General features: G+C 37.6%; 5 protein-coding genes across 5 annotated transcripts; 2 read left to right on the top strand and 3 right to left on the bottom strand.

Moving 5' to 3' along the window:
- Positions 1-23,083: 23,083 nt before the first annotated feature.
- Positions 23,084-44,649, bottom strand: LOC139736276 (uncharacterized). The gene is made up of 3 exons (XM_071647006.1): positions 44,608-44,649; positions 24,906-25,043; positions 23,084-24,349 (listed from the first exon to the last, which is right to left on the bottom strand). Exons 1-3 carry the CDS (start codon positions 44,647-44,649, stop codon positions 23,084-23,086), a joined length of 1,446 nt encoding a protein of 481 aa, XP_071503107.1.
- A 10,413-nt stretch (positions 44,650-55,062) lies between these two features.
- On the bottom strand, positions 55,063-78,730 carry LOC139736275 (uncharacterized). Its single transcript, XM_071647005.1, has 7 exons — positions 78,064-78,730; positions 77,350-77,568; positions 75,165-75,331; positions 73,077-73,169; positions 63,695-63,907; positions 61,184-61,252; positions 55,063-55,227 (listed from the first exon to the last, which is right to left on the bottom strand). The coding sequence occupies exons 1-7, from the start codon at positions 78,728-78,730 to the stop codon at positions 55,063-55,065; spliced, it is 1,593 nt and encodes a 530-aa protein (XP_071503106.1).
- Positions 78,731-83,258: 4,528 nt separating this feature from the next.
- LOC139736274 (protein N-lysine methyltransferase METTL21D-like) lies at positions 83,259-88,253 on the top strand. The gene is made up of 5 exons (XM_071647004.1): positions 83,259-83,494; positions 84,477-84,587; positions 85,856-85,928; positions 87,203-87,322; positions 87,977-88,253. The coding sequence occupies exons 1-5, from the start codon at positions 83,259-83,261 to the stop codon at positions 88,103-88,105; spliced, it is 669 nt and encodes a 222-aa protein (XP_071503105.1). The 3' UTR covers positions 88,106-88,253.
- A 4,321-nt stretch (positions 88,254-92,574) lies between these two features.
- Positions 92,575-95,741, bottom strand: LOC139736273 (uncharacterized). Its single transcript, XM_071647003.1, has 4 exons — positions 95,729-95,741; positions 94,416-94,511; positions 93,398-93,641; positions 92,575-92,677 (listed from the first exon to the last, which is right to left on the bottom strand). Exons 1-4 carry the CDS (start codon positions 95,739-95,741, stop codon positions 92,575-92,577), a joined length of 456 nt encoding a protein of 151 aa, XP_071503104.1.
- Positions 95,742-121,758: 26,017 nt separating this feature from the next.
- LOC139736293 (uncharacterized) lies at positions 121,759-135,621 on the top strand. Its single transcript, XM_071647023.1, has 9 exons — positions 121,759-122,039; positions 123,058-123,393; positions 124,755-124,898; positions 126,640-126,705; positions 128,050-128,211; positions 130,604-130,768; positions 131,717-131,804; positions 133,975-134,042; positions 134,822-135,621. The coding sequence occupies exons 1-9, from the start codon at positions 121,793-121,795 to the stop codon at positions 135,160-135,162; spliced, it is 1,617 nt and encodes a 538-aa protein (XP_071503124.1). The 5' UTR covers positions 121,759-121,792; the 3' UTR covers positions 135,163-135,621.
- The last annotated feature ends 1,102 nt before the right edge of the window (positions 135,622-136,723 follow it).

Genomic DNA, 136,723 nt, shown 5'->3' with positions numbered 1-136,723 from the left:
AGATGACATTCTTGATATATAGTATCAATGTATTTTGTGCTTTTAACTTTTGGCAAGATATGACATGTTTTGCATATTGCTGCCGGATAAAGACCGCGTAAACCAGCGATTCGGACTGTATAGGACCTATTACGTCATTCATAAAAACAGTTTATTGTAATACTTATACATCTTAAAAAGTTGTATTCGGGTGGCTTTTTCTCCTTCTTTTTTAACACCTTCAATTCGTCGATTGATCTCTTTTTAATTGACAAAACGCTGACTTCAGTGTCGGATTACAGCCGTGTCACGGTCCCTTTGTTTGGTAAGATTTAATTCTTAAATAAATTTGTACATCTTCCCTCCCTGCATGTTATATAACCACCGGTGGGCAATAGGCGACATTTCGCACACTGTTTACCCATCAAATACCAATTGGAGGGGATCGATCATTTGGTCGGACAAATTTTTCGGTCGGTAAACAGACATTGATTAACTTACAATGAGATCAAAGACCATTGCCTGTTCGACACAAGCCTTTGCCAATAATCATGGTACAACCAGACGGCTAAAATCTGCCCCGTTGGTAGTCGACCTTGGGTTCAAGTTTTCGGCTTTGTTTCTGACATATCCTATCGATTATCTTTTGTCAGACAGTCATCGGTAAGTCAGCGACAAAAATGAGCGCCATTGCTAAAAGAGCAACAAGGTTTCACTGCCGAATGTCCTTACTATCCCCAATCGGATCATCCTATACGAGAGACAGTAGTCATGGTAGAGAGAGGAAGGTAGAGAAGGGGTGGGGGTTGGGGAGAGAAAGCGTGTGTGTGTGTGGGGGGGGGGATATTTTCAAGCATTGACGCAGATATTGTACCAGCAATCTCGCTACATGATCGATAATTGTTATCTGATTTCTTCATGTGCCGTCTTGCAAAATCATCTCATCAAACATAACAAGATAAACAAACCGTGGGATATTTGAGCTCTTCGCATCAACATACGGGCAAATTACCCATAGCTCTCTCGCAGCTTTTGATCAAAGGATATACACAGCGTGGACACAAACAAAACCATTGGCACCGTCAGACATTGAAATTTGTAGCTGTAGGCAAAATATGTAACACGTGATGACAAGTACAAGTGTATATACAAAAATGCACGCATATTTTGTAGTCCTACTAGCGTGCTATATAATGAAGTATGCTTGGGAAGACTGCTGCCATTTTGTATAAACTCACACATTATGTGTTGTTACCAATTTGTGTTCTTTATGCACTGATAGAAGAGATTTTTTTCGGGTATACAGCCACTTTTGTTGTTGTTGTTGTTGATGTTGTTGTTGTTGTTGTTAATTTAGGAGGCGCGTCATTTTCCCCCCTCCGTAATCTAATCATATCATTCGTTCCAGTCCTCACTGCGGGGAACATTTTAGCTATCACACACCGTTCTCATGGCGTCTGGTCAGGCTAGACTACACATAATCATATTCTCGTCGCGTCCCACTACGGACCGCCTCCAAGTTTTGTTACGGCGTATTACAATCTGTCACATTTTGTTGCGTTCATCCCGTGTCATTACGTCGTGTACAATTCAGCACAATGACTGCGGTGCATTTTTTAACAGTTTTAAATCTGACATGGCATGCACGGCAATCACGGCCAGCTACGTTTGTAGCTTGTCACGCCCACGGCGTTGTTACACGTCAGTCCCGTTTTGTCCACGGTGTCGTGACATAACATGACTGCCGTGATCACCGGGAACATGGCGTGAACGTAGCATTAGAGAGCTGCTAAGGAATGTTCCGCCTGCAACTACGTATCATACAGCACACCGACATTCTCATCAGCGGTAACAACATAATGACGTAGGCCTATAATTCCAATGGGTTGGGATCATTGCACTATGTCAAACGATTTCTCGTGATGTAAACATACACGACTCCGCTGCTGCATCCATGCCCGCAAAATGCCATTTGAAACGAGACATTAATGGTTTCCCCCATAATGAGAAATGTTTCGGCAGCCCATAAAGGTCTTCCGTCTGTCACTTGGACACCTGCCGATGCATGTCAAAGACTGGTATTAGCGGCTACCATGCTTCAAACGCAGGTAAGTTCGTGAACCTGTGAATAACAACGACTAGAAAATATTGCTCTGCTACATTTTTCTAAACGACAAAAAAAAAAGGGGGGGGGAACGGTCTCACAAACATAGCAAAGTGCGAGAGAGCAAGGAGTATCATTTTGTTTATCTCGTATTCTGAAATATCAATGCAAGCAACTAAGACCACGTGAAATTTTGCTGCAAAACGTCCGTGGAGGAGATAATCGGGCCAAGTTCAAGGGTTAGAAGGAAGGTCAGGTTCAAGTCGAGGTCATCGCCCTGTTGATGACAGAGTGGATTGTACGTTTTTCCATACAGACGGATAGTGTGTTGAACAGACTATATAAGACTATAGTAGAACATAAGTAGATGGCCTCCGCAACTCTAGTATATGGCCACCATTTATCATGCTTCAGTGCAAAAGCAATAGCCTTTTCATGTATTTTCATCTCTTCGTCTTCACCATTAAGTCTTACACATGTAGAGATTGGACGTCGGATCTTGACAAATGTTTCAACTGGTGGTTGTATAAAGAATATGAATGGAAAAGATATATTATATTTGACGCTAAATGGACGGGTGATCCCACAGGTTCCTTCTTTAATCCGGATGGTGGAGGTATAATCTAGGAATGAGTAAAATGACTTCCTAGACTTGTAGAGCTTCTCATATAAAGCATTGTCTTCAATCCGTTTACGCAACAGGGACATCAACAGCGATCTAGGGCCTACTTGATGATTTCCTTGCTAAAGCACAAACTGTCTGCTTGATGTTACATACTACATTCTCACATCCCAACGCGAATAGTGTGAAAGTATATAGAAATAACCGAACTTCAAATATTCAGGCCTTTGGATCTTTCGCCAAACTGTAAACATCAAGTTGCCAACCGAGGTGAATCCTTACGATTCCAGGACTGAAACATCTGATGATTCGCTCCTATTGTTGTGGTGTAGGACGCCCTACGAAGACTTCACTTAAACTGGCACAACCCGGTAATACATGTAATACAAAGTCGACACAAACATATAAATTGCTTCCTTCCGTGATTTATGTTGACGTTAATTTGGTGTTACTTTCTCTTTTTTTTTGAACTAGAGAGTGCCTAGAAACATTTTGTTTTTCTAAATAGGCGCTACGTTGTATACTCAATCTTCCATGATATTATTATTATTATGATTGAAATATGGCGATGGATATCACAGGAAAAGGAGTCATCATTAAAAGCCATCAAGTCGTTTTTTTAAACGCCATTTTTTAGTGTAGAAAAGATGCATAATTCGCTGACATTTTTCTCGAATTGACGTCCTAAACAAAGCTGAGTTAATCCACACAAATGACCGTTTTTAAATCTTATGTTGTCTACAAGGAAAGAATTTTGACACTCACCAATCAGGTCGTCCCCCCCCCCCCCCACTTCCCGTGTCTATTCCCCAGCGGGAATGAGATGCGCATTACGTCAGGCCACCCGCATCACTATATTCATTAATGTGTTGTGTATATTCACCTTGAATTCAATGGATAATTCATTAACATTGACCTTGCATCCAACAAGGCTGAAGTGCACATGATCTTTGACAGGCGTATTCAGCGTTGTTGGTATGGTATGCCACACTAAACATCAAATGCAAACTTGTTTATAGTGTCAATGTATAGACATTACCGAAACTGACGGCTTCATCAACCTTTGATCGAAAAGTATTTTTTTTTTCAGTCACCATTACAACGTATTAATACATGTAGGCCTATAGTTATTTTGATGTTACGAAACATTAGGAATTGATGATACCTTTTTGTCCAAATATACACAGTTGAGATTAAATACATTTTTCAGATGAGAAAATTATGAACATTGCAGAGAAGTACTTTCTTATTTTCAACTATGTAATTTGCTTTTATGTCCATCTGCACTTACGAAAAGGCCACTATGTATATCGATGGCGCATTATTACTTATCATTACCATTATTATTACTGAGGGAAAAAAGGAAGAACTAGAGATTGTAATTTGTCATCACTGACAAATTAAGGTGATCCGATTTTTTTTTATCAATGATTCGAGTCCTGATCGCAATAGGCATGACCATACAAGTTTCATCTGTGTTTAGAGACATTGGCCGTGTGATGTTTGCATTCTCATTTAGAAAAGGGAGTCATATCTGCCATCTTTGGTACCAAATTCTGTATACACTGAATAACGAAGATACAGCAATGAATACATATGACCTTTGACCCACCTTTGCACTCCCAAGATTGCATCTGATGAAATAGTGGTTATTTTGTGAAATGATTCTCGCGACATCGTCTATACGTGTGAAAAATATGGGAAAGATAGGACAGGTATTCACTAAGATACAAGATGAAACATTTATGACCTTTGACCCTAATTTACATACCCAAGATGTTGTCCGATCTAGTAGTTGTTATTTTATGAAATAATGTACGAGACATGAACTAAACATGTGCAAAATATGGGGGTGATAGGGCGTGTTTTTCTTGAGTTATTGCAAAGAAAGTTGCAGAAAGAAAGAAATATCTCAATACATAGAAGATAAGCTTTAATTTCAACCAATTTTTTATCGTAATTCCGACATCGTATGAAAAAACGAAGGAAATGAAACGATAGCGCAAAGTCTCAGCTACAATATATTAAAATCTGGGAGAAATTCACCGAAGGGTAAGTGAGCTAGTGCTCGATAAAGACAATCATGTCAATTTTCACATTAAAGAAAATTCCCTCCCATAGAGATAACACGTCATAACGAAGATACAAAAAGAAGTACATATGACCTTTGACCTCAATTTGCACAGACAAGATGGCATCTGATTAAAAAGTGATTATTTTGTGAAATGATCCTTGTAACATGGTCTTTGCGTGTGCAAAATATGGGAAAGATAAGACATGTATTCACTAAGATACAGGGTGAAACACCTATGACATTTGACCCTAATTTACATACCCAAGATGGTGTCCGATCAAGTAGCTGTTATTTTATGAAATAATTCACGTGACATGAACTAAACATGTGCAAAATATGGAAGTGATAGAGGCCGTTTTTCTTGAGTTATTGCAAAGAAAGTTGCAGAAAGAAAGAAATATCTCAATACATCGAAGATAAGCCTGAATTTCAACCCAATTTTTTGACGTGATTTTGACATCGTATGAAAAAACAAAGGGCACACTTACGGTAGCGTAAAGTCTCAGCTACAACATATTAAAATCTGGGAGAAATTTACCGAAGCTTAAGTGAGCTAGTGCTCGATAAAGATAGTCATGTCAATTTTCATTTCCAGAAAAACTGCACTCCCATAAAGATAACACGTAAACTGGTCAAATTTGACAAGATTACTTTTAATCCATTTTTACGAGGTGATACCGTTATCCAATCAGAACACTGTAAATTTATGTTTGAAAGAACATTAAATAAGCTACATCATAATGAAATCTGGGTGAAAATTGACAAAGGACTAGTGAGATACGCTCGAATGAACTTGAAATTTGATGACGTCATTTTGAAAATTTACTTTTTTTACTTTATTAAGAAATTTGATATCTTTTAATCATTTTGTCAGCGTTGCCAACCCATGAAATGACATGTACAACTCATCAGTTTTCAAAATATGTATAGAAAATGGGGGGTCACCGTCCATCCTGACGAGTAAAATCGGATTTAAAATTGGCAGTTTTTTGGCATAGTTGTACTGTATATCGCCATTGACGCGCGCGCGGAATTTCAACTTTGACGGGCCCGTATGACGTCATATTGAGTCGGATTGACTTGAAACTTGGTAGAAATATTCCTTGACATTTCAGGCAGCCGATACGTGTGAAAAAACGGGAAATTTCTATTGCATATAAGCTGTGCGTGCGTATATGCGCGCGCGCGTACGCGTCCGTCCGATTTTTTCAATTTTTAAAAAAATGCTCCAAATGGTCTGAAACGTGTGCAAAAAAAAATTTGAGCTCGATTTGAGCATACAAATATTTCAACGCGCGCGTACGCGCACGTACCAAGAGAAAATGTGAATTTTGAGAATATGAGTAGAATGCGCATAACTTGAAATATATGTGACGTAAATTTCATTGAAAAACTTCATTCCATTAATGAGATATGACTGAAAATGTGTTTTCATATAATGACGTCATAGTGACGTCACGGTCGACTGATCACTTTGATTTTAGTTCGATTGCCGTCTTTTGGACACGATACATACATGGTGTAAGTTTGAAATTGATAGGCAGAGTACTTTCTGAGCTAACCTCTGCACAACTTTTGGGGAGAAATAAAGAAAGAAGAAGAAGACTAGAGATTGTAATTTGTCATCACTGACAAATTAAGGTGATCCGATTTTTTTTTTATCAATGATTCGAGTCCTGATCGCAACAGGCATGACCATACAAGTTTCATCTGTGTTTAGAGACATTGGCCGTGTGATGTTTGCATTCTCATTTAGAAAAGGGAGTCATATCTGCCATCTTTGGTACCAAATTCTGTATACACTGAATAACGAGGATACAGCAATGAATACATATGACCTTTGACCCACCTTTGCACTCCCAAGATTGCATCTGATGAAATAGTGGTTATTTTGTGAAATGATTCTCGCGACATCGTCTATACGTGTGGAAAATATGGGAAAGGTAGGACAGGTATTCACTAAGATACAAGATGAAACATTTATGACCTTTGACCCTAATTTACATACCCAAGATGTTGTCTGATCTAATAGTTGTTATTTTATGAAATAATGTACGAGACATGAACTAAACATGTGCAAAATATGGGGGTGATAGGGCGTGTTTTTCTTGAGTTATTGCAAAGAGAGTTGCAGAAAGAAAGAAATATCTCAATACATAGAAGATAAGCTTTAATTTCAACCAATTTTTTATCGTAATCCCGACATCGTATGAAAAAACAAAGGAAATAAAACGATAGCGCAAAGTCTCAGCTACAACATATTAAAATCTGGGAGAAATTCACCGAAGGGTAAGTGAGCTAGTGCTCGATAAAGACAATCATGTCAATTTTCACATTAAAGAAAATTCCCTCCCATAGAGATAACACGTCATAACGAAGATACAAAAAGAAGTACATATGACCTTTGACCTCAATTTGCATCGACAAGATGGCATCTGAGTAAAAAGTGGTTATTTTGTGAAATGATCCTTGTAACATGGTCTTTGCGTGTGCAAAATATGGGAAAGATAGAACATGTATTCACTAAGATACAGGGTGAAACACTTATGACCTTTGACCCTACTTTACATACCCAAGATGGTGTCCAATCAAGTAGTTGTTATTTTATGAAATAATGTACGTGACATGAACTAAACATGTGCAAAATATAGAAGTGATAGAGGCCGTTTTTCTTGAGTTATTGCAAAGAAAGTTGCAGAAAGAAAGAAATATCTCAATACATCGAAGATAAGCCTGAATTTCAACCCAATTTTTTGACGTGATCCCGACATCGTATGAAAAAACAAAGGGCACACTTACGGTAGGGTAAAGTCTCAGCTACAACATATTAAAATCTGGGAGAAATTTACCGAAGGGTAAGTGAGCTAGTGCTCGATAAAGATAGTCATGTCAATTTTCATTTCCAGAAAAACTGCACTCCCATAGAGATAACACGTAAACTGGTCAAATTTGACAAGATTACTTTTAATCCATTTTTACGAGGTGATACCGTTATCCAATCAAAATATTGTAATTTTAGGTTTGAAAGAACATTAAATAAACTACATCATACTGAAATCTGGGTGAAAATTGACAAAGGACTAGTGAGATACGCTCGAATGAACTTGAAATTTGATGGCGTCATTTTGAAAATTTACTTTTTTTACTTTATTAAGAAATTTGATATCTTTTAATCATTTTGTCAGCATTGCCACCCCATGAAATGACATGTACAACTCATCAGCTTTCAAAATATGTACAGAAAATGGAGGGTCACCGTCCATCCTGACGAGTAAAATCGGATTTAAAATTGACAGTTTTTTGGCATAGTTGTACTGTATATCGCCATTGACGCGCGCGCGGAATTTCAACTTTGACGGGCCCGTATGACCTCATATTGAGTCGGATTGACTTGAAACTTGGTAGAAATATTCCTTGACATTTCAGGCAGCCGATAAGTGTGAAAAAACGGGAAATTTCTATTGCATATGAGCTGTGCGTGCGTATATGAGCGCGCGCGTACGCGTCCGTCCAATTTTTTCAATTTTTCAAAAAATGCTCCAAATGGTCTGAAACGTGTGCAAAAAAAATTTGAGCTCGATTTGAGCATACAAATATTTCAACGCGCGCGTACGCGCACGTTTTAAGATATAGAAGAATTTTGAGAATGTGAGTAGAATGCGCTTGACTTGAACTATATGTGACGTAAATTTGATTGAAAAATTCCATTCCATTAATGAGATATGAATGAAAATGTGTTTTCATATAATGACGTCATAGTGACGTCACGGTCGACTGATCACAATGATTTTACAAGATTTGTCGTCTTTGGGTCACCATATATATATGGTATAAGTTTGACATTGATAGGCAATGCACTTTCTGAGCTAACCTCTGCACAACTTTTGGGGAGAAATAAAGAAAACTAGAGATTGTAATTTGTCATCACTGACAAATTAAGGTGATCCGATTTTTTTTTTAATCAATGATTCGAGTCCTGATCGTAATAGGCATGACAATACAAGTTTCATCTGTGTTTAGAGACATTGGCCGTGTGAGGTTTGGATTCTCATTTAGAAAAGGGAGTCATATCTGCCATCTTTGGTACCAATTCTGTATACACTGAATAACGAAGATACAGCAACGAATACATATGACCTTTGACCCACCTTTACACTCCCAAGATGGCATCTGAGGAAAAAGTGGTTATTTTGTGAAATGATTCTTGCGACATCGTCTATATTCGTGTGCAAAATATGGCAAAGATAGGACAGGTATTCACCAAGATGCAAAATGCAAAGTCTTAGGTACAACATAACATCTGGGAGAAATTCACCGAAGGGTAAATGAGAGCTAGTGCTCGATAAAGAAAAGCATGTCAATTTTCACATTAAAAAAAAAATCCCTCCCATAGAGATAACACGTCATAACGAAAATACAGAAAGAAGTACATATGACCTTTGACCTCACTTTGCACACCCAAGATGGCGTCTGAGCAAAAAGTGGTTATTTTGTGAAATGATCCTTGTTACATGGTCTTTGTGTGTGCAAAATATGGGAAAGATAGGACATGTATTCACCAAGATACAGGATGAAACATTTATGACCTTTGACCCTAATTTACATACCCAAGATGGTGTCTGATCAAGTAGTTGTTATTTTATGAAATAATGTACGTGACATGAACTAAACATGTGCAAAATATGGGATTGATAGCCATTGTTGTTGTTCATCTATTGCACAGAAAGTAGTAGAAAGAAAGAAAAATAAAGAAAAAAATATGTTATTTTATAGAAATTTGAAGGAGAAGCATAAAAAAATCAGAAAAAGATAAAGTTAGGAAGGGAGATTAAGACTAACTGAAGAAAAAGAAGAAAAAAAGTGTTTAAAAAAATGAAAAAAAAATATTGGCAGGGGTGAGCCTCGAACCAGGGACCTTAGGATTACGAGTCGGATGCGCTATGCAATGACCTATTTCATGCTCCATAGGCCCTGTGTATTAAGCAAAATGACGCTGCATCGAAGCCACGTGCCATTTTCAACCAAGTTTTTCGACGTGATGCCGACGTCGTATGAAAAAATGAAGGGCACACTTACGATAGCCCAAAGTCTCAGCTACAACATACTAAAATCTGGGAAAAATTCACCGAAGCATAAGTGAGCTAGTGCTCGAAAAAGAGAGTCATGTCAATTTTCACTGCCAGAAAAACTGCTCTCCCATAGAGATAACACGTAAACTGGTCAAATTCTACAAGGATACATTCAATCCATTTTTACGAGGCGATGACGTCATCCAATCAAAATGTTGTTTTTACATTAATGAAAGAACATTTCATAAGCTACAACATACTGAAATATGAGAGAAAATTGGCAGAGGATAAGTGAGATACGCTCGAGTAAACTTGTAATTTGATGACGTCATTTTGAAAATTTACTTTTTTTACTTTATTAAGAAATTTGATATCTTTTAATCATTTTGTCAGCATTGCCTACCCATGAAATGACATGTACAACTCATCAGCTTTCAATATATGTAAAGAAAATGGGGGGTCACCGTCCATCCTGACGAGTAAAATCGGATTTAAAATTGGCAGTTTTTTGGCATAGTTGCACTGTATATCGCCATTGACGCGCCCTCGGAATTTCAACTTTGACGGCCCCGTATGACGTCATATTGAGTCGGATTGACTTGAAACGTGGTATACACATTCCTTGCCATTTCAGACATGCGATCAAAGTGAAAAAACTGGAAATTTCAATTGCATATGAGCTGTGCGTGCGTATATGCGCGCGCGCGTACGCGTCCGTCCGATTTTTTCAATTTTTCAAAAAATGCTCCAAATGGTCTGAAACGTGTGCAAAAAAATTTTGAGCTCGATTGGAGCATACAAATATTTCAACGCGCGCGTACGCGCACGTTTTAAGAGAAAATATGAATTTTGAGAACATGAGTAGAATGCGCATAACTTTAAATATATGTGACTTAAATTTCAATGAAAAATTCTATTTCATTAATGAGATATGATTGAGAATGTGTTTTCATATAATGACGTCATAGTGACGTCACGGTCGACTGATCACAATGATACATTAGATTTGCCGTCTTTGGGACATGATGCATACATGATATAATTTTGAAATTGACAGGCAGCGGACTTTCTGAGCTAACCTCTGCACAACTTTTGAGGAGAAATAAAGAAGAAGAAAAACAAAGAATCCGTACAGATACAGAAGGTGATCCGAGAGGATACTCGGATCACCTAACTAGAGATTGTAATTTGTCATCACTGACAAATTAAGGTGATCCGATTTTTTTTTAAATCAATGATTCAAGTCCTGATCGCAATAGGCATGACCATGACAGGTTTCATCTGTGTTCAGAGACATTGGCCGTGTGATGTTTCGATTCTCATTTAGAAAAGGTAGTCATATCTGCCATCTTTGGTACCAAATCTGTATACACTATAACGAAGATACAGCAACAAGTACATATGACCTTTGACCCCACTTTGCACAACCTAGATGGCATCTGAGCAAAAAATGGTTATTTTGTGAAATGATTCTTGTAACATGGTCTTTGCGTGTGCAAAATGTGGGAAAGATAAGACATGTATTCACCAAGATACAGGATGAAACATTTGTGACCTTTGACCCTAATTTACATACCCAAGATGTTGTCCGATCAAGTAGTTGTTATTTTATAAAATAATATACGTGACATGAGCTAAACATGTGCAAAATATGGGGGTGATAGGGGCTGTTTTTCTTGAGTTATTGCAAAGAAAGTTGCAGAAACACAGAAATATCTCAATACATCGAAGATAAGCTTAATTTCAACCAAGTATTTTAACATGATCCCGACATCATATGAAAAAACAAAGGGCACGTAACGATAGCGCAAAGTCTAAATTACAACATATTAAAATCTGAGAAAAATTCACCGAAGGGTAATTGAGCTAGTGCTCGATAAAGACAATCATGTCAATTTTCACATCTAGAAAAATTCCCTCCCATAGAGATAACACGTCATAACGAAGAAACAGAAAGAAGTACATATGACCTTTTGACCCCACTTTGCACAGACAAGATGACATCTGAGCAAAGAGTGGTTATTTTGTGAAATGATTCTTGTAACATGATCTTTGCGTGTGCAAAATATGGGAGAGATAGGACATGTATTCACTTAGATACAGGATGAACCATTTATGACCTTTGACCCTAATTTACATACCGAAGATTGTGTCCGTACAAGTAATTGTTATTTTATGAAATGATGTACGTAACATGAACTAAACATGTGCGAAATATTGGGTAGATAGGGCTTGTTTTTCTTGAGTTATTGCAAAGAAAGTTGCAGAAGGAAATTAATATGAAAACATATCGAAGATAAGCTTTAATTTCAACCAAGTTTTTGGACGTGATCCCGACACCGTATGAAAAAATGAAGGGCACATTAGCGATAGCCCAAAGTCTCAGCTACAACATATCGAAATCTGGGAGAAATTCACCGAAGCATAAGTGAGCTAGTGCTCGAAAAAGATAGTCATGTCAATTTTCACTTCCAGAAAAGCTGCTCTCCCATAGAGATAACACGTAAACTGGTCAAATTTTACAAGGATGCTTTCAATCCATTTTTACGAGGTGATGACGTCATCCAATCAAATTTTTGTAAAAATAAATATGAAAGTACATTTAATAAGCTACAACATACTGAAAACTGGGTGAAAATTGGCAAAGGATAAGTGAGATACACTCGAGTGAACTTGAAATTTGATGACGTCATTTTGAAAATTTACTTTTTTTACTTTATTAAGAAATTTGATATCTTTTAATCATTTTTTCAGTATTGCCAACCCATGAAATGATATGTACAACTCATCAGCTTTCAAAATATGTAAAGAAAATGGGGTGTTACCGTCCATCCTGACGAGTAAAATCGGATTTAAAATTGGCGGTTTTTTGGCATTGTTGCACTGTATATCGCCATTGACGCGCGCGCGGAATTTCAAATTTGACGGGCCCGTATGACGTCATATTGAGTCGGATTGAATTGAAACTTGGAAGAAATATTCCTTGACATTTTAGGCATCTGATAAATGTGAAAAAACGGGAAATTTCTATTCCATATGACCTGTGCGTGCGTATATGTGCGCGCGCGTACGCGTCCGTCCAATTTTTTCAATTTTTCAAAAAATGCTCTAAATGGTCTGAAACGTGTGCAAAAAGATTTTGAGCTCGATTGGAGCATACAAATATTTCAACGCGCGCGTACGCGCACGTTTTAATAATGAATATGAATTTTGATAATATGAGTAGAATGCGCTTGACTTGAAATATATGTGACGTAAATTTCATTGAAAATGTACATTCCGTTAATGAGATATGAATGAAAATGTGTTTTTATATAATGACGTCATAGTGACGTCACGGTCGACTGATCACTATGATTTTACTTGCGCTGTCGTCTTTGCGACATGATACATATATGGTATAAGTTTGACATTGAGAGGCAATGCACTTTCTGAGCTAACCTCTGCACAACTTTTGAGGAGAAATAAAGAAAGAAACAAAGAAAGAAGAAAGATTCAGTACAGATACAGAAGGTGATCCGAGAGGATACTCGGATCACCTAAAAAAGAAGAAAGAATCCGTACAGATACAGAAGGTGATCCGAGAGGATACTCGGATCACCTAATAAGATAAACTGTACTTACGTCTGACCTAAAACAGGGTTGACCGATTCCAGGTATGAATAGTTCGTAGCCGCTTTCCTCGGGAACATTTTCTTTTCTTTCTCTCTTTTTCTCAAACGAAGGTGTGTGGTATAAGGATCTCTAGTCCTCCTCCTCCTTCTCTTCTTCTTCCGGTAGGCAAACGAAGGAGTAGGAAAATCCACTTTTTCGATTCTTATGAATTTCGTTTCTTCATTTAGAGTCCAAAAATCTTTGTTTCCTGTCCTTGCTCCGACGAGATACCTACATTGGCACGCAGTTGGAAATATCTACGATGTCGCATTTTTGAAAGAAGAGAGAAACCCTTGGCACGCTATTCAACCTCTTGCTCTAACATAGAACATCGAGATGCCACGGGTTGCTTCTTTTAGGTGACCCCACCATCTTGCTTCTCGACAGCCTCTAAAAGATCCAGGGAGCCTTTGCATGTCCACAGAGATGAGAAAACATCGTTTTTTCCTGTGACTAAGTTTAAAAGAAGGCAAATGACTTGCACTCAAATCATCTCGTTCGGTGGTGGACGCTCGCGTAGATGTGCTAACCCACAGCTCTTGGGCATCGATAAATCGATGTAAACGTATCTCCCATTTATAACAAAAATCTGATTATACGCCGATTATACTTGCGACGTTGATATGGAGAAAAGTGCAGATCATCAGCATTTATATGGAATTCTGTTACTGCAGCTTGAGCAGGCGCTTAGATCCAACACCTTAAGCGCTTTTAGAGGAAGATAGCACTTGTTCATGTGGTATCCAATGGTACTACGTGCAGCAAGAAAGAGTATTGTTGGATCAATGTGAAACCAGTGTGAAGTGCGAAGGGCGCGTCACTCCTCTTCGTTTGTCACTGTCTGTCATAGACAATCATGCCTCTGTACCGGTACCAGTAAGCAATGTCATGACTCCAGAGGCAGTACCTTGACGTCAAACTTAATACGGATAGAACTCGAGCCGACACTTACGTTCAGGTGTGAACACACCTTGTCGCCGTACACCATGACCATCACGTCATGGTAGATGAACCTCGCTGGCTGATCTCCTCGTTGTGAAGGTGCGTGATGCAATTTTCTGAAGTGGTGCGATGGAGATGTTCATGTAGATATGAACATGTTCGATCGCTGAAAGCTACTGAATAAAATGTACATGCGGTGTACAAAACATGTTATTGTCCGAGCACGACAAGTCCTGTCAACAGAAAGCCCAATAATATAATGTACAACCTGCCTAACAATGGACTGCGGTGCTGATTGTCAGTCTTTATTTATTCAAGGTGAAAAACCCTGCAAGTTGAAGCGCTGAACAAAGAGTCAGGATTGCCCCCCCCCCCCCCACGTACACACACACACACACACTCCCCCCCCCCCAAGTGTGCACTTCCAGCCCCATCTCACTCTCCTTCTCCCTCTTTCCCTCAAGAATTTCATGGCATATACCAGCTAGTATTTCTCTTTTCATAACTATAGTGTTCCTCCCCCCCCCTTTTTTTTGTAAATCTCATTGGCTATTCCCACCTCGCTGATCCTTTCTCTTTTCACATACATCCCCTTAAGCCAATCTCTCCATATGTTTTATCTCTTTCTTTTCTTTCTGCATTAATTTTTTTTCACTCTCACACCTTTTTCGATCCACATCTATCTCTTTATCTCTCTTCTATTGTTCGTTTCTAGTCTTTGCTATCAAAACTTTCTCGCCGCTTCTTGTCCTCTCCTCAGTGGACAGCTAGGGAGGTGTTCCTCTCACCTCCCTGGTATACACCCGCCTCTCTTGAGTCTGTATAGGTCTCTCCCCTCTTTTTCCCTCCGGAAGAATAGAGTAGTATTTTTGAAGTATCAAGTATGTTGTTTGAGGACCAGTCAATATCACGAAAATGATGATGTGTGAGGGGTGAAGAAGATTAACTCTTGCAAACTGTCTGTAGGGCACATAGGCCTTTTCATAATCCAGTCTCACAGGCCAGACGGCAATTAAGGTTGTGAGAGTAACTCTCTCTGTAGAGTGAAACAAAAAGGTCCAGCGTATCGTCTTGGGGACTGGAATTTTGAATTGCCATGGTAACCCGATATACAAACATGACCTCCAACACGGATGCCTATATCGAAGGTCAATGCGTAAGACGAGACCGTGTCTCCGTACTTGACTCCGGGACAGTACCGTTTCCCTGCCATGCACCCTCCGATATAAAACGTTTAAGGAGTGGGTTGTCCACATCAAGTTCACCATGACTTTAAAGGGATACTGTAGTTTGGGTAATGATGAGACTTCAGGTTTCCAATTTGTGTGTATGTGTGTGTGTGTGTGTGTGTGTGTGTGAGTGTGTGTGTGTGTGTGTGTGTGAGATAAATAATGCCTCTTTTGAAAATTAATACGATAGAGTATACAATTATTACAGTTATTCAAAGTTCATTTGATGAAAATAATGTTTGAAGTGGATGAAAATGCAGAAACAAAGGGTTCTAATGAACGGTGGGACTCACCTTGAGTTATTATGATCTCTCATTATTAGGACCACCTGGTTTTACGTTGTTTTTGGATATCTCAACCACTTAAAAGCCGATTTTCATTCGATAAGCTTTGAATACTTAGAATTATTCATGCTCTTTGATATTTCATGAGAGGTTTCTGATTATCTCGCAAAAATTTAAAACTTGAATCCCCCTTCTCAACCAAAACTATGCAATTTCCCTTTTACCTTTACAATACACTCAGATGGACCGAATAGAAGAGCTACTTTTATCAAACTCTGACATACACTAGGAAAGCTTGCAAGGTATTGACGGAATAATATGTTGGTGGCAACCTCACATATGAATTGAAGAGGTGATTTGTGTTTGTTTTGTCGTACAGGTTAATTTCATTGTGCAATAGTTAAGAAGAATATGCTTTTTTTCTATGCATTTTAATAATTGTGTAAATATTCTAATGCATTCATAGTCTTTTCTTGTAAAATATCTGCAATTCAGCCTGCCTTCTGCAATGGATATTCCTCAACAAAATACCGTTTCAAATCAATTCCACTCAATTCAGTTCAATTCGTGATGATGTAATTATCTCAAAACCTCACAAATCTTTTTCGTTTCCACATCAAACCATTAGGAATATGAAAAAAGGAGGAAATTTAGTTTTAAGTAGCGTCCTCTGCAGGTCCAATGGTAGACGTACATTGCATTGAACACCATCTTTTCTTCTAAATGGCTAAGGTCTCAAATACCACGGCTATTTGAGAATGTATAAAAAAATGAAGATTCAATAAGTTTTCTTTTTCACAATTCTATCTTGATGAATTTGTGCATTTACCCAATTTGAACATTGTGGAGTGGATTGGTCCTCACTGGGGAGCTGGCCACTACTGAAAACGATTTATAACTCTGATTAATGTCGCCGATTTCCCGCTATGTCGTATAAAATAACTGGTTTCAAAACTACTTTTCCCTTTGAACCTGAAAATTCCCGAAATTCCAGCTAATGTTGGTAAGTCGTACATCAGTGCGTTTTGACTATAAGAAAGAAGGTATTTTACACAGTGCAATGTAATGAACTTATGAAAATTTGGGGCTTTGGTTTCCATTTCACGCTGATATAAGGGGACCCCCAGTGTTATTCTATGTACCGCCATCACCTCACATTCTTCAACATCCGAGTCATGTTCTAGCTCATTTTACTTTCGGATTATTCAATATTATCACGGGAGGTAATTCGTGGTGTGATGTAGCTACGCCATTTATTTTGATCGCCATTCGTTGATGACTGGAAGCAAGGTGAAACACACACAAACATACACACACACACACACACACACACACACACTTACACGCCGCATATTGAATGCTTCTTTACGGACACTAAAGATAGCTCTTTCAAGAGGCGCGGAAAAAACCAACAAAAATTACAAAACATTGCACGACGGGTAGAGATATCATGAACCTTTCAAAAATATATCCGCAGCGACTGGAAACTCCAGGCTAGTCAAGTGCACACGCAGTATACATGCATAGAAAGCTCTGAACTTGTCTCTACAGAGTCTTTATTAGATGAAATAAACATATAAATTAATACCCTGCAACACATCCCGCCTTGGCCGCGTGATTAATTGGCAGTCGTCTGTGGTGTATTCAGAGTCATATTTCAGCCTCATAAAAGACGAGTTACCGTGAGAGAATACGCATATCACGGTCGTCAGTCACAGAGCTCATTAATAATTCACAACATTTTCAATTTTGAATCCCGTCACCATAGCACTGAGGTGTCCTATTCTTTTACTTTTCCCATCTCAGTTGATTAATTGAACCCGCACGCAAGAAAATTGAAGCATGTTCACACTCGCCAGTTAACTCGTGCGTAATCCCGAAAGAATTCCTCATAAGAAAGAATGCTTCTGCAGTTTGACTGCGAGCATTTCGAAAACTATTTCAAATTTTTCCTTGTTCACCTTTACAAACAAGACAGCGGGCAAAAAAAAAAATGCAGCCATACATTTTAAATATTTTGACCAAGACTATACGTCACAGAAAAACCACTATGCAAGAAAATCCACTATGCAAGAAAATGATTTGGAGGAAAAGAGAAGGGTACATCATTATTCATACAATTTACGACGTGAAAGGAATAATGCATGAACAAAATGTATGTATCTGTATGTCATATAATATATGCATCATTTATATATGTATATATATATATATATATATATATATATATAGTATATATGTATATTTATATGAAGAGTTTTATTGCAAAGCGCCATTTTAAAACATTTCAAAGTCCATCATCAGATGGAGCAAAATTAAACCTTTCCAGGTATGCCTAACTTTTGTGATATAAAAAGGAATATTATAATAGTTATGATATAAAAATGTTCTGTATTTTCTTATCATTTTATTTTTCAGCAGCTTTAATAGATATCTCAACTTAATAAGAATGCAATAAGCTCCTTTTTGCGACATACCTATTCATATATGTATATATATATATATAATTATAATAAATGTATTATATATACATATATGAATAAACAAATAAATAAATATATATATATATATATATTATATATATATGATTATAATAAATGTATTATATGTGATCGTGCACCTCAAAACGAACATAAAGTCGCACACACTGATTTTGCGTGAGGACTGAAAATAGGTGAAATGGGTCAACCTAGCCGAACTTGACTTTTTCATATTTTCTGAAAGAGTGGGTCTTTTACATTATGCTAAAATTTGGTATCATAAAACGGGCAGGAAAGTGTTTTTTTAGCAGTTTATCTCGAACATTTTTGGTAGAATAGTGTGATTAGGTTGTCTTAAGAATCCCTTTTTCATTTCTGAAAAACCTTGTCCACACTCTTCACTTTCAACTCTTATAACTTTTGAAAGGATAGGGCTACTGCTTTGAAAGTTGGCATTAATTATGGACAGAATGTGTTAATGAGGCATGCCTAATTTCATTTTAATCTGATAATCTCTTCATTGCTATTAATCTCGTGGTTTACTTCCTGTTTTTTGTCCCATTCATCGCACACCCAGCACGGTTTGGTAAAGATTAAGCGCTTGAATAGACACTGTACTTCAGAGCCTCTTTTCTCAGTTCACACTTTTCCTGAGTTTGTGCTTTCTTCCCAATATTTAGATAGGTTAGGAGAGTCCATTTGATTTGAGTTATACATCATTTTAAAGCTTAAAGTCTGCTCTTTTAGAATATGGTCTTAACTAAAAATTCATGTCTGGCGACTTTTTGTTTGTTTTGAGGTGCAGGGTCACATATGAATAAATAGATAGATAGATAAATAAATAAATAAATATATATATATATATATATATATATATATATATATATATATATATTGTAACTTACAATGTACGAATACCATTTCTGTGATTACTTCTTTTCTAAGAATCATTATTTTTGTTGCTCTGTCAAATTGTTGTTGCTGGTAGCGGGGCTTAACAACAACAACAACAATAATTTGATATAATAAATATAATTTTTAGGATTTGATGCAAGAATCCGATACAAGATTTCTTCATAAACTATAATATACTAAATGAGAAATGCAATACATGTACAAAAAGAAGCTTGACAATATCCTACCTTGCAACTGATTGACAAATTGCCCTACATCGACGTAAATAAGCACTGAATTGATCAGTGTTTTAGTAGTAGCCATGATAAAAAATCATGGGCGTACATACTCTAGCAGGATTCGAACCTACGACCTCCTGATCACCGGACAGGCGTCATCTCCACTAGACCACCAAGCTTTCGCCCGACAGCAGGTGTTGGTTCTAATCCTTAGAGCATGCAGCGGGTACTGCTTTTTTTTTCTTTTTTTTATCATGGCTACTACTAAAACACTGATCAATTCAGTGCTTATTTACGTCGATGTAGGGCAATTTGTCAATCAGTTGCAATGAAAACATCTCGACGGAAGAATTTCATGAATTTGAATATCCTACCTTGCTTTATCAAAACAAAACATATATGCACATTCTGCATTAAGTAACCAAAGTGAAATAAAAACGCCGCAGTTTTTATTAAAAAAGAAAAGGCACGACAAAGGAGAAAAAAAAACCAAGATATCTAAACTTAAGCTCGTGTCACAATATATCGCTGTTGACACGGTTGTAGGAGGAAAAAGCAGGATATTCCGCCCCTCTGCTGTATTTTATTTTGTTCTTAATGTTTGGTATACACAACACAAAAACAAGGACGGCAGACCACTGAATACTCAATATATTTGCTTAAAAAAAGCGCTTCACAATTTCAATCAGATATCTTCTGATGTAAAATTGAGAGAACAAGCTCCGATGATAACACTAGCGAAAGAAAAAACCCTCCAAACAAGAACTTCCACTTAGTTGATAAGAATAGATTTAGTGTTTTGTCAGGGCGATGTCCCTTTGCATTCGTGGGATTTAAAGAAAAAAGATTACGTACTATATTTAAACAGCAACAACAAAAAAGATAATCGTTACTAAAATTATGCAATAATATCATTAAACTTATTACTTCCTTCTTTACTGGATATGAATATCATTTCTTCAACTTTCACGTAGTGTGTTCGAAGACATGATTATCGAAAATACACCTTTTGCAACCTTATTTGCAATATTTGTGTGACAATATGCCAAACCAAGTGAACTGAACATTCTAAAATTAATACTTATTCTAGACATTTACATTGTACCTTTTTGTCTTTAAACCCTAATGTTGAGAACTAGTAATTTCGCTATGACCATATGCCTCCGCCATGTTGAATTGTTCTCCCAGTAGGTCTTTACATCTCTACAACCGTACGTGAAACGGCAGTTTGACATGAGATTGTCAAAAACCTGCAATGACACATTTGAAAGCCTGGAACAATTAACAACAGATGTGTTGAGTATTTACATTTATTGACTATGTTTTATTCTTGGATTCCTTAATTGGTTCGGAGATAAAGTATAAATTTTTAGCAATTTGAGTATTTTCACGTGACCTAGGCCCCTTGTCATTTGACCCCATGACAAACAAATATCCAGAAATAATCACCAACGGGTATTAATGTCCAGATAGTTTGAGATATATTCGTAATATGGGAAAATACGATGTACCGACATTTTAACATTTTATTTGACTCCCAACTCCACGATTCAAATAATTATTTCCCTGCAGAATCATTGTGCAGTATTCATGATATCATGTATCAATATGCCCCATATTATTCAGGTGCATGCATCGAGTACTTTGCAAGGTATGGAGAAACTATAATTTCAGCATCAATAGCAGCATTTTAGCATTTTAACCTAACCTTTGCCCCTTGGTCCCATGACTCCAAAATTTTTTGAGAGAATCATTTTCAGGAATTATATGCATGCATACTGTTTCATGAACGTACCTTCAGTCATTTCTAGGATAAGCAAATAGGGAGAAAATGTGAAATCTCAGCATTTTCACCTGACCTTGGACCTTTCACCTTAAGTCTGCAAAACGTTTATCAGAGAATCTTTATCTGGTAATATGGTATTGATATACAATAAGTTTCATGAAAATAAATTCAGACATTACAGCGATGTCTGCAGTGAGGTTGCACACTTTGAGGTGGTGAAATATGCTATCCGTACAAATGGACAGTACTTGCATTTTCTATCACTCATAATACATCATATATTCATGACAGTAGTAGTCTGATTGTTGTGGTTTTTATTCAGCAGTGTAATATGGCGTTTATGACACAAATATAACTCTCAAATTATGCTGTCCTTTCAATTTTCATGTTTTCTGTTCTTTCATACTATAGGCAACTCTATGCTGTGTAGCTATTTGTGATGGGATGGTTGCAAATGAAGGATCATATGACTTTGCCTCCCTTAACTCTGTACCTATTTGAATTCAATCATGATATCTCCTGCTGAAATTATCTTCATACCATCCTTGATCATCACACCCAAGTTTACAAGTTGAGGGTATTTTGATTAAACATATATTTCTTTAAATCAACACCATTACAAGTAGTGATATGAGTTTTACAGTACTGCTTGTCAATATCCTGTCTGAACCGAATCGCTGTTGTAAAATCTAGGCTGCTGTGATGCAACAGTCATCAGTGTAGCAACGACAGTAATTTGCATTTATCACAACGAAAAAGAGAAGAAGCTTGGGATAGGATTTGCATATGATCGGTATAGTTGCCTCCCTAGACATTGCATGTTTTCTTTGTTACTACGTGAGAAAACTTTGTTTTGTGATGTTCAGTTAAGTAAAAGAGACCCTTGCCCTGGAATCTCTACTAGACTTTGTTCGCTAAATGTAAACGCAGCGCTACCTTAACAACTCTGAAATCTACAGAGGAGATTACTGCTCACCCGCTCGATTAACAAGAATACTATCCATTTCCAAAGAAAAGATGTGGAAATGAGTGGATAGAAACCAGTAGAGCCATCATAGAAGATGAGGAATTGATCTCCCAAATTATGCCCTGTTTGTCTTTTGGCAGTTAATGAAAGGTGAAACTCCTAAATGTATGCATCGAGAGCTGATACGTTGCCATCCTTGCTGGATCTTTATTCGGTAAGAAAATCGAAGACTATAGTGTATGTCGGTCATAAAATACGGGAGAGTCTCCCACATTCTACCAAGAAATGTTCTTCTTTGCGTACGTTGAAAAGAAAGCAGAAGAATCATGGTGGTACACATGCATTCCATTGTCCTCGAGCCATAATGTTATCAGTGCAGGCATAGGCCCTTTATCCTTTTTGACTTGTTTGGCTTAAGGTCTCACTTGAGTACAAACGTATCATGGCATTTGGGGATGCCTTGGCAGGTTAGTATTCTTTGACTGTTTGAATCTATAAAGGAAACATTATGATATGTTGATTTGACATGAATCAATTATTATCCCAGGATAGGTTTCCGTGCCCGATTATAAGGCACTGCCAGGGAACCCTACTCGAACCGGTGAATAACCCCATCCCCTCCTTAAAGCAAACACCTTAAGAAACGTTCATCAGCACTTGAAAAAATTAAATTCCTATCGTCATGACAGTTAGAGTAAGATCTTGGTTGAAGGCTACTATACTCAACTCATTAGATAAAGCATGCTGTGTGCATCTTTGGCTACTTAATTTCTGCAATGTCGGAGGTCACAGCAGCGATCTTGATGTAGAGGGTGTCATCAATGATAAACCCTTGGTTGGGATCTTCTATCACCTGTATCTTGGCAAACAGAGGACATCCTGCTCCAATGTTCCTCTCCGAAGTGGGTCTCTTGAACGAAGAGCTCGTCGGGTCTGGACGAAAGGCTTCCATTATGCTCTTCATGGAAGGTTCCCGCTGGTTTACCAATTGGAAAATGATCTTCTCCTTGAAGGGCCACGGTAGCACGGCGTCGTAGGGTCCCCTCATGATTGTGAGAAACAGAGAGATGTGGGTGCCTTTGCCAACGCCGTCTCCCATCAGGAATACTCGACCGCAAAGCTTGTAACCATATTGGCTGGTGAAGAAGGGTGAGGAGTAAATGGACTTCACATTGGTTGTCATCGCCGATCTCTTCCTTTGGCGGTAATTATCAATCTTCCACAAGAAAACGCCGGAGTGGGAACATTCGAGATTCTCCAACCTTGCCTCCAGCTTCCGAACGGCTTCAGAAAGTGACGAAAGGTCACGACTGAAGCGCTGACTTTCCTTTCGAAGATCCTCTGTGATCTTCCGATCTTGCATCTCGCTGGGCAGCCTGACGTCGCCAAGTCTTGTGTTCAGCGTCGAGACCTCTCTATGAAGCGTTGCCATTACACCTTCGAGAACGACTGTCTTCTCCTGTAGAACAGCGAAGGCACGCGGAATATTTTTCAGATCTTCCAAACATCTTCTGTTATTTTCTATCTCCTCCTGAGTTTTCGCAATAGCTTTCTGGATCTGCGCTGCTAACTCTTCATCGCTTATCGTCCTAATTCCATTTTTCCTTACGTGTGAAGAAACTCTTAGCTGTGGATCAGCTACAGCTGGCAAAATCTCTTGCGGTGATAAATTTTCAGCACCCACATAATCACGTCCTCTTGGCGGCTCCCTGGGTGGACGACCGTCCACTTCTGTGGAACCGCACAGGCTTGTAATCTTGTTACTATCAACAGCGGATGACGTCGAGATGGAGTCGGGTTCATCAGTAATCTTCCGTTGATTGGAAGAGATCGATTGATCGTTATTGCATGACGTATTAGTGAAAGTATCCTGTGTCTGCGCCGACGCTCCATATTCGTCATGGGTAAGCGAAGTAGGAATGTTCGGATCCAAATGACTGTAAACCTGAATCAGCCTCTCGAGGTACTGACGAACCTTAGGGATGTCACTCCTTAGGACAAGTCCACAAGTCCATTCCCAACTTTCCTATATTTTTTAAATCAAAGAGAAAGAGTAGCATTACACGAAAATATAAATGAGATTTAAATGCCGATATTTCTTCTATGATGCGTCCTGCCTGTGTCTCTAGCAACTCCAATGAACAGACTTAATCATTAACATTTTTTTTTTAATTTTTAGTTGCTGCGATCACATCTACCTAATCAATGGCAAAATGTCTGATGACCTCAGACGCAGTGCTTCTCTTCATTGTTTTAAATTGTCCATCAGTCGAATTACAATCCAGCCTACTGATTCACATTAATATCATAGCAACATTTATAACCGAAACTTTTCCTACTGCAGGCCTTCACATTCCTTACTTTTATTGATTCAAACTACAACTCTTCAGATAACAACATTTTAACATGATTACTTGTTCCCAGTTACTTTATTCTGTCACTATATTTTTCGTCTCTTAACTTGTAGCTATGTCCCTACATAATTATTCATGGATATTGACTTATTTCCACTTACTTAATATCAAGCATAGGTAGCATTTATACATGGGAACGTTCAATACAATAAGAGAACAGAATTCTACCCTCATGCTCAGATGGAGAATCTCAGCTTCAGAGAGGCGCGCCTTCATCAGGAGGATCATTGGACACCAGTCGTCAGTTCGGTGTAACTCCAGTGCTCTGTTTTTCGGTAGCCACTTCCCGCAGCCCAGCACTTTACACTGAACACGCGGTACATTTCCACATACACGTTCATGGTCCTGTGTTTTCCCCAATAAATCAATGCACAACACACATACACAGCCACGTACAAACACACCGGAGTGTATAAAGATAAAAAAGAAAATACAAAGTATATCAATCACTTTGAAAATGTAGTTCATGCTTACGACATGTGTGACATAAACAGTCATGTACATCCATTTCAAACGAATGGTATATATTTTCCACTGTCCTTTTATATGTTTGTTCATTGCTCCATTTCGTAGGCCTTCGTTTGGGGCCAGTGGCGTATCTAGGGGGGGGGGGCAAGGGGGGCACGTGCCCCGGGCGCCACTCCTTGGGGGCGCAAAAAAAAAAAACGAAGAAGAAGAAAAAAAGAAAAAAAAAGAAAAAAAAAAAAGAAAAAAGAAAAGAAGAAGAAGAAGAAGAGGAAGAAACTCACCGGAAAGGGGGGGGGGGGGGGGGGAGGAAGAATGGTTGGGGGGGGGGGGGCAGAAAACCAAATCAAAAAAAAAGATAAAAACAAAACAATGATGACTCGGACAAGAATTCCATGTTATGTAAGCTGAAATACAACAATTTTCGGCTCGCTCGCTGCGCTCGCTCTCTAAATTTTATATAGAAGAAGAAGGTAAGAACAAAATGTGATGATGACGCGGACAAAATGACAATGTCTATTGTGTCCACACATGTCATTTTATATTTAGCAGGCAAAATGTTTCTCGGAGCAGCGGCTGCAATTTCTTTCGTTCTGAAGCGATCGCCAATTGGATCAAAAGAAGGCGCCAACGGTTTCGAACATACGGGGGGGGGGGGCGCCAAAAAATTAAACAAGATAAGAACAAAACGTAATGATGACGTGGAAATATACAAATTTCAGCTCACTCGCTCCTACTAATTTAGAGTATTTTTTCAAGTCCTCAGTTTGTTGGTAAAAATCGTTATCTATAAGGCCGCAACTATATCTTGATTAGAATTGTAAGATTTGATAAGCAAAAAATGACAAGAGTTCCATGTTTTGTAAGCTGAAATACAAAAAAATTTCGGCTCGCTCGCTGCACTCGCTCGCCAAAATTTATCAAAACAAAAAGGAGATAAGAACAAAACGTGATGATGACGCGGAAATATACAAATTTCGGCTCACTCGCTCGTACTAATTTAGAGTATTTTTTCAAGGCTTCAGTTTGTTGGTAAAAATCGTTATCTATAAGGCCGTCACTATATCTTGACTAGAATTGTAAGATTTCATAAGCAAAAAATGACAAGAGTTCCATGTTTTGTAAGCTGAAATACAAAACTTTTCGGCTCGCTCGCTGCGCTCGCTCGCCAATCGCTCGCCAAAATTTATCAAAACAAAAAGCAGATAAGAACAAAACGTGATGATGACGCGGAAATATACAAATTTCGGCTCACTCGCGAGTACATGGGGGGCATTTCATGAAGCAATTTGTCAGATATTTCGTCAGACAAACTGTTAAAAGCTACTGAAATCCTTGCTTCTGATTGGCTGAAAGCAAATTTTGTCCGACAAGTTGTCTGACAAAATGCTTCATGAAATGCCCCCCTGATTTAGAATATTTTTTAAAGTACTCAGTTTGTTGGTATAGATAAATCGTAATCTATATATAGGCCGTCACTATCTTGATTAGAATTGTAAGATTTGATAAGCAAAAAATGACAAGAATTCCGTGTTTTGTCAGCTGAAATACAAAAGTTTTTGGCTCGCTCGCTGCGCTCGCTCGCCAAAATTTATCAAAATTCATTACATTTAAATCACCCTCAAAAGACCCCTTTTAAGGGCTTGAAAAGCATATCATGTGGACTTTGCTTAAAGTCCCTACTGGGATGGGGTTGGGGTTGAACACTACTCTTTTTCAGAAATTAGGGGCGCAATTTTCGCGCTTGCCCCGGGCGCCGTTTTACCTAGATACGCCACTGGTTTGGGGAGTATCGATTGTCTTTTTGTCTGATTAAATTCCAAGCAGTAGTTTTTGATTAACTCTCTAGAAATGTGTTTCAGTTTTCTTCAAGTTCAGAAGATGAATTTTCATTTCATTTTAAGTACTTCCTATATAAGAAATAATGAATAGCATTGCAAAGTAAAGAAAAAAAAATATTTTGTACAATCAAGCAAAAAGACACATTTGGATAGTACAAGATAATATGTACTATAAAATAAATACAAACACATACCGGACATAAATATCGAAAAACAAATATGAAGATAAATGCACGTATCCATGATTTTAATAAAGGCCCTCCCCTATACCAATCCCGTGATGGTTAAATCTCAAGCAAGCGAACACATTTTTGAATATACAATTTTAACTGTAGTGAATTATTTCTGGCACCAGGAATGGAACATAAAAGTGTAGAAATATGTCTCTGTATTATGAATTTTACCTGTTTATACTCAGAAAACGATCCTTTCCATGAACAATTCTTGCATCTGACATTTTTTACTTTTTGGAGACGCCTCTGTGCAACTTGGTCAGGTACAATCTAGAGAGGAAGGTGTAATAAAAGGAAATACTAATGAAAGAACAATTCGATTTCAAAACCATCCCTTACTGAGCTGAAAGAACAGTTTGAAAAATCAAATATAAGACGAATGCTCTGTAAAGATTCAATGAGAGAAGAGCAAATGGGTAAACGAACGTTTTTCATTAAAAAAAAAAAACGAATTTCATGAAGTGGCACATACGATTCTTGCACACTACAAGGTATTTCATTTCAATCAATAAGCCATTTTGAGTATTATAATTGTCGTCAACTCAAAGTCACAATACTAGCCAATGTTGAGTTCGGCAGCATGGCATAACATGGAGCTGAAATCATACATTGGCTATTTTTATAAAATGGGTTCAAGAATGTAGCCAATTGGAAGCGCTGAAATGAGTCACGTGTGCGTGCATTATTTTCTTCAGGTAAGCACTAAGAAGAGTCTCTCTTCCACCTCCCTGGCCTGACGTACGTCACAATGTTTTACACTAGCAGTGCGCACTCAATCAGTTGTTACAAGTGCGTCACGCGCTACTATACGCGCTGTCAATCCTGTAAACAACTTCTAGTTCGGGCCGCGGGCTGCCACAACAGCCGGCGGCCTTTCTTGTGCATAACAGTACGTGGCGTACATATTATACTCTATACGTACGTACAGTACTTATCTAGTGTGCGGGATTTCCGAGTGCGACGTGCGTAAATGTTTGGGACGAACATCTTCGGACATCTTGACTTTTGAGCGAGTGCTACATGTAGCTGACTGGTATTGACCCACAAAGGTACGTGAATAATGCTGTTAGTTTTCGACCCATTTTATAAAATTAATGATGCACAGGATTATTTCGTGGCGTTAGTGAAGGTGCGGCTCACTCTCGAGTATTGACAACGGTTGCAAACATGCACTCGGCTGCGCCTCGTGCATGTCGCACCATTGTCAATACTCTCGAGCGCGCCGCACCTTCACTAACACACTCTAATCCTGTGCATCATTAGTATAACAGTACATCTGCGTAACAATTAAAGGGAACATAAACCCCAAGAGCAATGTGGGTTGAGTGAAAGCAGTAACATAAGTAAAACACATCAGTGAAAGTTTGAGGAAAATCGAGCAATCGATGCAAAAGTTATGAATTTTTAAAGTTTTGGTGTTGGAACTGCTGGGTAAAGAGACTACTAGAGGTTATGACGTATGAGTGGACTACAATATAAAGAAAATATAAGGGTAATTTAATAAAAATTCATTTTTCATGAAAATTACACATTCCATCAACTTGATACTGACATATGTTAGGGGTAGCAATTATTCTCCCTGCTTTCTGAAAACGGTTTGTCAAGTACTCTTTCATTTTGCTAGAAAAGTAAATTTTTGTGGAATTCCTTTTATATTTTCTTAATATTGTTGTCCACTCATACGTCATAGCCTCTAGTAGTCTCCTCATCCAGCGGTTCCAACACCAAAATGTTAAAAATTCATAACTCCTGCATCGATCGTCCGATTTTCCTCAAACTTTCACTGATGTGTTCTACTAATGTTAATGCTTTTACTCAATCCACATTGCTCTTTGGGTTTGCGTTCCCTTTAAGGTTCCAGTTGAATTCAAACAAATTGTTTTATGGTTCTAGTCAAAGAAAATGACGACTGCCCTCATGCAGCCGGTAAAAGACAACTGGAAATTGACGATTTTAATCTGTAGTAAGGTCATGTTGTTGGCAGATTGTTGGCAGATTCGTATAGAGATTGGAAGTATAGCATTTGTGCTTAAAGTCAATTGAAAGTCTGTTAGACGCGTTAATCATGGCTGTGGATAGTGGCAGAACTGAGTATTCAAGGGATTAATGATGATAAGGATAGATGATGATGACAATAATGATGGATAAATCCACATCTTGATATGACGTACGAAAATTAACGAACGCGGTTTACACATTCCTACCTTGATGCTAAAAGATATACTTAGGAGTCGAATCAGTTTTCATCCCCTCCCCCGTGAAATGACTGCAAAGGGACCCTGTTCCACATAGATGACGTGCATTAGTCATAATCACAGAATGATCATTTTAAAGTCACGATGTAAGGTTATCGTATGCTGACTTTGGTACAGAAAATACCGAACACATGGTTCGCATATACAATGACAGAGTACAGTCGTTTTTATCAAATTGAACAAAAAATAATGAGTTGTAGATATTACAAAGTATCACAGATGGAAGTCAAATGACGCGATGGCACCATAATCTCTTAACTAACATTTTATATTCTGGTGAATTTATGAACATACATACGTGTGTATACGATTATTCTATTACCTCGATACTATAGTTAGGACATTCTCGAAAATCTCTGGACCATCTGTGAAAAAAATTGCTTACCAATAGCTTTCTGCAACAGTGTGTTCATAAAGGTGTCTACTAACACCTCTCAATCAGTTCCAACCCAAATCCTTGTGGAAAATTTTGGGGAGCCAATCAAAGTTGGGCACCCGGAGGGGAGTGGAGCAAAAATGGAAATATATATATATATTTCCCAATATAAGCGTGTGAGATGTCTAACTCGGGGTTTCTGGAGGTGCTGAATCGATTCCAACCATTAGTTTTGAATAAAAACTACTATCTGACCGTAAAATAGGCCACGCCTCCTTTTCGCCCCCGCCGAAATACGTAAACTATACGTATCCCATTGGGTTTATGTAGTTGGTTTTTAGGTTGCACTAAAAACCTTTGTGTGCGATGGAAAGTAGTCGTTCCCATTTCTCTTATATCCATTACACCAAATATAATCATATTACTGCTGTACATACTTATTGTATGTTTGATTCTCAATAAGTTCGAACCAACATCCTTGTGGAAAAATACTGGGGAGCTAGTAAACCTAGGCAACAAAGGGGGGGGGGGGTCAGACAATGGGATTTTTTTCCAGTATTAGCATGTGAGATGTCTAATTAGGGGTTTCTGGGAGGTGCTGAATGGATTCGAAACATTAGTTTTGAGGAAAAGCTACGACCTGACCATTAGAATAGGCCACGCCTACTATTTGCACCCGCTGGGATGATCATGTATTATTGGTATTTTATACGTATCTCAGTGGGTTTATATAGTGGGTTCTTAGGGTGCACTGAACACATTTGAGTGCGATGGAAAGTAGTCGTTCCCATTTCTCTTATATCCATTACACCAAATATAATCATATTACTGCTGTACATACTTATTGTATGTTTGATTCTCAATAAGTTCGAACCAACATCCTTGTGGAAAAATACTGGGGAGCTAGTTAAAACGTGACAGGATTATATTTGGTGTAAAGGATATAAGAGAAATTGGAACGACTACTTCCCATCGCACACAAAATATGTTTTCAGTGCACCCTACAAACCCACTATATAAACCCAATGAGATACGTATAAAAGTACCAATATTTACGTATTTCGGCATGGGCAAAAAGGAGGCGTGGCCTATTTTACGGTCAGATAGTAGTTTTTACTCAAAACTAATGGTTGGAATCAATTAAGAATCCCCAGAAACCCCTAGTTAGACATCTCACACGCTTATATTGGAATATATATATATATATATATATATATCAATTTTTCCATTTTTGCCCCACCCCCCTCCGGATGCCCAAATTTGATTGGCTCCCCAGAATTTTCCACAAGGATTTGAGTTGGAACTATTAGAGATGTGTTAGTAGACACCTTTATGAAAACACTGGTGAAAAAAAAGCTATTGGTAAGCAATTTTTTCAAAGATTTTCCAGAGATTTTCAAAAATGCCCTAACTAACTAACAAATTTTAGAATAGACAAACAAGGGGGAAAAAGCTCTGCGAAATCATCGCAGCATACGCATAAACTGAAAGAAAAGAGAGACATTACGATAAAAATGGAATTCAAAATTAGTAGGTGGCTGGACACAACCATTTTTCACTGGAAAAGTATCAATCATAACACATGCTTTTATGCAAAAAAAAAAGCGCTATAATGCTAAAATCACGGCAGTGTTTTGCATGCAATTTTACCTACATCAACGTATGTTTTTTTCCTTTTGATTAATCCAAATATACAACCTGCCGCTACGCAATAAACTTGATGAACAAACATCATGAACTATGCAGTCATACCTCTGTGAAGTGGAATTTAGCACTGCACACTGGGCAGCGCACCTTTGTCAAGTCTGGTAAATCCCTATAAAACAACAACAACAACAACAAAGAAGACTTTCTTTAAAAGTTAATAAAGACGTAGAAAATGTTGAGATATGAACATGAACATACACCTCTTGCCTTTATCACATTTGAATGATGAATTTCACATTTTCGATGACACTTTGATCTACCTTTATCCTCAACCCAGCTTATTAATAATAAACATTTTCATTTACACATTTACACCATATCAATCAAAATACAAGTTTCAAATAGCCTATTTACATGGATCTTTATTTCTGAAGTGAAAAAATAATCAACAACATGAGAGTGCAAAACATTTTTTCTTAATTCTGTATCGATACAGAGGCAAATATGATTTCAAAGAGAGAATATTAATTTGTTCATTTTCAGTCCGACACATTGAATATGGTCCCTTGATGACGGAAATTGGTAACCCGAGAGGTTAGATGCAGAGCGGGTTACCTCTCTGGTTAGGTGTAAACAGCGCCATCACCGTTGCCATCATTGTTTCTCTACCACGCAAACACTAAATATAGTGGAGGTCATATTTCTTATTTGACTTTTTAACATCATAAATGTGTTCTTGATGATATTAACCCCTACATCATATGGGAAATTGCACATCCAAGGGTTATAAAGCTTCTCTTGAAAATGATGCCCTTTGGAGTTTTTTTTTTTTTTCAAAAATAAATCTTGCAGTTTTGATTAGTGTTTCATAACATGAATACATAGATGCAGGTAGTACGTTATCGTTGATTAAAGGACAAGTTCACCTTCATAGACATGTGGGTTGAGTGAATGCAGCAATATTAGTAGAACACATCAGTGAGAGTTTGAGCAAAATCGGACAATCCGTTAAAAAGTTATGAATTTTTTAAGTTTCTGCTCAGTCACGGCTGGATGAAAAGACTACTATAGCTTGTGATGTCACATGAGTACAACGATATAACGAAAGAATAAAGAAAATTCAACATATTTCAATTTTTCTCCCATAACAAAAGAACACTCGACTTCTCTCTTTCAGAAGGCAGGGGGAATAATATTACCCTTACATACGTCAGTAGCACGTCGAAGAACTGTGCACTTTATTCAAAAAGTAAAGTTTTGTGATATTCTCTTTTTTTTCCTTATATAGTTGTACGCATGTGACATCATATACTGTAGTAGTCTTCTCTTCCAGCAGTGACTGCGCAGATACTTAAAATATTCGTAACTTTTGAACAGATTGTCCAATTTCCCTCAAACTTTCACTGATGTGTTTTACTATTGCTGCATTCTCTCAATCCTTATGTATATGAAGGTGGACTTGTCCTTTAAGGGGGTGTCATCATCACCTTATTGCCTACAAAGTCCTGTAAAACACTTTTATTTATCAAACAGATTAACCTGATGTATTTTGAGCTGTTTCAGTGGTAGCCCAAACAAAGAAATACATTAAAATGACACAATCATTCAAAGTTGTGTGATACTGGTGACCAGTTTCTACCAAGATCTAGTACCAAAAGAACATAATAAGAAAACAAATTGTAGTCTGCAGAGTTGGGGGGGGGGGGGGGGGGGTAGGGGGTGGGGGAGAAGGGGGGAGGAAGGAATCTGACACAATAGATCAACATAAACCAGCAGAGCTTGTGTTGGATGAATACTTCCCATTTAGTCCATGGGCCAAGACCCGAAAAATGGGTTGTTGGTACCATCTGAGGTGGCACAACCTTTTTGGTGTCAGTTTGTTTGTCGGGCATAGATATGCTTATCAAGCTATGATAGCATTTCCAAATGAGTAGCTTAGTCATAATAAATGAATTTTTAACCAATTTGGTCTCGTATTTATTTCCCTATACTTCTGAATCGAAACTAAACCGCTATACAAAGAAGACCACTGCCTTCTGTATGTCCACAGGTGTTCTGTTGTAAACGCGGTGCGCTTAGTCTTTATTCAAGGCAGCGAAGGGAATATCCAAAGGGTTATGATGTCCACAGCTGTCACGCGGTGCTCTTCTCTGTATGGCGGTTAGTTTCGATTCAGAAGTATAGGGATATAACAACGAGACCAAATTGGTTAAAAATTCATTTACTATGACTAAGCTACTCATTTGGAAATGCTATCATAGCTTGATAAGCATATCTATGCCCGACAAACAAAATGACACCAAAAAGGTTTTGCCACCTCAGATGGTACCAATATCTGGCCTGGCCCATGGACTAATTGACTTGTGTGCAATACGTGCATTCTCTGTAGGGCTCACGGGTAAATAATTCCCCATAGAGACGTGTGTTAAAATTCAAATTTCAAAAAATTCTGTAAAATAGCTGGGAGAAATGAGGTGTTTCATCTTCACTGACCTGAATAAGTGAGATATACCCTTTCATCCATCAAATTTCCAAGGCAGGTTCGTCGGCTCAAATTCTGTCCAAGGGTCCGCAATTCCAGACTACGAGATCTTTTCACTCAAAAAATCACCTATTTTCCGTACATGCAGCCAATGAAATATAGTCCCCTCAAATTCCATCAGAAAAGCTTTCATCTTCCAACCAAAATGCAGTTTGTAGAGAAATTCATACTCAATATCTACAGCTATTCAGTTTTTTTTTTTTGCCAAACTGCATCACTGATTTTTTATCATTTTTTTTCTTCATTTATTTTGGTATCTTTGGTACGAATTTGTGAAGGGGTCTGGGACATTCCATTTCATTTACAGGTGTGAGCCCTAAAATACATTTTCATAAAATTTTATCCCTCAGTTGACATGACGTGCAGGAGGGGATAGTTTGCATGTAACACAAACCCTTGTCGGTCGTAAAGGGTTTTCCTTTACCACCGAGAGCAGTTTGTGTCTGCAAACTGGGGAGAGGGGGGCTGAGTACAGCAGTGGCATGATGAGCATATCGTTATCAAGATTTTGCCTATCATAAGGCACTTGTTAAAGATCAGAATGGGGAGAGATTTGCACAAGTCTTTTACATGGATCATATTACAGCTATTTCGGCATTTCGTATCATTAGCTATGATACATAGCCAAATTCGCTGAAATTGTGGCGTCTCTAATTCATCATCAAATCATTCTTACCTTGTGAGGTAAACTGCCCAGCAAGCTTTGCAAGCTGGATGCTGGCAAGGTCCAGAATAAGGTTCTCTATGAGGCTGAAGACATTGCACGCATTCAACCTCCTTGATGGAAGTTTTTTTACGGCCCGATTCCATAGATTGAAAATCGAAAACTCAATCAGCGATTAATGTCTGTAATATCGAGAAACAATGAAATGGAGAAAGCGTGAAAAAATATTGACCATTACAATAATGGAATGGTATAAGAGTAATCACCGATATAATGATATCACTAACAATAATGATGACCACAGTACTGATGGTAAATAAAATATATCAACGACAAATTTTGGCAAAATTAATCGTATATATAATGTATCTTAATGCATGCAGTATGTATATTTTGTCCAGGCCAAGAACGCCTCCCTCCCCCCCCCCCCCGAAAAAAATGAAATAAAAAATAAATAAAAGCGAAAACAGAAGATAACACTCCCTGTTATATACTGTTAAATTTGGCATGACATGTTGTTACAGTATTCTATATGTGGGGGAGAAAATGAGTCAAAATAGTGAAATAACGTCAAAACCTTACTACATTACAGGTTTTATTCCCAAACTAGACTTGGAATTTGTCAACACTGACAAATTAGGTGATCCGATCTTTTCGAAAATCGATGATTTGTGTCCTGATCCCAATATAGGCATGACCATACAGGTTTCATCTGTGTTTAGGGACATTGGCCGTGTGATGTTTGGATTCTCATTTAGAAAAGGGAGTCAGGTCTGCCATCTTTGGTACCATATTCCGTATACACTATAACGAAGATACAGAATGAAGTATATTTGACCATTGACCCCACTTTGCACAGCCAAGATGGCATCTGAGCAAAAAGTGGTTATTTTGTGAAATGATCCTTATAACATGGTCTTTGCGTGTGCAAAACATGGGAAAGATAGGACATGTATTCACCAAGATACAGGATGAAACATCTATGACCTTTGACCCTACTTTGTATACCCAAGATGGTGTCCGATCAAGTAGTTGTTATTTTATGAAATAATGTACGTGACATGAACTAAACATGTCCAAAATATGGGGGTGATAGGGTATGTTTTTCTTGAGTTATTGCAAAGGGAGTTGCAGAAAGAAAGAAATATCTCAATACATCGAAGATAAGTTTTAATTTCAACCACGATTTTTGACGTGATTCCGACACCGTATGATAAACAATGGGCACACTTGCAATAGCGCAAAGTCTCAGCTACAACATATTAAAATCTGGGAGAAATTCACCGATGGGTAAGTGAGCTAGTGCTCGATAAAGACAGTCATGTCAATTTTCACATCGAGAAAAATTCCCTCCCATAGAGATAACACGTCATAACGAAGATACAGAAAGAAGTACATATGACCTTTGACCCCACTTTGCACAGACAAGATGGCATCTGAGCAAAAAGTGGTTATTTTGTGAAATGATCCTTGTAACATGGTCTTTGCGTGTGCAAAATATGGGAAAGATAAGACATGTATTCATCAAGATTAAACATTTATGACCTTTGACCCTAATTTACATACCCAAGATGTTGTCCGATCAAGTAGTTGTTTTTTTATGAAATAATGTACGTGACGTGAACTAAACATGTACAAAATATTGGGCTGATAGGGCTTGCTTTTCTTGAGTTATTGGAAAGAAAGTTGCAAAAAGAAAGGAATATGAAAATACATCGAAGATAAGCTTTAATTTCAACCAAGTTTTTGGACGTAATCTCGACACCGTATGAAAAAATAAAGGACACCAATACGATAGCCCAAAGTCTCAGCTACAACATATCAAAATCTGGGAGAAATTCACCGAAGCATAAGTGAGCTACAAAAATTTGAAGGGCTCGAAAAAGACAGTCATGTCAATTTTCATTTCCAGAAAAACTGCACTCCCATAGAGATAACACGTAAACTGGTCAAATTTGACAAGGTTACATTCACTCCATTTTTATGAGGTGATGTCGTCATTCAATCAAAATGTTGACACTACATTGATGAAAGAGTATTTAATAAGTTACATCATACTGAAATCTGGGTGAAAATTGGCAAAGGATAAGTGAGATACGCTCGAGTGAACTTGAAATTTGATGACGTCATTTTGAAAATTTACTTTTTTTATTTTATTAAGAAATTTGATGTTTCATCATTTTTTTCAGCATCGCCAACCCATGAAATGACATGTACAACTCATCAGCTTTCAGAATATAAAAAGAAAATGGGGGGTCACCGTCCATCCTGACGAGTAATATCGGATTTAAAATTGGCGTTTTTTTGGCATTGTTGCACTGTATATCGCCATTGACGCGCGCGCGGAATTTCAACTTTGACGGGTCCGTATGACATCATATTGAGTCGGATTGACTTGAAACTTGGTAGAAATATTCCTTGACATTTCAGGCATCCGATAAACGTAAAAAACGGGAAATTTCTATCGCATATGAGCTGTGCATGCGTATATGTGCGCGCGCGTACATCCAATTTTTTTCAATTTTTCAAAAAATGCTCCAAATGGTCTGAAACGTGTGCAAAAAAAAATTGAGCTCGATTTGAGCATACAAATATTTCAACGCGCGCGTACGCGCACGTTTTAAGAGAAAATATGAATTTTGAGAATATGAGTAGAATGCGCATAACTTGAAATATATGTGACGTAAATTTCATTTAAAAATTCCATTCCATTGATGAGAAATGATTGAGAATGTGTTTTCATATTATGACGTCATAGTGACGTCACGGTCGACTGATCACTATGATTTTTTAGATCCCTCGTCTTTGGGACATGATACATATATGGTATAAGTTTGAAATTGATAGGAAGAACACTTTCTGAGCTAATCGATACACAAATTTTGTCCAGAAATAAAGAAGAAGAAGAAGAACCAACAAAGAATCCGTACAGATACAGAAGGTGATCCGAGAGGATACTCGGATCACCTAATAAATAGCCCATGAGTAAGGATGGGTGCACTTTTTTTTTTGCATTTGTGTGTATGCGACAGGACGCTGGCGAGCGCTCAGTGAGCACCAAATAGCAAGCGTCTTTGGTGAGCACTCTCGCGATCTCAGATTCTCTCTTGTCTCTAAATTAATAAAACATCAAATAACAAGAATCTATTTTTAGGCGTTATAAAAAAAATAAATGTTTTTCATTCGTGCGATGGACAAAATATTTCTTGGAATATAGTCTGTCAATTGCACACATAAACATTCATAATTTTTACAATATATAACTAAAAACATATCATAAATTTGCTATGGTACACTATGATTGTTGGAACAGTTGGAGACCTACGGATTCATTGTGTTTTTATTTTGACTTGATGCATTCTTACTACACGTCCTTTGATACAACAAAGATTACTTTAAGTGGAAGCTTTAAGCTTTAAATTGGATGTACAGACTGGAAAGATAATGCAATTTTCATTTTGTTTGAGTACTCGAATGATTAAAGGTGTGATTTCACAGAGCACGCGAACGATTTGCGATTTGGATGGACGAGAATCAACGGCGTAGCCAGGATTTCATCTTAGGGGGGGCGGTTAGTCTGCGAGGGAGCGAAGCGACCGAGCCCGAGCGAGCGGAGCGAGCGAGGGGGGGAGGGTGTGGGAGGGGGGTGTCCCCCCTCCGACGGTGAGAACTTTTTGCATTTTGATGTTGTAAATGGTGCAATTTGATGCATGCTTTTGCGCGTTTTATCGACGTGAAACAGTCCCACTTGTTTAAGGTAGCAGTTTATTTTGATGTAGATTATTATTGAACAGTTTGCCTATAAAATGGTATAATTCAAATACACTTCTTGTATTAATTCTTTTCACTGAATATCATGAACGCGACTGAACCCGGGCAAGCGGAGCGAGCGAGGGGGGAGGGGAGGGTGTGGGAGGGGGTGTCCCCCCTCCCACGGTGAGAACTTTTTGCATTTTGATGTTGCAAATGATGCAGTTTGATGCATGTTTTTGCGCGTTTTATCGACGTGAAACAGTAACATTAGTGTAAGGTAGCAGTTTATTTTGATGTAGATTATTATTGAACAATTTGCCTATAAAATGGTACTAAAATAATCTTCTTGTATTAATTCTTTTCACTGAATATCATGATTGCGACTGAACCCGAGCGAGCGGAGCGAGCGAAGGAAGAGGGGGAGGGTGTGGGAGGGGGTGTACCCCCTCCCACGGTGAGAACTTTTTGCATTTTAATGTTGCAAATGGTGCAACTTGATGCATGTTTTTGCGTGTTTTAACGAGTTGAAACAGTCCCACTTGTTTAACGTTGCAGTATATTTTGATGTAGATTATCATTGAACAATTTGCCTATAATATGGTATGATTTAAATACACTTCTTGTATTAATTCTTTTCACTGAATATCATGAACGCGACTGAACCCGAGCAAGCGGAGCGAGCGAAGGGAGAGGGGAGGGGGTGTACCCCCTCCCACGGTGAGAACTTTTTGCATTTTGATGTTGCAAATGATGCAGTTTGATGCATGTTTTTGCGCGTTTTATCGACGTGAAACAGTAACGTTAGTGTAAGGTAGCAGTATATTTTAATGTAGATTATTATTGAACAATTTGCATATAAAATGGTATCAATTTGAATAATCTTCTTGTATTAATTCTTTTCACTGAATATCATGAACGCGACTGAACCCGAGCGAGCGGAGCGAGCGAAGGAGGAGGGGAAGGGTGTGGGAGGGGGTGTACCCCCTCCCACGGTGAGAACTTTTTGCATTTTGATGTTGCAAATGATGCAGTTTGATGCATGTTTTTGCGCGTTTTATCGACGTGAAACAGTAACGTTAGTGTAAGGTAGCAGTATATTTTGATGTAGATTATTATTGAACAATTTGCATATAAAATGGTATCAATTTGAATAATCTTCTTGTATTAATTCTTTTCACTGAATATCATGAACGCGACTGAACCCGAGCGAGCGGAGCGAGCGAAGGAGGAGGGGAAGGGTGTGGGAGGGGGTGTACCCCCTCCCACGGTGAGAACTTTTTGCATTTTGATGTTGCAAATGGTGCAACTTGATGCATGTTTTTGCGTGTTTTAACGAGTTGAAACAGTCCCACTTGTTTATGGTTGCAGTATATTTTGATGTAGATTATCATTGAACAATTTGCCTATATTTAATTACACTTCTTGTATTAATTCTTACACTGAATATCATGAACGCTGTCTGTTCAGCAATCAAACAGAAAAAGCATGCACACGAGGTTGTAGATAGGGGCATATCCCCTCCCACACGAAGGGGATTTTGCGTTTTCAGACCTGAAATTCAGCGATCTGGTGCAAATTTTTGGTGCAATACTTTTTCATCGAAGTGTTAAAATCACGGAATTTAGCTCTTATTCCGAATGTGCACCATCTGTGTGTCAGTGTATAAAGTCTAGTGAGGTAGAGCTTAGGGGAAGGGGAATTCCGCCTCCCGCTCGCGGAGCTTGATGCGTTTTTAGAATTGAAATAAAGCGATCTGGGTATAGCCACAGTCTACTTCTATGCATGGCGGAAGGGGGGGGGGGGGGGAGGAGGGGCGGGTGAGCAGGGAGAAGGCGTGGGCGAGTGTTATCTCCACCTTTCCCTTCCGATGGAGCTTTTGCCTTTGTAAGGTTGAAATTGAGATGATAAATACGCATTGATGGAATCAACATTTGGGAAATCAAAAAAAAAAAAAAAACTGATGGGGGAGGTGACTGAGGGAGGAAAGGGTCGATTAAAAGGGGAAATTCCCCTTATACATGAGGGAACCTTGAGTTTTTGGAAGGTATGTGATAAGTCTTGTGCACTCAGAATTATTCATAATTTTTTTTTGTAAATCTAAAAAGTGTACTAAGCTAGGGAAAGAGGCACAGAGGGGGAGGGTTTGGGAGGGGGATACCCCCTCCCAAGCACGAGAGATTTTGCATATTTTGAATTGAAATTCAACGATCTGGTGCACACTTTGAGTGAAATATTCAAAAAATATCTTATTTGATGAAAGGTTGCAAAGGAGACCCGCTTCATGTGCATGCATACAGTATACACGCATTTTTTTCCGCCTCCCAAATCCCCGGTCCAAATCTTAGGGGGGGCGACCGCCCCCATCGCCCCCCCCCCCCCCCCCCCGGCTACGCCAGTGACGAGAATGGCAAAATCCAGCATTTGTATTTAGTCAGTCAGGAAAAGATCGCCAAACGAACGTGAGGGTTCGGAAGCGTCGTCAATTGTTCGCGAATGTCGTTTCTACTTTGACGAGAAACCCCCCCCCCCCCCCAAAAAAAAAAAAAAAAAAATAAATAAATAAATAAATAAATAAAAAAATCAAAAAATCAAAAATTAAAAATAAAATTAAAAAAAATAATTTTTTAGCAAACCTTTTCCGTTACCTTTTTAAGTAATGTGCAGTTCAATGTTTCCTGGTTAGCAAGCCTGTACAGTGTCGGGGCGATCGATGATGGGCCGTCAACGATCGCCCCGTCACTGTACAGGCATGCTATCCTGGAAATATTGAACTGCACATTACTTGAATATGAGACCATTCTGAAGCAAATAATTTTCACACAAGAATAGATATACAATGTACTCTTAAATGAATCCCACAAGGATTGGAACAATCACCCCCAGCATTCCCACTGATTCCCATTGATCAGTTACTACCCATCCCCTTTAAAGAAGGATGCGAATGACAAAATCCAACATTCACAAAAGTTTTTCTCCGAATGTATTCCGACGAGGCCGAAAACCATGCACTAGCCTGCGCAGTTTGTTTCTCACGACGCATGCGCGAATGTCGTGTGTAATGTTTCTAACGTACGGCCCGTTACGTACACGAAGAACGCGCGCCGGAAATGCAAATAATATACAAATGATGCACAGGATAGAGTGTTGGTGAAGGTGCGGCGCGCTCGAGAGTATTGACAATGGTGCGACATGCACGAGGCGCAGCCGAGTGCATGTTTGCAACCGTTGTCAATACTCGAGAGTGCGCCGCACCTTCACTAACGCCACGAAATAATCCTGTGCATCATTTGTTTTATAAAATGGGTCGAAAACTAACAGCATTATTCACGTATCTTTGTGGGTCAATACCAGTCAGCTACATGTAGCACTCGCTCAAAAGTCAGGATGTCCGAAGATGTTCGTCCCAAACATTTACGCACGTCGCACTCGGAAATCCCGCACATAAGTACTGTACGTACGTATAAGAGTATACGTACGCCACGTGTTATGCACAAGAAAGGCCGCCGGCTGTTGTGGCAGCCCGAACTAGAAGTTGTTTACAGGATTGACAGCGCGTATAGTAGCGCGTGACGCACTTGTAACAACTGATTGAGTGCGCACTGCTAGTGTAAACATTGTGACGTACGTCAGGCCGTGCATTTACCAAGAAATTAATGCACGCACACGTGACTCATTTCAGCGTTTCATTCTTGAACCCATTTTATAACGCAAATTGTTCAATAATCACGGAAGAAATGTTTTTAAGGAGAGTTGATGGCTGCCTGAGTTGAGGTTTTTCTCTTTCCTGTATTTCTTCTTTCTTTCCCTTCATTTCACTGCTGTGTGAGTGCCGACAGTTTTTTCTTTTTCTAAGGACCTACCTCAAAAGCATTTGAGTTTTCTTTTTCAGTTTCTCCCACACATTATCGTAAAAGGCTACGATTGAGTGCACACACCGTCATTATGGAATATTATAAAATGGGTTCAAGAATGTAGCCAATAGGAAGCGCTGAAATGAGATACACCTCCTTCCTTTACTTCAGTACAATTGCACTGCCTGTAATCCTATGGTAGATTGCCGATCGTCTGTGCGCGCGGCGGCTCCTTTGATGAATTGCATGCATACGCGCTGTCAATCCTGTAAACAACTTCTAGTTCGGGCTGCCGGCCGGCCGGCCTGCCTGTCTTCCCTTGTGCATAACATGTGTGGCGTACGTACGTATACTCTACTATACGTACACTTTGTACAGTACAGTAGACCAAGCGTTATGGGACCAGACGCGTACATGGAGTCACTTTGAAGAGCAAATCCAACGATTTAGCAGGTTAATTCTCACGCCGTTTTCAGAGTATGTTGTCTAGTAGGCCTATATGAGGAGTCTATATCAAGTCTTTAAGGCAAAGGGTGCATATTCTATGTAAAATAAGTAAGTTTTCATGCGGGAACTTAAGTGTCCGGAAACCCAACCCCCCATTATACTTATACTGTATGTGCGGGACTTCCGCGAGTGCGACGTGCGTAAATGTTTGGGACGAACATCTTCGGACGTCTTGACCCACAAAGGTACGTGAAAAACGCTGAAAAATGATGTTAGTTTTCGAATTTTCGACCCATTTTATAAAACAAATGATGCACGGGATTATTTCGTGGCGTTAGTGGAGGCGTAGCTCACTCTCGGGTATTTACAATGTAGTGCAACATGCACTCGGCTTCGCCTCGTGCATGTTTCACAATTGTAAATACCCTCGAGTGCACCACGCCTACACTAACACACTCTATCCTGTGCATCATTTGTATACTAGTCTTATTCATGGAGGATGTGGGTTTTTCCCAACAGCTATTGTCAATGTTTTGATGTCGCAACTTACACCATAGCCATAGGCCTACGTGTGCCAGTTCTAGGTTACAATACGTAACTAGATAATCTGTTACCTATTATGCTATTATAACTAGGCAAATACAGCCGTTTCCTGTTTTATAGAACAAGTTTTACATTCCCATCATACGCTTAATAACACTGTTGAACAAAAAACTGTGACGACACTCCGCTATTAAAGACTTGATAATTTAAAGAAAGCCATAGTCCTGAGTTTTTTTATTGAATGATATGTCTCACTGTCGCAGGAATTCCATTTCATGCTTTAGCGTGAGAATGTCATGATTATCATTTCCGACTTGTATTCTTATACATCAGTACTCTGATAGCAACATAAATGACAAAGCAGTGCATAAATGGATATTGTACTTATTCACCTTTTTTTAACATCTGGCGACACATTTTTGAATCTGTTTAACAGTGGAATGATTGGAGCGGAGGGAAGAAGGGATGCCTATGGTATGGGAGTACTGTAATACAATCTAGGTAGAATCCCAAGAGATTCCAATAAATATCATATCCGTGTCCACGTCCGGGTGCACGTTTCTCGTCTCATGGTAGGCCTATCAGCTAGCCTGCAGATCAATAAATGAGCGATGCATGGTACGGATAGATATCCCTTTACATTGAATTCAATATACACAAATAAAGAACTAAGAACAATAAAATTAATAAGAATACAGTAGTATAAATTCTCGATAAGTATTCTTGATCTTTTTTTTTTTTCTGTATGATGCTTCCTGATAAGTTGGTCCCTATAGGCCCTAAGCATCGCAGGGGTAAGCAATTTTGAAAATCAAAGAACAATTAGGTCTAGGGAGAAGAAGATCCCGCTTCCATAGCTGAACGACGATGGGAGGTGAGGAAAATCATACCTGAAGTTGCCATACATTTTAAATGCACTTTCTTCTTGTTATAAAGACGCGAAAGGCATCGAACATTCCGCCGATTGATGCCACCACTGCAGCAGTCGCGAGAGTAAGCATGCCTTATAATAACCATGGAACGAAATATCCTTACCATGCACTAGCTCATAACAAGAAAAACAAAAACAAAAGCGACTATCGCAACGTGCAGGAAACATGATTTCATCATTGCACAACATTACTATAGGGACCTTGATTGTCGGTTCTTACTTGAATTGTAACTTCAAACTTACAACGGCATAGAAGAAACTACATGAAAATGTCTTGTGGCCAATCATGAACACATATAGCGATTATGGCACATGTACTTACCTTACTGATGTCCGCTCCGGACCCGAGTTCAAATGCAAGCATCGTTAACCGCCTGTCCGTTACCATGCACGACTCGGGGATTCCCCACCTGGGCCCCGTTGCAAGAAAGTTGCAATCAATTGCAAATAATTGCTAATTTTGAAACAACCATTCTGATTGGCTCAGGGTCTGCCCTATTAAGAAGACATGCATGCAACAATGATTTTGATTGGCCAGTGACAATCAGTTGCAAGTTGCGTTTAAACGCAAAGTTTCTAGCAACGGGGCCCTGGAGTGGTTGAATCAGAAAAGGTATTTATATTCTAGAACCTCATTAGACAGTAATGTTGAACGTCATAAACAGCCAGTTCACAATCTTGTTGAGACAAGCCATGACAAGACAGGGCCAGTGTGTGTATGAGTGTGTGTGTGTGTGACGTGTGTGTGAGGGGGGGGGGGGGGGGGGGGTCCACTTCCGGGTTACATGAGCTAACCGCAGAACTCTGTGGATATGGCACGCTGTTCGACCAATAATGCTAATAAACACTGTTTATCGAGCGAAAAACAGTGTTTATCGAGAAAACTCTGTTTATCGACCGATAAACAGTTCTTCCTGATAAACACTGTTTATCGAGAAAAAATGTTTATCAGTTGATAAACAGAGTTTCATCTTGATAAACACTGTTTATCACTTGTCTTGATAAACAGATTATCGCTCGATAAACAGAGTTTTTCGAGAAAAACTCTGTTTGTCGCTCGATATGTAAAGGCAAAAAAGAAAAGAAAAAGAAAATCGTTGTATTGGCGTAACCCGCCCGACCCTAAAAAACCCCCTGACCCTGAACTTTTCAACAACAACAAAAAAAGAGGAAATACATCGTTTTCACCGAGAGAGGGCTCGATACGGGTTTGCGAATAATCAAAAGCAACAACAACAACAACAACAGCTGGTGTCGGAAAATAGCCGCGCAGTACAGCGTGTCGGCGACCGGCAAGTCCTATTCGAAGATTTTATTTAATATTATTCGGAGAATCGATTTGTCAGTGGCGCTGGGTGATTTAGCCTAGCCCCAGGAATTTGTTCGTTCGTATTCTGACCGGTATGTCGTGACGGCTTTTAAACCGGTGATTTAACAAACTTTGGATGCAACAGACCCTCTCTATCGAATGGGGTTCTGTTAAATATGAGTATTACACGTAAAATACAGGTAGCAGAAAAAAAAAAAAATCCGCCCGACCCTATTTGAAAATCTCATGTTACGCCAATACAACATTTTTTTTTTTTGCCTAAACAGAGTTTATCGCCCGATAAACAACGTTTTTCGCTCGATAAAAACACTGTTTATCGCCGATAAAGTGTTTATCGTCGATAAACAGTGTTTATCACTTGATAAACAATAGTTACGTTCAGACGGGAGCCCTTAACCTCGAAGTTAGGAAACTTCGAGGTTAGAGCTTGTAGTTTAGGGACCGTGAAGACGCACTCGTAGTTAGCAAACCTCGAGGTTTGCTCGATGTTTCGAGCCACGAGAAATCTTATGGTTAGCGCTCTAACCACGAGCCGCGGGGGGTCCCCACTCGTAGTAGTATATAAGCACCGTGTGGACACAAAAAACAACGAACTCGAAGTTAAGAGTGACCTCACCGTAAACTCCAGCCCCCACAATTTCCCTCTGCTTCCGCGTCAACCTCCCAAACGTACACCACAAATACACTACACGTGAAAAACCTATGACGCACGACACATCATCTTTTCTTCCCATGCGCAAACTGAACACGTCAAACTCGCTACTGTATTCTATATTCTTCTCCGACGCTAAAAAAAAAAAAAAAAAATGAATATCTTCATAAAGGCATAAAGTCATCAGTGCAGTGCTATCTCTGCATACATATTACCATGACAGAGAAAAAGAGTACCTGTAAGCGAGTCCGACAGGGTTGGACTAAAGAATAAATAGACGCCTTGTTGCAGTGTGGGCTGAAACTTCCGGTTTTGTGGTTTTAACATCGAGTGGGACCCACTCGTAGTTACGGGGGGCAGAAGCTATAACTTGGAGGTTTCGTAACCTCGAGGTTAAGATTTGTCGTGTGGACACACGTCGTAGTTAGGGGGCAAGGGCTAAACCTCGAGGTTTCCTAACCTCGAGGTTATAGGGCCTGCCGTCTGAACGTAACTAGTGTTTTTGCTCGATAAACACTGTTTATTGCCGATAAACAGTGTTTTTCGGCGATAAACAGTGTTTATCGGCATCATTGGTCAAACGGCGCGCCATATGTGGAGCTAAAGGCCCCGTCACACTATAGCGTATAAATCAGCGAATGCCTAGCGGATGGGCAAAATTTGGCAAAGTCCAGATACGCTCGAATCCGCTCGAATTCGAAAGGAAAATGTGGTTTTCGAACTTTCGCCTAACGAATGATGAGCATTATGCTAATCGTGTTACGAGCAGATAAAGTAGCGAATGAAAGCGAATTCGTACTGTCCATCCAACGGATACTGATCGGATAAAGCGAAAGAGCAGCGAATGCCCGACATAATCATGCAGAGCGATACTGCGGCAATCACGTGACGGATCTCGGCTTACGCACACTTCACCAAATCATTTTGAGCAGTGACAGTGTCAAGTAATGTTGTGACTGAGAAAATGCCCCCCAAAAAGAAGGAAGCAGAAGTCACCACCAAGTACTCCTGATGTCACTACCCTCGACTGTCCTCAAGATTCCCCTAACAGTGCACTTCCGTCTGATGATCGCGTAGACGATGATGTTGGTAGTCCAACATCCTCCATTGCGTCCGGTGTCTCCAACTGGAGTCGAATTTTCACAATTCTCAATATCCATGCAGAGATTCCCATTTAATTCAGGTTGACTTTTATAGCAGCGGTTTAGAATAATGCTCTCGATACAGCATTGCAAGTGCGGTTATTATCTACCATTTATTTTTTAATGCCAGAATACTTATGATGTTGTGGGGGGGGGGGGGGGGGGGCTGTGGCATAGTGGATAAGATTCCCGAACCGAGGACCGGGGTTCGAATCCCGTCCACTGCTTGAACATCCTTGGACAAGATTTCTTTCTTTCTTTTTTTTTTTTTTAAACCCACGATGTCTTTCTCGACCCATTTGTATAAATGGTTACCTGGCAACGCTAGGGCAATTATAATGGTAGGGTCCTCTGGCAGAGCAGTGGCAACACTGAAGAGGCTACCCCTGGAATATAGAACCTTTTTCCCCTTATTATATTATTATTATTATTATTATTATTATTATTATTATTATTATCATTATTATTATATGTGCTATGAATATATATATTTTTTTCTACTACATTAAATTAACGTGTGTTGCTATGCAGATTTGCTGGGCGAATTCGGACGAACGGCAGACGAATAAGAAACGAACGTAGAGCGACCATAACTTTCGATCAGCGGATGCTCAGCGAACACAAAGCGGATTGTCATTCCGTTCGTCATCCGCTCAAGATTTTGGACATGTCCAAAATCAAAATTTGGCTACGGTGGATCTCTGCGAATCTCTGCGAACAGCTAGCGGATACAGCGAAGGTCAAGCGGGTCACGAACGTCGAGCAACGGATGTGAGCGCATCTCTAAATTTTCGGATCCGCTGGGCATTCGTTGGCTCGATCCGCTCTGGTGTGACGGGGGCTTAACAAGCAAAAAAATAAAAATAAAAATAAAGAATAAATAAATAAACAGGTCCTCAACTAATCTCTCCTCCTCCACTCCCGGGGTTCTTCAGCTGACAAGCAAAAAAAAAAAAAAAAAAAAAAAAAAAAAAAAAAAAAAAAAAAAAAAAAAGGAGGTCTTTAGCCCATACCCCACCCCAAAACCTCACCTTACCGCCATGACCGCGCTCACACTTCAAGATCTCTGTTTCTTTTTAGTGCCACTTACGTACTTCCGGGTTAAAAAAAAAGGGGGGCCGAAAGTGATGACATCTTATGTATTCCTTTGTATAGTGCACAAAAAGAGGGGCGGGGGGGGGGGGGGACACAGAGTGCCCCCATCCGCGTGTTCTGCCGGCCATTTAAGATGGCCGTCGCCCAATAATTCCGATTAATTGAGTTTATCGCCGATAAGACTTACTTAATCGCCGAAAAAACAACTTTCTTTATCAGCCGATAAACTCAGTTTCTAGAGAGAAACTTTGTTTATCAAGCCAAGAAAATAGAAAGGGAATCAAAAAATAAAAAATCAGGAAAATAAGTTGCACATTCCATCAATTTGATACTGACAATTATTCACCCTGCTTTCTGAAAGCGGTTAGTCAAGTGCTCTTTTATTATGCTAGATAAGTGAATTTTTGTGAAATTCCCTTTATATTTTCTTTCAAATTGTTGTCCACACATGACGTCAAAACTGCTAGTACTGTCCTCCTTCAGCGGTTTTAACACCAAAACTTTAACAATTCACAACTTTTGCATCGATTGCCCGATTTTCCTCAAAATTTTCACTGATGTGTTCTATACTTATGTTGCTGCTTTCACTCAATCCGTATTTCTCTTTGGGTTTTGGTTTCCTTTTTTAAAAGCTCGAGGGACTGTATTTGAGAGTGAGTTCAGTGTTCGCGTCCGTGACTTTTAACGTTCCAGCACTCTTCAGTAAATTATGTAGTTATGAACAGAGCCGGCGCTACGTTTTTCAAAGTGAGGGGAACGACTTCATGGGGAAAGGGACATCGATTCGTTTTCAGGATGGGGTGTGGGGAGGATGGGCTGGGGACATTTTGCTGCCTACCAGTCGATTGTAAATTCCCGTTCCACACGGGCTGCCATAGACTTATGATAGGGATCAACTATAAAATCAATCACAAGTCTTCATAAAACAGGGCACAGAATTATGACTATCCTGTCTCCGACACAACTTGACACGCCTAAAATATTTATGTTCACAAGGCCTGCTTCCACATTTGAGGTAAACCTCAAGATGTATTTATATAATATTGACTGGCCTCGAGGGAGATACCAGAAAATATTGCCCAAACTGAAAGAATATTGCCCGAGTCGAAGATGAGGGCAATATTCTTTCAGTGCGGGCAATATTTATCTGGTATCTCCCTCAAGGCCAGTCAATATCATAATTATTTCCTATCCCCTAGGTAAATTAAGAAAATATGTGAATACGGCTATACACTATGATATAGATCAAACCACATTTGACTACCATAGATCATCAACATGTCGAATAATTGAAAAATTGTTCATCAATGTATATCATTCAACTCCAACTTCAAAAATACATATGTAGTTGTAACAGGCGAACCTCAAACATCTGAACGCTTTTATACTTTATTTTTACTTCTGTTTAAATTTGGAGAGTTGTAAAACTGATGGTCACTGTGCAATTAATGAGCACAAATGGACTAGTCATTGTTTGACGCGTAGAGCTGCTGTAAGTGGTCGACCTTGTTTGAGTTGATTAATCAGCGTTCTTCTGCGGTGCGTGTAAGCGACACCCAGCGACGTCCTGGAATGTTTTCTTTTCGTGGTCGATCGGAATGTTTACAAATTAAAGCAGCAAGGAGGTGGGGAGAGAGATTCCACTCTTTCTCTTCCCACCTCCCTGTGTAAAGTGAATGGCGAAAACCGGAAGATTGCACACATTAGGGCTTTTTACACTTGTAAATTTTTGCTTAGTCCCGTACCAACGGTGGGGCTAAGGGGGGGGGGGGGGGGGGCCTTAGCCCCACCGTTGGTACGGGACTATCCTTAGCCCACTCTCTGTTTACACTCGTTTTTGCCAAATTGGGCTAGCCCCACCGATAATCCCGTACTATCTGGCCCTGCAAAATAGCAGGGTTAGCACCGCAATTGCGGTGCCAAGCAAGTGAGTGTAAACAGAACGAAAAAATAATCCGGGGCTAAGCGACGCAGACGAAGTCCGACCCCCACTGACCAATCAGAAACGAGGTAATCAAGTGCTGCCGGTGCGTGCGTGTACGTGTACAGTGCACAGCGTAATCATGAATATTCATGTGGTTTGGAAAGTATTGGTACGGGACTAACGATAAAAGTACGGGGTTAAGAAACACAAATGTAAAAAGGGCTTTAGTTTTGTGTACTGTACGGTGTGTGTAACCGACACGCAGCAACGTGGCGAGACGAACATTGACTGCTGACCTTTGACCCTGCAAAATAACAACTGCAATTGCCTCGCAAAACTACCTCGTATAGGTAATAATCAACACTAATTCCTGCGTCATCGTCTAGCTATGCAAAACTATAGCCTTCATTCATCCCCGAAGCTTCAAGTGGATAAGAATGCGGAACAACAGCCTGCGTTCTATCAGAAATGAAAATCGAATTACATGGTTATTCTAAGCCCTTTCAACATTTTCAGAATGTTAGCGTGCCTGACACTCTCTGGTGTGCTATTTGGAAAATGACGTCATTTTAGACGACAGTCTCCAAATAGTATAAATGATTTCTCAAAGCTTTTGCGCTGCTCCGTACGGTCACTGTGATCCCTCCACAACATCGCATCGACCATCACACACACACACACACACATACACACACACACAAATCATAATTATGACTTATATTGCGCCATTTACACTCTGTAGAGTGCTCAAGGTGCATACAATAGGCTTATATACTGTTTTCAAAAACAATAGTGCTATGCTGGAGTCACCTCGGTCTACGTATAGTTTCACATGAAACTCTTACATGTCTTACGCCAATGAGTATAGCTATTACGTTATAATTTACGACCAGCAACCATTATAAACGTTCTTATTGAATGTAGGCCAAGATGATCACAATGTACCGTGGCCGTGACGAACATGCAACCTCGACGGAGGTTTTATTGCCCAAGGCGAGGCAAGGCGATTTTCCTCAAATTTTCACTAATGTATATCTACTAAAGTTGTTGCTTTCACTCAATCTGCGATGGTTTTGGTTTCCTTTAAAGACATTTCCAATAGAAAGAGAGGGAGAGAGAGAGAGAGAGAGGGGGGGGGGTGGGGCGCGGACCAAATCAGCTATCAGAGAAGCCTGACATATTAAAATACATGTAGTATACTATCTTGCGTTCAACTGGAAAATCAACTCTCACGACATTTTGTGATACAGGGTTTTAAGTAGAATCTGAGGGTTACATTGAGGCAAATATTATGAAATAACACAAACGCAAGTCATTAATGTTATTGTGCAAGCTTTCTATTTATATATTTAATGTATCTCTTTGGTTGCTACACATTATTTCATATTACACACAAATAACGATCACATGAAATACTGTAATCTACGTTAGGTACTCATTCAGTTAAAATTAAAGGAAATTAATTTTCGATTAACGATTGGTAATATCACATATCGTTTACACTGCCTTGATCTGGAGAGGCTACAATACACTTTACAATATCTATGAGTATTCATCATATAAGATAGAAAATTCATCAGTGATATCAAAGTGGTAATTTTGATATTTAGATCTACAGGAGTGGCAATGCAGTTATCTATGAGCATTCCTCAGGAAAATCAAGAATGTTAGTATCTTTAGGCTGTCCTCTTGTGTTTTTTTTTTTCCAACAGTCCTATAGCATGTAAAACTGTATGTGTATTATGTATACATGCAAAATACATTTGCTGGAAAAGCTGTTGTTTCTCAATAAATCCCAATAGAATACTTAAATGTTAAAAAGAGAGTGCACCACAGATATTATCTACATATTATTCAATACACGCTGTACTAGGAAGACCCTGTTAGGCAAACGTTTAAAAAAAGGCAGTGAATTTGGCAAGATTTATGAAAGCCTTTACTTTTTCTTTTGTGCACCAACAGTAAATGTTGGTATGACTTGCAAATACAATGTAGTAGTAGTAGTAGTAGTAGTAGTAGTAGTAATAATAATAATAATAAAATAACAATAAAGATAAACAAAAACATTAATTAATCAACTTCTTCACACGAGGTGAATTCATAGCACCAAACCTTTAATATACGGCACAGAAACATTGACCCTGCGATAACTTTGGGCACACAGACTAAAACATGCGAATACAAAATAATAATAATCGTTCTTATGTACATGGTATCCCTGATGGAAAGAACACAATGTCCCACAATGTGAAACACAGTGTGAGCACGATGTAAACACAGTGTGAAATCTCTTCACACTGTTAAAGTTGAGCGTTTTGCCAGTGTTTACACATTGTGAATCATCAATTCACAGTGTGAAATAGAATAGAGATCTACGTTGTATACTACCAGTCAATATCAATAACTCACACCATAATGTAAATTAGTCTTCCCACCACAACAAATTAATGTGAGCGTTTTCACATTATACGGCAGTCGAATGTGTGAGCACAGTGTGAGCACTCTGTGGGACACTGTGTTCTCTCCAGTAGGGATTTAAAGGCAGAAACTCCATTAATGATGACGTTGCTGCAGTCATTCTGGCACAAAATACACAAAAAGGCAGTTGACATTATGCATTCTTCTCTGCATATAGGTGTTTAAAATTGAATTTTCACTCAAACTGTCCAATCATTCTATCTGCATGCACACCCTTGTTGATCTTAATGGTAGTTGAGGCTTCTAATTTTCATCAGGAGCCTCAAAGTCACATAGTAAACTCCTCTCCTGTATACTTCGAGTCATCGTTTCGGCCCAAACTAGATCAATCTTGTTATCGTTCTTGAATATTCAAGTCTGCCAGGAACTTCAAGAGGTAATAACATCAAAGACGGTTGCTTTGGAAGTAATTGGGAAATATCAAAGGAAACGTTGAGCAAAAGTTTGACTGAACGGAGAAAGTCTTGATAATGTGTTTTATAATATATACTATAAATATTAATATAAAATACACTGTAATTCATTTTTCCATGAAGTCTGCAGTGATAAAAGGGAAAGGAAAACAATGGTCTGGATCACATGACTGTGACATTGTTGGCAACGGAATGTTTACTTTCTTTAGATAAACGAATATCTATAAATAAAAAAGTAACCCAAAACATACTCTTCGATTTACATACAAAAGACTCAACTCCTTTGTCATATAGATTGAGGATACTCGATTGAAGTGAAATTCTTGCGATGTCTTGAATGGAGTAATGATGAGAATTTTCCTTCCAGAAGAATGCGAGGCTATCAAACTTCTTACAAAAACATCGCATAAACAGAAAGGGATATGAAGGGTGCAGTAGGCTTATCTATGACAGCTTTTCACGTGATTACAACAGGTCATAATAAAACGATGTTTTATCTTCCATTCTTCCCAAGTTATTGCTTTCCTATCATTCTGTCAGAGTAACTGCTTATCATGACTTCGAAAGCTCTCATGCTCGTAAAAATTAGGCCTACTTACATTTTATTCTGTCGATGTGTACTTTATTTTTTGTTTTCTTTACATTCCTTACTGTATGTTCTCTTTATAGCCACAGACAACATAAAAAAGTTATTCATTTCAATTTACGATGTCATGCAAACCTATTCCCTTTTTTAATAGGCACTGTAAAGATCCGTCAGATTCTAACAAACAACAGGTCAAATAGCGACCTTTAGATCTGCGACGCGAACGCTACGACGACGCTGGGTAGGCCAAAATTGGTGGTCTGCACATGCGCGAGACAGCTGTCTCCGTTGTCCAACCTGTGAGGCTGCGTTGTCTTAGCGTTTTCGTCGCTGATTAAAAGCTCGCTAATTTGATACGACAGTGAGGGTGGAAATTTCTTTCTGCAAGTACATTGCATACCACTCAAATGTTCATAACTGCAAATATATTATGATTTATATATTATACGGAGCTGTAATTTTAAATTTAATCATGTTCTAAATAATCTATATACATGGCAGTAAAATATTCCTGTTATTTCACTATAAAAACACAATTCAGCAGACGTGGTGCTGCTAATGTTGCTCAAAGTTTTCTTTCATGTTTTTTTTCATCAAATGCCACTGTCAAAATGAGGTAACATTTCACAGATAGGAGGTGGTGGTACCCGACATACACGGACACGACATGAATTGATAAGGCAATTTACAATGACTTGATAAGGCAAGATGACTGCTGACGTCAAGAAAACGTGCACAATCCGTGTACTAGTATCTAGATTCTTGAAGTTCTAAAAATCTCACTAACCCGACTTCCTTTGTATCAAAAATAATTTAAACAGAAAAAAAAAAATGAACAAAATGGAAGAGAAGGGTAGATTTAAGCATTCAGGGGTCTTTATGGTAACTTCATTTCTTTTTTTTTCTTCATAGTTACATTTATTCACTTTGCACGGAGGAGTAATGGAACGGTCTACATGGAAAAACTGATTTATCCCTGACTTGAAAATTCAATTAGAACTTGGCAACGGTGTCGCAAATGAAATGGATAGTTTAAAGTATTTGCCAATAACTTGAAGTGAATCGCTAACTGCGGTGGCTTTATGCCAAAGAGACGCATGCTACATCATCATGCTATATCATCATGCTATGCCAGGTCTCTACAAGGTCAAAGGTCATCAGAGCTCCACCGTGATGTTGCTTGCCGGAGTGGTGAGGGAGGGATGGACAGACGGTGAGGATGTGTCCGACACGTCCTGGAGGATGATCTTGGTGGCGAAGGCCAGCGCTATGGCAACGATGGTCGTGAACACGGAGGAGTAGTTCAGCTCAAAGCCAAACAGCTGCAGCAGGATGTGGGAAGAGAAGAGTTCGTCTAAGATACCCTCACAATGGGGTTGTATAAGATTTTAACTTACGATATAAATAAAATATGTCTTTTCAATTACAGAAAACAGCTGACAAACATTTTAGCATTTAAAGAATTTTTCTTAATCTTTTGAGAAGACGAGGTTTCTCTCAAGAATTCCCCTTTTTAAAGGAAAGACCCCCTCAAAATAAAAAAAGGAAAGAAAAGAAAGAAAAGCCCATAGAAAAAAAAACCCTGACAGTCTGTAAGGTTCATATTTTGATACATGATTGTTTGAAACAACCTTTTTTCTACTTCTTTTTTTGTTTCCTCCATTTTTTTTTTCGGTGTGATTTAAAATTGTGTATTGTTATGCTAAAATGTTATGCTATGAATCTTCGAAATCACTAAAAAAATATACAAAGAAAAAAAAATAAATTACTATTCGAGTAGGAAAATGTATCATGGAATTGAAAAGTGACCCCCCCCCAAAAAAAAAAAAAAAACCAAAAACAAAACAAAACAAAACAAAACAAAAACAAACAAAAACAACAACAACAACTACTACTACTACTTGGAAAGGATTTCTTCTAATCTTGACACCCAATAGGACAAAATAGCCATCTCATCTTTCTTCATATAATATGGCGAGTCTTCTGGGAATTCTGCTTGAAAAACAGAGGTGATAAAACGTTTTAAAAGAATTGCAGTCTCAGAAAAAAAAGACATTCACGCACGCCCAAATATTAACAGGCAATAAGATCCATTACTCGGCAGGTGGGTGGATCCGACATTATCAACTGAACAACAACCTCTTCTTGAGTAATGACACGCTAGTATCATGTTTATTCTACATGTATGTTCCCACTTTATTTTGATGGAACTGCTGTGAGAGAAGTGTCACTACACACTTCGGTATGAACAGTTAAAAGATAGTCAAATGAAGCAACTACTAAGTAACTATTCATTCATTTCCTTCGATTGAACACACACCCAGGTCATATGATAGAAGAACCAAAACAGCTGAAGTGCAGTTTCTTGCCTTGTTGATGTTACCTTTAACATTAATATCGGAGAGCTTGACTCAAACACAATGATACAACGGGTGCTGTTCGTTATTCTGAAGGTTCGTAATTCCGAAGGTTCGTTATTCTGAAGGTTTGTTATTCCGAAGGTTCGTTATTCCGGCGGTTCGTTAAAATCCGAAACACACATATTCCCTATACCTAGAGGTTTGTTAATCATTTGTGGCGTTATTCCGCAGGTTCGTTATTCCGAAGGTTCGTTCATCCGAAAATGAAATAGGGTTCGCTATTCGGAAGGCTCATTTATCCGAAAATGAAATAGGGTTCGTTATTCCGAAGGTTCGTTAATCCGAAAATGAAATAGGGTTCGTTGTTCCGAAGGTTCGTTGATCCAATGAAAAAGGGACCGTAACGAACCTTCGGAATAACGAGCTTTGTGTCATTTTCTGATTACCGAACCTTCGGAATAACGAACCTTATTTCATTTTCGGATTAATGATCCTTCGGAATAACGAACCTTATCACATTTTCGGATTGACGAACCTTCGGAACAAATCTTCGGAATAACCAAACCTTCGGACTAACGAACCTTCGGACTAAAGAACCTTCGGGATAACGAACCTTCGGAATAACGAACTGTAACCGATACAACATTTCTAAAGATATACGAAAAGAGATGAAATTGAGTTCTGTTCAAGTTTTCTCATGTTCTCAGTGAATAGTGACAATGGTCGTAGTAATACAAAATATACTGAGGTGAAACCATATACAGTAATTTCTAAACTATTTGGTTGTAAAGACAAATGGTCTTTTAAAGCATAAAACCAACACTGAAAAGGGAAATTTCTGTCATTTCTTTTTAAATCAGGCACAAGCCAGCTGCTTCTGCACTGATGTTTTTAAAATTTCCTTCCTACGTCTAAATGTACATTACTTTCAGCTTGTGTGTTGTGCATACTTGTAATATAATCCCAACCTCTGTTTGCATTACTTACTAATTAAAAGGAAAGGATGGCTATGTTTTAACAAAATTGATAGTGAAGATTTAAAAAAAAAAATCCATGGTTTTACATAAAAGCACAGGTTTCAAATTGTGCAACAAAACAACAACAAAACAAACAAACAAACAAATACAGTACAACTCTATTATATACTTTGGAAAATTATACATGTAGCTGGACTTATGCATGTTATACAATAATTCAAAGAGTGGAAATCATACTTCATTTCTCTCAAAGACAAAAGTGATGGAATAAATGATTTGGAAAATGCTTCATTTACATTGCATGGTGATACAATTGTATGATATCTTGAAATTAGAAGCATAACTGCAAAACTTCTGCATGCTTGGTGTTTCTTCATCCCGTAAACATCGGTGCAGTTCATCGACAAAGTTTGGCAATCTTTAAAATTGAATAACCACATGGTGATGTTGAAACATGTCTTTGAATTTATAATGCGTAAGACTGTCTTGCCTCACAATTTGCTGAAATTCAGCCATGAAAAGGGGAAGCTGACTAGGTGAAATCATGTGACTTTTATGTGTAAGGTAATACACAAATCCATCCCTCGATTGCAGTAATATCCGTAGTGATGAGCAAACTGGTGAACTGACAGATTTGGCTTGTCTATACTTGTCTCATGGAGGAGGTTACGACCTTTCTATAGAAAGGTTGGCCAACCTTGTGGGTTACCTTTACCGGGCCTTGTCATTCCTCTTTAAAACAATAACATCAAAAAATATTTCTGCATCAAATGTGCATTAAGGGGATGTTATCGTTTTGGTTGATATGGGCTTTCAGGTTTCCAACTTCATGTGAGATAATGAGAAACCTCGTATGAAATATGAAATAACATAATTCAGACAGTTAATTTGATGAAAATTGGTTTTGAGACTGCTGAGATATCCAAAACAAAGCAATCCCAATAAAAGGTAAGATCCACCTTTTATTAGGATTGTTTTGTATTACTTTGTTTTCGGATGTCTAAGCCATTTCAAACCAATTTTTATCAAAATACACCGCCTTGTGTCCATCTTAAAAAAAACACCAACAACAAACAACTTAGTACACAATAAAGACACACATGCAGATAAGAGGTTAAAATACACTACAACTTTGTCCACTTTTTAAAGTTCCTATACTTTTTATACTTTTCTTATCCAAGACAAGGCTATTATTAGTGTCTTTTTTCCGTTTTTTTCTAAGCATATACTACTTTAATTTTACTTAAATTATTTCTGAAGTGTTAATGGATATGGAATAATGAGTAAAAGATTGTGAATTTTACAAAACAAACTGAAAAAAGTTCCCAAATACGTGTTTTTTTTTAAGGAAAGAATTTCTAAATGAACATCAGCTGTATGAAAATACCACTCAAATGAAAGAACTTGACAAGTTTTAGCATTTGATATCAAATTTGCGTCTTTCCCTCATATTTTTCAAATCATCTCAGATTTACGATTTTTAAGATTTGTGTGTGTGTGTGTGTGTGTGTGTGTGTGTGTGTGTGGAATTGCCCATTTGGAAAAAGAACCCCAAGAAATTTACCTCAATTTAATAAAATCCAAGATGATAATTTTTCAAACTAAATGTCAACATTTCTGGTCAAGTTTTCTGTTTCTAATGTATACTTCTACAGCATGGATGCTGGAAGAAAGAGACCGCACATACCATGGCACGAGTTCATAGGGTCAGCAGACCGACTGTTTGTATGTCACCAGTGCTTACTGCTGATTTCATGTAACCTTCCTGTGTAGGTTAATGCACTACCTCAGGTAATCAACCCAACTAATGACTTGCTTCCATGCCAAGAAATCCATTGTTTTATAAGTAATCAGACTTTGAAACCATCAGAAAATTAGGGTTAATTATTTACTCATCCAGGTAATTCCCTAACTGAATCACCCTGTATGGCATTCATAATCAGAGACTGTTGCCTTGAGACAATTTGAGTTAAACTTTGCATTACAGTGAGTCAGGACGTTACTCATACACAGATGAAAGTGCTTTGCAATGTATGGGTGTTCCTTACAGTGCATGGATTGGCACACAAACATTTTACATTAAAGGTAAAAACTGCTCTCAAAAGGCATCAAATTTAATATTTATCTTTTTTTTTTTCTCGTTGTCTTTCAACCTTGAAATACCAAAGGGACAATGTCATTGTATTACTGGCTGGGAAAAATCAACTGCAGCTTTATCCTATGCCCCTTGCACACATAACTGTGAATACTCAAATGACAGAAAAAACAAAACACACACACACACAAGAAAATAATTTAATGTTCCATTCTAACACTGTAAAAATGCAAACAAGAGTATCAACCACTACAAGGTGGCCAAGTCCTTGAATATAATCATACATATTACATAATTGTACCCTCTCTTTCTCTCTTTCTAGGTTACGTTTCGAGAGAGACATAGGTGATCATGGTGTGTCCCAAACATTTGCTTCTAGCCTTGTAAATCAGCTCCACGTTTTGATCTTACGTACATTTTGTACTACTGTGTCTCTGCTTCCCGCTGTTATCCCAGCATTTAAATTTGTCGTCACAGACATCTGTTTCCTTCCTCTGTTTCTCTTTCCCTCTTATCTCCCCTGTCACTGGCAAATTTTCCAGACACTGAAATGCCCTGCTGTGTCACACACATACACACTCACACACACACACACACACACGCGCACACACACTTAGATCATGCTTAATGCCCTAATTCAAACTTATAAATTGTACCTGACATTCCAGACTAAATTCTCCCTTTTTAAAAAGAGGAATGCTTAAAATTTTGTAAATTTCCTACATTCTTTTGCTGCAGATTAATGTTTTTTCTTTTTTCTTTTAAAATATTTTGTCCATTATCATTTTTACCATTCCATCATCTATCATAAAAAAAAAACAACATTCTACAAAATTCATGATACTTCTTCCATGGGCATTTCCTCAGGCAATCAAATACCTTTGTGAGGAAAAGAACAGACAAACATAATCAGAAATGTACATTAAAACGTAATGTATGAATTGTTTAGAACAGGAAGTACACATCAACAATGCAAACATTCCACAGGCTGAATAGACCAGAGTAAATAGACTGTACGTTTGTAATGACAAAGGAATTCCTGCAATTGAATGCTGGTACATGTACTTTGAAATTGCACTTCTGTATTAACTGACCCTTTTTGTTCTTCTAAAGGTATGACACCCCTGTAATATTAGTGGAAACCCATTGTACAATCACTATAATGCCTACCACATAGGATAGACCCTGAAAACCACATGCTGGCACATCCACATACACCAACCCACACACACACACACACACACACACACACACACACACACACACACACACAAACAAACAAAAGAAGGAATATTTATTACTATTCAGTAATTATGACAATGACCCCTGCCATACCTTTTCTTTGGCCACACCCTCTATTATTATTCTTTGGCCACACCCTCTATTATTACAGCACTGAATCATCGTTTCCGTAATGATTTATGATACACACCATATCAATCAGACAGTTGTCAGTTGAGTAACACACACTTCATGCATTAACATCCACGGTCACATCACAGACGATATTCTTCTACAACTGCTCAAAAAGAATTGTGCTTTCGCAGACATACATGTAGTTACAATGTATCACAGCTGGCAGTGCCTGGTCTGATAAACACAAAAATATGTCTTAGTTGAACGTCTGAGTCTGGGGACTACTATATATAATGATGTATGTAGGGGCCTACTTAAAATTACTCAAATCACTTTAAGTCAAAAAGTAGTTTACTAAAAATAATGATAATAGTAATAATGATAATAATAATAATAAAGACAGATAAAACACACTTCACAATGGAAGAATAATCAGACCAATAGATTGACTACAAACTTAATTCAGTGAAGAATGAATACAAAGACTCACTGTTAAGGACAGCGGTGACTGCTTGATGAATGAAATGACTTTCAACCTCTCCTCTGTTGGGCAGATGCTCTGTAGTGTAGAGTAGAAAAAGAAAAGAGTAAAAAAATGCATTTAGTAGGTGGAAAGTTCAGTATCTGAGGCCATATCTTGAATGTGGCTTGCCACCTGTTTTTACAAGTAAGGTGATGGGAATAGGCTGATAGCAACAATAATAAAAATAGGTCCTGTTTTGCCCACAAAGAAAGAAACAAAAAATAATAAAAATGTAACTTGCAGTGACACAAACATTTTCAACATCTGCAAAGCTTCTAAAAATCTTTTCTATTTGTGTTAGAGGGAAATTTCAACCCAATATTATGTTGCTTTGTAGGAAGACAGTAAAATAAGACAAAAATATAGTGAAAACAGTGAAAATTAGGAAAACATGTTTTTTTAATACTCAAATCTGAAAAATAATTGGGACACAGTAAAAAAAAAAAAAGATTAGGAGATGTACTTAATGTACAGTCTAAGACTAAGACAAATTGGCAACTCTGAGTAATTAAGGTGTTGAGCAATTCTCCATTGAATTTGTATGCAAACATTGTCAAGTTTTATTTGCCTCCCAAGAAAAGTTATAAGAACTGTTCCTGCTATAATACAATCATATGTTTTTTCCTCTCCTCATTAGCAAGGTTTTTGTATGAGTCCAAACACTATTCTTTAGTTTTTGTATAATGTACAAACATTGTTCTATTTTTCAGAAAAATTAAGGTAGCAATACCCCCTTGAGGGGTTGCAAAAATCGAAAATGAGATTTTTGCTTTAAACAAGAGTTTGGTATCTAGATAATGAAATACCAACATGATTTTACTTAAATTTCATCAGGAAATGTTTTTAGAAAATTAAAATATGATGGTAATTAAATATCATAATGAACCCGGAAGTAAACCGGAAGTGGATTTTAACCAATTTTTGAAACATATTTCAACCTATTTTTGATCTACTAACCATCACATCCCCACCCCCTTGGCCCAGCCTAACAAGGCTGTGTGTAAAATAGCTCTGCTGCCCTATTTCATCACTTTTACCAATCAAAATGGCAGCTCCCATGAAAAAACCTGCAGAAATTACATTTGAAATTGAGGATCAAAAAATGGATCAGAATGATGTTCCAAGTACTTCTACACAACAGACATTTAGCATACCTATAAATTGTACAAATTATTTGATTCTAAATTTAGTTTGCAAAGACATTTTTAATGTTAAAATGCTTTTTATTCCAGCAATTTATCATGTATAGTTTTTTAGATATTTGATCGACAAGCTTTTCTTACACAAAAAATTAGGTTCCAAGATGGCCGCCACTGCCATAGCAACTGGTCATGTGACCATGTCATATTACCTCTGGAATTAATTATGTTTTGATGGTTTGTGCATTAGTATGCTACATTATATCCTCATTGAATAGTGAGTGCACAAAATGCATTAATTTGCTCTTAAAAACTCATAAATTAAAGTAATTTACCCAATTACTAGTTCATTTCCCCAATTTTGTGTATTGATTTTGAATACTAAAAACTTTAAGTGATGATATCTTAAAAACGTGATTTCGGCAATATGGCCGAGCCTCCACAAACATATCTCAAATAACTACAGGGGCTAGAGCCTTGGAACTTGGCCAAAGTGTTTCTTATGTTATGTCCTGTGAAGTGAACCAAAATCTTGCTTAAACTATGATTCTTTGTGTTTTTTTGATTTTTTTAAAAAGTCATAATTATGAGTTTCATTAAATCATTCATCATTTCATACTTCACCTATTATAGGGTGTTCAAATTACCTGATTTTGGTTCATTTCATAGAGAAAGTATCAAGCTTTAATATACATTTTATTCCAACAGTTTATCATTAATAGTTTTTGAGATATTTGATTTTCAAATTCTCTATGTACCAAAATTGACCATCCAAGATGGCCGCCATTACCATAGCAACGGGTCATGCGACCATCGTAATTTAGACTTTGTATGGATTACTTAGTTATAAGGTAATATGTTATGCCAGGCTTGGGTGGTCAATTGTTGTAAAAAATGCATAAAAAATGATTTTATTTTGATACATGCTCAAGGGGGTATTGCTACCTTAACATGAACTTTATCTAAAGGAGCAGGATACGTGTATAATCTATTTCTAAAATCAAAGATCTAACTTAGGCCCCGTTGCTAGAAACTTTGCGTTTAAACGCAACTTGCAACTGATTGTCACTGGCCAATCAAAATCATTGTTGCATGCATGTCTTCTTAATAGGGCAGACCCTGAGCCAATCAGAATGGTTGTTTCAAAATTAGCAATTATTTGCAATTGATTGCAACTTTCTTGCAACGGGGCCCTAGACATAATAAAATAACATGACTCACAGAAGTTCAAGGCATCCCCATGGAAAGGCAAACTGAAAACCACAAATACAGGGACATTTACAATTAAAACAGATTACAATATCTGGCTTGACAACAGAGGGTCAGCACCGCAGCTCACCTTTGGGACCTTGTGACCCTCCCCGTTGACCTCGGTAGGACCGGCACAAAGGAGTGGTAGGATGGCCAGGGGGAGGAGGAAGAGGAACATGTCGATGATGGACGCCTCATGGCTGATCCAGTATAACAGGTACACCACGCTCCAGAAGATGAGAAGCACTATCCAACTCAGGAGCCAGCGCTGGATGCAGTGCGAGGTGGTTCGCAGCCGGCACTGAAATGATATGAGGGGGTCAGAGTTCACAGGTAAAAGGTTAACTAACATTCACGCAGAGGATACCCAATCCCCCAATCCCCAATCATGCAGAGGATACCCCAGGTTCGCCACGCTCCAGAAGATGAGAAGCACAATCCAACTCAGTAGCCGGTGCTGGATGCAGTGCAAGGTGGTTCGAAGCCGGCACTGGAATCATATAAAGAGGTCAAGAGTTCACAGGTGAAAGGTTAACTAACATTCACGCAGAGGATAGCCAATCCCCCAATCCCCCCAATCCCCCATTACGTAGAGGATACCCCAGGTACACCACGCTCCAGAAGATGAGGAGCACACTCCAACTCAGGAGCCAGCGGTGGATGCAGTGCGAGGTGTTTCGCAGTTGGCACTGGAATTATATGGGGGGTCAGAGTTCACAGGTGAAAGGTTAACTAACATTCACGCAGAGGATACCCAATCCATGCGAACAGTCATGCATTTTTTTCATTCAGGGTATTATTGAGAATCCTGCTTTTCCTAAATAATGTCTCAAAAAGTAATATCTGACTGGTATGAAACTACATTGTATGTGTATTTAAAATAAGACTGGAATTGACAAATTATGTAATCAGAGGTGACCAGCAAATCTTCACCCCATTTAACTGTAAAAAAAAAAAAAAAAAATCATTCTTTATATAGTAGGCTTTCAGAAACTAACAAAGCATTGATGGAGACTTATAGTTAAACAGAGGAATCCAACTGAGAAATCTATATGCAAGTACACTTTATGCATGTGAGTTTTATTATGTCAAATGCATTAAGTATGTGTGTGAGTGTGTGTGATGGTCCATGGTGAGTACTGCATGGTCAGGTGATACATCCCATGTTTTAAAGTAAATCTGGTGTCTCTTCAAATCCTCTTATTTTCCACAAATTTCTCAATTCAAGCACTAGTGATAAAACATAACTATGTCTCATCATGAAAAAAAAAAATTGTCATACATATATGTGTATATGGTGGCCTATATTATTAAAGTACACTGCATTACTAACATGTCTCATGGCTGAACGTGCCTCACATATATGAATTCCAAAAGTAAAAGATAAACATTGTATCAAAGTAAAAAATATTCAACTAGAGAAGCACTCTGAGAGCACAGACCTCCGCCAAGCATGCAGCTCATTTCCACCACTGATCTTGTTCTTCCATAGTGATATCAGTGATTTCCACCCATACGTACTTAGACACCATGCTGAAAGTGTTTATAGTGTGCTGAAAGTCGCCCGATTTCCCATTATAGAAGCCTTTGTTACATCATAAACCCTCAGCTGCACGGCGCGCCTCGCCCTAGCAGAAATAGTCTAGCAGCCAGAAAGGGTCCCCGTGCACCCCCCCTAAAACAAAATTCTACGATATGTTCGAAGATCGTCAGAACCTGTATTTTCCGAATCCGGTTTTCGCCAGCGGAAAAAAAGGTTGCGCGCGCGTCTAATTTGCATATTTCTAAGATGGCCGCCGCCCGTTGCTAGGAGACGGATTATTTTTGAATAACTTTAGTTAGGAATAACAAATTACCATAAAAATGGTATCATTTTGAAGAGAATTAAATTTCCTACAAGCTGATACCCCATTTGATGGGATAAATAGATGTTGTCATGAAATATTAAGGAAGGAATTATGTTTTTTAGCATTTTTCTAAAAAGATACGGAATTTGGTTATAATGTTCTTTTCCATACATTTAATATGCATTTACAAATAACATTTGAATTTTCCTATAATTATCCCCAAAACATAGCTATTATCATGTGAAAACGGCTTTCCAATACATCAATTCCTTTAAAAGTTACACGACATTAAAGGGGATATGGTTCAATAGGTTTTACAGCAATATTGAAGGGTTACAATGTCTCCGCGCGCAATTGCGTAGGTTCTGTATCTGGGGTTTGTTGTAGATCACTGCTATCTATTGATCAAATCTCATCCCAAATCGGCGAAGAAAGAAAGAAAAATTACACTTTCTATTCCTTATATGAAATAAAAATGTTTTTTTTTTCTATTCTGTGTTACCAAACTCAATCCATTCAGCTTCCCATATGAACAGTTTCTTGTCTTTTTGGATTCCCTCCAAGAACGTGAAATTAATCACAACTTATCTGATATTAAAAAGTTAAAGAAAAAGTTTCCTCTTATTGTAAGATTAAAGTGAAAAAAAGAAGAATCTTATGCTAAAAGCGCTAAGCGCTGTTAAATGGCCTTTCAGAGTTTAAGATGAAACATGGCTATCTTATTTTTTCATAACAAAATAAAGGGAAGTATCTGTGTAGTTCATGTCGGCCCATACTGGGTTACATCATAAATTCTTCAGAAATGGTCCCCGTGCACCCCCCCCCCCCAAAAAAAAAAATCTACGATAGGTAAAAGGTCAAAGATCAAGTGAAATACATGCTCTCCTATTCATCCAATTAAACCTAGGTCAAGGAAGGTGACCATTCAACACATTTGTGACAAACATGCCATTATAATATTTTGCCAATTTTGTGAAAATGTAATCACACATTGTCCACATGTACTATAGACCTATTAGGAGAATCATGCATTATGGCGGAGGCATACCAGTCGTCATAGCGACATTTCTAGTTTAATATTACAACGAAGATTACGACTACTATTAGCAGTTGGTAATTAAGTGGTGTACGAAGACTAACTCAAACAATACATCATTATTTGAGTGGCTATAATGTACAATTGATAAAAACCCAATAAATCTGTTTTTTTCAGGTTATACAGTGCGTATCAAAAAAAGGTAATCCAACTTTGGCGGGCTACTACGTTACAATTGTCAGCTATGGAGAGCTCAATGTTTAGAAAGCAATGATATCACAAGCCATCGAAAGCTATGCTGCCGGCTGAAAGCAATAACAAATTTACTTCTTGTATATTATAGAAAGAATGGCCACGCGAAAGTAACAAGATTAATGCTCTGTTACTGGGAATTTTAAAACGATAATGACATTGTTTCCATTCCTGTTGTGTCGTTGGTTGTTGGCGTGTTTCCTTTCAAAGAGTGAAAGTAGTAATATAGTAGGTTAATAGATGTCGGCGTTAAAGCTTGTACAATATAACAATATTGGTCACAGTTTATTATTCCGAAGGTTCATTTTTCCCCCAAAAAGGTTCGTTATTCCGGGGGTTCGTCATGATATAGATAAACGGGCCTAAATTTGTTATTGCTGAAAGCAATAACAAATTTACTTCTTGTATATCATAGAAAGAAAGGCCACGCGAAAGCAACAAGATTAAATGCCCTGTTACTGGGAATTTGAAAACGATAATGACATTGTTTCCATTCAAAATTCAAAATGGTCACCTTCCTTGACCTAGGTCTAATTGGATGAATAGGAGAGCATGTATTTGGGGATTTTAGGACTTTAACTTGACTTTGGCCCTTTCATAAGTTTATGCATTAAGTAATTTTCAAGGTATGGAGAAAAAGTGCAATTTTTGTATTGAGTAGAAAATTGTTACCATTTTCATCTGGCCTTTGACCCTAAAATTCATAAGAGAATCACTGTCAGGCAGAACATGCATAAATATGTACTAAGTTTCAAGATACCATGAGCCACTTCCGAGACATGGAGGAAGAAGCAAGTTCAGCACTTTCTCTTGATCTTTGATCTTTGACCTTTTTGGCAAAAAAAAAAAAGAAATTGCCAGAGAATCTCTATTTTGGGTTGTACATGCATACACCAAGTTTAAGTCCTGCTGGCATTGCATAAATATGAGGGAAATAGTAAAATTTTGAAGTGTTGCCTTTGACCTTTGACCCCATGAACCCCAAATTCCCTAGATAATCACTTCCAGTCAGTACATGCATAATATATACTATGTTCCATGAAGATACCTTGAACAATATCCAAGATACAGAGAAAAAAAGTAAAATTTTAACATTTTCACTTGACCTTTTCACATTTGACCTTAACCTTATGACCCCAAACTTTTACCAGTGAATTTTAATTGGGTAATACCTGTATACACTAAGTTTCAAGAAAATATCTTTAGGCATTGCAGAGATATGAGGGAAATAGTGAAATTTTAAGCATTTGACCTCGACCTTTTGACTTTTGACCTTGAGCATGTGCACCCAAAAGTTGATAGGCAGAATTTCACCCCCAATACACATACATGCCAAATTTCAGGGTTTTTTTTTTTTTTTTTTTTTTTTTTTGTTACGCTGTCCACAAAATTCATTACGGACGGAGAGAAGGACGGACGGAAGGACGGACAACCCGAAAACATAATGCCTCCGGCACCACTTCTTGGCGGAGGCATACAAAAGAATCTAGATTACATAGGTGAAGTAATCTTTGAAGATATGTAAATATTGATATGTACGGTATTGAAACTGTCGTGTTGATTATCCTTATGGTACGTTACCACACTCGTGGAATTCACTAAGCTGGGTCCACTTTCTCGATTCGCCCGAAATCGTGGTCTTACTCGGGGACTAATCGTGCTGATCATCAGATAATCAAATCTTGATGTCAGTCAAAGACATTGTGTTGATCGTAGTAATTTTTCGAACAGTCCAATAATTCTTCTACGATCAACACGATTACCACCATAGACCTCAAGATGTGATAAGCCATGATAAGATCACCACGGTCACTCGTAGACTAAGAATCGATTTGTGGTAGATAGTATACATGTATTAGCATATCGAGACTCGCGACAATGGCAACCTAGTGAAAGTGTTTAACGTGCAATGTCAATAATCTTTTGGGTATCGATCATGCACATTTATAGTTACTCTATCTAAAAAGGACCGGCGGACGAGTAGGGCATGGATATCTGAAAACATTGGATGGTGTATCTAATTCATGCATGAGTTGTTATTCCAGCGGAACTTACATGCGCTCTATAAAGTGGATTGCACGTCAGATGCGCCTACAGCAGATACACTTCAAATCATTTTAGCAAATTTATCTAATTATAATAGATGTCTAATTTCTGTGGAAAACATGAAAATATTGTATTCGTTGTGGTTAAACATTTACACTCTGAATATGTCTAATGTTTAACACATTAGTCATACACAAACATCCTTGAACACAAACACACACAACACAAAAGTATACAAACCTGCATAAATATAAACGTGATTGATATATATATATATATATATATATATATATATATATATATATGTATATATATATATTTATATATTTATATATAGATATAGATATATTATATATATATATTATGTTATAGTATATACATGCACACATACATACATACACGCATGCATGGTTAATGTTCCCTCAGACATTTCCCTCATGTTTTATAGATCCATGCATTAAGGTCTACTTAACCATAACATTTTTTTTTTCTCTCTCTCTCATTTTTGTATAATATTGATTATTAGTCACTCCTAACGGATTTAACAACCAAGTTTACGTTGTATTGCATTTAAATCAACCCATGTAATAAAGTTAAGTGCATGAAATCATTTTTTATAAAAAAAACACAGAATTTGAAAGCGACTGGATTTGACTTGCAACTATTCGTTTTTATCAATGCCATTCCTTGGTATTTGTAATCTATCTATTAGTTTCTTGGCAATAATAAACGTATGAGCAATACGTTTAAAAACCATCAGGCGAACCACCAAAGAATGAGAACACGTATGTGCGATCTTATCTTAAAAAAATAAATTGATTTCATGCTAGAGCATGGTGACAAATATTTCGCTTGTGCGGTATACATGTAACTCTTATTTCGACATCTAAATAAAGCATTCGAGTTTGATGTTCCATGAATGCATTAATGGCGTATTGAATAAATTCACGAAATTCACGACTGAGCTCATTTCCCCTGCATGAATGCCTGTGTGTGATATTGGAGGTGTGAGTATGTGTGTGAAGATATCAGAAGAATGAGAGTTGATGAAGAGAAGTTTGATTAATATCGATATGTTGGAAACCCCTATCCAGGTAAGCCCGTTTCGGCCGTCATGAAATTACACCTCTCGTGAGGCCTTCATTCTATTTGATGAAAAAAGACGTAAACTAAAAGTGAAGCTGAGTAGATCAAAGGTGATAGCGAATAAAAAATTTAATTTGCTTTCATATTCCACAAGATTTAATGATATTTAATCAATAATTTGGATGTAAGAAGTGACAGGGTTTCATACTTGCAATGATTATTATAGTATTACACGCGTTACGCAAGTGTGGCCGTCGACATTACCCTTAAATTTCTGTATAACCGTATTGAACCTTTTCCCTTTAATGTCGTGTAACTTTTAAAGGAATTGGTGTATTGAATAGCCGCTTTCACATAATAATACTTATTTATGGGGTTTAACTTAAAGAAAATTCCGATGTTATTTGTAAACAGAAATTAAATGTATGGAAAAAACAGTACTGAAATCTGTATTTCTTGGGAAAAATGTAAAAAAAAAAATCCTTCCTTAGTATTTCATAACAACAACTATTTATTACATAAAACGGGGTATTAACTTGTAGGAAATCTAATTCTCTTTAATATGATACCATTTTTATGGTAATTTGATATTCTTAACTAAAGTTATTCAAAAATAATCCGCATCCTAGCAACGGGCGGCGGCCATCTTAGAAGTATGCAAATTAGACGCACGCGCAACCCTTTTTCCGCTGGCGACAAGCAGATTCGCAAAATACAGGTTCTGACGATCTTCGAACACATCGTAGATTTTTTTTTTTTTTTTTTTTTTTGGGGGGGGGGGGGGTGCACGGGGACCATTTCTGAAGAATAGTAACCCAGTATGGGCCGACATGAACTACACAGATACTTCCCTTCATTTTGTTATGAAAAAATAAGATAGCCATGTTTCATTTCAAACTCTGAAAGGCCATTTAACAAGTTCTTTATTTCTTAGGGCTGTTAGCATAAGATTCTTCTTTTTTTTTCACTTTAATCTTCCAATAAGAGGAAACTGTCACGTCAAATTTTTTTCTTTAACTTTTTAATATCAGATAAGTTGTGATTTTGGAGGGAATCCAAAAAGACAAGAAACAGTTCATATGGGAAGCTGAATGGATTGAGTTTGGTAACACAGAATAGAAAAGAAAAGCATTTTTATTTCATATAAGGAATAGAAAGTGTAATTTTTCTTTCTTTCTTCGCCGATTTCGATGAGATTTGATCAATAGATAGCAGTGATCTACAACAAACCCCAGATACAGAACCTACGCAATTGCGCGCGGAGACATTATAACCCTTAAAATAATATTGCTGTAAAACCTATTGAACCTTATCCCCTTTAATGTCGTGTAACTTTTAAAGGAATTGGTGTATTGGAAAGCCGTTTTCACATGATAATAGCTATGATTGGGGGATAATTTTAGGAAATTTCAAATGTTATTTGTAAATACATATTAGATGTATGGAAAAGAACATTATAACCAAATTCCGTATCTTTTTAGAAAAATGCTAAAAAACATAATTCCTTCCTTAATATTTCATGACAACAACTATTTATCCCATCAAATGGGGTATCAGCTTGTAGGAAATTTAATTCTCTTCAAAATGATACCATTTTTATGGTAATTTGTTATTCCTAACTAAAGTTATTCAAAAATAATCCGTCTCCTAGCAACGGGCGGCGGCCATCTTAGAAATACGCAAATAAGACGCGCGCGCAACCTTTTTTTCCGCTGGCGACAACCGGATTCGGAAAATACAGGTTCTGAAGATCTTCGAACATATCGTAGAATTTTGTTTTAGGGGGGGTGCACGGGGACCCTTTCTGGCTGCTAGACTAAAACTAGAGCATGCACTTTAGTGCGCGCATGCAAACCTCAAATACATGCAGCCTGAACTCCCAAGTTCATTGACCCTACCTGCCAAAATATAAAAAATCCTTCATAAATTCCCCCAAAATTCTCGGATCACTACCAAAAGTTAATCGTTTGGTACTTGTGTCATTCTCAACCTTTCCTGCAAGTTCATCCCAATCCGTTGACTACTTTTTGAGTTATTTTGCACACGGACAAACTACACTGTAACTATCTAATGAACGAACGAATGAACACACAAACCAACGGTAACGAAAACATACTTGGCGGTGGTAATTATCAATGAAAACTAAGATTGTACATCCTTGGCTAAGTAAAAATTACTGAAGTACTGCACATACAATATGTCCATTGAAACTAGACCAGACTGATTGTATACACTGCTATCACTGACACATTATGACAACTAATACACGCATCTATATTTGCATGCTTTCTTGGGTCACTTGTAACCATCAACTTCAGCAAGTGAGATTTACAATATGTAGTGAATTCTTTCTGAAACACGGATTATTTTGCCATACTTTCTTTGTTCATTTTTTTTTTCAGTGTATGTTTTTCTGGCACATCTTTGTTCAACTGTTTCACAAGAAGATTGGACACGGTTGTACTCTGTTTTTGACAAATTTAGACATGAAAAACAAACAGGCAAACAAATAACCACGACTAAGCTCGATCACATGATACACAGCACAGGTCACATGTGTGCTTTAGTAAAAAAACAACAAACAAGAGATACAGTACAGCTGTAGTGGCAATGCATAGGTCCAACATAGTTGATCCTACATGATGCCATACTGAGATGAAATAATAAATGATAATTTATAATATTAAAAATAGTATAGAGCAAAAACAAAAATAACAAATACAACATCTAAACACAAAGTCACAGCCAATTTTATGAAAGTGAAAGAGTGACAAAAAGGCTTACTAATGCCAAACACACAGTTTCAATGTGAATGCCAATTAAATTCATTATAAGAATCTATCTTGAATTTTCAAGAAGTAAATGATGTCAGATTTCTAATAATACAGTGCAAAAGGTCACAGGCATCATCCATTACTCTTCTTTTATAAATATATGTTGATGACTTTCTAAAGACCTGTGTATTTATAAGCTGTATGTAGCAGTGTGGTAATTATGTTGATTGGAGCATTACAAATATCACTACAAAATTATTTTTGCACCAAACTTGTCTATTAAGATCACATGTCCACAAATGACTATAATATATACATTTTATATGTCCTGTGTGTGGTTTTTGTAGCAAAATTTGACTGTATACATTATTAATCATTACTAATCATAGGAATACCTCCATTCAAGCTAATCACTAAGGCAGAATTTACCTGTAGTCTCCAGTACTTCTCCAGAATATCTTTGTTTTCCAAGATTTTGACACCATCAGCATTGGAGATCCGGGACTGAAACTCACTGCGTGCCTGAAGTTAGGATGATGATGAAATAATGTATCAGGTTTAGGCGTTGCATCAAAATCATATCTTGCAGGATCCTGCAGGATCCACTACCCAAATGTTCATTTTGATTATAATCAGTCATTTGGCATGTCTGCCACAATTCACTCAAAATATTAACAGATTGATAAATATGAGTGTGACCTTTCTTAAACCGTTGAGGATGGACAGATTTCACTACAATACCCATTTCCCTTTAAGGCACTTGCCCGAGTATACTCAGGACTCGTCCTCAATGGGTTGAAAGATAATGCATACACTGTGATATCTTATACGGTATGTCGATTTATAGTAGTCTATTGTAAGCCATCCACATAATATTCGTAGATAAAGAAATTCTTATTTCAAGATAGATTAAGTCATCATTGCTATAATCATACAAACTTAACCCGTTGAGGACGGTTTGATTTTGCTACAACACGCATTTCCCATAGACACCTACCCGAGTATACTCGGGACTCGTCCTCAATGGGTTAAGGTTATTTCCATGCTTCAAACGTTTTTTTTTTTTTTTTTTTTGACAAACCCTGCAGATATTAATGGACTCTAGACTTTGACACAGCAATATATCAACCTCAAACTTGACAAGTTACACTGTGTTACCATGATTTGTCCTAAGGTAAACTCTCAATCTCCCTTTATCACATGACTGATGATTTATTACTTTGAATAGATTTGCTCTTAGGTTATCGCGCTGTGCACTAGATCCTCTGCATTTGTGACTCGTGATCTACTCACTCCATTGCGGAATGGTGTAGTCACTAAACTATTGAATGGTGCAGCATCCATCATCAATTTTTACAACAGTGCTTTAAACCATTTCACACCTTTTTTTTTTCTCTCTCTTTTGTGGTAACAAAGAAATCAATGTAGTGTTACTGAATTGGCACACTGAAAACTTTAAAGCCTTCAAGTGCAATTGTGTTGTGAAGTCTTGATGTTTGCTGACATTAAATTTATCGACATGTTCCTACACCACAAAAGGATGGAATTTAGTACAGAGTTTCTGAGCAAGTTTATGATGGGAGAGGAAATGACTTCCACACCCAGCTGATTGTAAAAACTGCATCACAAAGCCCAAAAAGAATTTTAGTGGGTTCTTGGTTTTCTGGCACGTAGGTCTGGAAATATTTCACAGATGCATCAACTCCTAGAGTTTGGGTGTTTTTCAAAAGATGTTTGTGATGGCTTATGGACTTGTGGAATAAGCTTCAATTCTAATAATTGTGACAGTCCATTACAAAACCAACTAAAAGTCACATCAATTGATTTAATGAGAGGACTCAAAAAAAGATGAAACAGGGCAACCGAATCAATCTTGATTTTATAGTGTTTTATGAAAGAGCTGTTCGTCTTCTAGTATATTTAAGTTTGGGATCATAAAATGAATGGGAAAGTGTGTTTTCAGCAGTTTTTCTACAACCCTTTTCAGAAGAATAGTGTGATTAGGTATGTCTTACTTTAGAGGCTGCTTTTCTTTTGTTAGAAATCCTTTACACTCTTCACTTTCAGCTCTAATAACTTTTGAAATGATAAATGCTACTGCCTTGAATGTTGGCATTGATAACAGGACAGAATGTGGCAATAGAGTGTTTTCCCTCATTGTTGTTGGTATGGTGGTCTACATCCTGTTTTTGTCCAATTCATCACATGGCTAGCACGGCCTGTTAAAGATAAGTGCTCAACTTGACCCTGTACTTCAGAGCCTTTTTTTTTCTCAGTTCACACTTATCCAGTATGAGTGTGTGTGTGTTTTTAAACTTAGTTAGGGTAGGGGAGTCCATTTGAATTGAGTAATCAATGGGTCATTTTAAATCTTAGAGTCTGGTCCTTCAGAATATGCACTTTAATCACTAAAAATCCATGTTTGGTGACTTTTTGTTGGTTTTCTGATGCAGGGTCGCATACATGTAAATTTGTATCCATGAAGAGAAATATATTATGAAAATTGCAGAATCTCACATTTGTGCTATTTCCTTGTCTACCGCCATCATAGCCTGAGGCGAGGAGATGAGCCCAGACGTCGTGGTTGGAATGATCAGCATCGACAGAATCAAATCCAACACTGGTATGATGCAGCCGAGACACGGATATGCGCCTTCTTTCGTGCTCATTCATATCCCATTCATCTGCAAACATTTGGAGAAGGGTAATGGAATGTCTTTCAGAGAAACCTGTTGTGCACATGGAGGTTAGATAGTGTTGAGTGGAGGTTAAACACTGTTGAGTACAACTTTTCACTTGCGTTCATACCCTACTACATCTTTCGTATCCATTAACACTTCATATCACTTCGAAACTTGAAAACATTCACAACTTTTGAGTAAATTGTCTACAAGTATTCGTTTTCAAACTTTTACTAAGTGCATCAACAATCTTCCAGCATTTGCTAAATTCACATTTCATACATGGTACATGTATGCATAGGGAAATTCCCCCATCATTGATGTATTCTATTCCAGTATTCAAATGAACATCAGAGTTTGTGGAACAGTTTCTAGGAAGTGGGTGTGGGATAGTTCTCAAGATTGGAGACAGGCAACTGAGAAAATGCAGTACCTCCATGAATAGTGGGTATGTAAAGGATGTCAAAGGGCCAGAGCCTGATCATAAGATCTCAGATGTTAGGAGGGTGTCTATCGATATTGTGTGGTGAGCTAATGGAGATAAGAAGGAGCTGTGAATGGCAGAGCATAATAGATTAGAAGAATTGTCACAAGAGGGAAGTGCAGGAGTGTAAGTTAGCACACACTTCATCAGGAACCATGCATTATGTGGAGCATCAATCTTACAGTGAGTAATGGTGATATGTGGGATGAGGAGAGGGAAGTGTGGGAGGTCAAATGCAGTTTTGATACTTCGGAACAATCCAAACTAAACATTCTTGATGAGGAAACATACGAAGTGTTAGGTCTATCTAGTAATTACTTCATAATGGTGGCGTATGGTGACTATCTGTTTGTTCTACACAAAAGTTAGACTCGGTGCATTTGAATAAAAACATGACTTTCAAGTTTCTTTTTTTTTTTTTGGTGGGAGGATTGCTAAATGTTTTATTTTTTATTTTCCATCACTCCATTTCTTAACAGTTGGCTTGGTGCATTCAATTATTCCAAGTTACATATCATTACAGTGAAGAACTAGAAAAGCACTCTGAGAGCGCAGACCTCCACCAAGCAGTTTCCACCGGTGATCTTGCTCTTCCCAAAGAGATTTTTTCTCCTCTCCATCACTGGGGTAAAGCTCTTTGGGCTCTTCCATAAAGAGCAGTGATTTCCACCCATAGGTATACATGCTGAAAATCGCCTGATTTTCCAATTATATAAAAGCCTTTGGTACGTCATAAACCCTCAGCTGCGCGGCGCGCCTCGCCCTGGCAGAAACAAGAGCATGCACTTTAGTGCGCATCTGTAAACCTAAAAAATGCGCAGCTTGAACTCCCAAATTCTTTGACCCTACCTGTCAAAATATCAAAAATCATAAATTCCCCCCAAATTCTCAGATCACTACCAAAATCTGATCATTTGCTACTTGTGTCATTCTCAACCTTTCCTGTAAGTTTCATCCAAATCTGTTAACTTTTGCACACAGACAAACAAACCAATGGTAACAGAAATAACCTCCTCCCTTGGCGGAGGTAAATAAGTAAAGAATCTACCCTTTCAGATCATGAATTTTATTCCACATAAAATATATCTTATCTGGTGACTTTTCAGTGGCTTTTAGTGAAGCAGAGTCATGTACAGTGGACTCCCATTATAACACAATCCTCAGGACCAGCAGTTTTCTTTCATTATATCGAAATATATTATAACTGAACAAATAAACAATGAAAAGATAACAGATAATGTTGGGACATGAATTTTTACTCTGTTGTAACCAATTTTTGTTATAACTGTGTTCGTTATAATGGGAGTGTACTGTATGTAGCTAACCATAGTACACTGCTGCCTCAAAATTCTCTGAAGATGCTATATTTGGTAATCAGTGATTAAAAGTCAAAGAGGACAAACATTTGATCCTGTTGAAATATACTTTACTTCTTCTTGTATTTTAAACAATTTCTATCTTTCAACTCAAAATCATAACCTTGTATGGAAGACACACAAAGTATATCACTTCCATATCTATATTTCTGGCAGTGTACCTTCAAGACTTTGCATGACTTCTTCAGATGTGGGTGAAGGGGGAATCTGTTGGTGCCTGGCCGCACCAAGGCTGTCGTTGAGGATGGCACTGGCAGTCCCGTCCACCCGATCCTCAGCGATGCTGATGGTGGGATGCCGTCTGGCGCGATGCCGGTGGTAGTTACTGATGTGGCAGATCATCGCATCCTCATCAAGCTCCAAGAGAAAGTGGCGAACACCTAGAGAAAAGTGAGCGTAATTCTGATAGCTTGCTGTCCACCCGGACTTTCTACATGAAATAAATTTGCGTTCTCTGTGTATCCTTCAAGATGTGAGCAAAATTAATCATGGTAGTGTGTAATTCTGCTGCAGTTAACAGTATATCACTCAAAATTTTGAAGTCATCATTTATTGTGGTTTATGTGTCAAAATAATAAGACTGATAATAACATTTCTAACGTTAACTTTTAACATCATAAAATGACAATAAAAAGTAAAACAAAACAAAACAAAACAAAACAAAACAAAACAATACATGAACCAGTATGATACTCAAGGAGTAATTAGATATCACAACAGTCTTTAACCTGCAAATTAAAAAATGACAGGCCAGTATACTTGTACGGTTCATGTCTAAGCAATGACTGCATCCTAAATCTCACTTGAATTCTACAGACAGTTTTGAAAACTGAGATTTTGACATAAAAAAGTGTTCTACAAACAAATGCACTCACTGATTGTGTGGGTGCGGCATACAGAAAGACAGGCCACAGCCACAAGCATGTTCCAGAGGAAAGAAAATGCTGTTAAACCCACTAGACAAGGGTACTGAATGTAGCAGATCCAGGGCGAAATGGAGACTGAGGTACAAGTCTTGTCATGGAACAGGTGCCTGTTCTCATAGTTGTACAGACCAATAAAAGTCAGTCCAAGGAAGCCTATCACTACAGCGGAATTCATCTTCAGAAAGGTCTTGGTGTGAAGGCGAACACTCTGCACAAACAGGCGGTTGGTGAAGAGTCTGAAGGCAAGGTTGTTCGCGTAGACAGTCACTGAGCTGAACATGAGCGCCATCAGGATATTGACAGTGCCGTTGAGCGAATCAAATGTTGTATTCTGCGAGACGATGTCGCTGACAGTGTACCACGTGCTGGCAATGACGTAGCCTACAGTGCTCAAGAGAGTGAGAAGGTATAGGAACAAGGCAAATATGGGCCTGTCCTTTGGGTGTGTTTTGATACCGAGGGATTTGGCAATGATGTACCAGAGCCATGGGGGGAGGGGACGAGACTGCTTTATCCTGACAGGGCGAGCATCCTGCTCTCCAAGGGACTGAAAGCCCTGGGCCTGGATAGAACCTGGTCGGAGGACCACTTGGGGTTGGCCACGGAAGCAGTCCATCATGAAATCATTTAACCACAGGCCAGTCTCTGGATGAAACTATTGCAGTCGATTTTTCACTTCCTGTAGAGAACAGAAACATCAAATACGCTTATGCACTTGAGTTGATACATTGTATAAAGAGTACAAAATAATATGTTGCATGCCAGAAAAGACAAGTCCACTTTCATATACTTGTGGATTGAGTGAATGCAGAAATATTGGTAGAACACATCAGCAAAAGTTTGGGGAAAATCAGACAATATCTTCAAAAGTTATGAATTTTTAAAGTATCTGCATGGTCACTGCTGGATGAAAAAACTACTAAAGTGTACATGTATGATGTCACATGAGTGGAATGATATAAAAAAGAAAATATCAAGAGAATTTCACAATTTTTTTCTAAATTGTAGGACCTACATTTCTTCAACTTGTCACTGACATATTATGTTAAGAGTATTAAATATCACCCCTCCTGCCTTCTAAAAGAGGCAAGTCAAGTTTTCTTTTAACCATAGACCCTTGCCCAAGTACACTCGGGACATGTCCTCAACAGACTGCAAGAAAAATGAAAATATATTATGTTGAATTTTCTTTATTAATATTTTCTTCATATCTTTCTACATAATACATCACAAGCTCTAGTAGTCTTCTCATCCAGCAGTGACTGAGCAGAAACTTCAAAAATGCATACAAAAATGTATTTACTTTTGAAGGGATCGTTCGATTTTCACCAAACTCTCACTGATGCTTTTTACTAATATTGCTGCATTTACTCAATCCACATGTCTATGAAGGTGGATTTGTCCTTTAACATAAAATAACTATAAAGGACTGTACAGTTCTGGTTGAGGTGAGGATTAAGCTTTTAACGTTTTATGAGATATTCAGAAACCACTCTATGAGATGTCAAAGAGCATGCAATTCTTAGGGGACTCAAAAGTTTATTTGATGAAAATTGGTTTTGAATGGCTTAGATATCCAAAAACAAGGTGAAACAGCGAGATCATAATGTGGCCTGTCGCCTTTTATCATTTTCACTTTGTTGGATATCTCAGCCAATTGAAAACCAATTTTCATCAAATAAACGTTGAATCCTTCTTAAAATTACGTGCTCATTCATATGTGACCTGCTACAACAAAAGGATCCTAAAGTTGCTGACAGCTGAGCTGAGAAAATCAAGTTTGAAATCACATCATCAAAATTGGTCACAACTCTCAGATTTCTGTTTTTGGGACAATTTTGTAATGTAATGTTTTGTCTATTATCTGCTAAAATTTCGACGCTAAATGATCAAAAGGACAGGCATGAAATCAGCGTTTTTCTGGGCCATGATTTCTCTGACTTTCAACGTAACAGAAACGTGTCCGAAGATTTGGATTTAGCGCCACTGCTACACACTACCCCTAGCAACAAGGGTGTGATCTTATTGGTCAGTGTGTGGCATCCTGATTACTGATTGGTCGTGCGTAGACTGCTGAGGCTAAGCTTGAATGAACATCGTAGAGGTTGCTACGAGCATGCCTTCTATTGTCAAGCGGTGAAAATTGTCTTGCCTCCTCTTGATATTGATAGCGTCGGAAGGAAAACTTTGAAGGCGTTTTTCTCGAAACTCTGATTTCCTCAACCACTTGACATGTGCTAATAAAATCATCGATATCTCCGCAACCGAGTACTTTTATGAGTTGTGCTATGTATGAAATTAAAGTAGAAGAGTAAGGGAATAACGTCATGCCATTTTCAGAAAAATTGTCCTCCCCCGTCTTTCGGATCCTTTTGTTGTAGCAGGTCACATATTTCATAAGCAGTTTCTCATTATCTCACTTAGGAATGTAATACTGGTAAACCTGAATCCTCACCTCAAACAATGAAACAGTACTGTACAGTCCCTGTCATAAATGAATTATGCATCCATTAGAAAAGAATGGGAAGGGGGAGAAAGACAGACAAATACGAAATAGACATGTGACAATTTATATGTCAGATGTGAGACGGATAATATTTAAAGTGAACAGGGAGCTTCATGCCTAATGAGCATATTGTCCCGAGGGCCTCATACATTGTACGTAGGCCTACATGACTTCATGAACTCCCCGCGGGGCCATGCAATGCTCAGGAGGAGGAGGGATGTTGGCCGGAGCCCCCCTCAGCTCAGGCTGCATGCATGAGCAAGCTGGTTTCCCGGACTGATGTTACTGCTAGAAATTGACAGAATCTTATGAAACTGATACAATGAACGCATGTGCTAACATCTTTTGTTTTGTTTTTGACATCGAGAACATCAGAACGTTGGTGGAGTACACTTAATTCTGAGTATACCGACGGAACCGGAACAGAAGCAGAAACAGAAACAGAAAGCCGCATATTCGCGCATGTATAAAGCTTCCAATACGTTAGTGAGACTTTTCTTGGCTGTAACGTCACGGACATACACTTCACAGACTCACAGAAGAACAGCCATCGGCTGAAGTGAGTAACCCGTGGTGAAATAAAATAAACTCAAACTCAAAACTCAAACTTGCGCTTGCCCGTCTAAACAGGAAACGGGTAGAGCTATGAGGACACTGATTGCAATATGTGGGACTGTTAATTTGTATTGTGTGGAAATCAAAGGGCTTTGTTTGCGATAATGGACACGCCTCCTGCTGCCTTCTTCATGAAGTTAAGCAGACAGCTCTAATTCTAACTATATTCTCAGAGAAACCTCGTAGTTAGGATGAGTTAGAACTCACATCACATATTGGTAATGCATTAGCAATTTCACAAGTAAATAGCTTGCCTTACCGACAGATAGTCTGCTCTCAGTCTTTGAACTTTGGATTCGTTTGTTATGAAATGTGTCACTCATGAACAGCTGATGATGATGTGTATTCGTTGTACAACAATAAACATAGAGGGCGCCAAAGTGTCAGGATCAAGAGCGGGTTGATAGAGCTGTCATATCTGATATTTCTTATTTGAGTTTTTAACATCATAAATGTGTTTTGGATGATATTTGCCCCAACATCATATGGGAAATTGCACATTAAAGAGTTATAAAGCTTCTCAAAGAGACACTTTTGAAAATTATGCCCTTTGTTGTTGTTTTTTAGAATAAATTTTGCAGTTTAATTAGTTTTTCATAAGATGAATACATAGATGCAGGTAGTGTGTGCTATCTAATTTTAGTAACAATGTTTCCATGCATAACAACATTTTGCTGGAATATAAAAGAATATGAAACAGATTCATCAATAAGAATAATGGGAACAGGATGTAGCATAGATATAGGTGGTAGGACATTAGGAACAGGTTAGGATTAGGGTAGGCGTACATTAATCCCAGATTGTGCCTGTATAATCTCATAACTATAGTTTTTTTTTTAGATACCCAATAGAAAATAAACATTAGACGTTTGTAAAAGGTTTTCTGGATGTATAGACGAATATATGAAAGGTTCTCTAAACGTTCTGGAACAGGTCATAAGACTTTTTTTAGACATTCTTAAAACTTTTTTGAACATTCTAGACGGTTTTCAAAGGTTTTTTTTTTTCTTTGACGTCAGCATGCAGAACATGGATGGAACGTTTTTAATATTCCTAAAAGGTTTTACTGACGTCTATAACGTCCACAAGGTTTTCTGCAGGTCCTTAAAAAATTCCGAAAGTTTTTCATTACTGTTTTTTTAAACGTTTCAAAAACGTTTTTATAACATCCATTGAAACATTTTAAATACGTCGAAAACCTTCCACAAAAAGATGCTCTGAAAACGTTTCGACAAAACGTCCAAATAACGAACTTGGAACATTTCAAGAACATTGAGAAAACGTCCAAATGTTATCTCGGACATTATTTCCTCATAATAATGTAAAGAAAATCAAAACAGGAATACAAATTAGCTCAAGATAATAACAAAATTTTGCAAAGAAGTGATTTGCAAAGAAAACACAGCAAAAAATACTTGTGGTTGGCCACCCTTTTACCAATATTACTATTTATCATTATCATAGATTACGGTACTATCATTTTTCCTCTTTTTGTTTTAATGATGATGATGATGATAATACTACTACTACTACTACTACTAATAATAATAATAATGATAATAATAATAATAATAATACTAATAATAATAATACTAATAATAATGATAATAAAAATAATAATAATAATAATAATGATTATAATAATAACAATAATAACAATAATAACAATAATAATGATACTGATAATTATTAACTTATTATTATTATCATCATTATTATTATTACCATTGACATCATCATCACCATCACATCATCATCACACAGCATCATCATCATGGCCACTTGTCTTCGTATTCTTTGTTGTCAACGCGCGCCCTCACTGTATCTAGGGGAAGTCCCGAAAGCTGGCTACGTACAGTGCATGATAGAGATTTCATTCAGCTGAACACTAGGGATTCTACACTACAGCTACCATTGTGAATCTGCACGCCGCCTCCGCCCCGCCGCACCGGCCGTGTCAAGTCGCGTCCCGCATTACTGCTGCAGCTGCTGAGCCTAGCTAGTACCCGCTTGCACGAAGAGCATGGATGCTGGTAATCTTTTCGACCGCGAAATAGAGTGTGAAGACGAGACAATTCTCACGATCAAGCAAAGTTTCATTGGGGATGTTGGTTGTGTCGTTTGGGATGCTGCTCTTGTTTTAGCGAAGTATCTAGAAACCAGCGGTTTCAGACGACGATATGGCGAACTGACGAAGAAGCGATTGCTGGAGCTTGGAGCCGGGACAGGTGCCACAGGCTTAGTTGCTTGTCGTCTAGGGTAAGTACAAAAGTCGTGATATTATGCCATGCACCAACAAGTGTTAGGCCACATGTACTACCATTTAGCATGCGATGCGTAACAAGTGCGCACGGAAACAAATTTGCTTCGACTGGGCCAAACTTTTTGGGCCTGAATGATGATGTGAGTGCAGGCTCACTATAGCCTCCATGATACAGGGCCAGCGCAGTGTTTTCAAAAGTGTGGGGGCCCACTTCCGGTTTTCATGAGCTAACAAGCAAAAAAAAAAAAAAAAAAAAAAAAAAAGAGGCTCATCTCTTCTCCCCATGCACTTCCAGGTTTCTTCAGCTGACAAGCAAAAAAAAAAACCAAAAAGGTCTTCAGAGAAAAAACATAACCTTACCACCGCCATACTTCAAGATCTCTATTTATTTCTATTTTAGTGCCACTTACGTACTTCCGGGTTAAAAAAAGTGTTGGGGCCCAAAGTGATGACACCGCCGGCCATGTGATATAATGCACACCTGTAAGGAATAACGGTATTATGCTTTAAGTTACATTCCTTCTTATACTTCCAGCATTCCGGGTAGGGAATGTCAATCTAAATACTTTAATAATACTACACTTATGTATTATACTAACCCCGGCGTGGGGCGCTGTGACCAGTATGGGTTGGGGTCGATGGGTGTGCGGTTAGTAATAGATTACTACTAATAATACTATTAAATGTTAGTATTGATTGCTCCAAACCAAAAGGTTCTCGTTTTTCATTTGTTTTCCTTTTAGCTGCTATTGTGGTTGGCAGTAATGTCTGGCACTACTACATTTTGTAAAATATTCATCACGTTGTCTCACTCCTCAGACTGAATCGATGATTTCATTATTTAGATTTCACTCTGCTAGTAACTTGTTTGACAAAACCTCAATCATGTCAAGGTATTCTCCTTTCCTTAGCTTGTTCATTGATAATTATTGTTTGCGCTGAATTGTTGTACACTACAATAATACTTTCTTGCCACAGTGCTGATGTCATTTTGACAGACCTTCCAGACTTTCTGCCACTGATGGAGATGAACATTCAGACCAATGAGAGTGCACTGATGGGATCTGCCAAGGCCAGGGTTCTGAAATGGTAACAGATCAGCAGTATACAAATGATGCACAGGTCTGAGTGCGTCAGTACATCGGAATTGTGTGCATAAGGTACTTGTAACTATGGAATGCTTAACCCACGAGGCGAAGCCGAGTTGGTTTAGGCTTAATTCCATAGTTACCGCATGCACACTATATTCCGACTGACGCAGGAAAAGACATGTGCGTCATCTGATTTATAGAATGGGTATTTTTCTTGCCAAAAACCCATATTTCTATCGTGTTACCCGATGACAAAATTACTGGATGCATTTCCTTTTGGCTCGCCGTAAACGAGCGTGCATCAGTTTTTCCTGGACGCACGGCCAGCCGTGCATCAGTAAAAACTGATGCATGGTTGTTTTAGCCAATAGGCGTCTCGTACTGAGTGCGCGAACGCTTGCTTTAGTGCGCGAACCTTTGTTACAAGTACGCGTACTCTTGCTACAAGTGCGCGATAACATGTTTACCACTGTGACTCAGCGTGCGGCCAGTAAAAATCAACACATAGCTCTCGACCAATCAGATCGCAGGATTCTCGCCACCCATTCTATAATTTGTTTTAAATAACTGCTAACAGTATAGACTGTAGATACAGTCTACATGTAAGCCTAGATGTGATACAAGATAGAAGAGTCCTGGGCTGGTTTGTGGGAGGGGAGGGTAACTTATGGTGGGTTTATACATTCTTTGGCTGTCTTTTCCCTTTAGTATTTCTTTTTTAAACAACTCTTTTCCTCAGTCTTCCTTTTCTTCTCTTCTTGCCCAGTTTATATCAAGTCGGAAAATTATCATACAGGGACTGTTTGTTTGGTTTGTTTATTACCTAAGTGTGGCATGCAAACTTGTAAGTCTCATTTGGCTGCTTGCCTATCCCTACCTAACACACAAACAGATAGTCATACAGACAGATAGACAGACAAACAAATATTACTTAAATGATGCATTGCATTGCATATTTTTTAAAGTTTACTCATGTTTGATATTATGCAACATTTTCTTTGTTTCTTCTTCTTAGAACAACATTTACCTTAGAACTAACAGAAGACTGAATTCACTATAACATTTGATAACAATGACTGTGTGGTGCAACAAGTGATGAGGTTAATCGACATCTAATTTCAGTTTTGAAATCATATAACTGTTTTTGCTCTAAATTTTGTCGATGTTTCATTTGCTATCTTCACTCTATCCTTTTTCTTGAGATATTCACAGTATGCTATACCATCCTTCAAATTAATTCATAATGTTTTCTACTATTGTCTGCAGGGGAGATGATGTAGCAGACTTCCTGCCCAGCCCAGACCTGATTCTGATGTCAGATTGTGTTTACTACCCAGAGGTAATAGAAGCAATGCCTATCAAATATCTCCTGACTTATACATCTAGAATTTGTAGAAATTTAATTGTGGAATTTTATTGACTCTTTCGACCCCCTCTAGGCTCTTGGAGAAAACAACATATAAAACCAGAAATACAGAAATAATGACATTCCGGAATTTCCAGAAATATTCATAGAACTAATATGCCTAAATGTATGGTTCAAAAAATCTTTCTAGCATTCAGTCAAAGATGGAAAATTGTTCAGTCTAATTTATGTCATTTTCAGTGTTTCAAAATACATTCAGGGCTCGACACTAACTTTATTTTTCGGTGGCCCGATGGAGCCACCAAAATCATCAATTTCAAATTTTTGGTGGCCTGAGAGAAAAATTTGGTGGCCCGAAAAAAAAAAAAAACATTGATAAAAGTCCATTTTTTAAAAATAAGTCGCACACTTATTGCATGCATTTATGCATTTCCGGCGCAAAAAGTTACCAATTTATTGACACACTTTTCAAAAAATTCTGGTGGCCCGAGGTGGGCCACCAAATTTGCCCTTTTCTGAAATTTGGTGGCCCGACTTTCATTTTTGGTGGCCCCGGGCCACCGGGCCACCGTTAGTGTCGAGCCCTGATGGGAACTTATGTTGCAAAGAAAGAACATGAACATTACATGAGAAGTAACTTTCCTACGTAATCTCATGACACTGCCATGTGGGAATGGGTTTTATGTGACAGTAAGCCTACAAGTAAGTTATCTCATATAAACATGGAAAGTAAGAAGGCATTTAATAATTCATTTGAATGAAATGTTACTGGGAACATATCAGTAACTGATGTTATGCTGCTGTTTGCCCACATCATATGCATAATTTACATTAGAGTTCCCATAAGATATGACTGCATTACACATATCAAGAGAGATATAAAGTCAACTTCATGTTAGTTGAATATTATATGAATATTATAGGTAATGTTTCTTTGTCTTTGTGAGCATTCAAAGGAGGTGGCAGACTCACCAAGTCTGACACATTTTACATGAATTAGGTGTGGGACCCACGCCACATGGATCTTTCTCACTCAAATGCACCTGACAAGCTTTTTCACCCTCTATGGGTCCTGTCAGCACAGACATGGAAAAGCTGAGTGTTCTTCATTCTTCACAAATATCTTTTCTGATGTAATCTTGCCATAGTAGTTTTCATCGTATCAACGTGTCTCACACAAGTGGAATAGATTGGAGAGGGGAAATGTGTGATCATAACCTCTACACTTTGAACTTTGATACCAACAGTCTGTTGGTCCCCTGGTCAAGACTCTGGTGGATCTGACTAACCAAGGAGGGCAGATTATCTGCTGTTATGAGGAAAGGACAATAGGACAAAATGCTGAAGCCCACAGGCTCTTTGATCAGGTAAGACTTTTGTTTTTCAGTCTCTTTTCTTGCAGATATTTTTCTGTAGTACTTGAGTAACTCCAACTTCAGTCAACCATGCTCAAGTCGACCCGCATATTAAGTAGAATAAATGCCTAAGTTGAAAGTCTTTTCAAGTCCTCTTCTCTTTATATACCGATTCTATCCTTAATTCGTAAGTCAAATTTTCTCTAATTCAAAGCCAGATTTCTTGACTGTATCTCCCCATTTAAAAGTGTTGTGTGATCACTGAACTTTGAACCGCTTAGCCATGCACAGCATTGTATTAGGTGAAGCATAATATGGGATTTTACAAATTATGTGCCTTTTTACACATTCTCATTTGTTCATCTTTGCTTGCATTCCAAAAGGGCAACTGATTGCAATCCTCACCATGATGGCACATACAGTATGATTGTTATTTCTTTCAATGAGCTTCAAGTATCAATTGAGCAATATCAAGTCATCACTTGATTTCTCTCCCCCCCCCCCCCCCCCCGAGTAGTGTTCACAGTCCTTTCTGATGAAGAAATACATGTAGATTGTTTGCTGTTTATATTGCCAGTAAGACTCCATCACATAACTATTCCACAGCTATTGAGTGAACACTGATAGAGTCCTCAGCCAGATTGTTTGATGTTTGATGTTGAACAGCTCATGGACCCTCACTTCAGTGTGGAAGAGATTCCAAGAGGAGAACTGCATCCAGTGTACAACAGCGAGGAAATTCACATCAAGCAGTACAGGAGGAAAACAGATGTATCAGAGGACACTCTGAGCTGATGCAGTACAACTTTTGAGCATGGAATGGACTCTGATGGGTAGCGGAAAATTAAAAGCCAATAAAAGGGTTGCTTCCAGTGTATCAGCAGAAACATACTGTATCTGGAATTTACAAATAAATGAAGACGGTCTGATGAATGCTGGTTACATTCTAGCTTTAACCCTATTCTAACTGGGCTATTTGAGACCAAGTTTTTACTGGGGTGGGGGTCAATTTGACCCCCCCCCCACCCTTCAGATCTCGGCCGCCGATTGCGCGATCGCCGCAAAATTTTGCCTGAACATAAAGCTGAATGTCAACTACAAGATTACGTGGTCACACAATAGAAAAATGTTGATTTTTTGTTACTAAAGTAATTATGCAAATTTACTCATGAAATCATATTTTCACCTATAACTCCATCAAAAAGACTGAAGGATTGCTAATTACAGCTGTATCATCTATATAGGAGGTTTGAGCAGCTCATTAAAAACGCATATTGTAGTCCACTCAATTTTTACCGTTCAATATCAGAACATATAGAACGAAACGCATAGGCCAACGTATTAATTCACCATAGGCTACGGTTGTTACTTACCGTTCAAGATCACACCATATTCAATTCTGTCTCGTCTATTGCGCGAGCTCTTGCTGAATGCGCAAACGCTCGCTACTAGTGCGCGTCATTTTGTTACAATTCACAAGCGCGCAAACATCTTGCTAGTTGTTTCTTTCATACGCAGTTTTAGGGGCTTCCCCTTTTCAGCGCTGGGATGTGACTGCAGAGTCAACTTCCATGAGGAGTAGAAGCCGGGTAATTTTATGCAGTTTATGCTTGCTCTGCTTGATTGTATAGATGATAATTATTATAATGGCCTTGATTCATGGAATACCAGGGAATATTGCACTCGTTAGGGTCAATATTGCACTCATCTTCGATTCGTGCAATATTAGTCCTAACTCGTGCAATATTCCCTGGTATCCCATTCATAGCCGTCCAATATAATATAAATGTTTGTGTCAGAGTTCCTTAAGACACATCAAACAATTTTCATGTAAAAGAATAGCGCAATCAAAATGAGTTTCTTTTGTTTTTTTATTGTTTTGTTAATTTCTTATGTATTTCATTGTTTTTTCAACCTTTTGTTTTCTATTGTTTTTGCCAAGATTTGTTGCAGGCACTTTTCCAAGCTTATCTACATTAGAATTGATTAATTTCAATGGTTAAAAGTTGAAATTATCTAATTTATATCAATTAGAAAAAAAAGCACAATTTGCATTGGATTTGCACACAAAATCATGAATTTGAGCTGTTTTCGGGTTGACATGCATGTGCAAAACATTGTGTAACGTAAAACTTCAGAACGGTGTACCCGGACGTCGCAAATTTGGTCTCAAAATATGCGGGAGACTTCAATGAAAAAAGGTCATGTAACAACGCGGCAAAATCTTGGCGCGTTGCGGAACTGTGGCGCGAAATGTTGAGGGGGGGGGGGGCAAATTGACCCCCCAGTTAGAATAGGGTTAACTGTGACATAAGTTGTCAGTGACACAAGTTGTCCTCTTGCTAATGGGATTCTTGTATGTGTAGATCTACAAATGTATACAAGACAAAGGCTATGGAAACTAGAATTTTTAAGGAAGGGGTTCGGCATTGTACTGGGGCAGCTGTCTAACCGGTTGTAAAACCATGTAAGTGACACATTTAAATTTGATGACTCTTTCCTTTTCCAACTTGTTGGTAGGAATTTATATTCATATTTGTACATACGATGTAGATAAATATGAGTTGGGAGGAACCTGATGAAAGCAGGGTGATTGTCATGGTTGTAGGTCCTTGTAACTAGGGTGCCCTGCACACATTGGAAATGTATACTGTACAGTCACATGTACTTGTATCAGTGTGTTTGTAAACCCAGGCATGTGTGCAGGTCCTATAGATGCTCGTTCCAGATCTGCAGTGTGTAAAAGATTGTGCTACAATTTTATACGTGTATTTATATCTTTTCTGCTTCTCCCATCTCTGCTGTAATTTCATCTCCACAAATCGATGACCAACTTGTCTCCAACTGTGCAATATAGTGTGACATCAATCAGCACTACCTTCAGTGACAAAAAAAAAATGATATTACATGTACAAGAACAAAAAAAAAACAACAAAAAAAGTTATACCAGTATTGTCCTAAAGCTCTACCTCTGGGGAAGGAAGCACAGAAAGAATGAGAAATCAAAGATGTTAAAAAGAGAATTTGATTAGCTGACACTTTGCCATAGCTGCACTTAATAGGCCTACAGTGCACTGAAGTATAACTAAATTCCAGTTACAACATTTGAAGTAAAAATTCAGGCTCCAACATTATCAGCTCTATGTTCTTTATTGTTGATTTATTTGGTTGTAATGAAATTTCCACATTAACGAAAGAAAACTGCCGGTCCCAGGCACTTTGTTATAACAGGAGTCCACTGCGTTGACATTTCAATTCAATCAATTCAACTAAATGGCTATTTTGTTATATCTTCATCGTATTGGACAAATACCATGATGGGATTCCCATCATTCTTTTGTACGCATATTTATGTATGATACAGTTAAAGTGCAAAGTGTATATACCTGTATAATTTTTTTTTTCTCCCTCAATTGAGATTTTCTCAACAATAAAAAAAGTCTATGTGTCAATATCTATTGTATTTCAAAACATTTCAGGCTAATTTCATTTGTCTTTGGCTGTTTTTATCTCTCTCACGCTCTCTCTGGGAGTATGCACTGACAAACAAATAAAAACACATACACTGTACATGAATTTCACAGAAATGCATGTACACTGTACTGTATTTGTTTCTCATGCCATGTAGATCTCTTTGTATTATAAATAGACTCATAACATAGTGGAGTCTACCTGGTAATAATATTAAACTTTATTAGACTATATACAGAACTGTACAATAGATGAACTTACATATCTTAATACAAGTACACGTGTATTCTTGCACTAATCTACAAGTTCAGTATCATGTCCAAAGGAAATTTCATTGTTAAGTTTGAGGTTATGACCAGATATGACCTCTGACCATGGTTCTCTTTGGGCAGTGATTATTTCCATGGATGCCACATACATTAGCTCACATTCCATAATGCCTCTCAAAGTTGCCTTAGTTGTGTGTCATGAACAATTTGCATTTTTTTTTTTTTTTTACTTACAGCATCATCGCTTTAAAAGGGATGGTACAAAGTTGTACAGTTTGGGTTGAGATAGGGCTTCAGGTTTCCAAATTTTTTTATGATCATTTTTTTGAGATAATGAGAAAACTCTTCTGAAATATGAAAGAGCATGGGAGGAATCCAGAGTTTATTTGATGAACATCAGTTTTGAAATGGCCGAGATATAAAAAAAAAGTAAAACAAAGCAATCCCAGTAAAAGGATCTCTTTGAAATAAATTTGAATTCCTCTCAGAATTGTACGCTCTTTAACATTTTATGAAGTGTTTTCTAAGTACTGTATCTCACAGTGTGCGAGTATACTCTTAGGAGGTTCTGCACAGTATAGGAAGAAGAATAAGTGAAAAGCTGAATCCTCATCTCAACCAATACTACACGTATACAGTCCCTCTAAGGTGTAAATAAAGGAAATGCCGACAGGAACAGGAAAAAAATCAAGAAACAAAGTACAGTAGGTTTGTGGACAATGAACACTGTAACACATTTGCTGTTTCAATGCTGACGTAATATGGATTGTGGTAACTGTCTGGAATATATGTTATAGAAGTACAATGTATGTACTTTGATAGCAAGTCTAAATTTCATGAATCGGACTTTCAGACAATTTTGGCGGTGGTGTAATTCTGTAAAATGTACTCCATACAAGTCACCTTCATGTTGAGATCAAACTGAACATTTTCACATGCTCGTAAAATATGCGAAAAATAAAAACCTGGGGGGGGGGGGGGAAGAGGGAGGAGAGGACGAATATAGCAACGTACTTCTCCAAGATAATGGTCAGGGCAGCACTGCCCATTAACACCTGTTTGTTTGTTTGTTTTTTAACAATGATGGTCTATTGGTAATCTTCCCTTCCACGTCATGCTGCAAACACTGCAGGCTGAAAATGACCAAGCTCAAAAAATGGAGCAAAGTGGCACTGAAAGAGTGCAGAAAAGCCTTCACTGTAGTAATCCAAACACAGGTCATAGCCTATAAAATACATTTTTATGACTTCAGATGCATAGTTGTGACTTTTGTGTACAGTGTGCCATGAGAGGGGTACATGAGAGCCTGTACAGTGTATTCAACCAATGTCTGTGAAGACTTTATGTGCTATGACTTGAAAGATCAAAGCATTACACAAACAAAACAAACAGCTTCTGATAACTCCATACATGTATCCTGAAGGCTAAATGTCCCAGTCGTGCGCACCAGCACTCTTAGCTTCAAAAACGCATAATTTAGTCCATTGAAAAGGTCTCCTTCCTCTTGTGTTTGTCTCGTAATGATCACATGGACAGTTTAAATTTGAGCCCCGGTGCTGCCCTGAAGTGAAAGGCCCCTGACCAGATCTGCTTGTCTGTGTCTGTAAATTGTCCTTCACCTTCCATCCTGTGCAAGAGAGAGGGCAATGAAAGAAAGAGAGGGAGACCGTGAGAAAATGGATTATCATTTAAAGGGGGAAACTAAGAGTTACAGATGGTAAATTAATTCTGCATCAATGAGTTCATTACGTGTAGATGCTATTCAGTAATACTCCACTACCAAGCTGTATGAACAAGTACATGTGGAACATTTTGTATATCAGTTTTTCACATAATGGTCAATGTGACAATTTGCACTCCCCAAAACAGAATCAAGTTTTCGTATGAAACAGGGTAAATGAGGTTGCTTTCACTTTATGGTAATGAAAATTAATAAAAGAATTATATGCACACACACATATATATACACGTAGAGCAGCTAATCAGAAATTGAGCCTCGTCATACATTTTTCTTTCCAGCAAAGATATGTCATAGGCAAATAAATCCAGATGTGGCAACTGTTACTTTTCTGTATTATTTTATACATGTATTCTTTTTTTTTGGGGGGGGGGGGGGGGTTGGGGGCAAAATACTGTTTTCTCCAAATTTCATTAGAACACATTATCTTTTGCAAGAATGGTAGCAATGCTGTTATCAAATTCCCCCCAAACAAAACAAACAAAACAAACAAACAAACAAACAACAACATCAACAACAACAAACCACACCTTTACAGCCCTCAGAATATTGTAATGCCAAGTCTTATGTACATAAATCAGTGTATTATATTTCTTGCTTGTCACTTGCCTGTTTTCTGAAAATGTGCCATCAAATACAGCTCCATTGGGCCAGGTGTAGGTGCCCTTCCCCTGGAACTGATTGTCCGCAAACTCTCCTTCATATACGCTGCCCGAAGGGTGGGTCAGTTTTCCCTGACCATTCATTTTGTCGCTGGACCATTGTCCTTCATAGCGCTGACCATCTGTTGTGATATGGTTTCCATAGCCACATCGTTCAAGGGCACCATCATCAGTTTTTATGTAGTCTCCCTCTGTCCAGGTTTAAAAGATTGAAACAAACATACTTTCAGAAAAGTTGCTATTAATTTCTTGTTGTGTAGGCTCAAAGGAGATATCATGATCAGTCTGGACCAAGAACATGCAATGTCGCCAGTACAATGAGCAACAGGAATTTCACTTGCCTTGGTACACACTCGTATATTAACATTGAAGGATCACATTTGACATCACATAAGGTCGAATAGGTTTTGTACAATTCCAACACCCAATGCTCATACTCCAAAAACTCAAGATAAACCTAGATACTATTGGTTTTCACTTTTTGACAATGTGGATCTTTGTGGGAGTTAATGGATTGAAGTGCAAATACAGACTGTATTCCTACAGCATATGGATGCCAATCTATAATCTATCTGAACTTCTTGTAGTGAGACAACTGGCCTTTCACAAAACAAAATTTTGTCTCATGTCAAACACAGTGAGTAATACGGGCAGCAAACTTGACCACTGTTCAGCAAACAATACTACTGTACTTCATGTAACACGATATATTATGTTCATTTATAATGATTCACCTACAGTTATGTGGCTTCTCTTTTCTGGGTCTGGGCAAAAATCATAAATTGGAATGTACAGTGTAGCTTTGGATTTTCGTATGACAAGATTCATGCAGGGTAGAAGAGAGAAATGTGAATTTTAAAGGGCCCGTTTTTGGGCATTATTGGCATGCTGTGGTGCAATAATGACAAATTATTTCAAGACTCCCACAGAATGATTGGATCAATCTACATTCCTGGTTATCTTACCGTATCTATCACCATTAGGGAAAACAAAAACACCCTTCAGAGTTGAAGATCTTGGCTCCTCCTTGCCATCTCCTTTCTTGCTTCCTCCTCCTTTACCTGAAGAAATGAGTCATTCAAATTCACTTTAGACTTTAATCAAAAAGGGTGAACGACATTAGTGACAGATAAAATTTGGATAGTCAAATTACAAGTACATTGTAATCCACGTCTGCATGCATATTATGTACAATGCTAGCCCCGGAGACCGCGCCGCTATGCGGCGGGGTCCTGGCGGCTACCTCGCAGTTTTGCTAAAGTGAGAATCACGAACAACTTCCTATTGCCACATACGGCGACTTCACGAATAAATCATGGGTAAATTTCTATCATAAACACAGTGACATTAAAAAATGAAATATACATTACCCCACTGCCTTGGTTCTTTTCACCAATTTATCTAGAAACTGCAAAATTTTCCACGTTTTTTAGGAGTAAGCGGCCTGCCCTAGTGGGAGAGCCGTGCTGCCATTTTGAACGTGTATATCCATTAGTACGCATCTACGCATGTAGCGAGTAATACAGTAGCCTTTTGTCAAGGCCCTCTTGCTGTATGGTGTAGAGAGCCCAGCCTAGTAAGGTAGCGCGACTCGCTTCGCTCGTCCGTTCACTCGTCCGTTACAGCGAGAGGGCCTTGACAAAAGGCTAGCATTAGTGAGCATCGGTGAGCTGAAGATAATTCGCCTTATAAGACAACATTTTCTGCTTCATAAGCAACGAAATGCATCAAACAGTCGCCAATTGGAATCATTTAGGTTTAATCGACCCAAGTATTCCTAGTAGTTTTTGTTGAAAAATTAAGGAAATATAGCGCCGGAACGGCACCCGTTTTGTACAACATTAAGATCTGAACGCGAAAACGGCGCAGCCCCAACGCTGCACGTTGGGGCTAGTCGCAGTTAGTACAATGCAAGCTGTAAAAAGTATGCTTAGTTTAATAGCAGTGCACAATATCTAAGGTTTCTAGGTTTTTGTTTTTGTTGAGAATTGTTTTTTTTTTCCTCCACTGCCCTTCCTTTTTTTTTTTTTTTTTTTTTGCCATTGCCATTACTTGACTTCATGACGACAATAGTGTGGTGAACATACAGTAGGGCTCCACTATTATGGGCTACAGCCTCAGGACCCCTAACCGCACCAGCGACCCAAACACGTATGTGTTTGGGTAGCAGTTGCGGTGACAGGACCCCTGGATCTTCTTGGTACGGTACTCATAGTAGTGTCTAGAGAGTAGACCTCTATCGCTCTGACAACTAACGTTAGACTAGCGCTAGCCTGACCAGACGTCGCCATTGTTGGGTACAGGGACAGGGCTGTGCATAGTTAACTTTGGACTACATCTCACAAAAATCAAAATGACAATGTGAATCTGGATCTGTTAGTGTTACTGTCACTGACAGACAGTGTTTAATATGCTAGTCACCTCGGCTTGACAACTCAGGCTAGTGTATTTGCTGATTTGATAAACTCAGGTTGATAAATGTATATGTACGTTTTATGTATGAGTTGACTATGACTATGAGTAGACACTATGAGCATTGATAATGATGCACTAGCTCAGAAATTAGATCTTCATCTAACGTTAGTGTTGCCTACATCATTATTCATAAAATTAGACTTCTAGCTAACAGGTTACATGCCGAGTGAAAATGTTATCGACTACTATACTATTGTTAATAAATCAAATGACACGGTTACTCTGCAGAAACTCTGCAGTTGCAGTTATTGCCATTGGAAATTCAAAAATGGAATGGAAATGCAAAACCTGACCCAACTCCATATTGTGCGGTATACACGTACACACTTGTATAGGGTTCTATAGGGGCCTACAAAACAATAAAAAATGCATGTCTGTCAGTCAAAAGGTGACATAGCATAGAGGTTTTAGGGGGTGTTGCAAGAAAGTTGCAATTGATTGCAACTCCCCAAAATCTATTGCAAATCCTGAAATCCATTGCAAATTTGCAATCAATTGCAACTCGACTTTCTTGCAACACCCCCTTACAATTGTAGAGTCTACGCTCGCGCTCGTACGGGCGTCGTACGCGTGAACTAAAATCAGTTGAACGGACTTGCTTACACGAAATGTAATATATGGGACTAGCTTAGTCCTCTATGAACTAGATCTAATATCGGAAAACTGTAACTTAAAAACAGAGGTCATCACTCTTTCTTCTGCCTTCGTAGGTTGCATGCTGCATTCTAACAACAAATTTATCACACAACTGACGAAAAAAAATAGTTATACTCACTTGGCATTTTCAATTGCAATAGCAAGAATTACGACCTTCACGACTCACTTCGCAGCTGACTAGCGTTTCTCGATCTCCAATAGAAACCGTCGTAGATGGCGCAAAACAAAATACTACTAGTAACTCAGTATCGCGTTATGCAGACTCTGAGGGCCTGGGCCAAGGATGACTGAGTGCCATCGGGATCAACGAGTGCGGACCATTTTGAAGTTGGCAAAGATATATATTTTTTTCGTCTTGGCGTACAATTTTCCGTTGTCCGCGGGGGATTCAATGCAACGTGCTGACCCAAGCTTACATATTTTCCGTCACCTGAACCCTGAATTCCTCCCACCTCAAAGAAAAAAAATAATAAATCGTGTTAGATATAGATATATCTCAAACGAATAATCAAAAGGTATATGATTATCTGAGTATGGTAGAGAGTACAGGAGTGCAACAGATTATCTCGTCTCCCACAAGGGTGACAGACTCTACGTCGTCTGTTATTGATCATATTTATACTAATGTGTATAGTCATACAATTCAGGTGTCATTGAGACAGATGTGTCAAATCATTTTCCAATTTTTGTCATTTTTGAAAACGGGAATAAAAATACGAATGCTTTTGTGCGGAAATTTGTCCGATCCCACAAGTCATTTAATGCCCAGTCATTTCAAGAGGATCTAGGGAAAATTGAATGGGCACATGTATCTAGATACGAAAATGTAAACACAGCTTATAAAGTTTTTCATGATATGTTTGAGAAAATATGTGATAAGCATGCACCTACAATAGAATATAATGTATCCCAGAAAAAGAACAGCCCAAAGAAACCTTGGATCTCATCAGCGATTCTTAAATCCATTAAGAAGAAGCACAACTTATACAAAAACTACCTAGGTCATTAAATTTTAGTGACGAATACGGAAACAAGTATAAAAGGTATCGAAACACTTTGGTAACAGTTATTAAAAATGCAAAGAGATTGTATTATTGCAATTCTTTTAATCGTAACAAAAGTAACATGACATAGACCTGGGATATCATTAATGAGTTAATTGGTAGCATTTGAAGAGTTTGCTCGCAAAAACCGATAAGTCCATTTTTGAAGATTTTGGAGTACGGTCTCTGTCATAATGTACAAAATAATACCTTTTAAGGACGTTCCTCAGTTGAGTTTGTGCGCATCCTAGCTGCGCAGGTGTCAGTGACGTAACAAAGAGCTTAGAAGCGCACGCACGAGTGATGAGCTGAGCTAGCTGAGCTGAGCAGCTGCTAGTAGATCGAGCTAGAGTGTGGTATGTGTACGTACGGATACCCGACAGCTCCCCACCGCGGCCGCGCCGGGCAGCCGCGCTGGGCGGCCTCGCTCGGCTCGCGTGCCGACTGTACGCGTTACAATCTGTACATACCACGCAAAGTTCAGCGGTCCGAGCCGCATATACATGGTCATTGTAGCACAATACTGATTGACGGAATCGCGAAGCTTGGAAGTGGAACAGAGCTGTTTCCATTTTCTATCCATAGATCTGTTTTGTGACATGAAGTTCATTATCCGGTCATCAACATGGTAAAGTTGGGTGCTAAGGTACCAAGGGCCTATAGGCCCTAGTCGGGGTCTAAGGCTCACTAGTCTATTGGACTAGGTGTTAAAACAACAACAACAACAACAACAATAACAACAACAACAAAACAAGCATATGACACACATTTCATCTTTAGGTCTAGCAGCTAAAACAATCTGAGTGTCTCTGTTAAAATCTAAATTAGATCTAAACTTGTCATTACTAGTAATACAAAATATTGGGGTTTTTTATTTTTGGTTACAAAATACAAGGTCACGAAAGTGTTATCAAACAAGACTATTCATCACTTTCACCATTCATATATTATTTTTTTTTTGTTATCAAATCTGGTGTAACAAAAGGAGAATCCATTTTTTTTCGGGGGGGGGGGGGGGGGAGGTACTTCTCCATAGCTTACAACACGCACTTTATATACCAACCACTGCAACAACCAACACATGCAATCTACAATCAACGTCATTGTATTGAGATTTGTTTTTCATTTGGAGGACCGTCAGAATAATGCCAAAACTCCCATTTCCTTATATTTATTCTTCTTCCTCCATTATCACTTTTTGTACATGGTTACAGCAAGTGGGTAAAACAAACAAACAAGCGTGCATATATCAATAATATGGAGTTTTCCACGCTTGCATCCACATAATATCATTATGGCTGTGGAAGGGAAATGATAACAAAAACGCACATGGACCTTTCTTTCTGAATATTTTTCACCATCACACTGCAATTGTGACATGTTTTTTTTTTGTTTGTTTGTGTGGGTTTTTTTTTAAAGAAAATGGGGTTTCGAGTGAACCGCGTGAGATTTATGCATCCTAGCAGGGTATATCCCTGCATTGGTTCCTGACCAGATTTGGGGGTCTTACGATGATTTCCGTCGCAAGGAGGCTCTGCTAGCACTAAAACGAGCACATGAACCCCCCATTTTTACAATTCTTCTGCATTAAGTAACCCTTCTTCTACAATTTCATAAAGTTTCGTAAAATTGACATGGGTTTTGAATGTACAGCATGACATTCACGAACCCCACCTATAATCAGGACACGGTGCACGAGAAGTATATATAACCAGATTTTGGGGTCCGGTGAGGTGATTTCTACCATCTGGGGATGCTGCCAGCACAAAAACGAGCACATGAACCCCAACTTTCAATTATTTTTCTGGAATTAGTAGGCCTTCGTCTACAATTTGGTCAAGTTTGGTGAAATTGACATGGGTTTTGAATGAACAGCATAAGCCTAATGAACTCATCTTGTCAGGGCATCCCTGCATAGGTTCCTGACCAGATTTTGGGGACTTACGATGATATATGTCGCATGAGGGCGCTGCTAGCACAAAAACGAGCACATGAACCACCACTTTTAATTATTTTTCTGGAATAAGTAAGCCTTCTTCTACAATTTGGTGAAGTTTCGTGAAATTGACATGGGTTTTGAATGTACAGCATGAGATTTATGAACCCACCCTGTCAGGGCGACCCTTATATGTTCCTGACCAGATTTGGGGGTCTTACGTTGGTATATGTCGCATGGGGGCGCTGCTAGCACAAAAACGAGCACATGAACCCCCACTTTTCATAGTTTTTCTGGAATAATTAAGCCTTTTTCTACAATTTGGTGCAGTTTCGTGAAAATGACATGGGTTTTGAATGTACAGCATGAGATTTATGATCCCACCCTGCCAGGGCGTCCATGCGTAGGTTCCTGACCAGATTTTGGGGTCATACTATAGTATATGTCGCATGGGGGCGCTGCTAGCACAAAAACGAGCACATGAACCCCCACTTTTGATTGTTTTTCTGGTATTAGTGAGCCTTTTTCTACAATTTGGTCAATTTTCATGAATTTGACATGGGTTTTGAATGTACAGCATAAGTTTTATGAACCCACCCTGTCAGGGCATCCCTGCACAGGTTCCTGACCAGATTTTGGGGACTTACGATGATATATTATGTCGCATGAGGGCGCTGCTAGCACAAAAACGAGCACATGAACCCCCACTTTTGATTGTTTTTCTGGAATAAGTAAGCCTCTGTCTACAATTTGGTAAAGTTTCGTGAAATTGACATGGGTTTTGAATGTACAGCATAAGTTTTATGAACGTTGTCCTTTTGCTCACCCCTAACAGAAAACGTCGATGAGAAGGATTTGAGAGATTTTGGTGTTTTCTGCCGCGTGAGGGCGCTGCTTGCTGAAGAATGAGAGTGTAAACCCTAACTTTAAAACCTTTTCCTCGTTTTGGGTACCCTTTTCTGCAATTCTTGCAAATTTGGAGAAAATAACGTGGATTTTGAAAGAATTATGGGGATTTACGTTTGTCATTGCAGATTTTGTTGCCAATCATGGTCTTGATCATGTAACGCTATCATTTTGGTACAGGACGGCAGATTAGTCATATTCTTCAAAGTCCCGTAGGAGAAAAACAAGCGCATGAACCTATGGTTTTATTTACATATTTGGGCTTCGGATGGGTCAAAGTTACGGTATGGAAAGTTTCAAGAAAATGACATGGATTTCACTTTAACTGAGGAACGTCCTTAAATGATATATTGGTCACTACATATAAAGGTACATTTTTGAAGTTATGGGCAAAAGAAGAATTTTTTTTTTCTTATTATTCTCTTCCTTTTTCTTGACCTTTATTCGCAAATATCTCCATTTGGCAAATATGGACATATCGGTTTTTGCAAACAAACTCTTCATTTGGATATAGAAGAGTTAACTATTAATCAAGGTGGGACTGAAAAAAGTCGTATCTTCTAACAATGAAATAGGCCAAGAACTCAATAACTACTTTGTCTCTGTTGGGTCAAATTTGGCAGAACGAATACCAAATGGGCCTCCTAATAGTTGTTTTCAAGATTATTTGGGTGCAAGAAATACAGAATCTTTGGCTTGGAAACCTATAAGAGAAGAAGAAATTATGGATATTATATAATGCTCTTGATGCTACAAAGTCTCGTGGTTATGATAATTTGTCAATAAGATTGATCAAGGACGCAGCACAATATATTGTTTCCCCGTTGACTTATATCTTTAATCTGTCATTAGAAATGGGCCAATTCCCTGATGCACTTAAGATTACAAAAGTGACGCCTTTGTTCAAGAAAGGTTCGAAAGATGACCAAGGTAATTACAGACCTATTTCAGTTCTGCCAGCACTCTCTTAAAAAAAATCGAGTGAAAATATTCACTCCTAAAAGAGTGAATACAAAAAAAAAAACACTCCAAAATCTTCGAGTGATCCCTGAGGTCACTCCAAAATGAGTGAAAATGAACATTTTCACTCAAAATTCACTCCAATTGCACTCTAAATTCACTCTATTTTGTATTCACTCTTTTAAGAGTGAATGTTTTCACTCGATTTTTTTTAGAGAGTAATTGCAAAAATTTTCGAGAAATTAGTCAATGGTCGTCTAATAGACTTTTTAGAGTCCACTAAAAATTTGTACAGACACCAGTATGGATTTCGAAAGACATACAGTACAAAATTATAATTAATCAATTTGGTTAATACATTAATACTCTCAAATGATAAAGGTGAAATAACCCTTGGTATATTTTAAGAATTTGTTTGCAAAAACCGATAAGTCCATTTTTGACGATTTGGAAGTACGGCCTCTGTCATAAAGTACAAAATAATAACTTTTTAATGATATATTGGTCACTACATATAAAGGTACATTTTTAAAGTTATGGTCAAAAGATGCAAAAATTTTCTTATTATTCTCTGTATTTTTTCTTGACCTTTAATGACAAATATCTCCATTTGACAAATACATGGACTTATCGGTTTTTGCAAACAAACTCTTCATTTATAGATTTCAAAAAGGCGTTTGACACAAACAGTCATCGCATCCTTTCAGCGAAATTAGAATATTATGGCATAAGAGGCATTGTGTTGTAGTGGTTCCAAAATTACCTCTCAAACCGATCGTAGGTATTGTGCTACAAGAATGAAATATCCAGTAGTGGAACGATCACATGTGGAGTACCACAAGGATCAGTGCTGGGACCCACACTGTTCCTATTATACATCAATGATTTACCTAGCTCATCGAACTATTTTCAGTTCAGACTATTCGCTGACGATTCAAACATTTTTTTTCATACATTTCCCAAAGGTACAAAAGAAATTGATATGAATGACGTAAATAGAAAATTGAATGAGGTACAGGAATGGTGTATTGTAAATAAATTAACTATTAGTTTGAAGAAAACAATGATCATTAAAGGACCAAGACAACCAATTGCAATTAAAGGTGTGTTAACAGTCTCTGAAACGGTTATAGAAAGAGTACATGTAGCATCTTTTGTAGGAATCCAAATTGATGAGACCTTGATGTGGAAGGGTCAGATTAAGTGTATCAACAAATGCATTAGGCGCAAAATTGGCTTAATTTTTAAGTTAAGATATTTTGTTCCAAGGCATGTTCTCATGCTTTTATAAAAATTCTTTATACAATCACATATACTTTAGGGAATTGAAGTATGGGGAAGTACCTACAGAAGCCCCTTAAATTGTATATTTTTAGCACAAAAAATAGCCGTGAGAGCAATTACATTTCCCCCTTAAGAACAAGTTCTAGTCCATTATTCACCAGTCTAGGAGTGTTAGATGTTTTTGACCTGCATAAGCTTGCAGTGTCAACCTTTGTATATGATCTACACAAGGGACATTTACCACATTCTGTAACGCAATATTATGAGCCAATGAATCATGCATACAGGACTAGAGGCAAAGATCATTCCATGCTTAGACTCCCGAAAAGTAAAACGACACATGGTACATTTTCTATATCTTTTGTCGGGTCAAAGTTTTGGAATAGTTTGCATAAAAATGTTCAAGAGGAAAGAACAAGATCTTCATTTCGAAGAAACCTAAAGAATCTCTTGTTAAATGAAGTTTAGTGATGAAAAGAATATTCAGTGTTTAGTTTAATGTACTTTTATAGTACAGTTACTTTAAAAGAGTAGACCTTGCAATAAGCAGCTTAAATATACATGTAGCTATAATGGGAGAACCATTCTCGACTAGCACTTGTGCTAACTTTTGGTTCCCCCTTTAACAACATTATCTTCTGTTTTTCTATACTTTTTTCTATATTTGTTTTTCAGAACCTTTGTCTATGCGTATGTCTACATTACATACTTACAATACTCTTTGCCTTTTTTTGTGATAAATGTATCACGACGAAACTAAATCTATTATACCACATGTATTCTTATGTAAGATATTATAAGTATGTAAATGTTTGCATCGCTGTAAGAACCTTGTACAAAATCATTGTATTCTCATTAAAAAAAAATCATGTTATTGTATCTTACCCTATGGAATTTCATGTTATCATGTTATCATATTCACATGTATGTTGTAAATAAACTCAACTCAACTCCAAAAAAAAAAAAGTTACAAAAACGGGTCATTCGAATAATATCTCGGTTCAGCAGCACACCAAGTCCTCTGTTTTTACAAAGAAAAATATTGCCAATTGATGACTGATGCCTTTGGAAATTGCTAAGCTTATGTTTCTATTATTATGTAACAATTATTTACCTCAAAGTATTCAATGAGTATTCTATTTTGAATTGCTCATTTCGTGATTACGATAGGCCTACTAGTAACGTTCGTAACATTTATTCTCCCTTCAATCGTTTTAAAATTTGACAATTTTCTCTTTTTTTTTCATAACGGTTCAATTCTTTCGAAAAATTTGTCAAATTCTTTTAAGCATAGCAAGTCTCTAAATCAATTCAAGAGAATTTACAAAAAGCAATATTTTTTTGATGAACGTGAAGCTCAGTGTAATTTATGAAATATTTCCTTCTTTCCTTTTTCTATTTTCTATATCCTTATATTTTGTGTGGGTTTTTTTTTAATAAATCGAAACGATATACACTGTACTTTATCTACGGGATCACATTGAACAAGCCTCTTTTGTGTGTGCAGCTTTTTACTCCTCCATTATCATTTGTGACCGTGCATCACAAAACAAACAAAAAGCCGCACCCCTTGATTTTACGTGAGGACTCAAAAAAGGTGAATCACATCAACTAAGTCAATATTGGGTTTTCGGAAAGAGCTACCCGTCTTCTTCATTATTCTTAAGTTTGTGATCATAAAATGAATGAGAATGTGCATTTTTTTTTGCAGTTTTTCTACAACCCCTTTTTTATGGAATGGTGAGATCAGGTATGTCTTAAGAGTCCCCTTTTCATTTCTTGATAACCCTTTGCCCATTCTTCACTCTCAAGTCTAATAACTTTTGAAGGGAAAACACTACTGCTCTGAAAGTTGGCAGTAATCATGACCAGACTGTGTTGATAGAGCATATTTAATTTCAGCCTATAATTTGACAATCTCTTCATTGTTGTTGCTCCAGTGGTTTACATCCTGTTTTTTGTTCCATTCATCGCGCAGATAGCACGGTTTGGTAAAGATTAAGCACTTGAATAGACCCTGTACTTTAGAGCCTCTTTTCTCAGTTCACACTTTTCCAGAGTGTGTGCTTTCTTTCCAGTATTTAGATAGGTTAGGGGAGTCCATTTCAGTTGAGATATACATCATATTAAAGATTAACGTCTGCTCTTTCAGAATCTGCCCTTAGCTAAAAATCCATGTCTGGCGACTTTTTGTTGGTTTTGTGATGCAGGGTCACATTATGTTGATGTTTTTTGTGCGTGTATTACCAATGCTGCTGTTGTTAATGCCTGATGTGAAATGTGGAAATAACTCAATTCAATTCAATTATAGGACGTAAGTGTGTACTGTAGGACCCACTATTAAATGACCAATGGCATCACAAGTTCAGAGTGGTTACTTCCATTGTGCAACAAATCTCAGATCAATATGCTTTCTTTCTTTCTTTCTTTCTTTCTTCTGTCTAGATCAGGTCTAGTATATCCAATACTTTTATCACTGAGGGTTGCTGAGTTTGGTATACACTTCATGTGGGTTAGTTTGCTCTTCTTGGGACGGAATACAAAAGGTAGTAGGACTTTAACAATACATCCTGTTTCGTTTTCGATCTCCATTACATAATACATCTATGTTCCTCTCTTTGATTAGTGCTCTGTTGTTTTCATTCATCCAGCTTGTTAATAGGAATGCCTAATATACTTTCCATTATCTCAAGTATCTCGTATTGAATTAATTTTGGTACAGCTAGGCTCTTTCCTCGATCCTTTCTTTTTTATCTTTCAGAGGCTGCCTTCTCTCGTTGGCCTTGGGGACCATCACTGTCCCGAATCCATCATGTCTTAGGTTGCATTTTTTTTTATTGGAAATGTTTTTTCGTTAGAAACATGCATTGTTTCAAAACCAGGTTTTGTGGTTAGAATATTACCAAAAACGCAACTGCGATTTGCACACGGTTTATAATGATGTTATGATTCAATCATTGCCATTGATTTTTGATCCCAAAACACGTCAATTACAAGTCTTTTTATTCACGATCAAAATAAATTGCATAAGTTTTGAAATGCCTCCCGCCCCACAAAATCTTCCTTCTTAATGGTAGATTTTGACGTTGACATTGGTTTCTTTCTATTCATTCTGCTTTTAAATCAATCACCATTGCTCACATTTTTGATATTCCGTACTTTCCTTTGCATTACCCAGCGGATTTTTTTTTTTTTTTTTTCAATTCAAATTTTATCAGTTCTGATTAGCGATCATTTTCTAATCGTGTCATAAGTATCTTTCGGTTAATGCTCATTATTCCAAAAGTACACTATCTTGAATGTTCTTAGATACTCAACACATAAGAATCATAAACAGGAGGTCAAAAATGGGGGTTCGTTATTATAGGATCTTAAGTGTGTGTGTGTGTGTGTGTGTGTGTGTGTGTGTGTGTGTGTGCAGGAAGAGAACACTTCCCAGTCTGGTTTTGGCTAATATAATCAAATAGGGGGGGGGGGGGGGAGGGGAGTAGGTTGATAGATAAAAATGATCAATTTCGTCAAGTTAATTCAAGTATGAGGTTTTTTTTTATAGTTTTGTTTACTGCAGGTTTTGGGAAATGATGTATTCAAAGGGAGTGTAAGGGAGTTTATGTAATGAGGCAGATATTGCTTAATTTGATCACGATCATCAAGATTTCATTTCCTCATTTCATTTACTTAATGTCCATGAAATAGAAATTTCTTATGAATCAAGTGGAATGAATAATTTTGCATCCATAGAGCACACATTTCAAAACGAAACACAGATGATAATTAATTTTAACAACACACATGTCATTAATGTATTTATAAATTACACTGAAATATTAACACTCAATAACAAAAAATACATCTACGACATGAAAATGCTTCTTCTAAACAAAACCTACATGTATAAGGCTAAATAGATATGGAAAATGGATCCAACAGTGTATTTGCCGTATATACCTGTATACTATTTTGTCTTGTATATGTTTATGCTAATAAAAGATATGAGAATCTATAAGGTAGAAAATGCCAGTGCCTTATACCACCATAAATGAATTCCAAACTCAATGTATAGAAGTAACAATGATTCACAGCCATCCCTCAGATGTGGTTTTTCTCTCTTTAAGAGTTATGCAGAATTTCCTATAATTTTTGTATGTAGGGTATGCTCTACAAAAGAAAAGTATGTTAAAAAAAGGTGATCAACCTGACACCACACGTGTTTGTGTAATGAGGCAGATGTGTATTGGCTTGATTAAGTAGATCAAGATTGCTTTTTCTGAGAGTCATGCAGAATTTTATCTCATTTTTCTTATACATGGTGTGTGGAGCCGGGAAATGTGCAAACGCCGGGAAATGTGCAAATTTCATCAACGGGATATGTGCAAACATGACGCCAGGAAATGTACAAACGTTCAATTTTGCCGGGAAATGTGCAAACGTCGCCGGGAAAAATGTGCAAACCATTTACTTTAGCAATACTGTGTACAAAGATGGTAGATAAACTCCGTGTCAAAACTGCGCATGAACCTCCGCCTTTAATATTTTCTTAATAAGATCCTTGACAGATTTTAAACAAAATTGGCAGGTAGCACCATTGTGGCGATGGGATCTCAATTTGTTTAGATTAGTCATAGCCCCCCCCCCCCAAAAAAAAAAAGGGGGGGGGGGGGAGGAACATCAAAATCCCGGAACTACGGTTTTATCAAAATTCTTCTTATATTCTACAACCAAATAAAATAGAGCTTGGTTGGTGCTATAAAGACATAGATGACAGTACTTCGAGTTTAATGGCATATCCAGGGATGCAGGGCATGAGGCCATGGGAGGGGGAGGCTTCAACTCTCTTCCCTAGCCCCCTTGGGGGGGGGGGGGGGGGGGAGTTGAAGCTTAAGATTCCTAATCTCTGGAATCTTTAATCTTCTTCTGTCAAACCGAAAAAGATAGAACTACGTTAATGCTATGCACACACCGTAGTTATTGAAATTTCAGATTTGATGATGACGGATCCAGGAATTCCCTGATAGGGGGTGTAAGGGGGAGGAGGAGGATTTTCCACATTTTCTGTGTGTTCTTGAAAAATCGTAACGGATTTTCACTTAAACTGATTTTGATTTATTAGAATGATCCCCCTCCCCGCCGAAGAGGAGGGGATGGGGGGGGGGGATTAAAGCCTCAAAGTCCCTAAACTCTGATTTTTTTTAAATCTCCTGTAAAACCGAAAAAGATAGAACTAAGTTAGTGCTATGAAGACATTAGTGACTGAAATATCCTGTTTAATTATGGCGGGTGCAGGCTGGGGTACCCTGATCGGGAATGGGTTGGGTGAGGGGGAGGAGGGAGATTTTCCAAATTTTCTCCATCTTCTTTGAAAAAAAAAAATCTATGACGAATTTTCTCCGCCCCAACCCCAAAGGTGGGAGGAGGTGGAGCCGGAGACCCCCCCCCCCCCCCCCCCATCTCAGTCCCTCGAAAAGGACCGAGACGAGGGGGTGGGTCGTTCGGGCGGAATTCAGAATTTCAGGTATTTCTTGCAAAAACCCTACGCATGACAAAAGGAATAGGCCTACATATTTCAAGAAATTTTTGGGACAACTAAGAGTAATAGAACACAATTCTATCACATTTTTGGAAGGTTGGCAAAAGGAAGCAAGTTACAACCTCATGATATGAAGCACTTGCTTCCCTTTTCCAAATCATTTATATTTAAACTCAATCTAAAATACTTCGACAATAGGGGGAGCAAGTAACATCCTTATGATATGATTGTCACTTGCTTCCTTTTGCCAAGTTGTTATGTTTGCTACAAATCTATGATACTTTGGCAAAAGGAAGAAAGTAACATTCTCATGATAATTATAATTGTCACTTGCTTCCTTTTGGCAGATTTTTCATGTTTGCCGGAAGATTGAAATACTTTGGCAAAATGAAGCAAGTTACAACCTCAGTGTCACTTGCTTCATTTTTCCAAATTATTTATATTTGCACACAATCTGAAATACTTCGGCGATAGGAAACAAGTGACATCCTTATAATATGATTGTCACTTGCTTCCTTTTGCCAATCTTTTTATGTTTGCTACAAAACTATAATACTTTTGCAAAAGGAAGCAAGTAACATACTAACGATATGATTGTCACATGCTTCCTTTTGCCGGATTTTTCATGTTTGCTACAAATCTGTAATACTTTGTCAAAACATCAAAAGGAAGCAAGTTACATAACGAAATCCCATGGGAATATCAAAATTCTTCGATTTGTCATTAATCCATACATATATGATTGGGACGAATACCAACATTTTTTTTCTCATTACAAATTTCCATTTTGAAGGGCCTACCCAAAAACATATTTTCTTCATTTGCAGCGTTTGTACTCGATGTCACTTGCTTCCTTTTGCCAAAGTAGGGCAGAATGGTATAATCACTATTTTAAAGATTACGATGAACTGCATCACTCTGATGTAGGTCTGCAACTGCTTAGTGTATTTTTGTTTATTATAGTTTGTTTGTTTGCCTCTTACTGTTGCTACACCTATAATTTTGCCTTTTGATGGTTTGTTTGTTTGCTTTGCTTTGTTTTGTCTTGTTTGTTTTGCTTTTTGTTTTGCTTTTGAGTGACCTCATATATGGATAGTATATAATCTCTATATATTCCATGCATGGTCTAAACTGATAAACAGGAGGGGAAAAGTGGAGACGGAGGAAGAGAGGAAATAACAGGGAACAGACCATACAAAGAAAATGGAAACAAAAACAACAACAAAGAAACTCATTTTACTGATTATACCGATACTGCACTTCCAGACTGCGATTCTAGTTTTGTTTGAATATAACGTTTAGACATGCCCCTTGTCAAGAGCAATCTCCCTCATACACCCCACCCGAAAATAGTATGATTAAGTTGAAAAATGGTACAGTAAAACTTGATGACTAGTATTATGGACAAGGCTAATACAGAGAATCGGGAAAGGGATAGGAGGATGGGGATGAGCGACGGAAATAAATTCTGGTGAGGTAGGGACCAGCAAAAATGAAATAAAACAGATAAGAAAATAAATAACATGTCTGGTGTGCATACTCCTTTCCCAACACAAACATGCAAACGCAAACACATATTACGCACACAATCACACACGCACAAAATCAAAACGTAAAAAAAAAAAAAAATAAATAATGTTTGCAGTATAGGCCAAGCATGAAAATCATTAAGCCTTCATTTGATTTGCACCCAGATGGAAAAGAGTAATTTTCCCTTGTGTTTTCGCTGTGTTGTGTTTTGGTTGTTGTTTTAATTGTTCACGTTTTTAACCGAAAAATCATAAAAGATTTCCCGCAAAACATGAAAACGCATTGCGTCGAATCTGCCAGCATGTCTCGGACAGACATAATAGATTGCTGGAAGTTATTTAGGCTTCGAGTGCAGTTGGTGCTACCATATTTGCATGAACATTGACATTCATTGTTTATGAATATTGTGAACTTCTTAAATATGAGAAGTATTAATTGAATCAGTATTCAACGTTATTTATTCTAACTTTGCTGTAAAACGCAGCTCAGAAATTGCCAATATGCAAACTGAATCCTCGACCGGTCATTGACATTCGTTAAGGAATCAGATTTCTACAAATTGTCCAATTTTCTGTGACCCCTTCCTCCCCCCCCCCCCCGTTCTCAAGAAAACTTTACATTGTTTTGCCAGTTTCAAAGCGTATGCGCACGGAGCTATTCTTGTATTATGCGCATCCACCAACATGACCCCAAAATGGCAAGATGGTTACTGAACGGGGAATCCCCAATGCAGTTCGAGCTTCGCGTCGAGGAATCAAGTGTTCTTTTCGGGTGTTGGCTGCGTATTAAATGCAGCTGCGGCGCTGCCATAACCTGCTCTTATACTTCAGTCTAGTACAGTCTGGCGAGGGAATCGTGGCATGTCCTTTGAAATCTGTTCCGCGTTTGTGCTTTCATAATATCCTTTTCATATCATCCTTGTCGCGAACTTTACAGTCATGAATGAAAATCGCAATCTCCCCGTGTTTACTCAACGGCTTATTTTGGCAACTGGACTGCTTGTGATCTGTTTTTCTGAAGTACATGGTAAGTGTATTGTACCTCGCATCGAATTACATGAATGTAGTAAGCCACATCGCATGACATTAATTTTAGGGACTTCCGAGCTATACTAAGGTATGCACACTGAAACAATTGCCAAGGCTGGGGCTTAAAAGTCCTGTTGGGAGCAGTGATTTAAAAAATGTTCAAAATATCACTTTTGACGCATATGTGTAGGTCAGTTGAATCACAAAACGTCCTACCATATGTATAATATATAATAATTACATTTTTGCATTAAAGCCTAAAATGTAATCTTTTTTTTATTAAACCATAACTGTAGACGATTTAGTCTCGAAACATTTTTATTTTAACTATATATCTATTGTTCACATTTTATATATTTAAGAATACTTAAGATCGATTACACTGGTTCAAATTTTTACATCGGTTGTTTCTTTCCCTAACTCACATTTTAGAACTATTTTGAAACACTAATGCTGGGTTTTTGTTTCATCTGCAAATGGTAAATTATGCCTTTAAAACTTGAATATGAAGGTTCTATTCATTTTCAGGGTTGGAGGGGAGCTGACTTCATAACGATGGGTTTATATCACTGCATTTTTGTAGCTGTTTTCCTGCCACCTCCTTCATTTCACTCCATGTCAGATATAAAATTGTCAAATACGTCCGGGCCACATCAGGGGGTCGGGGTCAAGCGTCTATGTGGTATGTACCCGCCCCATATCATATCATAGCATATATATATATATATATATATATATATCGGCCTATATTTAAAAAACTAATGACTGTAATAGCCGCCAATTTAAACTTCCAAAAAAGGCTTTTTTTGAGGGGGGGGGGGTGATTGGTCAACAACATCTATTCTGTTTTAATTGTTTCCTTCAATTTTGGGCCACCATATATTTATCTCTCTGGCCAAAAAAAAAAAAAAAAAAAAACAATTCAAAGATTAAAATGTCCTAAACGGGCCACCAGAAAAACACAACAAAACACGTTTTTTCTGCAAATCAATAAATCAATCAGCAAATCAATATGTATAAGTCAATACATAATCGTGAACATGTGGGAAATATACAAAGTAAATTCAAAACAGAGTCGTTTGACTTGCATAAACAACGATATAAGAGGAAATTGATGATATAATATACAGAATGCATGTCTATGCAGCAGGGATTACAACAACAATTGTGGTTAAGAAGCGATAGCAGCAGAGGGCCGCCATTGTAAGCATTGCTTGAAAAGATGGCCGGCCCGAGGAAAAGGTTAGGGACATACTAGATTCGTAACAATACAAATTCTGCTGCGAAGATAGCAGAGGAAAATAAACTCTGATGTGTGATGGTGGTGAATGTGCGTGCAAGTGCTTAAAAGTGCACAAGGGCAGATGGGTTGGAATTTAGAATAATAGAATTGGTTTGCTGCATGGAAGAGGGGTGATATGCGATGTTGCTATCGGGAGACCAACATTAGTCATATAATTTATTTGTTTTTAGTTCGTATTTGAAGTATATTGTAATAAAATGTGCTTCTTAAAGCTTGCTTTGAATGAAAACAGGGAGGCACACTGTTTCAACTCCTCAGGAAGAGTGTTCCATGTATCCGGACCGTGATGTCTGATCGACTTCTGAGAAAGCAAAAGCTTTGGATTCCTTAAATGAAAATCATGGGAACGACGGGTTGGGTATAAGTGAATATGGTCATTGGTTAGGGCCTACTAAGGCATTATGAATAAAATGGTAATAAATTTCTGGTGTGTTTATACTTGAATATGGTAGTCAGGTATAAATGTATGCCATGGGCCTTTAGAGTTTTTAGGCGATAAAATATGGGATCAGTGTGAGCCAAGAAATTTGAATGTGTGCACACGTTAGTGTTGAACCCTCGATAGGCTTATTATATAATAAAGTATGTACGGTCTAAATCTCAGGGAGAAACTGTCAGAGAGGCAAGGGTTTGGTTTCAAACATTTTAATGCTCATTTCTTTCATTTTCTTTCATTCTTTTCATTCATCTTATATAACGTAACTTTTGCATATCCACATGAGATTTAAATGCATGTCATTTGTTTACAATGAGGCAATAAACATACTTTAGATGAAGAAATGCATGGGCTAAAATATAACTGAATCATAACAAAGAAAAAGTCGGAAATGGAGGGGACTGCTATTTTGTGGTCGATGGTATCGAAGGCCTTGGAGAAGTCCAGGAATACGCCTATATGAAATTTATCAATAGCTTTAGGGACTTTATCAAGGAAAGTCAACAAAAAAAAATGTCTGATCACTGAGATATTTTCGCTTTGCACATTCATGACGAGATTCCTTAGTACGTTTAATTCTATCAGCATAATACAAATGATTTGTTCGGTTAATTGATTGCAACAAGGACTTCGATATCCACGGGAGTCTAGGAGATCTTTTGTAATTACTATCATTTTTCTTAACTAAAGGAACACATTTTTCTAAAGGTGAATTCAATTTTCTCAAGAATAAATCAAAAGCATCATTAGGGTCCTCAGCATCATAATACCTCAGACTAATCCAGTTCATTAAAACGTCTTGCAACCTAGCTAAATTATCGGGTGTAACTTTTCGAAAATAAACTGCAGAAGAACTCAAATTACATTTGAGAATAAAAGGCATAATAAAAAAGAGTATATATGGGGTAATAGACAAATCCCATAAATCAATTCCAGAAAAAAGGTAAAGGGATAACAATGCAGAATGTATTGTCAATAATAGTTGCTGAATGATTACTTACTCGAGTTGGCTTCCAAGGGGCAAAGAAGGTGAGAACATCATAATACCTAATAAATTCGGAGAGGTATTTAATGTTCGAGACTTAAATAAATCTACATTAAAATCCCCCATAATATAATAATCTTTATTGTTCTAAATTGGATTTTGAAATAACGATTGCAAATAATGATGAAAAGAAAAATCTTGGACATTCAAAATTTGGAGGTCGGTACATGATTAATTACTATTGAAGTATATTCCTAGAACAAGGCAAGTTAATTTCAATAAAGAGTGATTTCAATCCACTGTGAATAATATGATTAAGGTTTTGCTTTACATACAGGGCAACTCCTCCGCCTTTCTTGTGCTGAAGACTGTTGTCTATAAAATGATAACCGGGGAGAGAGAACGTAGGCAGAGAAGTCGGGCTAATCCATGTTTCACTCAGACTTCTTACAGAGAAAAATGATTTATGAATGTCATTCATAAGACAACCAAAATTATCGAAATTACTATTCAAACTCCGTATATTAAGCTGCATCAAAGAAAAAAAAATGAGTTATTTTAGTAAGAGCTTTGAATTGATTAATTGCAAAATATTCAGAACTATAGGATATTGTCTCTTGTTATCTTCACCAAAGTTTGCTCTTTTAGTATGAGAGTTAAAATCATAATCAACGGTTGGTACAGAACTTTTTACTCTCAGTGTGGGGTCGTTTGTTGCATGTCTTTCTGTGCCATGATTAAAACATATCGAAGAAAGCATCATTGTTTAGAGAATGATAAGGAAAATTAAATTTACAACCTGTGTCATACTATCCGTCATATAAATAAATGGTATTACAGCATTCGTTGACGTTAAGAACAAGAGTGCATTCAAGTGTACGAGGCAAAGACCCAGAGAGAAGTGCAGAAGGAGCAGGGGCAGAAATGTCAGTAAAATTGGCAATTTGTACATCGTTCAAAATTCTCATCCATATGGATTGCAAGGAGCGGCGCATCGACATTTTGAACTCATAAGACGACATAACTATATATAGGCAAACACACGAGAAAAATAAACGAAACAAGGAGTGCATTTAGCACTTTGGTAGGAGTAGAGGCTGCAAATATTATTAATACACATTCAACATTCAAGGAACTGCCGTCACTCGTTACAATATCACGTGATGAATGTCTGGATTGACAATGTACTGATGCAGTTGAATACACTGGAATGTGATGTAAGTACTGCACGTGATACAAAACTCAAATCTGCTACCTTAGATATTCCATGTTTCAACGACGATGTCTCCATTTTACCACCTTTGCGTCAAGAGTAAAATTAAAAAGAAACTATTTTTTCATGATTACATATTGCATCATAGACGTCATAATTGGACAATCTTTCAGTTTGGCTTATTATGTCCAACAATAGCATCTTAGACAACGACTCATAACTCAAAGAAAAGCAATATACATGTACAATATCACAGCATACCTAGCATACAAGCTTTTGCTTAGGCGGTGGGTGTCAAACAATGCGTTCCAACCACACTGTGACATTCATTAGGCATTTAGATAATAGGGAGGGTGGAAAAGTTAAGGAGCCCAGCTGGTTACCTGCATACCGCCTCAAACTATCTGGGACCATAGAAATTAACGGAGTGTTGTATATTTACTGCAGAGCAAAATTGAAATGTGGGTGCAAAAGAAAAACAACGTAACTGCCTTTGCGTATATCTCTCTGTATACGTGTACACACCCGTAAATAAATGAATCGTAGCTGTACCTACAGCACAGGCAGCCGTCTTGCCATAAGTATCCAGTGTCATACATTTGAAGTAATAAAAACGTTTATGAGATATGGCCCTGACAATATAGCAAGTTGACAGGTATAAAGCAAATTGTGTTTCATACGATTTGACTAAAACAGTGCCGAGGGAAATTGCTCCAGTGACAGTGCACCAGTAAAGAAGACTAACCAGGTAGGGCTATCAATCAATCAAATTAGGGGGAAACATGATAGCCAAAAAATAAGACTGCTACCTTTATACCACGAAGGTGTAAAATAGGTCATGAATAACATTGGCCTATGTACTGCAGGTCATTTTGTATACAAAGCAGATAAATAGCTTCGCACCAATGTATAGAAATTGCAAAACCTCGCTCTTCGGTTTGTGTACATTGGGATGAGAAAAAGAAAATAGGAGAAGAAAAGGGAAGGCCTGCTTAGCATAACTCGCTTATAAAAATAATACATTTGAAATTCAATTCGCTTTATTAGTGTATATAAACCTAGATAATCCGTTTAATAGCAGTTTCACACCATGGTTATTAAGCTCTAATTATGATTGAATTGTCGAGTTAAATGAAACAAACGTGGAGGTATACGTATGACTGTAAACGCGGACAGGTACATACAGAACGTTGTGGTCTGAGAACACGAAGCTGTCCGGTATTATGTAGCAAAGGAATCACACTTAATGATGAAATACACTGGCTGATATACGGAACAGTTCTTGCAATACAGGTTAAAAAAGGAAAGCAACCCAATTGGTTTTTTCCTCTTGTTTCCGCGTGTACACCGATTGTAAATAGAGAGTAGCTCATGTCGCTTTTTAAATACTGTAGTAGCAATAGAATATGTGCTCTCAAATAGAGTAAAAAGTGTTCTGTGCAGTTAGGGGTCATAACGTTAATCAGACAACATTAAAAAAAAATAACAACAAATATGAATCGTCGTGATCTTTGGCCGTCATAGTGAAAATGTCAACCGCATGCCTTTTCCTATCAAAACGCTGCACTGGGAATCCCCGCGTCAGATTGTTGGCCTTCAACCAGCATTACGACGCTGCAGCCTGGCCGCGCATCCATTCTACGCCACTCTAGTCTGGCTATTTTAGTGAGATATATGCTGGGAGCGACTGGAAATCGAGTCTAACGAGACATTTCAAGACCATTTTCTAGGACGGGTAAGCCTCCTGACCGTAAAACACGCCACACAATACTTCACTCGTAACGTTTTCATCCTTCATAATAGTAGCATGTCTTTGTAGACCAAAATTAATGATAGAAGCATGGCATACAGTAAGTTTCATGCATATTGATCAAGATTGAAGTTTGCCCAAAATAATGTCATACAGGCCATTCCAAAATTATCTATCGCTGTGGACATGTTCTCCGTTTGTGATTTATGCTCAGAGAAATCATGAAATCCATTACTAGAAGTTAGATTTTATCAAGGTTAATTTTTCAAAATTGGAATATCTAAGGTAATTTGCTTTTTAAAGAGATGCTATAACATTGGTTGAGGTATAAAGATTCAGCTTTTAGATTTTCCGAGATACATTAATTGAAGGTCTACTCAGTATCTGATGATATTACGAACACACTGGAATTTGATAGAGACGTTGAAGGAACAAAAGAAAATAACATCAATCTAAATTTTGTTTAATCTTAGTTGAAACCTATTGGTGTTATGTCAGTTCATCGTGGATATTTTCCAAAAGAAATAGCGTGGTAAGCCCTAATGTATAAACATTGAAAGCACATGCCGTTTCTATTGATACCAAAGGTAAACTCTAGAAAATGAAATGGTAAATCAATATTTTTAAATGTTGTCACTACTCCAACCTTTTGTAAAAGGGTAAATTTAAAACTCAAAATGTTGACATTAACCTCAAAAGGTTGAACTGCCATCTTCAGAAATGGTAAATCCGACATTTTCCCCTTTAAATTCAACATTTACGAAATGGTGGGATGCGTACTAACAGCATTTCATAAATGTTGATGTAACAATCAATTTTGTTAACTGTACAACGACAGTTACGACCTCTTCTGGTGATGTTTAAATGGTCAAAATCTAAATTGACAGTCTCATCACTGATTTGTTCCCAACTTAAATCTATAGTTCCGAAATCTAAATCTACATGTATGTGTTTGCCTGTTTGGGAGTGGCTGAATGTCCGTGTTGATGGTATGTTTGAGTTCAATAGTTCAATAGTGCTGTAAATCCCTGTGCTTACCTATATTGCATTAAAATGGACACAAAATGACATTTTTGCATGACGCTGAAATCCCAGTACTATGAATTAAAATTTGCCAAAATTATCATTCACATCCTTCACTGCTGCTCTTTTTGACAACACTATTAATGATATTCCTATTTAAAAAGGGATAGACTTATGAGTTATTTGGTAACAGCAAGCAGGAGGTGTAGTTTAACATATAGTATGCCAAATAAGTATGCCTATAATAGATTTCAAATACTGTAGTGGTCAGCCAAATTCAGTCAGATTCAGAGTTAATGGTGATTGACAGGACAATTTTTCCGTTGACATTTTTCCATAATTTACAAAGCAAATCACGTCACAGTTATATATTTCCATAACTTGCACATGGTCGTTATTAACATTTAGCGGATCTAGAAATTTGCTTTCATGGTGACCTGTATGTCTCTGCTATATCATATAATTTTCTTACTCTTCGATCTTGAAAACGTGAGACAGTTCACATGATCGACAAAAAAAAAACCCTGAAATCTGAAAGTTAGATGGCACATCCTCAAAATGCGTTAAGTGATCTCACATAGCTTGAACCGAAATTCAATTTGTTAACAATATCAGTAAAAAGAGTAATTTACTGTTTATCATATTTTATTTGACCTTTTACCGTACATGACGCCCATCCCAGCTGTCACCAAATAATCAGTCTGCGGTTTTTTATTCCTTCCAATGCTTCTAGGTATTTTCATGATATTGAAAAATATAGTGACATTTTAGCATTTCCAGTTGGCCCAGATGAACCCATGGTAAAATCTTCCAGAACCAAATAATTATGCGGTCTAAACATGTATGCAAACTTTCATTGTTGTACGCATTAACTCATTTCCAAGGTACGGAAGAATAAGAATGTCAGCATAATTTTTTTTTTAATGAGTTTCTTTGATATTTGATCTCATGTCATTGGTTTAAATAAATTGGAAAATAAAATCAAGCATTTTAATTGACTATGTCATAAATGTCAGCATGCAGATGATTTTATTTATAGTGTAGATATCTGAATATAGTGTCTGGAAATTTTATTTTTACTTTCATTTCCGGTGCCGTGCTTTGTTATTTCATACCAGTATAGTGCTCTCAAAATGGAGTTTGATGGCATTACTGCTAGCCCAGAATGAAACTATGGAGTAGAGAATATGTGAGTTCTCTTCAAATTTCTTCACGCACATCAACATCTGAAGTTTCATCACATTACTGCCAGCTCAGAATGATACTCTGGAGTAGAGAATATGAGTGAATTCTCCTCAAATTTCGCCACGCACATCAACATCTGAAAATAAAACATCATTGAAGCTTTCAAAATGAAAGAAAGATGCATGACTTTGATTCTATTCTCGTTGTCGGAGTCACTTCCTTTAGCTAAAGTGAACTCTAGTATACAGTATCTCGCTTGTACATACAGTACGTGTGTGCAAAGCTAGAGTGGAATCGACGTTAATTACCTACATGTACTTTGATCCGCATTGAAAGCATACATTGTACGAATCTACGTCGTGATACAGCTAGATGACACTAATTGGAGTTCAAAATCCTCGATCTATCATTCTTTTAGTAATTTATCGATAACATTCCTTGTGTCCTATCTGAAATGTTATGATGTGCTATATCTGACAGTTTCATGAAATTTGAAAGCCAATTATCGTTAATGAAAAAAAAGTTGATTAATTCGTCTAAAAGATACGTCGTTCATACATTGATTGTCGATTTGCTTTCACGCTGGACCAGCCGCCTCTGAATACCCGGAAATCCGGCCAGAGTGAGAATCTCGAACGATTCCTGTCTGTACTGACTAATTCCTGTCATTGGAGTTTAAAGAGAAATGACCGAGACTGGTAGATGAACGTTGTACTGGTATTCTTTTTTTTTTTTTTTTTTTTTAACGTGCGTCTTTTTTACATTTTTTATTCCCTTCTTCACCTTTTTTGAGAGGTGTCTTGATCACCTGATGTGTTTCGACTTCATTAATTTAGGTATTACCGGAAGAATATTTTAAATTACTTAAAGGACAAGTTCACCTTCATTAACATAAGGATCGAGAGAATGCAGCAATATTAGTAGAACACATCAGTGAAAGTTTGAGGAAAATTGGACAATCGATGCAAAAGTTATGAATTTTTTAAACTTTTGTGTTGGAACCGCTGGATGAGGAGACTACTAAGGCTCGTGATGTCATATGAGTACAACAGTATAAAGAAAATGTAAAGAAAATTCAACATATTTTCCCCTTTTTCGCATAATAAAAGAGCACTTGACTTGCCTCTTTCTAAAGGCAATGGGAATAATATTACCCATAACATACTAGTAAAGAGTCAAGGGAATGTGTACTTTTTTCAAAAGATGAAATTTTGTGAAATTCTCTTTATATTTTCCTTATATTGTTGTACGCATGTGACATCATACACTGCAGTAGTCTTCTCATCCAGTGGTGACTGCACAAAAACTTCAAAAATTCATAACTTTTGAACGGATTGTCCGATTTTCCTCAAACTTTCAATGATGTGTTCTACTAATATTGCTACATTATCTCAATTCTTATGTTAATGAAGGTGAACTTGTCCTTGAAATGAAATAAGATACCGATTAATATCGGTTTGGAAATGGCTTTCATTTGCCATCTGTAAATAAATTGTATAGGCAGTTGCTATACAAGTTTTATGTACTCTTTACGGGCTTGACATACCCATCACATCATGTATTTTGCGGTTTCAAATTTATTAATGTTTTTAAGTTGTTGTTTTTTTCTTCATTAGATTGGAGAGAAATGTCAGTTCTTGACGGAATAGGAATAGGTATAGAATGGGTATTTGATGCTGACATAATATGTGACCCTGCATCACAAAACCAACAAAAAGTTGCCAGACATGGATTTTTAGTTAAGGGCAGTTTCTGAAAGAACAGACTATAAGCTTTAAAATGATGTATAACTCATTTCAAATGGACTCCCCTAACCTATCTAAATACTGGAAACAAAGCACATACTCTGGAAAAGTGTGAACTGAGAAAAGAGGTTCTGAAGTACACGGTCTATTCAAGTGCTTAATCTTTACCAAGCCTTGTTTAGCTGTATGATGAAAGGGACAAAACACAGAATGTAAACCACCGGAGCAACAACAATGAAAGGATTATCAGATTAAGCTGAAATTAGGTGTGTTCCATTAACATATTCTTTCCATGATTAATGCCAACTTTCAAAGCAGTAGCATTATTCATTCAAAAGTTAGACTTGAAATTGAAGAGTATGCAAAGGATTTCAAGAAGTGAAAAGGGGCCTCTAAGTCATACCTGATCATTCTACTCTCCCCCTAAAAGGGGTTCTAGAAAAACTGCTGAACATGGAAAACACACTTTCCCATTCATGTTATGATCCCAAACTAAAGAATAATGTAGAAGAAGGATAGCTCTTTCAGAAAACATAAAAAACTCAACATTGACTCGGTCGACCCATTTCACCTTAACATTTCACGTAAAATCAAGGGCTGCGACTTTTTGTTCGTTTTGTGATGCACGGTCACATACATTAATACATAATACTTTAGTTAGAGTCAGATTTTTGGCGGTCATACCTCTTCTCGACAGAAAGACACAGTTTACACAGTTTTCTCCAATCTTTTCCAGGCATATCATGATATAACCTTCTACAGTTGTCAGTTCTTTGACCCAGCTTCATTGATGACTATCGAGGGTTCGTGTTCATATAGGCATGATTGGTTATAGTGATTATGAAGCACTATGAACAACCTGAAATTAAGGTTCAGTGTGTCCAAATGACTGCAAAATTTTGCTCAGTTTGTCTTGCTGAAGATTCCGATAATTCAATACTTTTTATTACGCATTCCAATTCCCACAGAAATTTCAAGAGGAACTATGAGAATCAAAGTAATTGTGGGGCTAGAGCAAATGACAAAACTGTCGGGCTAAGCAGAATATCATCACCGCATCCTGTAGTGAACGTTGAACATGTCTTTTCTTTTATCATCGAAGTGAACTTCAACACTGAAATCGATTTCCCCTCGTTTGTGTTTGTGCCTGCTTTTGTTTGATGTATTTTTTTTTTTGCTACGACTGTGTAATGGTCCAGATTGTCTCATTCTCCTATAAGCAGAATATATGTTAATATATGAATATATATATATGTATATATATGATATCAATTTTATTCTTCACTTTAACCAGGCACTGTAGGCACTGTCCCGATCGCGATCGGATGGAAAGATGAAAACACGCGTTTGCCGTGCATGTTTGAAGGAACACCGCAAGCTGTGTACTGGGCGAAGGAGAACATGACGAATCCAGGACAGACGCTCACCTTAGCTTCATTCTTTGAGCAGAAATTTACGAGCAAGATAGAAAGGTTCCACATGGACGAGGATTTCGGCCTCATAATTACCAATCTAGAAGTGCCAGATGAGGGTTACTACCAATGCCAAGTGGTGCTTCTAGATTTTAGTGATTTCTCAAATTCAACCTTTCTTACCGTGAATGGTGCGTTCAGAGTACAGTATAAAAGTGTTATTATAATCAAATTTATGATAAAGCGATATCATGCTAACACAATTAATCTGTTTGAAAAAAAGGAAAATGACTTCAGCAACTATTATATGACCCTCCTTGGCCAATCAATTTGACGCAATCTCTTGGTCTTTTTTTTTAAAACTCAAGCATAACCCTGGAGCCTGATGTACGTTCTTAGTACTTTCTGAATGTCTTTCCTGTAAAAAGTGCTCATTATGTTGAGACATGTCAGTGAAGGTCAAGACTGGTTTCACTGGTTGGTTATGAATATAATGAATCAATTATTGTAATCAGTAAACACAATCAAATCACTACTGGACTATCAAGGGATTATGCGACCATTTACAACGGTCAGTTGTGTTTGATCTTTGTTAATCAAAATGGGTGTTTTGATCTCAATAAAAGAAGGATAAATGGTTCACTATTTTAAAGCATTCGGCCGATGATGCAGATATCCTGTGCCTGAGTTGGTATGGTATGGTATGATATGGTACGGTTTATTAGATAAAAGATATTCTCGCTGCCAAGCGGCTGAATTGCAACATGTGCTCACAAAATAATAATACAATACACAGTGTCTGTGAATACAATACACAGTATCTGTGAACACAAATGAAGATCATATTCGTTTTAAAATGCTAAAACAAATACCTACACTAGTTTTATCTATTTCATGGGGGTTGAAACAATCACTATATCTAAGTGCGCATGGATATGTCAGGTGCGTAACTTGATACCAATTATGTCCACGCAAAACGAAATAGGTGTTGTTATTCTATTTCATTTAATATTCTAAAACTTTTTTTTTGTCGAATAAATCTCCTTAAGTTAAGTGCCCATGCCTGCCCAAGTGCACTCGGGACTAGTCTTCGATGAGTTTTATTGATATCGTCACGGTTGTGAGTTTTACTGGCTTTATTATTCTTAATGCTGTCTTCGTTAATGTAGTCTAAATAATTATTGCAATTCTCATTAAAATTACTCTCAGCCATGGCTAAGGAGCATATCATCGAACAATGTGTCGAAGAGGTTCATGGTTTGAGTCCTTGCACTATTCAAACGTCGAAGGAAGCCCCAACTTTTCATCTTGACTGTCGGCTCACGGGTTTCAAGCCAAACGTGTCGCTCGTGTGGAGCAAATCGGGTCGAGCACTGCCTCCAGTGAAGTCCAGCCAGCACACTTCTCCAGACGGGACTTTCGAGAGATTTGAGACAATAACTGTTACAGCCAGTCACGACACGGAACAAAACTTCACCTGTACGACATCAGGTCATTCCGTGAACGGAACCTCGTCAAAGGTTATCACTGTTTTACCTTTGAAAGGTGGGCAGTTAAGAAATATTTACTTCTATTAGTCACGTTAGTACTTAATAATGATTATACTAAGAATCTTTTCTTTATTGTACATTATACGATACATTATCATACTGTTAGTACAATACTGTACTATAAAATACTATGCAACAATACTTACATGCATATAACATGATTAATATAATTATATAAATATATGTGTAGGCCTATATATATGGTATACTTAATCACGTATATTGTATATATATCAACATAGACAAACATATCAATACATTATATGAATATGATATAACATTGTATGCTACATACGTGTGTGTTGGCAAGACTGTGCAATTGTTTATCAGGCTTATGTTTTCTTTTCCTTGTTTTTTTTTCCCTTGCACAGAGTGAGGTTAAAGACAACTGAATAATAGTTTTCTAAAAGGTAGTGTTGTCAATTCTATTTCTGACATTAAAAGTGCACTTCTGGTAAATAATGTTATCATTCAAAATCATAAAAACCATATTTTAGACACATGGATACTCGTTGTTCCAAAAGGGAATTTATCTATGTAACGTCATCTATCTGAATGTGATATTGGTTTAACCGTTTCTTGCTTAAGTTCGTTCAAATCTACAATTTTATATCATATCATAGCAACAAGATCACACCAGCTCATTGCATATAATTATAGGCTGACATTATAGTGCATCAACTGGCATTTGACTCTCTCGAAAGGATACAGAAATTAAGACATTTGAAAATAGTAATGTGACATTTGATTGTGTGAACAATGCATATGCTTTTCTGTGTGGAAAAAAAAAGAAAAAAATCTGTTTATGACTAATTACTTGTCCCCCCCCCCTCGAAAAAAGAAATAACAACTTTGCCTACGGTACAACAGAGGAAAACTATAAAGAAATGCAAATGCAGCGATCTAGATTGAAATGTGCCATTTCAGCAAAAGAAATACAAAATATGTATACATAATATATATATATATATATATATATATATATATTACATACATATGTTGAAGAAGAGAAGAAAAAACCCAGAAATTTAGCAATTTCAATTCTCAAACGGGATTATAATGGTTCTGCATGGGTTTAGAAATCATATAAATATCATAATTTATATTCGCAGTTAAAATATGTATATCATAATACGTTATCGGTTTTTCCACACATTATTTCTGTGTGTTGCTTACCTTTCAAATTGTAAATGCTCAGTTTACCTGTCCGTTTATGAGATTCCTTCCTCTTTCATGTACTTTAACCCTTCACTATACACAACGGGATTGGATATTGCTTTAATGGGGATTCTTCATCCTAAAAATTAAAAGTGCATTAATATCAATCCTTTATTGTGGTTTTTGTTACGTTTACAGAAGAAAAGGACAGTCCATCAGGTCAAAAAAGAATGGGGCTCGGAATCGGACTGACGTTGTTCATTCTGGTCCTAGTAATAATAGTACTCTTTCTGGTAACTGGAAAGCTTTTGCAGAAGTACAGACCAGAAATCATGCCTGAAGGTAAATAATTATGTCATATTTGAGAATATGCTATGTCAATTTGCTTGTTTCTTTTTTTTTAGTTTTCTTTTTTATACTTCATTGTGCTTTTGCCGATTTCGAGATTTCAGGTGAATTACTCTTAATTTCTTTGTAAAATAGGTGGTATGCATTTACCTGCATAATCATTTCTATTTTTTTTAATTGGCAGAATCCTTTTATTAATTTGTTATTTCTGTACAAAGTTCGGACCCTTTTTCACTGAGACCAATGTATCATTCTTCATAGTGTCTTTATCACATCCTTAAGAATAGCGCCGAGTAGTATAGTTGTCGTACAATATCTCGACTGTGACGTCATAAAGGCGTCATATCATCTGTATTCAAACAACTATTAAGCATCACAAATCGACGAAATTTTGTTTAAAAAAAAGATAAGTCATGGGTTAACTTCTGCGAGATTGTGGTCCGCACACGGGAAAATTAAAATGGTAAACACAAGCTCTTATCAAACCATATGCACGGCCTTGTTGAAGAACAGCCTGTGACTGAAACAAGTGACCGAGTGGAAATGAAATAAATGAATGAATGAATGAATGATTTAAGTTTCAATCCCCTGTCACATCGTAAACATAATAGAATGGCCTAGAACGGGGATCTTGTAAGACCTACAAAACGAGTCCATCGACCTCAAAACAGAGCCCCGTTTTATCAAAAGATATAATCGATTATAAATTTCTTTACCGCACATGCTGCTATAGACTAACCATGGAAATCAATGCAAATCAATTACCTAATATGTCTTTGCATGACTTTGAACTGTACTTATGATGTCATAATATTCTGTGCATTTTTATGTCAAAACGTGGGAAGTGTAACTTACTGCAACATTTGACTGTACATTTTGTACACTTAACGATGTTCATTATTTGAATTGTATCTTCGTGTATCTGGATTCAATTTCTCGCAATTTGATCAGATTAAGTTTCAAATTTTGAAGTATAATTGACGGCATTGTTGTAAGAATCCTTTATGAAACTTAAAGAGTGCATAGTCGACATCTGGCCAGAAAATACTCCTCTGTACAAGTCTGAGGGAAATCAATTATTTCAGACATCAAAGTATACCTATTCTTTAACCAAAATCAAATTAAAAAAGTATCGGTAGTCTCATGTTAAGACGTCATTTTTCTTATCTTATCTATGCCCAAAGTAGCATTACACTGTAGGAGCCTATACGAGCTGACACACTTTGCAAGAGACTGTTCCTTGAATGAGCTACGGTGCGGATGATGATATAGGGACTACTGGTCGATTCTTCATAGTGACTACTCCAATAGCATCATTTTGTCATAGATTTAATCTAAAGTATTTGATAACATAACTCTTGGTCAGTTACAGGGTGTTTTCTTGTCACAATGTATTTCATATGTGTAAGAGGGGTGTACTGATAAAGACAAAAAAAAACAAAAACAAAGGAAAACATACAAAAGTTTTGCGACGCATGTTATGATGGTTTCCAGAAACCATTAAACTTAAACCGGATTCCATTCAGATCTGTTAACATTGCCCATGGCTGTACTGAATATTCTCTGTTATACTATGTAGCCTCGAAATATTGCAAGATTGCACAGTCCCCAAGCGCTCCTAAAACAAACAAACAATCAAACAAACAAACAAACAAAAAACAAACAAACTAAAAGAATTTTGACTATTTCATATCGTGTTATTTCTCTTTCTCTACATTTCTGACAAACTGTATAGGATTGACATGGATTCCATGCTGGAAGAAGCCATCAGAGAAGGACATTCCACTCATAAAGCGGAGGGGTAATATGACATCATGTACCTTCTGTCCCCCCCCCCCCCCCCCCCCCCAAAAAAAAAAACAACAACACAAAACAAAAACAAAAACAAAAACAAAAACAAAAAACAAACAAACAAACAAACAAACAAAACCAAACAAACAAAACAAAACAAAACAAAAAAAACACACACACAAAACAACAACAACAAAAATAAACAAATACATAAAGTACGAGAACCTCGGGAATAATAACTCTAAAAATAATGTATCAATCCATGCATGGAACCATTACTTATTACCCACATCTTACAGCAAACACCATCCGATTTGCTTCAGCGGTTAAAGAAAAATGGGGATCATTGTAGAGTATGTCAGGAATCACTTCCCTCCGAGTTCTGCCCATTGTGTTCACACATTGATATGCAGTTCCAAGAGCTGCATCCAATTTGCTAAGCTTGGAAGAATCACAGACCAACATGCATGACATGCTTTACAATGATCCACATTTCTCTGTGAGCACTTGACCAAATTGAATGGGATATTCTGCAAAATAAAGGTGAGATGTTATATTTTGAGACCCTGAAATAACATTTGGACAGCTTAACAATATTGACAGTTATCAATGCGGAAATCCGATTGTATTTCTTATTTTTTTTTGGGGGGGGGGAGGGGGACATACTGTATATTGCACGAGGGCGTGTGTGGGCAATAGGCATGCTGTATTTTTCTCTTTATCTCAAGATTAAAATATCGAAACTAATTACTCCAGTCCAGGTGCTCATAGAATGTCTACAATAGCATCGTAATTAATCAGGTTTTCTGTTTAACTGCACTTTTTGTTTATTATTTTTAAGCTATCTAGTATGCATCATTGTAGTGTTAAGACAAGTATCTCAGCTTCCACGGAGTCTGGCAAAAATGTCGTAACGTGATTTTACATAAGATCGCAGAGAAGATCTCACAGCTTGTTAGATGTTTGTATACTCTTTAAAATGTACACAAGTCTGTGTTCGTGAAACTAATCTAATTAATACCAAGCCATCAAAGTTCATGTGCCTTTCTCTATTTCCAATGGATTTTATTTCAATCAAGTCAAATCGAAGAGAGTAGAGAGAGTAGAATATAAGCTGTCGTGAACGTGGTTGGTTTTGTCATATTATAATGTATTTACTTCCCGGTGTGTACATGATTGATACTATACACCAAATTACCAAACTGTTCTACTAATTTCCTATAATAGTACGTATCTTTTCAATAACTATTGCTTTCAGATCTGTGAGCTTTAATGTCTTGTAGACAAAGACGGACCACATAAATCCAGTAAGCTGTATTAGTCCTTTTTATGTTTATTTTTCTTTTTTACATAGAACGATTTCGAGAGGAGCTTCGAGAAAAAATTCGTAGCTACAAACCGGGAAGTGCCAGGGAAATCAACCTTGGCGACCTGAAGCTAGTCAACATCAATCTATTCGGGCAGATGAGCGCAGGAAAATCGGCCTTCATTAACTCTCTCTTCTTTGCTTTTAAAGGTAAGTCTTCATCAATTATTTGTGTTGTATGGAGCTGTCGTTGATGAATTCATGCACGATCATTCCTCTTCAATTCATAAGTACATTGTATTTATCATAAGGTAAGATGTTGAGATAATTCATGATATTGTATGGAAGAATAGTCCTGAGCATGCATATGTGTTACGTTTCCAGCGAAACATTGTTTTTCCAGCGAAAGATATTTCTACAACACATACCGTTAATCAATACACATTCCTCTTTGTGCAAAGCAATTCTCTCCGAACATTTCGAACTGATTTGTTTGTTATAAGCCTGCAAAAAAAAAAAAAATGTAAAGAGAGCCAAGCACCGGCGTAGCCAAGGGGGGGGGGGGGGGGGGGGGGGAGGGGGGAGGGGAGGAGATGGAGGCGGTCGTCCCCCCCCCCCTCAAAAAAAGAAATTGACCGGGGATTTGTAAGGCGGAAAAGAAGGAAAAATTGCTTGTATACTGTATGCAAGTGCATGAAGCGGATCTCCCTTTCAACCTTTTATCAAGTAAGATCATAATTTCTTCAATATTTCACTCAGAGTGTGTGCCAGGTCGGTGAATTTCAATTCTAAAATTGCAAAATCTCTATCGCTAGGGAAGGGGATACCCCCTCGCAAACCCGTTCTCTCTGTACCCCTTTCCATAGCCTTAATACACTTGTGAGGTTTACAAAAACATCTAAATAATTCTGAGTGCACAAGACTTATCACTTATATTACAAAACTCAAAAGTTCCCTCATGCAAAAGGGGTAGGCTCTATATGCCACCTTCCCAATTCTCGGTCCCCTCTATTAGACTTATAGACTTAGTACACTTTGGGGAATGACAGTTTCCGAATTTCACACAAAAAGTGTACTTAAGATTGCTTTATTTCAATTCTAAAAAGTAAAAGATCCGTCGAGTGGGAGGGGCATCCCCCTCCCACACCCCCTCTACCTCACTACAATAGACTTTGTACATACGCAGAGATGATTGCACACGTGGAATAAGAGCTAAATTCTGTGATTGAGCTATTAACACTTCCCTGAATAAACCCTAATTATTTTCATTATTTTTGTGTGAATGAGGGGGGGGGGGGAGAAAAAAGCACCAAAAAGCACCAAAAGTTTGCACCAGATCGCTTAATATCAGGCCTGAAAATGCAAAATCACCATCGTGTAGAAGGAAAGATACCCCTTATCTACACTCTCGTGTGCATGCTTTTTCTGTTTGATTGCTTAGTAGCGATTATGATATTCCTTGTAAATATTAATACAAGTAGTTTATTCAAATGATACAATTTTATAGGCAACTGTATTTTTCAATAGTAATCTACTTCAAAAAATACTATTAACTTAAACAAGTGGGACTGTTTCATGCAAAAACATGCATCAAATTGCACCTTTTACAACATCAAAAGGCAAAAAGTTCTGACCGTGGGGGGACACCACGCTCTCTCGCATACTAGCCGCCCCCTCCCCATCCAAGATCAAATCCTGGTTACGCCGATGAGGAGCCGTCAGTAATGCTTTCAACGCACCCGTCAAGGGGAATCACGCTTAAAAGTAAAAGACAAAAGGTTTTTACAGGCGAACTAAGAAATACATTTGCAGGTTCTAAGTACCCACGGATGTCGAATACTGATTATTTGACTAATGAGAAGAGAATTGTGGTTTGTATATAATTCATATGTGCTCATATATATGTATATAATCAAAAGCGCATCAGTTCGTGAGTCCCTTGAATACGTACAAACGATTTTTTTTTTTTTTTTTTGGTCCAACTTGAGCATTATCTACGTCACTTCACCAGAAATTTCATGTGAATAATATTTATCTCTGTTGTAAGAATTTAAAGGGCAATCGAGAATATGAATGATAATTGTTACTGGGACCAGGAAGAGAAACACCTTAGATATGGCTTACATGCAATAATGAAATACTTATGATTTTTTTTTTTTTTTTTGTGTGATGATGTTTCAGTGGTTATTGTATAGTCATGACCAACGGTCATTGCATCCACTCTCCTGGCCACATGCACGTTCATTGTATTGACTTTCTTTCCCTTTGGCCCATCATGCATTACGAATTTAGATAGATTGTTTCATGAACATACAGCTTTCTAAATTGTTATTTCTCTGTCTTCTTATGTTATTGTTTCACTACTTTCATTGTTAGCTAATTTTTCACCTAGTCCTACTTATATTTCCTTCATTATTCAAAGTTTGTTTGTTTCCGTTGTGGGTATGATTGTTAGCAATTAAAGGGTGTCAACAAGTGGCCGCAATTACCTGTTTCTTTGTCTTTCAAAAGAAGTCTGTTATTCCGATCACTAACTCGTCTAGAATATCTTGCTGACATATTAACCATCAATGTTTGTTGTTTGAACGTGCCTTTCCTACAGGAGGAATCTTTGACAATGTAGCAGCTGAAGGAACTGCTGAGAGCGGGGGAGGTCACACCAAACAGCGTGACCATCACCCGTTGACTGACTACATCACAGTGCAGGACAACCGGGGAATGCAGAACTTTGACTTAGATGAACTAGACCGGATTAAAGATGAAATCAGTAAGTTCTACGTCCAACGTCATATTCTTACTCAAGGGGAACACGAGGATGTAGATAGGAGGAGAAAGGGGAGCGATTAATGAAGTTATTTTTTCTCCCCTTTCCATCGTCATTTCTAGAATTAGTTTCCTTATCACGACATTAACATTGTTTTTAAACCACTGTCTATGATTCAGTTGTACTTAGTAATAAGATACTAGCAATCGAAGCGTTATATTTTTAGAGTTCATGTATGTCACACTGTGGATTATTAAAAAAAAAAGTTTTCATGCTTTTCAACCTTTTTACCATAGGTATCAGCTGATACTTTACCATTTGCCCTGCCGGGAGAATCAATTAAGGCATGTATAGGGCTTGTACCGTCTATGCAATTTTAAGACAATCCTCATGAGAGTAGATGCGTGCAATTAAGATGATGACTGGCGGGGGAGGGAATATAGCGAATGTTACACCCGAAGGGTTTGAAATGCTATTGAGGGAGGTTATAAGTCCTAAGACTAAGTCGAAGGACTTATATCCTCCCGCACAAAAGTCATCATCTGTTTATTATATGGGTTAGTCAAATACATCAACGTCAGTCACCAGCAAAACACACTCGATCGCTCGCGCAGAGCCAAATTCACTGTCCGCGGGTCCTTCTTTCATTTGTTACGTGAAAATGTTTTCCCATGGGAGAACATTACGAAATGTTCTGCCCATGGGCGAACATACTGAATGTGCCTCCATCACGTGACTGTGTTTAGCCAATCACTTACCGGTATTTGACTAACCCATTTGATATTACACGATGAACATACGTCATGTTAGCATGTATGCACATCATTTTCATCGTTGCGCCAGTTATTGCAGCACATATAGATAAGATGTTTGAACCAAACATTTGTATTAGTGGCTTTAATGATACCAACACGTATAGTCCATACTGATTTTTGTGTGTTTTTTTTTCAGATGGTTGCAGAAGCATGGACACGGAACATAAAATAGTGAAAGACAAGTCTAAAGAATGCCATGCCGCCATCTTAGTATACCACAAAACGTGAGTTAAACATCCCCTAGAAAGTAAAAGACGTAGATCCTACATGCATTTACATGTATTCGAAATGATTAGACAAAAATGGAGCATGTTAGATTTCACTCTATTTGTTATTTGGTATAAGTCTATAATATAATCTATATTATAGGCTTATGCGCTATTGTTATACCAAGCATACGAATTTTGAAACGACAATGTAAATTCGTGATGCACTCTATACCGGATCAATAAAAAAAGAATCCTAAGGCTGCTTCCTTTTGTGAAACCGAAGTCTGAACTAATCTTATCTATTAGTTGCTGCTATAGGTAGGACAGGATGACATAAATTGCTGTAAACTTTCAACTCGCGATAGGTTAAGTGTGTTTTCAGATAGTACGTACTTACGGAAATCCCCCAATATTTCAACGACATACTTACAGTTACAGTGAACAGCTGTCGAGGTTAAACATAACAATGAGCATGCGATATTCATAAGATTCAAATCGCAGAAAACGCACATTTCATTTAAAAAAAGTCGTGATGACTTTTACATCCGTGTTAGTTTGCCTCATATTCTATACAAATTATATATGCAATGTATGAGCAGAACATATTTGTAATAATTGCAAAAACGTAAATTAACAGTTGCATTTTTTAATTTCATTGATAAAGTAGCACATGCTTTAGATAATCACTCTTATTTGATCGGTCTCTTCCTGGACTTCTCCAAGGCCTTCGACACTATTAATCATAATATATTGCTTTATAAGTTGTCCCACTATGGTATACGTGGGAAGGCCTTGGAGTGGTTCAGGAGTTATCAAACTGATCGTAAACAATATGTTTCAATAAACAATTATAACTCTGATATGAGAGAATTAATTGATGGCGTGCCATAAGGCAGTATATTGGGGCCGTTGTTGTTTATTATTTATATTAATGATTTTTGTGCTTTCTCCCAAGTGTTATCATTCATACTTTTCGCCGATGACTCAAATGTGTGTGGTGTTTTTTTTTTTTTTTACATGAAGATCCAAATATCCTTGTGCACACAGTAAATTCGGAGTTGCAAAATTTACGTGATTGGATACAAGCTAATAAGCTGTCCCTGAATATTGATAAAACCAAGTATATGTTTTTAGCAACACTTTAGATAATTTGAATATGGATATTTATTTTGATGATACTGTTTTAGAAAGTGTTTCATATACAAAATTTCTTGGAATTACAGAAGATGATAAACTTTCTTGGAAATTTCATATAGATTATTTTTGTAAAATTATTTCACGCAATATAGGCGTCAATAATAGGTTTAAATTGTTTCTTCCCCAACACTCATTATTTATACTGTATTCGTCTTTGATATTACCTTATTTAAATTACGGATATTTAGCATGGGGAAACACGCATCAAACATTATTAGATAGGGTTTTATTGTTACAAAAGAAGGCACTTCGAATCATTTGTAATGCCACTCCTTGCTCTCATACGGCTTCTTTGTTTTTTTGAAAATAAGATTTTGAAAATTAAAGACTTGTTCTTATTTCCTTTAGGACAATTTATGTATAGTTATAATAACAACTGTCTTCCGCTTATATTTGATTCTATGTTTCCTCGTAACCTGACATATCATAGTTACCCAACAAGACAGTCTAATGAATTTCATATGCCCCTGCTTAGAACTGTGTTAGCTCAGCAGACATTTATTTATACAGGTCCAAGATTCTGGAACTCCCTTAGTCCAGACATAAAAAAATGCTCCTTCTTTGTATTCGTTTAAAAAAAAAAGCTTGAAATTATTCATTCTTTTTATCATACCGGCAAGAATGCAGGAGAGCTGACATTAAAGAAGGAGAGACTAGACACAATGGTATATATGGTGGAATAACCTCTGAGGAGGACTTGTGTTTGACAGATTATTTTTCTCTAATAAAACACACACACACACAAACACACACACACATATAATATACATATATATATATATATATATACATATACATATGCATATATACATATACATATACTTAATGGCTATATAGAAATGGTGACTTTATTGACATGATTAAGCGAACATAGTTTGGTTGTTATAAGATTTCGATAAAAATGATTTTGATTTATTTCTCTGTCATGAAGAGTTAGTTATTCGTACATTGTGTCATAAATAAAAAAAAATCTTGCTTTCATTTGCAGGGAGATTGGCGAGCATGAAGCTAACAAATTCATCCACCACTTCTTCCAAGAGGTGAAGAAAATTCATGGTACGTTTATTTTGTTCTTTCTATTTTTAGATACAATATAAACATTGAAGTCAAATAATCTGTATCTTGTTGAGCTGTGGTGACGAGACACAGCTACTTCGATGAATAAAGATCGTATACTCGTGAAATTTGAATAATTAGGCGCTTCAGTCATATATATGGCGACAAATTTGGAACATACAAAGATAATGATCAGATGGATGGAGTGCCAAACTCTCAAATCATTGTGCAACTATGACTCAGAGACTTTTTCATCTCTTTTCATCCCACACTTTATCTCACATTAGTCAACGCAAACACATACACAAAATACACGTTCATATAAATGTATTTTATGCATAAAGGCACACATGTATTCTATATAATTTAAGATTTATTCATGCTGTATGTGTGTGTGTGTGTGTGTGTGTGTGTATGTGACGTTCCTATTTATTCATTCATTTTTTCATTTACAATTGTTATTAAATAAAAAAAAACCTCTTTGCCAAGAAAAGTTGGCAAGTGGTTGTTGTTGTGTGTGTATGATATTAAAGTTGGTGTGTGCTTTACGAGTAGACCTTCCATTTCGACTTATCTTTTGAAGCTTCCCTTTTGATATGCAGGCGTCACACTGTCCCGAAGTTGAGCAAAGATGGAAAGAGATAGTTTTTGAGGCTATTGATTAAAGATCGTACTTACTTTTACTTTGGATCACTTTGCGCGATATCAAAAATTTGCTTGCTTCAATTTCGGGACATTACGCAATCTCCACTCAAGATGTCTCTTGAATTTCCCCGCAGCGTCTTCACCACTGCTCGTCGTAACTCACAGGGATGAATACCCAAACCCCAGGAATGTAGTCCAGAGTGTCAAACACTTCGTCGGCGACGAAAAAAGAATCCTTTTGTTGGCAAATTATAGAGAGGATAGTCACGAGGAGGACGTCGAGAAGGACATCGAGCTGCTGCAGTTTCTGTGGACGACTTTGAAGACTTGCGATCAGAATGCCTACAATCTAGCTATTAAGAACGAGGAGATTATTATCGAGAAGCCCAAGTCAAAACGTTCCCCCTCTCCGCCTCGCCCCGCACGAGTAGAAGAATCTAAATCAAAAGATGACAGCTGGTGCAGTGTAATGTAATCCAACATTTCATGCCTGTCTTTTATTGTCAACCCAGTCCTGATAACTTTGTCTACCATGAAAATGTAGGAAAATATGTTGTGGTCCGAAGGGAGCATCGTGTTGTTTAGTATGGCAAGATGGCAATTCTCACTGATTGTAAGAACCCCGCTAAATGAAGAGTGAAAGGGGTTATAGACAATCATGATTGGTTTGGATGCTGTTTATTATGTCAGTGGTTAATTCAGTCATATTTTGGGGACTTCAGTTGTTAGTTGTCCCAGTGCATTTTTGTAATCATTTGTTTTATATATTCGAGAAGCCCTACCCATTTAGAACGACATGTTATACCTCTTTTATAACCGATTAGGTCTGTGTGATAGTGAAGTCGGGTATGATGGATGGTCTACATCTTGCCAGTTTGGAGTAGATTTTAGCAATTTTCAAGTCCAGTTACAGCAAACAGTGTTTTCGTCTGGAGGTACAGACATAAGATTAGGTACCCATGTGTGTGTGTGTGTAGAGGGGGGGGGGGGGGGGTGATACTTAACCGAAATAAAAGAAAATAAAGTTCCTAAATGGGCAAATGAGGGTAGAAAGGGGAGCATAAGAATGATTTTCCGTTGAATGATATTAATGTCGAGGTTTATTACCCAATGGACATGATGGATAAAAAGACAGTGCCAAGTACAGTAGGACCTCCAATATCCGGCCACGATGGGACCGGCAGCAGGCATCCGCGATAATCGATTTGACCGGATACGAGATATATGCTCAACACAGCACTTTCCAGCATATTGTGCTATTACTGATATTATTTACCAATTCACTAATATTACAATTATCTGCATGTTTCATATCTAATCAATTGATACTAAAATGAAACGAAATATGAGTAAGATATCCCTTCACGTATAATGTTTCTATGATTGATATTGACCAATAATGGGATCGACAGTTATGCTGTAACCACCATGCGCACTCAGTGCCAGTGACAAGCGCGGCATAAAGTCTTTGACATCGTCTCACGAGCTGGTTTTAAAAGTTACAGTCTGCTGCAATGATTGGAAGATGTCCCGCCGTGTATTCGCACGATAATGGTTGAACTTGTGTTCGTTTTCAGTGTTACTGGCACTAATAATGCAACAAAATATAACAAGATATGTAAGCCAGTCGACGTCCGGATAACATAGAATCCGATCAATCAATGGCCGGATAATCGAGGTCCCACTGTCCGACAAGTCTACGACCTCGTGATCCTATCCTCGATGTACGTCGCAGACATTAAAGGTCCTGTTTACCTTTGGGATTACTGATTTAAAAATGTTCAGGATATCACATTTTATACATATATGTGTAGGTCAGTTGTATCACAAAACATCCTACCTTATAAACATTTTGTAATAAAGCGTAAAATATAAGGAGATATCACTGTTTTTCTCAGTAAACCATAACTGTAGACGGTTTAGTCTGGAAACATTTTTATTATAACTATTGTTCACATTTTGTATCTTAAACGATACTTAACATGGATTATACTGATTCAAATTTTTACATTGGTTGTTTCTATCCCTATCTCACA

This window comes from Diadema antillarum, unplaced genomic scaffold (genome assembly GCF_040938485.1).
Source record: "Diadema antillarum isolate AM-2024a unplaced genomic scaffold, OU_Dant_1.0 seq00000635_RagTag, whole genome shotgun sequence".
NCBI lineage: Eukaryota > Metazoa > Echinodermata > Echinoidea > Diadematoida > Diadematidae > Diadema > Diadema antillarum.
Note: the sequence above shows the minus strand (reverse complement) of the source record. Positions and strands in the feature narration are given on the sequence as shown.

What these genes read in the sequence shown, in the direction of transcription:
- LOC139736276 (XM_071647006.1), bottom strand. Translation starts at nt 44,649, where the DNA reads ATGCTTGCATTTGAACTCGGGTCCGGAGCGGACATCAGTAAG. An exon ending in CCGGAGCGGACATCAGTAAG is followed by an intron (nt 25,044 to 44,607) that starts GTAAGTACATGT and finishes CCGCGTGTTCAG; the next exon opens with TGTAAAGTGCTGGGCTGCGG. An exon ending in TTCTCCATCTGAGCATGAGG is followed by an intron (nt 24,350 to 24,905) that starts GTAGAATTCTGT and finishes TAAAAAATATAG; the next exon opens with GAAAGTTGGGAATGGACTTG.
- LOC139736273 (XM_071647003.1), bottom strand. An exon ending in CCCTAATGGTGATAGATACG is followed by an intron (nt 93,642 to 94,415) that starts GTAAGATAACCA and finishes AAACCTGGACAG; the next exon opens with AGGGAGACTACATAAAAACT. An exon ending in GGCACATTTTCAGAAAACAG is followed by an intron (nt 92,678 to 93,397) that starts GCAAGTGACAAG and finishes TCTCTTGCACAG; the next exon opens with GATGGAAGGTGAAGGACAAT.
- LOC139736293 (XM_071647023.1), top strand. Translation starts at nt 121,793, where the DNA reads ATGTTTGAAGGAACACCGCAAGCTGTGTACTGGGCGAAGGAGAACATG. An exon ending in CACTGTTTTACCTTTGAAAG is followed by an intron (nt 123,394 to 124,754) that starts GTGGGCAGTTAA and finishes TTACGTTTACAG; the next exon opens with AAGAAAAGGACAGTCCATCA. An exon ending in TCTCTTCTTTGCTTTTAAAG is followed by an intron (nt 128,212 to 130,603) that starts GTAAGTCTTCAT and finishes CCTTTCCTACAG; the next exon opens with GAGGAATCTTTGACAATGTA.
- LOC139736275 (XM_071647005.1), bottom strand. Translation starts at nt 78,730, where the DNA reads ATGGACTGCTTCCGTGGCCAACCCCAAGTGGTCCTCCGACCAGGTTCT. An exon ending in ATGCCGCACCCACACAATCA is followed by an intron (nt 77,569 to 78,063) that starts GTGAGTGCATTT and finishes ACTTTTCTCTAG; the next exon opens with GTGTTCGCCACTTTCTCTTG. An exon ending in AGGGTCACAAGGTCCCAAAG is followed by an intron (nt 61,253 to 63,694) that starts GTGAGCTGCGGT and finishes TCTACACTACAG; the next exon opens with AGCATCTGCCCAACAGAGGA.
- LOC139736274 (XM_071647004.1), top strand. Translation starts at nt 83,259, where the DNA reads ATGGATGCTGGTAATCTTTTCGACCGCGAAATAGAGTGTGAAGACGAG. An exon ending in TTAGTTGCTTGTCGTCTAGG is followed by an intron (nt 83,495 to 84,476) that starts GTAAGTACAAAA and finishes TTCTTGCCACAG; the next exon opens with TGCTGATGTCATTTTGACAG. An exon ending in CCCACAGGCTCTTTGATCAG is followed by an intron (nt 87,323 to 87,976) that starts GTAAGACTTTTG and finishes GATGTTGAACAG; the next exon opens with CTCATGGACCCTCACTTCAG.